The 142,833-nt window shown below is 47.6% G+C and overlaps 2 protein-coding genes and 1 long non-coding RNA gene across 6 annotated transcripts; 2 read left to right on the forward strand and 1 right to left on the reverse strand.

The window, feature by feature from the left end:
* Window positions 1-3,081: 3,081 nt before the first annotated feature.
* Window positions 3,082-19,390, forward strand: APMAP (adipocyte plasma membrane associated protein). 2 transcript variants are annotated; one of them, XM_034763938.1, is made up of 9 exons: window positions 3,082-3,229; window positions 4,189-4,305; window positions 5,872-5,987; window positions 8,131-8,223; window positions 12,376-12,492; window positions 14,179-14,353; window positions 14,873-15,007; window positions 17,226-17,418; window positions 18,415-19,390. In XM_034763938.1, the coding sequence occupies exons 2-9, from the start codon at window positions 4,223-4,225 to the stop codon at window positions 18,622-18,624; spliced, it is 1,122 nt and encodes a 373-aa protein (XP_034619829.1). In that variant the 5' UTR covers window positions 3,082-3,229; window positions 4,189-4,222; the 3' UTR covers window positions 18,625-19,390. The 2 variants fall into 2 exon arrangements, with proteins under 2 accessions (XP_034619829.1, XP_034619828.1); XM_034763937.1 differs by lacking the exon at window positions 3,082-3,229 and having other exon boundaries at window positions 3,983-4,305.
* A 9,564-nt stretch (window positions 19,391-28,954) lies between these two features.
* Window positions 28,955-46,378, reverse strand: CST7 (cystatin F). Of its 3 annotated transcripts, none has more exons than XM_034763939.1 (5): window positions 46,294-46,378; window positions 41,674-41,807; window positions 31,304-31,476; window positions 30,413-30,529; window positions 28,955-29,600 (listed from the first exon to the last, which is right to left on the reverse strand). In XM_034763939.1, the coding sequence occupies exons 2-5, from the start codon at window positions 41,747-41,749 to the stop codon at window positions 29,523-29,525; spliced, it is 444 nt and encodes a 147-aa protein (XP_034619830.1). In that variant the 5' UTR covers window positions 41,750-41,807; window positions 46,294-46,378; the 3' UTR covers window positions 28,955-29,522. The 3 variants fall into 3 exon arrangements, with proteins under 3 accessions (XP_034619830.1, XP_034619831.1, XP_034619832.1); XM_034763940.1 differs by lacking the exon at window positions 46,294-46,378 and adding an exon at window positions 44,722-44,846; XM_034763941.1 differs by lacking the exons at window positions 41,674-41,807; window positions 46,294-46,378 and adding an exon at window positions 36,681-36,801.
* LOC117874118 lies at window positions 30,424-36,335 on the forward strand. Its single transcript, XR_004644903.1, has 3 exons — window positions 30,424-30,549; window positions 32,684-32,819; window positions 33,496-36,335. It is a non-coding gene; the product is annotated as an uncharacterized LOC117874118 (long non-coding RNA).
* Window positions 46,379-142,833: the final 96,455 nt, after the last annotated feature.

Below are 142,833 nucleotides of genomic sequence, written 5' to 3' on the forward strand. Positions count from 1 at the left end.
ATCTAAGGATTCACATCTTGCTTATCAAAACTAGTAAATTTTAACTCCAGTGATTCACCTTATTGCCCACTGTTTGGAATATAGGAAGTTGTCTGTATTCTGTCTTTTTATATATATTTTTTGAAAAGGGATTTTTAGCGGCGCCCTGGCAGCTCGAGGAACCAAAAAAACCTGCACAGGGCCAGTAGCTTGCTGGCTTGGAATGTGAAGTTTCAAGTCCTTTTTGCACCCTTTCTTTGTCTTTTGTCCATTGTTTAGTTGGGGTCAGAAATGTAACCTTTACCCTGGAAAGCAAGATTTAACTGACGTTTAAGCAGGCTTCAGCAGCTGAGTTTCAGATTTCTCTCTGATGCTCACTTTTTTTTAAGTAGTTTTCAGCTGTTATAAAGAGGTTTTGGTTGAAGCTCTTGGCTCAGAGTAATTTCTGACAGTTCTGAAGATATTGAGCCTTTATCTTTTGAGACGCAGTAGATAAGAGATGTGAAACGTGGTTAACTGATGTATAGAGATGTAGAGTTAAGAGGCCAACTTCAATCAGGACCCCTGTCTCCCTCTTATTCTCTGCTCCCACCTTTCAATTCCGAGGCTGCTGGTGTTGGAGCTTCTGAGGTGCAAGTTCTAAACATGGTGATTGTTACAGGGCAAGCAGATGCTTGACTTGGAGGAGATGAAGGAATTGGTTTAAGGCAGCTCCCAGAATGGCTCAGTTTAGGTGGTGTTGTTTGGGTATGGAGCTTGCAGCTGTAGTGCAGCTGAGGAAGATGGAGGAGCTGGTATGGGGAATGCCATTGTAACTCCCTGAGTTACCCAGAAGTATGAGGGGCTTGGTGCAGGTAGGTGCACAGGAGGGGGGGAGCGGAGCAATTGTTACCAATAACACATAGCTTCAGATGAATGGTTTTAAAATGCAGAAGATAACTGGCAGGAGGAGGACACCCATAGGGTGGTCCTCTTGGAAAGCATCTGAACTGTGGAAGAGCACTAGATAGCTCAGTGGTTTGAGCATTGGCCTGCTAAACCCAGGGTTGTGAGTTCAATCATTGAGTGGGCCATTTAGGGATCTGGGGCAAAAATCTGTCTGGGGATTGGCCCTGCTTTGTCCAGGGGGTTGGACTAGATGACCTCCTGAGGTCCCTTCCAAACCTGATATTCTATGATTCTGTGATTAACAACCAAAGCAGTGATAATAGCACATTTGGCCTGATCTCTGTCTGCTGCCTTGGGGCAGCCTTGTGCCAAGTATCATGGACTCAGTCTGGCTCAGCGCTACCACAAGTAGTCTGCTGGCTACAGCTCAGTATGTGCAACACCACCTGGAAAGGCCTGCTATGTGCTGTGCCCATTCTGAATGAGCAGCTACCAGGCAGCGCCTGCCTAGAGTGGCCAGGCTCAACACAACAATAGATCCTGTCAGTTGCAGTCAGAACTGGGTTGCCAACAGTCATGCCTCTGCAAAAGGAATATGACCAGCTGCCTGCTCAAATTTGTGAATGCTTACACACAAATAGGAACAAATCCAGTTCTACTTAGATTTTTCACATAGGGAACAGCACTAATAATCCCAAAGACTACCTGGTGTCAGCACCTTGTGTACGTGCTAACTGCCTAGTGGTGACAGTGATATTTGTACACAGGGCGGCGACACACATTTCTCCCCTATTTGGATGATTGGCTGATCAAGGACAATACCTTGGAAAGGTTCCAAGGATTAATGCATGCCATCGCAAGGTACTATTGCTGTTGGTTTAATTGATACTGCAAGGAGATCGGGTATATGCCAATGGATATTTTAGAGAGCAGCTGAAAGTCTCAGTGGCCGCCTTTCCAATTCAAACCATAAATGCTCCAAAAATCCTTGCATTTCTCTTCTCTGGAAGCTCAGTCTGTGTCTTTGGGCTTGTTACAGTCAAAAACAAGGAATGCAAGAACCATTCCCGAAAGATGACCCTGTTTGCATCGAGGAAGGTTGTGCCTGGTGTGCCTCCACAGAAAAGCAGTATATATTTTCCTCCCTAGCTGGGCCATGTAAATGTGTAAAATCTAATCCATTTCAGGATTTGAGGGACCTGTCAGGGTCATTGTACTCAGTCTTGAATTTTCTCGGTTGACACTTGGGGATAATTCTTGGCTTTTACACCTTTGAACTCCAAGGAAGAGTTCTGGCCAACTTCAGAGAGCAACAGAGTGTCACGATCATGATCTTTTTCAAGAGTGAGGAACACGGTTCTCATGGTAAATATGGAGAACACAGGCTACTATCCGCAGATGGGCTGCCTTACTATATCTACCGGAAGTCTGTTGTACTCCCAGGGTGAAATTCTGCAACCAGGTTTGGGAAGGTACTATATCTGTATTGTTTTCCGAGTGGCATGATCAGCTTGCTGTTCACACATTCTCAGTTTTAGACTTGTTACTTTAGAGTTCAGTGTCTTGTTTCATGTTTTGATGGATATTGTGTCCTGCATGGGTGAATTGAAGGTAGGGTGACCAGATGTCCCGATTTTATAGGGACAGTACCGATATTTGGGGCTTTTTCCTATATAGGCTTCTATTACCCCCCACCCGCTGTCCTGATTTTTCACACTTGCTATCTGGTCACCCTAATTGAAGGGTTTATTCGTAGTCACCCTTGTGACGCTCAGTACCTTGGGGGAACACACTACACCCTCATGTTCATCTTTATAAAATGATTGTGTGGTATCCAGTGCAAAGTTTGTCATGTTGGGTGTCTTCAGAAGGCTCATGATGCACTGAGCATGGTTGTTATAGTGATGTTATAGTAATTGTTACAATAATGTTATAGGTTATAATTTCATGTATGTAGTTATGAGGCTGTAAACTTATCCTCCTGGTTTAAAATAAGCCCAGGCAAAAACTCTCCAAGAGCAAAGAGGTAGTTCACACCTCATCAGGGCAGATATGGGACAAGCCAAGCCCAGCCCAGCCTCACAGGAACAAAAGACACTGGCCTAGGCATCAACAAAAGAATCTGTTAGACTCTCAAGTGAGTCACCCACCTTCCTTTGGTCAGTTTGGAACTGCAATGAGGTAATGCTCACCTGACTCTGAAAGGGGAGGGGGGTCAAAGCCAACAGGGAAGAAAGGACATGATAAAAGCGAGAGACGTTTTCCATGCTCTCTCCCACCTACATCTACAGACACCACACCAAGCGACTGAAGTGCTGATCTAGGGGGAGAGCCTGGCTGAAGAGCAACCAGCCAGTCTGTGGTGAGAAGCATCTAAGTTTGTAAGGGCAATGAAAGTGTTAAGATCAGCTTAGAATGCGTTTTGCTTTTATTTCATATGAACAAATTTGACTCGTTATGCTTTGACTTATCACTTAAAATCGATCTTTCATAGTTAATAAATCTGTTTGTTTATTCTACCTGAAGTAGTGCGTTTGGTTTGAAGTATGTCAGAGGCTTCCCTGGGGAATAACAAGCCTGGTGCATATCAATTTCTTTGTTAAATTGACGAAATGGTATAAACTTGCAGTGTTCAGCAGGCATAACTGGCCACTGCAAGATGGAAGTTCCTAGGGTTGTGTCTGGGACTGGAGATACTGGCTAGTGTCATTCGGTTGCAAGTAGCTAGGAGCAGCTTACATGCCAGAGGCTGTGCATGAACAGCCCCGGAGTGGGGGTTCTCACAGCAGGGTAAGGCTGGGTCCCAGAGTCAAAGATTGGAGTGACCTAGCAGATCACCTGTCCAGATAACACCAGAGGGGAACACCACACCCCTATGTTATGAGTTTAAAGATAAGTCTCCTTAAATTAAGGAAGTGTTTCTTTAAAGTACTTCAATATCTCTTTTGTTCCAGTTACTTGAGGTAACTTATTCTTGGCAGCAATATTAGTTACTGGAATGGGAGTTTCCAGACTGGATTCAAAGTTAATTTAGAAGGTAGATGATAGTCTATCCATATGTATTTCTAATGCATGGATTACTCTAGTTATGATACATTGTATACATATAATACTGTAGTCAAACAGATGACAGACCTGATTTTATGCTAACTACATGATTTAGCAGGGGGTTGAGCATGAAGAGAAGTGTATGTATGTAGTGGGGGTGAAAGCAGAAAGAAGTGGACTTTTCAAAAACAAAATTTTGTAATGAGAATTCTTAAAATCTTAAAGTTGTGTTTATGCTCTAATTCTAACTTGTTTGTTTTTGTGTGGTGGCAGTACTTACAGCAGCAAGGTGTTCCGTGTGACCTTCATGATTTTGGCTGTCTCTCTAATTATTCCCTTGCTTGGAGCAATAGTTTTCCTGGAATGTCCAATAGACCCTCAACCTCTGAGGTGAGCTGTGTTTTGTTTTAACTGAATTTTATTGCAAGGTAACTTTTTTTAATGCTGATTTTATGTTGGTGGATAAAATTTAGTCAATTTCTATGAAGTTACTGAGGGCTAATTTACACTTCAAAATTAGGTAGACTAAATTTAGGTCGACCTACAGCCACCATAGTAATTCAATCAGCTCTTGGTGTCTGCACTATCCTCCTTCTGTCGGTGGTGTGTCCCCTCACCGGGAGCGCTTGCACCAACTGAAGTGGGGGTACCGACAGCCACGCGGGGCTCACAGCTGCAGCCGTTCTCCCCTCACCCCGTGCCTGAAGGTGACAGCCGGGGGTGGGACTCAATTTCATGGCGTTTTTATATATTTTGTTTAATATCAAGCAGTAGTGTGCAGAAGCAGGGTTGGGGGTCCCATTGTTGTAAGCACTATATAAATACATACAAAGGCCACAGTCTGTGTCCCAAAGTGCTACAATCCAAGGCTGTAATCCAGCAGTTGGATCTGCTGCAGGGAACCCTTATGCCTGCATGGAGTTTTACTGAAGTCAGTGGGGAACCACATTGAACACAGCAGACCCCCCTCCCCCCCCCAATGGATCAGATAGCAATATTCTTAGGCTCATATTCTGCAAACTTGTTTACTAGATTTTTAAAAAAACACCCTCAAAGCCAAACTAAGTACCACTGCTCTGCTAATGCTGTACTTACATGAATCTAGGTTATTTTAACAGAAATTGGAATTCTCTACCTTCCCAGTTGCTACTAGTCACATCAGTCAGGCTTCTAGGCTCCAATGCTTCAAAGCTTATTCATGTAAGTAAATGTAACCTACTGGTCAGTGTGTGTTACTTGGCCCCCTCTGTTCCCAATCTACAGAGGCTGAGGGTCTGTTATGGTCCCAGGCAGAAAGCATAGCTCTTTAGCTCAGAGACTTTTAGCTGTGGAGATCCTGGTTAAGACCCTGGTGTTGGCCAAGATTGCGGCCGTTACATAACTACGCATGTACGTTCAGTGGGGAGACTACTCACATGTGTAAATAAGCACAGAATCAGGGTTGAAGTGAGGTGTTTGTCACAATTATTAAGGCTCTTTCAGGCGTATAGAATATAATTCTCTAGGATGAATTCTCTCCTACTGGCATCAAACCTACTGTCAGATCTGTGTGGGCTCAAGCATCCATCTGCATGGATCCAGTTGAAGGTTTGGGGCCATAATAACTGGGACAGTAGTTTATCAACTAGCTAAGTAGCAACATTGAATTGAATTTTATTTCAGCTATTTAAGACTGCTGAACCACATCTTTGAAACTGACTTGTATTTAAATGAACATCGAGACGCTAGTGTTGTAAAACTCTTATTTCCTAAGACTTGATGCAGGCTAGAGCTGATCTATTGCATCAGAGGAGTCTGTTGATGTCCAGGAAAATGAAATATACTGTTTCAAAAACAGCTGTCATGTTTGCAGTCTAGTTGGCAACCTGGAAAAATTGCTCAACTTTTAGCTCAAGAGCATTTGACTTTGTACCTATTCTGTGATAAAATCATGAGACCTGCATTTTGATTTTACAGCTTCAAAGAACCTCCCCTCCTGACCGGTGTGTTAGAGCCAAATATTAAGTTGCGACAAGCAGAGAGGATATTTGAAAACCAACTTATTGGACCCGAATCCATTGCCAATATTGGTGGTAAGCACTGGAAAACTGTAGGGATTCAGGGTGGCTTTTTCACTATTGCTTCTTTGCTAAGAGTTTGATTTAGCCACATATCTCTTGGATACCAAATTGTGCAGGCTTCCACGTGTCTGCAATTTAACATTGTTTTGGGTCAGCAACCACCAACTCAGAGCTACATATCTCCATGTAGCCTCTTTCCCAGGAGTAAGTCATTTAGGTCTCACAAGAAATCCATACCCTTCTGGAACATGGCCTTTAATGACATCAAGGTCCTAACTGTAGAAACTATTGTTCTGATATTCACTTGTAGTAATTTTTTAACTAGGTCTCAGTGGTTATAGAGCCTTTTTAAATATCCACCCGTATGATTATGTAATTGAGTTTCTCAGAGTATTAAGCTTTATTTAAATAAGATAAAACATACTGTCAATAAATTGTATTTAATGGTAAATCAGATGCCTAAACATTGAATTTTATTATTGCTGTATACAACCGTTGGAGGTGCTTTTAAATAAATTTGTCCCATTACATAGAAAGCCCCTAATAGCTCCACAGTGTCTCCTACTGAGCAGCTTCTTATCAGAAGGGCCAGACTCAAGTGGAGTTGGAGGCACTGTGCCCATTTCTTAGGAAAGTACCTTTGTGACAGGTGGATTTTTGCAGTGTGCCCTGAAAGTGGTGAGATTCAGGCCTAGCCATAGAATCAGATCTTTGTGCGTTTCAATGCTAACGGTAAACAAAGAGCTGGAGCTGCAGTTTTCTATCCAAGACAGTCTCTCTGCAGTTTCATTTAAAGGCAGGAATTGATTAGTAACAGTATGTTTAGCTCAGTTCTTGCTGCCATGTTTCCTGGTTAACTAGAAAGATATATTAAAGCCCTAGTTATCCTTAACCTTATCAGGAAAGTGCCCAGTAAATCGTTACCAAAGTCCTAGAAATACCTATCTCATAGAACTGGAAGGGACCCTGAAAGGTCATGGAGTCCAGCCCCCTGCCTTCACTAGCAGGACCAAGTAGTGATTTTGCCCCAGATCCCTAAGTGGCCCCCTCAAGGATTGAACTCACAACCCTGGGTTTAGCAGGCCAATGCTCAAACCATTGAGCTATCCCTCCCCAGTCCTTCATTCTCTAATTTCTGCTACTACTGCCTGTCTCCACAAATGTGTGTTGAAGTGTTTAGTCAAAGTATGGATGCTGTCTGCTGCTTCTCAATTAGTTAGTCTTTCAGATTCTATTCTTTAGGTGGTGGTTGCAGGAAGATTACTGGATTTCAGATGGCTGAAACCTCTTGACCTGGCTGGAAGTTTAGAACTTTTCTAGGAAATAGAAGCTGTTCCTTCCTTGAAGATCAAAATAGTTTTTCCTCTTACAGTTTTGGAGTAAATCATTACACTTTCAAGCACCTAAACTGGAGGTTTAAAAGCCCAAACAGTTTAGCAATTCTTCTAACCCACCATCTATGTACTTCTTAAGAACGATGGCAAAGTTCAGAGAGGGGCTTGAGCTCATGGCGTATTAAGAACTAATTTGTCCCATTGCTGTCTTTTGACTTGGCATCAAAATGTTGACTTGGCAACATTTTTGGTTTTGGATGACTTAGTGCTGGATTCATCCCTTGAACTGAAGTAATCTTTTCACAGATCAGGTACAGCCTAAGCAGTATCAGTATAATAAACATCCCTGCTTGAGTGCTTCAGACCTGAAGGAACCATTTCTAGCATGAGAGGATAATTCAGTTGGTGGCTTCCCTGTTGAAACTAGTAACAAGGGTGACTTATATGGTGGTGTCTGATTCTTTTTTTGGTGATGTGGAAATCTGCTCACTGAGATGAGGCCACAGAACCATCACTAATGTCCATGGTCAGATTCAAACCAGCGAACTGGTCTGAGACTCAACTCCTCCTTGTTATCTGAATGAATCCAACTTAGCTAGTTGAATGATTGAATTGCCTGGACACTCTCTCCACTCACTTCAGTTGAAGTACAAGAATAAATAGGAAAGAATTTATCTTTAACTAAATGTGTTCGAAGTGCATTAGTTTTGTGCAGGAGGAATGTGGGCTCAATGCTGACATTTGTGCTACATCTTTATAAAAAGATTTGGTATATTATGGCAGTTTTGTAGCCAAGCTAATCATACTATTTGTTTATGCAGATGTGCTGTTTACTGGTACAGCTGATGGAAAGATTCTAAAAATTGAAGATGGGGAAATAAAAACGTTAGCCAGACTTGGCCATGGTCCATGCAGTAAGTAAATAATGATTCCTGACCATTACACACTTTTATCATTCAGTTGAAAATCCATGGGATAATTTTGTAATGATTAATAAGTTAGCATTCAATCTTACTCTCTCTTGCAGGTGCACATCTTCACATATTTCACCGCATAGTGCACGTGTGCAGTAGCTGGATTTTAGACGACAGTAACATGTCCATGCTTAGTTGACATGTATGCTCAATATTTTCTTGATTTCATAGGCTACGTTGTACCTATGCAAACCTGATGATTTCTCATTGAATGTCATGTACCCCAACATGTTAAACTAACGTTCATGAGAATATTAACAATATGTACATGACAATATGCCTCTCTCATGATCTTTCACAAAGTTAGTGGAAGCTGTATATATTTATAACCTTTGTTAGTGAGGCCTCTTCAGTTCAAAAGCCTAACTAGGTTTCTAGATCTGAAAATCTTGGTTAACATCCCTTGCACCTGTCGATACTTGTTTACAACAGTAATGCAGCTGCAGCATAGTGTAAGCATTAGTATAGTATTGCTGTAGCCCGGCATCAATAGTCTATTTCACTTCTGATTTTTGCCGTATAGACATAGCCAGAGAGAGCACAGCTGGCCTAGGCAAGCTTGGGGCTATGCTTTCCTGGTTTCACATGCATTTATGGTTTGGCTGTCAGATTTCATGTCCATGTGTAGCTGCTTGCATAGGTACAGTAAGACTTATTTAAGAGCATTCAAATGCTTCTGTAATACCTGGTGAGAGAGCTTTGACCATGATGACAAATTAGATCTGCCCTTCTTTAATACAAGACAAGATGGCATGTGGCTCTTGAGTAGGGGTGTGGGCTGGGGGAATCCCAGGAGCATGGATTATCCCTTTGTCCTGCTCATCTGCTCAACTTCATGCAGCCTGTATGTAGTGCAGGCAGTACTGCATTCTTTGTGGTTGGGGAAACTGAAGGATTGCACTGTTCCATCTCCCTGGGGTGTATGACAGCAAAAGAGGCAGCGAGGAGGTTGGACCATGCTCTGAAACCCTCTGCCCCATTTGGGAGAGTGGGTTGTGCCCCTTGAAGGTGTAGTAGTGAGCATGCTTACCTGTATACCAGTGATTTTCAGGGGGGAGATGCCTCATTGTGCTCCCTTGGGGCATTGGAGCTCCTCCCCTTACTCTGGGATATACCAAAATGGCACGAGCTAGCTCTCAATCTATAGAAACTTGAGAAGAGAGAAAATATCTTGGAACCATAGGCAAAAGGTTCAGTTCTTCTCTCATTCAAGGCAGAGAAGTGAGAGTTCCATATAGCTTAATCTGCAGCTATTTCAGAAGCTATATGAAAGATGCAGGTCTTGCTTGGCCTTTTTTACCATTAGAGATTATATGTGTTAATTCTTTTATAAAGATTGTGTAAAAACAAATAACAGTTTGCCCTGTGGCTCCCCTGGACAGAGTTTCTTCTCTACTCTGTTATGAAGGCTATGCTTTGCCAGTTATCCACCTGCTTGCTATCATCCTTCCCAAATGTATTTGCATCTCAGTAATGCTGCATGCAGTTTGTGAAGAACTTAGATAGACTTCAGGATTAAAGGAACTTTATACTGTGAATGTTAACTATTTCAGAGTTTTATAGATGTGATTTTTTTGTAATCTCTGAAGAGTTTGAGATTTGGAGACACAAATATTTAGGTGTAGCTAAGATATCTTGTCTCCATCAGTTAAACAAGCTTTCATCTTTTCCCCTTCTTTTGGGTGAATAGGACACATTGTTTGAAGGAGGAATGCGGAAAGAGTTGCATAAATTAGAATTGCTATATATTAAGCAAGATGACGGTGATCAGATTGTAATTACTGTAATTATTTTTTCCTTGTTACCTTTTCCCTGTATTTATTAAAAATCTGATACCCATCATATAAAATAGACCCAGATTAGAGGCATACAATTGCATGTTCAGTAAGGCATACAATTGCACAATTACATGTTGGGTGAGGCATGCATTTGTGAATTTAAAATCCGCCCCCCCCCCTTTTTTTTTTTTTTTTGGTAATTGGGCTAGTTGCATGTTACCTAAATGTACTGTAGTGCCTACTTTAAAGTGCTTAATTTGTAAGCAGGGCTCTGAGAGTCTGAGTTAAACCCCCAATCTTAAGGGAGTTCAGAGTTAGGTTTAAAACAAACTTTATCTCCCAATGCTGTACTTGGGGGTGGGGGCTGGGGACCAGTTTTAGGGCATGTCTACACTGCAGTAAGGAGGTGCAATTGCAGCCTACGTATGTATATTCAAACTAGCTTTGATTGAGCTAGCGTGCTAAAAAAGAGCAGTGGTACAGGCTGGAATCCCAGGGGGATTGTATTTGGGCAGTTAGCCTATTCTGCCGCGGTTAAATTGTTACTTTTAGTGAGCTAGCTCCATCAAAGATGGATTTGATTGATGTGCGCTATCCTGACTGCAGTGTAGACATACCCATACAAAAGACAAGTGGGAATTCTCTGCAATATCTGGGTGCAGTGTGGTGAAGGATGGCATTACAGCCCTTTTGCTGAATACCCTTGCTTTTGTTTGGTTTAGCCTTTCTACATCACTTTATCATGCATCAGGCCAGATCCTCCGCTGGTGTAAATGGCACAGCTCCATTGCCGTCAGTGAAGCTACACCTCTACCCCGATATAACGCTGTCCTCGGGGAGCCAAAAAATCTTACCGTGTTATAGGTGAAACCGCGTTATAGCGAACTTGCTTTGAGCCACCGGAGTGCGCAGCCCCGCCACCCCCTGGAGCACTGGTTTACTGCATTATATCCGAATTTGTGTTATATCATGTCGCGTTATATCGGGGTACAGGTGTATGTCAATATACATCAATAGAGTTGTCAGTTTATACCACATAAGGATCTGGCCCAAAATATAATTTCCTTTCATAGTAAAACTAAGGACTAAAAACACACCCCAAAGAATAATCAGGCAGCTGTTTTCCAGCCTGTGCCAGGATGTTTGGGGGATGTTTCGAAGTGCATTTAAACTCTCCCAAAGCTCAATACCCACTGTTAATCTTAATGGAATCTCTCTGCATAGATCCTTCACTATTACTGTTGTGCTACTATCTAGTTGACATTATCTATGGAGTTTTAGCAAACAAATGTTGTTACTTCTGCGGTAGATGGAGAGATGACTCAAACAGTGATTGAGATATTTCCAGGTATCATTGCTGTTAGAGTAAATAAGTAGAAGAGGTCCCAGGATAAACATTAAACAGCAGCAACCACCTTGTGGACATTTTTGAAAAACAAGTTTAATAAAATAGATAGTGTTACTTGCTTGTAATAGTTTTCCTCCATCTTTTATTAGAAGGGAAACTTGAGGCGTGTGCCAAGTATCCTCTGGCACACTCCTTTTTTGTTGTCCACAACCTTTTCAGTGTTGTTTGAAGGTGACTAAGTAAATACCAGTTATTACTAACACAATACTAGTGCCATGCTTTGTCAGCTAATATAGTAGGTGAGTTAGTAGAATTTATAATGGTAACTGTAATGATTTCAACTGTATATGCATATGAAATCACTATAGTCAATGGCTAAGCCATGTAGATACAGCAAAGGCAGTAGTGCTAAATATCTGGCTTGAAAACACAGCTCTTTACTGCCTGTTCTAAAGGAGGATTTCTGTTAGCTGTCAGAAGTATTGAGGTTAGGGCTGGTTGAGGGAGAGTCTTTTGTTTCTTATTAATTTACAGCAGAAATTTGACTTTTTATCAGAAAACCAGAGTACTTTTGGTTTGGGGTTTTCTGACTAAAAAAAGTCAAACATTTTTGAGAACAGCCACTTTCTGTGTCAATATTTGTTTAATCAAAATTCCAAACTTCTGTCAAAACAAAAAATTCGGAAAATATTCATCACCCCTAACTAGGGTAGGTATGCTTTTTGCTAGGCCAGTCAATAGAGGGCAGGGTTAACGCTAACCTTCGAGCAGCTCTGATTCATTCGTCACTAAAATTCATTTCCCGTTGGAAAAATGAGAGCATGATACATTTATAAGGGTGGGGGTGGTGGTGGGGAGCTGGCAATATAGTCTTGTTATATTTGAGCTTTCTTTTCTGGAGTGGCTTCAATACCTTTATATACAAACTGCTCTGCCTATAAAACAGCTGTAAAATTGTCTCAAAAGGAACCAGGGAAGATGAGCCCACCTGCGGGAGACCCCTTGGCATCAGAGTTGGGCCAAATAATACCCTGTTTGTGGCAGATGCATATTGCGGACTATATGAAATTGATCCTGTCACAGGTATGGTTCCCCCTGCGCCGCCGCCCTCCCCAGCCCCTTCCCCCCCTCCCCCCAGCTTTGGGCACTGAGTTGTGAGTTAGGCAGCTTGGATTCTGTACCTGGCCCTACTTGACTTTTGTGGCTTTGTCCCAGTCACTTTGCCATTGCCTGCCTCTGTGTTTCTGTCTCCATAAAGAGGGCTACCAATGCTTAACTTTTGGAAAGCACTTAACTTCTATCCAGTGCTTTTTATCCATAGAGCTAAGTGCTTTATTTATCCAAACAAAAGCATATTTAGCTGAAGTACTTCTATACCCCCCTATTACCATAGTATCTGAGCATTTCACAATCCTTAATGTATTTATCCTTGCATCCCCCTTGCCCCCAACATGAGAGAGGGAAGTGCTATTATTCACATTTTACAGATGGGGACCTGAGGCAGAGAGGCTAAGTAACTTGCCCAAGGTCACACTGGGAGTCTGGCAGAACAGGGTCTTGAACCTAGGTCTTCCAAGTTCCAGGCTAGTGCTCTAAGTATTACAGTTCTTCTCCCCTATAGAGCCAACTGCAGGATGGTGCAGTGGTCTACTTGCATGGATCCAATTGCAGGATCAGGGCCTGAGTTTATACTTTAAATGAAAATACATTTTAAAAGCTTTTACAGTGTATGGCTCTGTACAATATGAAGCTTCTTCTGTGTAAAGGTTTTGTAGTGATACTAGTTTTACCCAGTATTTCAGTCACTATCCCCCCTGCCCCTCCCCACCAAAAAACAACCCTCCTCCTACCCCTGGGGATACAAAACTGTTACTAAGTTTTTGTTCTGTGTTGACATTCTGCACAGGGTGCCTCAGCCTAAGTACAGTTATTCCACTCTGAATAAATTGTCCCGACTCTAAAAAGCACAAGTACTAAAATAAACTCCCTTATGTATCATATCCAAAACCTGAAACCTTTTTTAAAGTAAGAGCTGTGAAAGTTATACGGGAAAAGCTTCCAAAACCCAACACGTGATCTACAGTAACACATCTCTACGTTTTTAGTGGAGAGGGGGGAGGGAATTTCTGGAAAGAAACAGATTTCAATCTTCCGTCAGTTGGGACTTTTTGAAATTTGATTTACATATATGAAATATATAGCTCTCTTGCAAAATAAGAGCATATTTTAGGTATGTCAGCAGTGACTTCAAAGTTAAGGTTGTGTTTTTGGCTTTTTAGTCAAGGTAAGATTTATATTCCCTTTGTTACACTCCACCAGAAATGTTGATCACAGCCAAATTTATCCTATTCATTTTGGAAATTTACAAGTAAATATATTGAGTAGATTTGGGGTTCCGGGGATTTGAAAACCTACTCCTATGTGAAACTTGGTTAGTGGTATCTGATCCCTTTAACGTAAAAATGGCTTTGTTTTAAGTACATTTAGAGCTAAACAAAATCTCATGCATAAGCTAATTTTTAAAAAGGCAAACACAATCATTAACACTTTTCATCATTACCATTTCTATGCATGCCATGGATGTGGATTGATACCTTAAAATTTTACACATACAAAATGGTGTATAACATTGACAGCTGCTCTTCTGAGGATAGAAAAGATACTGGGCCAATTTAACACCTCCCTGACTATGTTAAGATTCAGATTATTGGAACGGCAGGATAAAAGATGAGCAGATTTATTTATTTATTTATTTATTTTTGTAATCAGGTGACGTGAAAATGCTATTATCAACCAGTGAACCAATTGAGGGTCACAAAATGTCCTTTGTGAATGACCTCACATTGACTCGGGATGGGAGGAAAATCTTCTTCACAGACTCCAGCAGTAAATGGCAAAGAAGGGATTATTCATTCTTGGTTATGGAAGGCACAGATGATGGACGGCAAGTATCTACGTACAGCAATCCATCTACCCTAAGGCAGATCAAACCAATAGGAATAGTCAGGATAACTTAGTGTTTAAAACTAAATCTTTGAGTCTTTATTGACCATGCAAATAATGCTACTCTGAAAAGGGCAAGGGGAGAATGTGTGGAAGAAGCTGGCATGTGCAGAAATGAAACAGATGTAAGAGATTTCCGTCTCTTTCAAAAAGCCTATTTGTGTAAATCTTCTCTAGTTGAATGTGCTTTTTAAAATTAAAGGAATTAACGTTTTTTACCCAAATTCTGTCATGGACAATTGTCTAGCAACCTTAAAAAGCTGGTGTCTTTCTGCCCCACTCTCCAGGTCATAAATAAATAAACTTAAATGTGCCCTGAGTGCTCCGCTTTTTCTCATATTCTTTGCGTATAAAACCTGGAGGAATAAGAGGAAGGGAAATGCCTGGCAAAGCAAAATGCAATTGAGCAAACTGTCTTATCGCACTTCACTTAAGTACACCTGTAATGTTCTGTCTTTAGCCTGCTTGAATATGACACTGTGACAAAAGAAGTGAAAGTCTTAATGGTAGGACTGAGGTTTCCCAATGGAGTCCAGCTCTCTCCTGCTGAAGATTTTGTGTTGGTAGCAGAAACAACCTTAGCTAGAATAAGGAGGTGAGTGTGACACTTGGGGATACATTACTTTATCAAATGACTTTAAATTGATTTCTCTTCTCTTCTATATAGGTTTTTATACCAGCCTCATCACTATCTGAGCCCTTTCCAGTAGAGCATTAAGCAATGTGACTACACAGCATAAAATAAAATCTTGGGCCAAATACTTCCCTGACTTACAACTCATGCAACCATATTGATTTCAAGTAGGGGTCCAGAGGGTGTAATCAAGACAGATTTTAGTCTTGTGCATGGACCTACCTAGGTATTTGATTCCCATCACTGTGGCATAGGGGTGCCTCTCAGTCATTAAGGGAATAGGCCGAATCCCTACCCTGACCACAAAGTGCACAAACACTGCATTAGTATCCAAAGTCACCCCAGTTTAGCTGTGTTGGTAACTCAAAGCATAATAACCCAACACAAACCTTAGCCGTAACCCTTCTCCCTGTGTCTGGCTGTCGTTAGGGTTTCCATCCGGAGCCCCTTCTGTTCTTGGTCCTTGCTTCTCTTTAGGCAGCCGCCCCCACTTAGCTTTTAATCCAGCTGGAGTTAACACGCTCCGTGTCGTGCAATGGCCCTGCCATTAAACCCTGGAATAAATTGCCTAGGGAGATTCCACAATCTCCATCTCTGGAAATATTTAAAAGTAGGTTAGATAATTGTCTATCAGGGATGGTCTCGATGACCTCTCGAGGTCCCTTCCAGTCCTAGAATCTATGAATCTATGCCTAAATTAGAGACATTTTTGAAAAAATTTCCTGCAGTTGTTAACCCTGGTGCAGCTTTCTCTGGTCCAGGTCCGCTGAGGTTCTGGAGGGAAGTCAGTGGAAATGGGTCAACAGCTGCTGACACTGTTCTATGCACCATATCAATTAATTTGGCCTGCTCAGATCAAAGCTAATCAATTTGGTGTTTAAAACAGTGCCTGCAGCTGGTGGTCCATCTCCATTAAGGGGATCCCGCTGTCAACACTGGTGGGATAAACAGTAAGGGTGGGGAACTTTAAAAGCTCCCTAGTGTGAACAGGGTAGGAACTGGTAGGATTTCAGTAGCTCTCTGCAGAGTCTGAATACCTGTTAACAGTGCGATTCAGCAGAACATCCCTGCAGCTCTCCAAAATGGACACACAACAATATCATTGTCTGTCTGCCCTCCTGTCAGCAGGGACTGGTCTCTGTTTTGTGTGTTGTTGTTGTTTTTTAAGCATTAAGAAGAAAAGATTAATATTCTTGCCAATAAAGTGTGAGCTAAACTCAAAACTATTGTGACACTGGTGGAAAAAGGGAATGCAGGGTTCAAAAAGTGTACTTGGTAGAGGTTTCAGAGGTTTTTCAGGCTTCAGACTATTTAACGTGACTTCCAGTTAGCCACAGAGCATCTCTGCTTTACTTACACAAGCAGCCGAAATTCAAATTTATTTCTTTTGAAATTAAAACTTAGTTAACCCCAGTTGGGAGGAAAGGCTCATACAAGTTAAGGGGGACTGTAAAACTTGAGTCAATTAATTCTTCACTCTACTTGGTGCTCTCACCACATATTTTCCTCTAGCATAGTTCATAGGGTAGATGTGACAGACTGTAGCACCATATCTTTATCTTGTTTTTTATAGGTAAACTGAGTTGAATTGCTCAATCCCACAATTTATATAAATGATGTGGGGCAAATTCTGCTGCTATACCAGAGATCAGCAATAATTCCATAGAAGGCAATCGAGTTACTCTGGTTTTATATTAGCCATCAGAATATGTCCCACTAACTCTTACAATGTCAGTGATATTGCAGCTGTGTTACACTGACAATTGAAATCTTGGTATTTCAGCCAAATCATTGCATATTTGGCTTCCCAAACCAGACTCATAATCCACTTATGGCTTTACTTTGATCTCTGTCTACACCATAAAGGTTAGCTAATATCTTTGAGAGATTAAATCTTCCTCTCTGAGGTTTTCAGCAGCAAGGCGAAAAACTCCTATTCTACCCAGTTTTTTCCTTCACTGGAGACATCTGGTTTACAGTCTCTTCCTTTCATCAGCTGGATCCTTGTACATGGTGGCACAAGCTGTAGTCATTGCTAGGCGCATATCAGACAGAAGAATGTGGTCATATTGTACTTCACTCTGCTAGCAGTAAGGAAAGCTGTTTTTAGTAGAAAATGCATTGAATTTGTTTATTGTATGAACTTTGTTTAGGTTAAGAGGATGTTGTGATTTTACAGATACTATGTCTCTGGATTAATGAAAGGTGGAGCAGATATGTTTGTAGAAAATATGCCCGGCTTTCCAGATAATATCCGGTTAAGCAGCGCTGGAGGATACTGGGTAGCCATGTCAGCTGTTCGACCCAATCCTGGATTTTCTATGGTGGATTTTATATCTGAAAAACCATGGATTAAAAGAATAATATTTAAGGTAAATGTATTTAAGATAAAGGGAAAAACAGTTTACTACTTTCTTTAAGATAAAGAAAATACTTTGTTTTCGCTCTTTTTCACTGGAAGATATCATGGTGCTCTGATTAAAGCTACAGGTAAGCCACATGATGCTAGTTGGAGGCATCATCCACATTTTTTATAGTTAGCAAAACTAAGGCTTGCTCTTACTAATAGTAAGTACACAATTTTCAAATGAAAAGTCAGTCTTTCAAATCCACTGTCTCTTTTAACTGCACATATATTTTCTTTGGTATTATCAAACTCTCAGCCTCACTGGTGCATCAGCATAAGGTGTTGGCATTTGATTGCCTTTTATTAAAATCAAATTAAGAGAAAGTACAAAATATTTTGTCAACATGACTTTAAGGATTCTTGATCCTCAGACGTTTTAACAGATTTGTTTAAAAAAAAAATTTTTTTTTTAGCTCCAAGTTTATCTCTCAGAAAAACATCAATCTTGACTAACAATAGGCATTTAAGATAGAAATGCCAGCTCAGTTAAACTCCCTGTTGCCATGATGTGTTACCTTTTTTTTTTTTTTTTTTTTTTTAATTTCTGGGTGTGGTAAAAGAATATCAACAGAGGAAGTCATGCTTGGGGACCACAAATAAGCAGTACTGTTGAGCGCTATACAAAATCTGTTTGATTTTTTGGTCACTGACAACCAGATCATGAAACTGTGTGAGAACACTAGTGCCTTGTGCATCAGTGTCATGCTGAGTAAATCCCAGAGCTCCACATTGGAGTGAATTTTCTATCAAACATGCTTTTAAAGTTGACTTTTCAGTGTTCTTAAGATGTTAAATCTATGCAGTTAACTTTCACCTGAAATCTGAAGATTTATTTTGTTCACTGATTACTGCCAAGGATTGGCGTGATCCTTGATTGCTTTGAAATATACGATCAGTTTATGTAATTCATGGTTAAATAACTGTATACGACAACTTACCCTTGCTGTTTTTCTTTCTTTAGTTGCTAAGTCAAGAAACTGTGATGAAGTTTGTACCCAAGTATAGCCTTGTTGTAGAACTTAGCGAAACTGGATCTTACAAAAGAAGCCTTCATGATCCCAATGGAATGGTGGTAACTTATGTTAGTGAGGCACATGAACACAATGGATATCTTTACCTGGGCTCCTTCCGGTCTCCGTTTATTTGCAGACTTAACCTTGAGCATGTTTAACTGTCCATACAAAATGAAATGCCATTGTTATCCTGAAAGATTCTAGAATTGTTAAAAGGACACTTGCGGCAATGTTTGACCAAGGAAGAGAGATGGAAATGCATCCATTATGTGCAGCAGGGAAATCCTATGCTACTGTGTTGCTATAGGAAAATGTGTATGGTTTGCTGTATTTGTCCTCTTTCTTGGTTTAACTACTTCATGTGTTTAAAATGGCTTGCATAAAATTAATGTCTGTAGGGAGTACAGAGACAAGTAAATACAACCAAACGCTTTTGTTAAACAAAACCTATTGCACTCATTACAATCACAGAGCTGCTTCTCTTAATTTTGAGTTGTCTTAAAGGATCTGTCAACTTTAATAGGTGTTGAGTTCAAAATATTACACTGGAAATAGGTAAATGGTTTTAGTGAAATAATAACCATATTGAAGAGAGGATGTCTTGCATGTGTTTACGTCCAATTTAGATCCTACTCTGTAGGCATGGTTTAAAAAAATTATGCACGTTCACCTGTCATACCATACTTCAGTGGTAGATGCAGTAACCACCAGAACATGCCTAGAAATCTAGTCACATCAGTTAGATTTCTTCAATTCAATCTATATAATGAGAATATGAAACTATACTTGACTGTTAAGTGACATAAAATATTTTACCTGTGATATTTTGTCCATGAATGCTCTTTCTTATAGTATTGTAGTTACTTGACAATGACTGGTAGTTACATTTTATACACTATTAAACAGAAGATTGGTTCAACTAGGTTTTAAATAGTGTATTTAAATTACTGTTCATTACTTATAGGGAGGTAGTGCCTTTTATGTGCTCTGCTGCACTTCCCAAACAAAGGATGAAATAATGTATTTACTTGATTGTTCTACTGAGAGGTACAATATCACAGGCATATACTGCAAATTATTTAATTGTGCTTGCCTTTCACTCTGGTTTGATAGGGCTGAGTTAACAAAAACTAAGTATCTTTTAGCTCACGCCAATAGTATTCACATGTGGCGGTTAGAGTGCAACATTTCAGTGTGCTTTGGAATTTACACCACGTGGTCCGCATGATGGAACAGTGTAGGCAAGCCCAGAGTTTCTGTTTAAAGTCAAATTTTCAGTCCATCCGACATATCCACATGTATGTTGTGATTGGCTTGAACACTAGTATTCCAGATCATGGCCCAGGATACAGTTTGGTGCAAATTTGTGAGGTTGTATACTCAAGGGTTTCCTGAGACGCATCTCCCCAAAGAAAGACCTTTCTTGAAACTCCAAAATTCTCAACAATTGCTTGTGCAGATGGGGGATTGGTGGTGAAAGGGAGGATCCACGTGAAACGTGGATCACGGGTATCCCTGCAGGGTGATTGTGTCCGGCACCAAGATTAAAGCCTAAAATAAAAAAAAGTTTCCTTTTGGCTTTATAGAGCAACCACTGGATTGTTGTGTGCTGAGCTCGACTCGTAGCCACTCAAGCATGCTGTGCAGACCCAAAGTACGTCTGTGTATTGAGCTGGAGGTGCGACTCCCAGCTCAAGGAGACATACCTGTGCTAGCTGTGATCAAGGTAACATGCGAACAGTAGAGAAGCAGTGGAAGAGGCTAGCCACTCCAAGGACAGACCCATTGAAAACCATGGGCATGTAGTTGGGGTGGCGAGCGGCTCACATTGCCATTATTTTTACCCATACTAGCTCTGATCAAGCTAGCATGCTGTGTATCCTTCAACTAAGAGTCACACCTCCAGCTCAAAGAGTAGGACATATCCTGATTGGCTACCAGGGGAATGGGTCTAGGAGCTGTGCTCTGTAGTTGTGAGCTCTGACTCTTTACTTTGTTCTCCCCTGGCCTCCTGGCCTGTTCAGAAGGGGCAGGGACAGGGCAGAATTGATAGCTGCACAAATCTCCCTAGAGTTCTCGGTTCCAATGGAAGTGATTTGAACTTCCTGGCAACATCTTGGTTCTCTCCGAGCTGTGTATGAAACACAGTAGTTTCAAAGTTAACACTTACCCCATCTCCTCTGCTGTTTTTTGGGCGAGGGATTAGAATATAGAGGAGTGTAGATGGGAAGGAGAGATTAAATATAGCAGGACTAGAAACAGAATTGCCATATCAGATCAGACTTGTGGAGGTGGTGTGTCTGGGCTCTGTCCCAGAGAAATGGCTATTCATGCAGTGGAGCTAATGGACTAGGGTGATCCTTCTGTATACTGAGAAACAGGGTAGGTGAAGTAATATCTTTTATTGGACCAACTTCTGTTGACGGAGGGGACAAGCTTTTGAAATATACAGAGTTCTTAAGATATAGATATTAAACCTTTATGCTTTAGCTTGGCAAGGAAACTAAAGTCATGAGCGCATAATCTTGCACAATTTACTTACATGGTGTAAAATCTGCCTGTCTAGCCTCTGAGAGCAAGTATAATACAGATTAATTTTTTAAAGACTGTTCAAATGCATCAAAATTTGATGTATAAAGTATGGATCACATTATGGTATGGTATTAATGTAATAAGCAATGCGTCAGATGACCACAGTCTATCTCACCAAGCCATCATGTATTGTTTTTTATTGAGCGGAGATCTGGGCCCCATTGGCCTAGGTGCTGTACATGCACATAGTAATGGGCAGTCCTTGCCCTGAAGATCCTACAATCCACATAGACCAGACAGACAAAGGAAGAGTTATTAGCCCCATGTGAAGATTGGCCAAGGTCACGCAGGGAGTCTGATAGCTAGGAATAGAACTCAGATCTCCTGGGTCCCCGTCCACGACCTTAACAATAAGGCCCTCTTTCCTCTCTCTATGTAATGTCACTTCTCCTGCTACAGTTGACCAATCCTGAAAGGCAGACACCTACAGCAGCACCCTGCAATCGTGTTTTTAGGAAATGAAGTAGAGAATAACTTATCTCTGTTACCAGCTTTGTAGGCCATGTCTAAAGTTCTACTAACCAAAGGAGATACTCTAATTCTCCAATGGGTATTAAGGTGTCAGTTGTTTACATCGTTTGTTACCCAGTGGAACGATGATAGTCTGTTACATGGATTTCAAACTCTTGGCCTTATGCCTTTAATAAGTACTGCTCATCTTACAGACGCTGTCCCCTTCTTTGCTTAGCAAAGCGTTAACCCCGCTGGCTCCTCTGGCAAGAGAAGTGTCTAGGTCAGAACTTCAGGAGCTTGGATATTCTTAAAAATGGGAACACAGTGCATTCTGCTTAGCAAAAACTTACCGTATATACTCATTCATAAGCTGAATATTTTTGGTAGAAAAGTGACGCATCAAAGAGCGAGGGTCGGCTTATAAACATGTCTACACCAAAATTTGATGATTTTAAACTCTATGGAATCATTGAATTGAATATCTAATACATTATCGTTTTGTTTACCTGGAGCGTCTGCAGGCACGGAGCCCCTCAGCTCCCTGTGGCCGCGGTTTGCCGTTCCCAGGCAATGGGAGCTGTGGGAAGTGGCGCACCACTTCCCGTAGCTCCCATTGGCTGGGAACGGCAAACCGCGGACACTGGAAACTGAGGGGCTCCATGCCTGTGAACGCTCCAGATCAACAAAACGTCCAGGCCTGCTAGCGTCTTACCCTGACGGGCCGGGAGCCAAAGTCTGCCAACCCCTTGGCTTATGAAAGGGTCATATAGTTTTTGCTATTTTTACCTAACCATCTTGGGGGTCGGCTTATAAACAAATGGGCTAATGAACGAGTATATACGGTATTCAAAAGTTGCCAGTGAGCACCAGGGAGCTTTGTGGGGCTGCTGTTAAGGAAGTAAGTGCTGGTACATGCCTTCACAGGCTGCAAACTGCCTGTGGCTGGTGCTCAGCAGAGTCCATCGCTTCCCCCCTGGCTGCTGCCTTGGAAGAAAGCCCTGGGACAAGCTGAGCAAGACCCCTTTGTCAGGGAAGGGCGCAGCCAGTGAGCGCAGGAATGGGTGGTGGGTGATTCTGCTGCTGGATGATTGTGTACTTCCAGTTCCAAATGAGGTGTGTGGTTGACCGGTTAGTTCATAAGGTTCTACTGTAAGAGTTTAAAATGAAAGTAGTGGAGAAGATCTCTGTAGAAGGGTTTAAAGAAAATATGAATTAGTGGTGGGATCATATTGCAAGCAAAGTATAAGAATGTGCAAAGAATGGATGCTTGGTGAAACAAAAGCAAGAGTCTATTTCCCCCATGAGATCTGGAGGTGGAATGAGAAAGTTTGAGACCATGAAGGAAAAGAAAAAGCATTTTAAAATTCTGGCAAATGACACCTAAACAGCAACATCTTCAGGAGTATAAAAAAGCCAAAAACATAGCAAAGAATGAGGTGGCAGCTGTTAAGCCTAAAGCCTTGGAAGGCTTATCTGTCCATCTTGAAACGAAGGAAGGTGAGAGAGAAAAATATAGACTGGCAAAGACCCTCGAGAAAATAACCAGAGGGGCTAGGCTGGTGGCACTAGTTCTAGAAGAAATTGAAACCGCATTGGGCAACATGGAAAAATAAGAAAGATTTTGGCTCGGATGACATACCAGCAGAAGTATGGAAATGCCTGGAGCAAGTAGGCAGGAACATACCCACAAGTTTAATTTCATCATGAGGACTGAGAAGAGGTCTGGAGAATATGTTAGTACCGATATTTAAGAGAAGAGACATCCATGGCATTAAAATCATAAGCCACATGAAGATCTGGGAGAAAGTTATTGATAAGAGACTGTGAAGAGAAGGTAAAGGTCAGGGACAGTCAGTTTGGATTTGTGCTAGGCAAGTCAAGAATGGATGCTATCTTTGCATTAAAATTGCCTGTGGAAAAATATAAAATGCAGCTGAGTCAGAAGCAGAGTCATGATTAGTGCATAGTGCTCAGCAAACGTGTGTAGAGCGGTCCAAGCCGTGGCTCTACATATTTCAATGATGGGAACATTTTTGAGGAAGGCTGTGGAGGTGGAAATAGACCTCAGAGAGTGAGTTTGTATGTCTGAAGGTGTTTGGAGATTACAGGAGTGGTAACAACAACTAATGCAGCCAGATATCTGCTTGGAAAGTCTTTGTTTAGATACTGTGGACCCTTCTGATCTATCTGCCACAGAGACAAAATAATTTGGGAGTCTTTCTGAAAGGTTTTTTCCTGTCAAGATAGAAAGCCAGGATTCTCCTGACATGGTGTGTGTAACAGTGCCTCTTCTTTGCTTAGGTGAGGTTTAGGGTGGAAAATCTGAAGGTGAATAGGTTGGTCAATATGGAACTCAGTTTTTTTTTCTTGTTCGTCATATCCCACATATGCACATATAATGTTTAGGGGGCCATTTTCAAGAGCGAGTTTAACTGAAATTATCCTGCCACACCCTATCCACAGCCACCACACATTCCTGCATCACTGTCTAAACCTATACCAACTCTGTTTCTCTTATTTGACGTGCCATAGTATAGTAGCTTGTAGCCTTCCTTAGTGTATCTGGCCTTTGCTCGTTTCCAGGTGGTCTCCTGAGTGCAGGCAGTCTGCACTTTCCTTTCATCAATGACTGAGCCAGCTCCTCACTTTTTCCAGTTAATGTCCCTATATTCTGTCACACCAATCTTATTTTCTGGACTCTCTTCTTTGACTGCATGCATCCAAAATGATGCAGTAGCCTTTGCAATATGCCCTCAGATGAGGGCACTACCCATCGCTTCCGGGGAGCACCCTAGTTCACTGAAGGACTGTGTTCTTTGGATTTCTTTGCCAAAGTTTTATGGTCGGCTGCCACCCAGATGTCAACCCTTCTCCTTTTCAATCAAAATCTGAATGAAATGTTTCATTTAGAAACATTTTGATTGTATCAATCAACTTTTTGTGGGGAGGAGGAGGAATTTTGTTTTGTAGGAAACACATTTTTTGGTTTTGTTCTGCTTTGGAACAGATTTTTTGAAATCATGGACTTTTTCCCCAACATGGCCAATCCCATTCCCAACCACCTTTACTTGTGGCTGATACCCAATCTCCCACCCCAAAAGCATCAAGTAGGAGACTTAGTGTCTCACAAACAATACTACTGCTATGTGTCCTATAGCTGATGAAGAATTTTAAACCAGGACTCAAGTGGACTGAAGATTTTTTTTATGTAGTTTTATCAACAAATGGGCATAAGGACCCATACACATGCAGTAGCTATGCCTCATTAATGAACAAAGTCATGTCTTTCATCTGGTTGCTGCCAAGGATCAAAACATGTAGCCACATGCACCATGCCCCAGACTGTTCATGCATTACCTGGCGAGACCATGGATTTAACTCGGATTGCACAAGGGCTTATAAATTACTTCCAGCCACGTTCTTCATCTTGAGGTGATTGCCATGTAGGGACATTAAACACTAGGTGGTGATGGTGTCATGAAGTAGAACGAAAGACCACAGTTGTTTTGATTGCACCTAGATTGACTCCTGTGCAAATGGGAACCACAGGGCATACACAGTCAGGAAATAGCGCTGCTCTCTGTCATAACGATGTCATTATTCATTTTGGATGGGGTTCAGCTACTACACTATGAGCTGCTTCTATTCGAGAAATTTACAGCACAACAAAAAACACCCATTACAGTGGGCAAACACACATCGTGATCTTAATGCTACAGGTGTAAGAGTTTGCAGAGCATCACGACAACCCATGAGAAAATGACTGCTGCGAAGCAGCTGTCATTGCTTGACTGGTCTGGTGCTGTGTGGGCTTGATTCTTTATTGTGCAGTCATTTACTGCCATGCAAAGTGGGTGGATGGTGTTTCTGCACCCATTTTGCACTGTGTTAAATGACTGCACAATGGAGAATCAGGACCTGTGGCCCCACCAGTCCATTTGCTCATCGTGGGTGGGATTGGGATCAAGATTGCAGGGCAGGACCTTGCACAGAAACATAACGTCTGCTAAAACAGGTGGCTTGATCTGCTGAGGGGAGGGCTCCCTTATAAATCTTTCTGAGGCCAGCACAGAGTATGCGCAGCCTTTGCTAGTTGCACTGCTGCTGTTCATGCTTTTTTCAGACCACCTAGGTCTCTTTCTCAGCTGTGACTGAGGGCTAGTTTGTATCATACAATTGCTTCATTTTCCTCATGGCTTTTCTGTGCTGAAACACACTCTCACTCCCATGGTATGCTTGAGGGCCTATAATCTGAAGCCCACTGAAATCCCATTGTCTTTGATGGCCTTTGGATCCAGGTGTGGATCCTGGGGCAGCTCTTTGCAATTGAGTCTTATCACCCTCAATTTCTCCCTGCAGAGGTGTAGCTCATTTATCCTCATGGAGCACCCCCAGCATGTCTCCCAGCGGTGGCAGGTACATTCCATCATTGGTAGAAGTGCTCAAGTACACGGGGTGCAGGTGACTCTACCACGATGTGGTCTCACCCTGTTCAGAGCTTGAGTCACTTGCACTGGGTTCTGCTGCTCTTCTCCTGCCCTGGCAGCAGCCTGGCCTACCTATTCCATACTGGCCGCTGAATGGTGCATAGCTGAGTGAGAGCATGTCTCAGAAGAAGGCTTCCTAGGAGTGGCCAGAGGCAGATGTGCTGGCACTGGCATCTGGGCTGCTGAGGAGATCCAGGCAGGTGTCTGCAGAGCATCACTTGGTCCCCTGGGAATGGTTAAAGGTCTCAAGGTGTGATGTAACAAGGCCCACGATGCTCGCAGCCAGCTCAGGAGAGGGAGGAGAACCTGTCCATTCTGTGGTGAACCAGACCCGATTCCCAGCCCTTGCACTTCAGTACAAGCCAAGACGCTGCTCCACAGAACAGAGGCGCTCAACGTCATGGCCCTGGAACATCCGGAGGGGGAAACCCGCACGCGGGCCCCAGCTGAGACAAGGGTGCCAGAGATGCCTGAGATCATAGGACAGGACCTCTTCAGAGAGTCCCAATCCCTGGAGATGACTGCAGCGGAGCTGATTCAGGGGGAGGCAGTATTGGGAGATAAGGGGCACCACGTGTGGCTTTCTAATTGCTCTTTGTACTGTGGGGGGCTGGGTTTGTAGGCACCTAGGCTGAGGGATATTTGGACACCATTATTGTTATGAAACAGGCGGAGGCTGCCTCGCCCCTCTGCCTTTGCAGATACATCCACTCCACACGCACCCCATCAGCACAAGAGGCAGTGCTCCACTACCTCCCAGCTTCAGTTCTCCCAGCCTCTGCCAGGTTCAGAAGTTCCCTCCCTGGCAGGCTACAGGGCCTGCTGCACTTGGCTGAGCCATGCCCTAGGCCAGCCAAGTGGGGAATGGGCTGTGTGCAGGGGCTGCGTAGCACCACTGATGCCCAACACATTTTCAATTGGGAAACAATGGGGATATTGAAAATGAGCATATCTCCTTGTCAATTGCCGGAAATGGGCCATTTTCATTACCACTATAAACAATTCTTTTTCTCTCCTGCTGATAATAGCTCACCTTAACTGATCACTCTCCTTATAGTGTGTATGGTAACACCCATTGTTTCATGATGTGTGTGTGTGTGTGTATATATATATATATAGTGTGTGTGTGTGTAATCTTCCTACTGTATTTTCCACTGCATGCATCCGATGAAGTGGGCTGTAGCCCACGAAAGCTTATGCTCAAATAAATTTGTTAGTTTCTAAGGTGCCACAAGTACTCCTGTTCTTTTTGCGGATACAGACTAACACGGCTGCTACTCTGAAACAGATCTTAATGTTTTTTGTAAAAGAGAGAGGATTTCCCTGCTGTCTGAGTGGGAGACTGGTCTCCATGGCGGTATACTGATACCTACACCAGACAATAGTTGCAGGCATAACCTGGCATGGGTAGAATGCTGTGGTATATAGGAATAGGGTGATATCCCTTTAAATAGCTTAGGAGCCCTCTAGTAATGGGCCCCGTCTTCTGCTGCAGAAGCCACCAGCCCCCTGCCAGAGAAGCTGTGTGTGTGTGTGTGTGTGTGTATAGTCAGTAACCCTGATTATTGGAACCTGACTGTGCCTTGTATTCCTAATGTTGTAGAGAGAGCAAAGACACACCAAATGTGTATTAGATTTGAATCAGAACTCTCTGGCAATTGCATGGGCCTTTGCATGTAACAACTATTTCTCTAACAAATGAGGTACTAACTCATACTGACAAGGCAGAGACAAAGCCTTTAAACTCTGATTACAAGCTGTGGAAAGCTGACAGCTGAGAAATCTTGTTCTACTGACATGCTTAGCTGCACACTTGAATCTGTGTCACAGCCATGACCAATTTCCATATGTTCCTTCGAGGAACAACATCACACAGTGCTGATTGGTGTTTCACTTAATTGGGTGCAATCTAGTATATCACCCAGCCAGTAAGCTGGAGGAGGAAGCTAGACATCTGGGTGAGTGCCAGACCACTCTAGCCACCCCCTCCCAAGATCACAGCCAGGCATGGAACACCATAGCCCGAGCCCTACCTCCATGCAAAGTACCCGCTAATGGGGAATAAGCATGAGGCTCCTTTCCAACTACAAGAGACAAGGGATGTAGGCAGCTGGTCACCTGCAGCACTTACTGGCTATGATCTGGGCTGCACCATGCCTCTTCTGCTACTGAGAGAAGCATGGCTGGTGGCCACTTGTGACCAGCTTAGGGTGGGCATCCTGCTACAGGGCTCACAAGGGCTTAATGGGAACAGAGGCCTTTGAACTACACTAGGGGCAGGCTGCCATGATGTGGGTTCCCTCCTGTCCCTACTCAGTCTCCACTGGCTTTGTGGGGTCTGCCAGGTCTAAGTGGTGGCTGTAGAAGTGGCTGGAGGCAGAGGCCCTTGTCAAAGTGCAGCTCTTTGCCCAGACAGGCGCTCCTGCCACGGCCTGAAAGGGGTATGAGTGCCACTGGCTGCCCTAGGGATGCAGGGAAGTGTTTGAAAGAAGGAAGAACATCACACTAGGGGAGAGTGGGTCTTTGTCCCCCACTCTTGTGCCTGGTCTAGATAAGATTGGAGGCTGCTACAGCTAGAGGATATAGGGCTGAGCTCCTCCAAAGGTGTTTAGGTACCTATCTCCTATTGAGTTCAAGGGGAGTTAGGCACCTAAATACCTTTGACCTCTGCCTTAGTCCCTTACCTCAGACATCAGAAACTCATGAGAACAGTGTATGCGGTGTGGGGTCTGACTCCAGCTGAAGGTCCAAGTGGATTTGGACATTCATAGTGAAGTGCAGGTGAGAAGAGAGTCAGTGATGAAGGGCTATTGAGTGTCATTGGGAGCTGATTCACTCTCGTAACTTGAGCTCTTGTCAACCAACATTTAAAGTGGAAAAGGTAAATAACTGGACCTTGAGCAGAGTGTAGCTTAATTCCCAGATGAATTAAAAAAAAATCAAGTAACCCAGTTCAATAAAATAAAACTCTGCATGTCTTTATACAGAATGATTGACAATTTATTCCTCTTAGAATTGCAAACAACATTTTCCCTAAGATCTCTCAGCATGTGCATGGATTGGTTATTTGTTGATAATGTATAAGTGCTGCCTAGTTTGTGTCACTTCTGCCATACAACAGCTGAAATCCTAGATAGCTGGCCACCATGGTCCATTTAGACTGTATGTGAATGTTTCAGCTAATGCAGCAAGAATCTAGTTTACTTTCCAGCTGACTGGTGGGCCAGTGTCGATTGGAGAAATAAAGCTGTCCTCTACAGGTTAGTTAATTTGTCAAAATGCCTAGGCTGGACAGCAGTAAACATTAACCTGATTCGTTAAGATCCTGTCACTTGGTGGGTTTTGTGGTGTAGACTTTTCAACTATCTTCCCAAAGAGTCATACTTGAAAAACAGCCATTCATTGGAATGATCTCTTTGCAGCAATTCTTCACTGGTCTCAGCTGCTTGCAGAAAACAGACAGTACCGAAATTCTCACTGTGAGTGCATTGAGGCCAGGTGTGGCTGTGGCCGGGGAAGTTGAATCAGTGACAGAGAGCAAGCAGCACTTGGACTCGCTGTAGCCAGGGGATAGTCCAGACCTCAAAATAGCATCTGAACATCTGCAAGCAGAAAAGAACACGTAAGGCTTCCAAATTCAACCCATGTGTCACTGACTCTCAGCCTTTTCCAGGCTGCGGCCCCATGTTACAGCAGAAAAATGTGGGGACTTTCCTCCCCTCTAGCCATAAGGAAAGGAAGGGTAGACATGACCCCTGGGCCCCATGTTGAGGATCTGTGCCCTAAGTGATGGTTAAGGCATCTGCTGAGCCAGGTTCCTGGCCTTACAAAATGGTCATTAGCCTTTCAGCAGACCATTTAACCAGTATCCTAGCAGGAGTATATGAGGGGGTACAGAATCCTTGCTTATAAGCATGTAGCAATTCTTTCCCCTGCTGCTGGTGAAGTCTGTGTACCATGAATGGCTCTCCAGGAGGGCTGGAGAAGGATGCATGCATAATAAAATTGCATCTGTCCTCCACGAATCCTCCTCCCTACATATTTTGGGTGGAACTTCCCAGAGTGCTCCACAGTGGGCCAGCTCTGCTCCCATTGAAGTCAATGAAAAATCTCTCTCATAACTGATAAAACACGGTGTCTCGAAAACTTGTCGACTTGAGTTTTGTGAAGGGTGTGAAACGGAAATGGCTATCGTGTGTATATAAATGAACGGGTGAGAGTCGTCCCACTGCAAATCAAGAGTGACGCACAGGCATGTTTGCAGGATTGGGGCCTTGTTGATTGTGATCGAATGCCTGTTGAATCCAGTCAAAAGACTCCCCTTGATTTCAGGCCCTGTACTCCCATGAACTTAAAAATTTAGCTACTAAGCAACCCCAAGGGAGAGGGAAAGAGAAAATGAAACTCATTCTACTTGTTGCAGCTTTTTCTTCTTCTGAAAGTCGCAGCTGTCCAAGTTGGAGTGTCCCCTCTTGTCACACACCGTCCGGCCAATTTCCACATTGAGCATGTATTTCAGCCCTCTGACCACCTAGAGGAAGCAGTTTCCAGGTTAGTTAATAGAGGGGAGAAGGGGCAGGGCAGGGAGAAGAGATCAGATGTATCCAAAAGGAGTCAGAGCATTGGGCTATGGAACAAGAACCGGGTACTTGATCTAAATCAACTACACGGTGTGTTCTAGGTGTGTCAAACAATGCCCCTTGGGAGAATAAGCTGTTACTCGGCGGCTTTGGGGTTGAGGGGGAACCTGGGGCCAGAGCCCATGGTGCTGTACAAACATAGGTCTGAGGCCCTGTCCCAGAGAGTTTACAGTGTCTAAATACAGCATTGAAAAGCAGGTGCTTAGGACAAACTGATCACTGCAGTGGGATTGGGGAAGTGTCCGCTGGGAGCGAGGTGGAAAACTATTTTATTTGTCAACCCTGTGGGATCTAGCCTGAGTTACAGAGCAGCGCCTGGATCCTGTGGGTTCTTTCACTGACTGCCGTGGAGGAAACTCAGTGCAGCAATCCTGGCGAATCAACTTTGCTTTGTTATCTGTCCCCGAGGGGTGGGGGGGAAATCCCCTTTTAAAGAGTCAAAATACTTCTAACTGTTGACGTGAGAATGAGCTATTTCACTGCTAGGCCTGAGGGGCCAGACCTCTGACTGAAGGCAGCAGAGCTACCCTGCACCGAGTTACAGCTGCTGAGTGAGGAAGAGGAATGCTCCCGCTTGGACTGGCAAGAGCAGAAGAAGAGCTCATTACTCTTAGCTTATTTGGGCTGAGTCAGAAACATTTTCTATATGACCAAGTTGTGCTTACCTGCACCATTGCTTTGGTTATACGAGACTCTTTGAATAGAAAAATGTCGTTTGAGCTGTTGTTATAGCGATAAACCCCAAAGCGAGCGGCTCTGCGAACGCCGGGGTCGTTGGTGTTCATGGGTCTGGGGAATCCCGGTCTGGTGGTTGAATTCGGCTTCTCCAGGTAGAGAACTAGAATGCCAGAAACATGCTCCATTACAAACACTGTGCAGGGTCAGAGAATACAGTATAGCTCCAGGTTAACACCACTCTGCCACTACTCCAGTGGGACATCTGCCCCCTTAGATTAAACTAAACCTTCTCAGAGGGGGCACTTTTCTTGTACCGGGGCTGCTAGTTTGCAGATGCCGGCTGAAAGGTGCTGTTTCATCATACCTGGTTTCTAGAAGCTTATGAAATATCCTTCTTAGCTCCATGTTCAAAACACTTATCTAAGATCCCAGGTCAGTTGTTTCACTGTGGATTTAATGGGAGGGTGTGTTTTTTTGGAAGCAATTTTAGAGGCATTTACACTTGGTAACATCCACTGTTCAAAGCAGACAGATGGATGCATGTGAGTGAGAGGTTATTGTACAAATAAACTAACAGCTCACTGCTGAAGAGTCCTTTTTGATAATGTATCTGCAAAACTAACACTTATTTCTAAAATAGGGGAAAATGCAACATTTCCAGTTGTTTGCCAGGGCTCCTGAGAGTTTTGTAGCATGAGCAAGGGTGAGAGAGAGAAATTAAGGGCCAGATCCTTAATTGGTGTAAATCACCACAATTCTAGTGATTATGCTGATTTACCCCAGCTGGGGCTCTGGCCCTGTAAGTTGCTGTCATACACAGCTTGTGCTGATTTACTGTAAAAATTAAGTCTGGGTCTCCTCCAACTTAATCTTTCACACCCAAGTCTCTCATCAGCACCAAGCCACAGAGCAAAATAAGTGTTATTAAAACAGTTTACACTGAGAACGCAATTAGATCACATTGCTGTGAAGCATAAGAGACAATGCCCGTGAAGTGAACATGCACTCGTTAGAATGCACATAAAATGCATATGAAAGAGGACATCGAATTCTCCTTTATTTGCCTACCCAGCTCTTAAGATTCTTTGCACAATTTACCTTCCCCTTCTTCCAATCAAGCATGAGTTTATGCTGCTGATGGGGACATAAAAGAATTGAGGGATGCCAAAATAAATATATATATATATATATTTTTTGCTGGGGATCAAGATGTGAAACAAGCTTGCAGCCGTCTGAGTTATGAGCAGACCAAACTTATTAAAAAGGATGAAAAACTCCAGCTTTTTGCTACACCTCATAACTTCTAGATTGTTTGTCCAATTAACTGCCACTGCCCCCTCATGAGACTATTTCTCATCTGCCACCAGCCAAATACCCGGTCTGCAGGCAGCTGTTTCAAATTTGGGAAGAACTGAAAAAGGGAAAGGTGTAGAAGGAGAAGAAATCCAGTTTCAAATGGAAACAGATTTATAATCTGGGGCCCCAGCCTTGGAAACATCTGATGTGAGTAACTTTTATGTATATGAGTAAACTTAATATTACATAAGTATTTGCAGGATTAAGCCCTTAACTGTAAAACTGCTGCAGCAGCTCTTAATCCATGTTCAAATAAGGGTAATCTCACCTCCAAGGAGTAGAAGGATCTATCCAAGGTACTTAATAGCCCCCCACTATAATGGTATCTGAACACCTCACAGTTTTTACTGTATCTCATGCCACCTCTGTGAGTTCAGGCAATGCATTATCCCCATTTTTACAGATGGGGAGCTGAAGCACAGGGAGACAACGGGATACAGGAAATCCATGGCAGAGCAGAGCCTTGAACCCAGGTCTGACAAGACTTGGCTTGTGCCCTAGCTACTAGGCCACTCTTCCTCCCCTTCACACTATTAAGGCAGCAATGCTCTTCCCTGACACAGCATTGCAGAGTTAACTAGCGCCACCAATGGGGTATGTGAATTAATGGTCCCTGGAGGCATCATTTCTAGGCCCCTGCCCAAGGCTGGAGGCAGGAGCAATGCTCTGATCTGTTTTGGCAAAACGTCACTGGCCCTGGGTGGTTGTTACAGTTATTTGGTAAGTTCTGCATGGAAAAACTGATGCTGTTCAGGGCTGGTGTCGATAATATTAGCCCTGTGTCTGTAGGAGGAACCTGATAACCTCTTCCTCTTGTTCACAGCTAGCGACCCCATTGTGGCTTAACGCTCACCAACACCTATTGAGTCACAGCCTCTTGTAAGAGTGGTGAAACAGCTCTCTGCCTGGCTAGGGAATCACACAAAAGGCATGTGAAGAGCTTTAAATGTCCTGCCTTGAAAAAAGGGGAGGCCAGTGTCAGAAGAAGTCTCTCAACTATGACTCCAGCTTCTAACTGATCATATTGGACAGATTAAGTTTCCTTTCAGATGAAAGAAGGATGCCCGGATACCCCAAGCAGTGGGCACATTAGAAACACATAAGTAACCTTGGTGCATGGTGGGATGGACGCAGAGAGATTGTATCTTCATATGATTCAAAAGTGATTTGTACTAAAAGTTTATGGTTTGCCAGTGATGGTGGGCAAACCTCAAGCAGATTGATTCTGATCAGATCTCTTGGGAGTCTCACTAGAGCAGGCTGGTGTGTGTGTCATAAATATCTCAACCCAAGGCACAGGGCAACTGCAGAGTTAATTGCACTAATAATAGTCGTCATCATCCCTAGCTCTTATATAGCACTTTTCATCCATAGATTTCAAAGCACGTCATGAAGGAGGAGGTCAGTATCATTATCCCCACCTTACAGATGGGGAAACTGAGGCAGAGGCTGGTGAAGTGACTTGCCCAAGGTCACCCAGCAGGCCAGTTATTCCATCGGAACCAGTTTGCCCAGCCCAAAGCCCATAATTCACATCAAGCGATGCAGCCATAGCTGTGAGTCCCACACCACAACCTTCCTGGCAAGGTCAGTCCCAAGCGGAGTCTCCTCTCCTTTGTGCAGAGGGGGCGTGCGGGAGCGGGGAGGTCCTCCCGATGGCCTGGATTGTTCATTGATGCACGACTGAAGCTGCGTTCCCTAAAATACCAAGTCACAGGTCAGAGGCAGGATGACTCAGTGGCTGGGGCGCTAGGGTGGGGCTGAGGAGACCCCACTTCCAGTCTCTGCTGTACCACAGACTCTCTGGGAGAGCTGGAGGTCAGCCCACATGATCAGTCTCTCGGAGCCTGTGACAGGGAAATAAGCTCCCAGGAGTATTGTGAGGTGCAGCTCAGATACGAGAGTTACAAGGGCCATGCACATAACAGGGCTGTGTACTGGAGCTGGCTGCAGCCCAGTCCGATTTTAGCCAACAGGCTAAAGACATCTTGATCGGTTCTACACACCTCGCCACATCTTTCCTGTGTAGCCCTGTGGCTGCTGGCTAGCTGTGACAGGCCCCACGGCAGTTTTAATGGAAAGGGTATCGCCTCACTGATGGCTGCAGGGGGAAAGTGTAATCCCAGTCCTGCCTGTCCTGGGCAGGGGTGTCATTTCAGAAAGATTCGGGGGGGATAAAGTGGAGTTTGCATATAGAACATGCTGTGTGATTCTGTTACATCCTGCACAGCTGGGATGGGGCGGTGGCAAGGGGAGAGTGGAAGACACACAGACCTATGAGAAATTGAGGGGAGGGGACACAATCTGGGGGAAGAGGGACAGTTGCCTGACCCCAAAGCAACTGACACTTCTGTTCCTAGGCATTAGCGAGACACATGACACTCTGGCTGGAACTAGTTGACTGTTCTAGCCCCACTTCTCGCCCTGGGGAGAGGAACAGAGAACAGATATGTGGCAGATGTTAATCACGGTGCTTAACAACCGGAAAGCACTCAGATACTGCAGTGATGAGCATGGTAGAAAAACCTATATAGGCTAGAACAGACGGGTGGTCGCCCTACCCGAGCAATCAAATGCTTGTATTTCAATCTCCATCTTCTATCCATGTCAGCTTTTACTTCCCAGATGGGAGAGCAGGAAGAGAGTGACTGTATCTTGCCTTCCTCAGTCCCTACCCCCTAAACACCTGTTGTTCAGAGACAAAAGCTAGAGGGTACGAGCAGTAAGGTCGCCACTTTTCCTTTGCCAGAGTTAAAGGCAACCACTCCGTACTAAGTCATAGATATCCGTTCTTATAGAGATGGGCTAAGTGCTCAGGGCCTGACTGGGTGCATTGAAATGGCCTGAAGTATCCTTGTGCTCTCCGTAGTCAAGGACGGTGTGGGCCTTGTCCACCATGGTAAGTTAGAGCAGCCCTGGGGCTACCCTGACTGGTGCTCTCCTCCCCACAGGCCCTGAGAAATACAGAAAAGGGGTCCAGTGCTCTGCAGCCCCACTCCTCATATCCCAAGAGCAAAGCCCTTGTGCCAGCAGGGGCCTCCCTCTGTACAGAGGTCATCCTCAGGGGCTGTTTCCACAGACTGAGAATGAGGCCATCAGATCCTTGCACCCTAAACGTCAAGCCTCATAAAATTCAGATCCAAATTCTGCAGCTGAGGCCCAGATGTGGTTTCTTATTTGGTGGAGTGAGGCTGGTAGATGAAGCTAACCTTGCTAAGCTTTGCGCACTGGTGACAAGAACAGAGGCGCAAACTCAGATAGACATTAAACGTGTTCCTTGCTGGGGAAGATCTGGGCAGAGGTAGATTTGTAAGAAGAAGCCAATTTTCAACATTCCCCTCTCACTTTGAGGAACAAGGCCACGTTTTATTCAGACGCTTAAAAAGAAGCAGACCTCTTTGCAGCCCTCTTCAACCCCAGAAGGAAACCACAGCTGAAGCAGAGAGCTATCAATTCATCTAGCAACGTGTTACCAGAAACCATAGGAGCCCCAGTCGCCTTTTCTCTGCATTAGTATCAACATAAAAATACAAGTCCTAAAAAACAAAGCGCCTTTGAAGTTACCACTCTAAAGATTTAAGGCTAGCGGTAATCAAGGGAGTTTCCTGGATCAGCAGAGTATGCAAGGAGCCAAAGGAATGCTTCATTAGAGTCTGCTAATCACTCCGCTGCCAGCCTGTAATTGTTACATGCTGTCTTTACAGTTAATAGTCAAGGTCGTGGAGAGTTTAGACTCTGATATAAATTAAAATCACAAGTTGACTTTAGAATTAGTAGACAAGTCTCCCCAGCTCACACTGTTTGATATAGGTAGGGAAAGGCTATGGAGCGGTTGAAGTTACATATGGAAACCTGCACTTAGACCATAGCTGCGACACACTGGAGTTCAGAAAGAGAAAGACTTGGCTCGCAGCTATTATTCACACACACATCACATATATGTAGATGCACACACAAGGTCAGCAAACCTTAAGCTTAAAGAAGATTGAAGTTATTTTCTGATCTTACCATTAGAGGTGCTGGCTAAGTCCCATAGACTTAAATAGCAAAACAGAGCCAACCCCCAGCCAAAACTCATTGCTCCCAGCTCAGCAGAGATGCAAGTGAAGAGTATTTCACTCAGAGAACTGGTTACTCCCCACCCAGGAGGAAGATCTGCCTGTCTGAGAGCTCTCATTGGCTGCTGGAGGAACACACACACACAAATTGACCACAGGTCTATCATTAACTTTATCTGCTGTTGATGACTTGACACTTTGAATGGCAATTGTCAAGCTGTATCCATGACTCCTGGGCAGCATGGCTGCCCCCAGGGGATGAGAGGTAGTTACTTTGAACCTTCACCTGGTACAAATGCACAGAAGGTATAAACCCTATATCCATGTGAGCATATGGAAAAAGTAAAACCGCTCTCAGTGGAAGTGAAGAGCAGGCGGGACAGGAACTGATAGGGTGTCCTGAGCCCCATCACACACAGCTGAGCCAGCAGCCACAGAGGAGACTTGCAGCTGACGGGGAGTATGGAGTTCCCCACATTCACGGGGGTGTCTGGGGAGCTGGAAGGGGTGTGAGGCACAAAGGAAGGAGGCAGCGTGCCAGCTGGGGTGGGAGGGGGGGATGGGAAATGAGTTAACTGGGCACTTCTCAGCAGAGAACCAGTAGAGTCAGGGCTGTGAGGTTCTGGGAGTTGTCTCCAAAGTCAGTGGGTAATGTAGCTCCTGTCCTGAGAGTCAGTCCATGCCAAGGCCTGCTGACGCAGGGTAAGCTGTAGGATCGGGGGGGCTATGGAGTGTTGCTAACTCTTGTGATTTTATCACAAATCTCATGATACTTGGAGTTTTCCTTAAAGCTCCAGCGGCTGGAGTCTGAGGATGACATGAGAATCCCAGTTTCCATTTAGATATATCTAAAGTTTCTAGTCCTCGTGGTTGTGGAAAAAACATGAAAAGTCCCACAAAATTATGTTTTAAAAACGAAATGATTTTTAAGCTCATCTCATGATATTTTGGGGCTGGAGGCCTTATTTCTGAGTGCTTGGAACTGACAACACTACTTCCGAGTGTACATTCATTTTAAACTGGCGGCTGGAAATCAGTTGCCAGGTGAGGGAGTGCAGCCTAGTGGCCTGTGCACAGGACTGGGACCCAGGGAGCCGGGGCCAGGCATTCTCAGCGGAGAGCCTGAGTCTGTTTCTTAGACTTCTAAGGCACTGTTTATAGCTCATCTTTTTTCTCAGGCTTTTGCCGGGGGAGAACATCCCTACAGAACAATGAAGCCAAAACAGGTCTGATTTGGGTCCAAAGGAGGAGCAGGAAGTTTGAAGCAACCAGACCTTTTTCCTTTTGATTTCTCTTTGTAATAGAGCTAGAAATAAACTGTCTCTAGTAATGACCCACTTGAGGGAGCTAGAGGGCAATTTACTACAGACAGTCGGATTTAATGATGAGGTTCGTGTTTAGAGAGGGAGGACGCCTTGTGATGCTGTAAACCTGCCATGCTCCAGGCTTTGAGTCCCTCTCTTTAGAATTTTACACTGACACCCTTCACTGTAGCCTCCATTCGCCTTCCATGTAGAATCAAGAGCAAACTTTGAGTGGAGCAGAGATTTTGAACTGTTTCACTCTACTGGCAGGTTGGGCTGGTTATCTATAGAAGACCCTGCCGTCTGTGCAGGCCATACCCAAGGGCTGGTGAAATGAACCAACTTCTTGGTCTGCGTTCTTGGTCTGGTATGGCACCGGAACCCCTCTCTACCCTTACACTGTGGAGTGAGGTCTCCATCATTCCTTATAAGGACTCTCTTTGCATAGGATATAAAGAAGCAAAGTTGGTGGGCTTACGAAGAGTTGATTTATGCCCCCGACACATGGCTTTTCTTCTCTTTACATAAAGATTACTAATTTACAGTTTATGATGGTGATAATCTCATCCAAGTGACCTGTTTAGTACTGCACTGAATAAGTCTCTCCAGTGCTTTTCCCCAGGAAGCAACAGCCAAATCAACCAGGGCTAGCATTAATTTTGCAGATAACATGTTAATCTCACCCCCAAACTCACCCACCTGTTCTTTCTCTTTTACTGGGCAGCTTTTGCTTAAGTGACACCAGAAGGATGGGTCTGTGGTTGGGACTTTGGCATTGGGCCCAGAACTCCTGGGTTCCTTCCGTTCCTGAATCTGCCATCGACTCCCTGTGTCCCTTGGACAAGTCACTTCATTTCTGGGTGTGTGAGTTCCTCACCTGTGAAACGGAGGCAATACTTTGTGTCTCCTGCTCTCTGTCTGTCTTGGCTGTTTAGATTGCGAGCTCTTCCTAGCAGGCACTGTCTTGTGTGCTATGTAGGTACAGTGCTCCAGGTGCTGCTGTCATGTAGGCCATGGGCCTGAAGCCCTGGGGAACAGGGAGCTCTGTGGACACTGCTGGTGAACTGGAAGAAGAGTGGCCCAGAGCTGCTTGAGAATTGCAGAGGGGCTGTGACTCCAAAGGGGAACTCTCTGCTTCCTTCTGCCGGAGAGCAAGGGGAGGTGACTGAGTGGGCCAGGCCTCATTTGCATTTCAGTTATGGAACAGTTTGGGGCATTTTGGTTAAAATCCAGGGAAGTTTTGAGTTTGGGGCTTATAAACTGTTACTGACCCCAGTAGGAAGTGAAGGGACAAGAGGCACACGCCACATGTGCCGGGGTCACCCTGACCGAGACTAACGTCAGGAAGAGGTGGGTAAGGGAGTCTGGCTAAGGCTAAGAGAAGAAAGAGAAAAGTGTCTTAGATGTTGCTGTGTACTCTTTGCTGAGACTGCTAGCAAACAGCAGGTCTGAGGGAGCTTCCAGGGGAGCCATGGTGTAGAGAGAGCAACAGTCTATGTGTCTGGCGATGAAAGCTGAAATCATGCCGGCTGGGTAGAGCCTCCAGAGGAGCCCTGACCTTCCAGCATCCTTGGACTCCACCAACCCAAGAGTACAAACTGTGAGCGGGGACTGGGGGGAGGGACATGGCTGTAATGCACCAGCCACTCACAAGCACCAGAAGACAACTGAGATTGGGGCTAGTGTTAAGACAGCCTGGGGCAGGGCAGAGTCTTGCCTAATAATGTTAATTTATTAATTGCCTCTGGTTTTCCCAAATTTAGTCTGTTGTCCCCCCCCCTCCTTTTCCTTTCCTCTCAATAACATTATTTGTTTTAAGCCCCTGGACTCAGTGCTTGTGCGTGGGGAAGTTTGTCTCTCAAGGGCCTGCAGGTTTCTGGATGGGGGTGTGACCTAGTGTTGTTTAAGGTTTTTGAGAAGGAGCTCCTAGAAAGCTGGACCCGGCTGTTTTTGCTGCTGACAATACCTGGTAGAAGAGTTACAGTAATCATTATAATCAGAGTGTTTAGGTCTAAGGATTAGCCATATTCAAGGCGGCGTTAGGGTTGAGGTTTTGTGTGTGTGTGTGTGTGTGTGTTAGTAGGCAAAGTTGATGAGGACTCAGGTATTTCCTTGATGCCTACTGTGTTCAGAGAAAAAGGACTTTGTACATTCTTTGTAAATGACCAGGATTATATCGAACAACAGGAGCTAGTTTTTTTGCTCACAGTTCCAAGCCTCTTCCAGCTAGCACTCTGCCCAAAACTCTATCCCTAGGCGTTTTCTCAGGGCCACGCTGCCAGTGCTTGTTCTGGCTGTCTCTTTGGCTTTCTGCAGCCCTGCTTCTCTCTCACACAGCTGCAGTCTCTATCTCCTGTCCTTGTGCTTGTTATCAGAACCCCAGAAAATCCCTTGGAGTTCATGGCCCTACCACTGTCCAGGTTTGTATATGGTCTGGTCCTTGGGCAGTGGTTTCCCATTGTATCCGCTAGTACTAACCATAGAGACATTTAATTGTTCCTTCATTTAGCCTGAATGGATGACAGCCACTATGCTCAACAGACTCAATGAGGCCGTGGGACTGGCCGACGCACAGCGTAACAAGAACAATCATAATCAATGTATTGGATCACAGCTGGACCCATGTTTTTTCTCTGAGGCATTTTGCAACTCCTACCGGGTCCCCTGGAAGTACCAGGCACGTACCCAAGGGTGGAATTTGGCCTCTAGCATTCTAAGGAAATACTCCAACTGTTTCCATGTGGCATTCTCCCTGATCTGAGCGTACGTGTCAGGTGGGGCGACCAGACAGCAAGTGTGAAAAATCGGGACGAGGATGGGGGGTAGTAGGCGCCTATATAAGAAAAAGCCCCAAATATTGGGACATCTGGTCACCCTAATGTCAGATAAGACCAATTTCAAATAGTGAGTCAGGTTCTCTTCTTATTTCAACCCCTCTGGCACCATTAACATTGATCTGGCCCACCTTATCTGGAAATATTAACTGCTGAAACCAGTGCAAAAGGTCTCCTGTAGATAAACATGAATCCCCTATCCCCATCACTGGAGGTTTTGAAGAACAGGTTGGACAAACACTTGTCAGGGGTGGCCTAGGTTCACTTGGTCTCGTCTCATCGCAGAGGAATGCGCTAGATGACCTCTCAAGGTCCCTTCCAGCCTGACATTTCTATGGTTCTATGATTTCTATGAAGCCCACAGGGTGCCCCAAGGGGTGTTTTCTGCTCCATAATATCACATTTTGTAATAGTTTCTTTAGGTGCAGGGATCCCTTGCATGGGACCTGGGCTGGGTGGGAAATTCTCTTCCTGCCCTGTGAGAATTTTCAAGAGTACAAATATTTTTCCTGTCCCAAATCAGGACAAGAAACTGAACCGCGTTGTTGTTGCTTCAGAAAAGTTTTTGGTTTGAGGGTCAATCAAAATGTTTTGTTTCAATTTTGACCTTTTTTCTTTCTTTCTTTTTTTACAACTGTTTTTTTGTGTGTGTGTCTGCCTTAGCTAAAATTTCAAAAGGAAAAGTCACTTTGACTTGAAAAACAAAGCTTTTTATTTTGAAAATGTCAAAAGAGGATGTTCTGTCAATTTCAAAACGTTTTTTCCTCCAGAAATATTTCAAGTCAGGAGATTTGTCAGAACTGACCTTTTTTTATGAGCAGTTTTGGTTTCCACAAATGGGCATTTTTCAGTGGAGTAAATAGTTTTTCAAAGATTTCCATCCATCTCTGTGAGAGACAGCTCTTCCAGGTTATTCTCCGACACAGGGCTGACTATTAACTGGAAAAAGAAAGGTGAATCTATTATCCGTAGACAGACATTGTATCTGGTATAAACAAACTGTTCTCTCTGACCTACTCTAAAACTAACTGACGAGTCTTCTGCATTGGGCTAGATTAAATAGAGGTGAATTACTAGCACTACAGAATCATCTTGTTTACTTCCCTTTGAACAACTGATATTTATCACAAGCCCTATGCGATTGTCTCTACTGATATGGATTGTTAGATGCGAGGATTCACAGTAGCATCTGATAATTAAAAAAAATAACCACTCTCCTTATTATCTATGCAAGACTGATCTAACGATGCACTTATCTTCATCTTGTTTTTCTGTTGAAGAAGCAGAGCATGCAGTGCACAAGTGTGATTTTTCATGCCGTTTTGCATGCAGGTAGAATTTGGTTTTGAAGCAGTCAGCCCAGCTCCGAGTCTCAGCTGCCAAAGTCAATCTAGAATGATGCCTGTTGACATCAGGGGAGTTACTCCACATTCACACCGGTGAAAATGAGACCAGAGTTTGGTCCCGTATAGACAATTAACTCATTTTTCATTTGTAATGTTAGATGTTCCAACGGCATTAATGGAACAATAGGGACTGCAAGAATAATACATTTCATTAATTGTTGCATGCATTTGGAGAGTGAAAGGAGCTAGTGGATGCACTTGTACTCTTAGAAAAGTTTTAAGTAAGACACGTTTGCCAGTGTCAATAGTTTTTTTTGTTTTTAATCTTTTTCACATTACCAAGCCTTCACAGGGGTTCCCAGGGTGACCACTTCAGATGGGTTTGTTTTAATGAAGGATCTGGACAGTGTAGAGGATTAGGTTACCAGCTTCAATGTAGAAGTCACTGAATTTCAGTGTTTGGCAGACTTGTTCCTTAAAAAGCATGTATTGGTTCAGCAGAGTGCAAGGAAGGGACAAGTTCTCGCCCTTTGCACCCAGGGTACGTCTGCACTGCAGTCAGAGGGGTGATGGCAGCAGGTGCAGACACGTAGCTCAAGTAACACTGGCAGTGAAGCTGCGGCAGCGCGGGTTAGACCCGCCCGCCCTGGGCTCAGGGTTCATATGTGAGCTAGATCAAAGTTAGCTGGGGTTTGTCGACACCGGCTGCAATCACACCTCTGATTGCAGTGTAGGCAGCCTTAGAACATAAGAACGGCCACACTGGGTCAGACCAAAAAGGGTCCATCTACCCCAGTATCCTGTCTTCCGACAGTGGCCAAAGCCAGGTGCCCCAGAGGGAATGAACAGAAGAGAGAATCATCAAGTGATCCATCCCCTGTCGCCCATTCCCCGCTTCTGGCAAACAGAGGCTAGGGACACCATCCCTGCCCCTCCTGGCTAATAGCCATTGATGGACCTGTCCTCCATGAACTTATCTAGTTCTTTTTTTGAACCCTGTTATAATCTTGGCCTTCACAACATCCTCTGGCACCATAGGACTGGCTAAGACTCAGCAGTTTGGTGGGGCCACCTTCGTGCTCTGTGCTGGGGAGGAAGGAAAGTCCAGGGCCACTGGGAGAAGGAACTGGGTCCGGAGATGATTGTCCCCACTTTCCTTTGCCAGGAGCCACCCCTCTCGCCTACCACTAGTCCTGTCCGCTTAGAGCTGCTTCTTCCTGCTCTCACTCCATCCCTCAGCCCCGGGAGCTGGAGCCGGAGCGACTGTGGTGGAGACGTTCCAGCCCTGAAGTAGGAGGGGGTGGCTCCACGGGAGACTTTGTTCCTTGTCTCCCACAGCAGCAGTGCCGTGCCCTGCAAGAGCAAACACTCGGGCTCTGTCTTTGCTGCCTGGCCTGGAGCTCTCTCCCTGCAGGTATCGATCTAGGGGTCTGTCTGTGTAACAGCTGGGCGGTGCGAGTCCTGGCGTGGGGACTGCTTGAGAGAGCCGGCTAGAAATAACAGGGTGGCCGTGGTGGCCCCTGCTGCAGCCTAGGGTAGCTGCCTGAGTCCCCAGGGGTCATGCGATTGGTCTCGCTTGGCTCTGCAGACATACCCGTGAATCCTCCTGGAGCCCAGGCACAGGTCACAGATGTAACTACATCCAGGCCAGCCCTGTCCCCCCACCTGCCTTGATGTAAAACCCCCACCGCTTTTCTGCAGCGAAATCACATCTGTGTGTGGGGATGGCGGGAAGCAGGGCCCTTCAACTGTTTGCTACTGTATTGCTGTTTTCCCCTCTATGGGGCTGTAGGATACACAGATTTCACTCCTGGCTTGCCCCTTTTATCTTCTTTATGTGACTGCACATCCCCTGCACTCCCTCTCCCAGGCATTTTAAATGTATACTACAGTGACAGTCAATTTGTCTCCAGCCACAGTGGTGGCATTAAAAAGGAAACATTTATTTTATTGAGGTGCGGGTTTTGGTTTTACAGTAGCACCTGGGTTCACCTATTACTCATTTCATCCCGATGTTCACTTTTAGCAGCTCGGTGAGATGAAGCATTCCACTTTTAGGAAACTTCTCAGCCCATTAATAACTCTTAGCGCCATCTGCTCCCTCCCAAAGGATATCTTAAATGTAAATTAGCAAATTGTATTGAATTCCATCCGTGGATCCCTTTTTATTGAGGAGGATTAGACTAGATCAGAGGTCACTGAACAGTGAATTGGGCACTCAGGAGACCTGGATTTTATCCCCAACTCTGCCACTGACTTGCTGGGCGGCCTTGGATAAATCACTTCCTCTCTCTCAGCCTCTGTTTCCACTCCCAGCTTTCTCTTGGCTGCTTGGATTGTAAACGCTTTGGGGGCAGAGACCGTTTTTACAATGCATCAGTGCAGTGCCCAGTACCATGGATTCCTGACCTCTCCTGGAGCTTTTGTGTGTGAAAAGCAATGAAACAATGTTGGTAAGTTTCATTATACTTCTTTTAGAGGGGGGACAGACAGGTGAAGTGACTTACCCAAGGATACAGTGCGAGTCGGGGGCAGAAACCAGAGTGCAGAACGTTTCCTGACTCCTAGTCCAGTGCTCTGTTCACTGCCACACCCAGTCTCTCTGCTCAGAATGTGAAGTTTGGGAGTTTTACTACGAATTCAGAGTAGATCTCTGAGTGAGATTCGTTAAGGCCCTGGTCCTGCAAATGCTTATGCACATAAGTAACTTTATACATGAGACCTGCCCCAAACTCATGTGGGCAAATGTCTGCAGGATCAGTGGGTTAGTGTGAAATACCAAGGAATGGTAGATACTGTGCTTGGTCTAACAATACTATCCACATTTTCTTTAATAGCTTGAATAATGGAGTGGCGAGTACGCTTATAAAATTTCCGGATGACACCCAGCTGGGAGGGGTTGCAGGCACTTTGGAGACAGGATTAGAAATCAAAACAGCCTTGACAAATTGGAGAATTGGTCTGAAATTAACAAGATGAAATTCAATAAAGATAAGTGCAAAGTACTCCACTTAGGAAGAAAAAATCAAATGCCCAGCTATGAAATGGGGGCTAACTGGCTAGGCAGTCATACTGCTGAACAGGATCTGAGGGGTCTAGTGGATGAATGAGTCAACAATGTGATTCAGCTGCAAAAAAGGCTAATAATTTGGGATGCATTAACAGGGGTGTGGTAACTGTTCTGCTCTACTCAGCACTGGTGAGGTCCCAGCTAGAGCACTGTGTGCAGTTCTGGGCACCGCACTCCGGGAAAGGTCAAACTGGAGAGAGTCCAGAGGAGAGCAAATGATCAAAGGTTTAGGAAACCTGAGCTGTGAGGAAAGGTAAACAAGTCCAGTTTTTTTAGTTTTGAGAAAAGAAGAGCGAGGGGGGATCTGATTCCAGTCTTCAGATATGTGAAGGGCTGTTCTAAAGAAAACAGGGATCAGTTGTTCTCCATGGCCACCGAAGGAAGGACAAGAGGAAATGGGTTTGATCTGCAGCAAGGCAGATTTAGATGAGCTATTAGGAAAAGCTTTCTAACCCTCGGGGCAGTTACGCTCTAGAACAGGCTTCCAAGGGAGGTTGTGGAATCCCCGTCACTGGAGGGTTTTAAGAACCAGTTGGACAAACCCCTGTCAGGGATGGTTTAGGGTTATTGGTCCTGCCTCAGGGCTGGGGGCTGGACTTGGTGACCTCTCAAGGTCTCTTCCAGCCCCACATTGCTACGAATCTGGCTACATTTCCAAACTAGCAAGACTCATTACAGTAAGTTATTAATGCTGTAGCATATGGGCACCCTGCGTGCTCAACCAGTCCAGTCAAACTCCCATTGCAATCTGCAGGAGTCTTTCCATTGACTTCAACTGCAGCTGAATTGTGTGATGTAGCTTTTAGTTTTAACTAATTCAAGTTTTGGAATTAGCACTATTTGTGTACTGCCCTGACACTAATTTAACCATGAATTCCTTTATTCATTCCAAAGGCCCAATGATATTTATACAGTTGCTATAAACAAGCTGAAAAGGCCTAAATAAGAAGGAATTTACTACATCCAAATATTGACAAAGCATTTATAAGCATTTGATCAAGATACTTACAAACAGGCTAACCCCAGGAGTGCTTAGAGCCAACTGCTCAGTTCCAGCATGGCCAGGCAATGAACCTTTTCAGAGTTTATTTTTTATACCCTTTAACAAACAAGTGATGTCATTGCCAATTATCGAACCTTAGCTAAGTCTGGATGAAGCAACTTTTTATAATACATGAAACCAACTTACAGAGCCAGTTATTGACCCAGCCTGGCGCCCAGTTAACTATGTTTTGTTTCCACTACTTTAGCCCACACTGTAAATAAAAAAGCACCAGTATTTTGAAGGACACTACAAGTTTAACACAACAGCTCCTCTTTCCTATGAACTCATTCTTTTTGGACATGTGCTTTGGGCCTATTGCTCATGCTAATAGACCAATGCAATTTAAAACCATAGTTCACCCAGGTCTAATGAGGGATTGTGTTCCTACATCAGGTATATTCTTATCTGATCAGTTCTCGTGTACGTGTATTCTAGCGTACTGGGTTTAGTTACTTTTACCAGGCTTCCATCAGTTAAGGGGTTTCTCTGAATCAGCAAAGAGATTTCCATTAAGAGCCATATCTCAAGTTCCCGTTCATTTGAATAAACACCCCACACTTCAGTAACTTCACACTCTAGCCAATTAGCCAATCCAGTACATGTCCAACATGGGCATTGCAATTGAAGGACTCCGTGCTGGATTTAATTAGGCAAAATGTAAATCTGAGCAAATCAATGCAAATCCTTTATCATGAATGCAAATTAATAGAGTGCAAGTAGTTAATAGCAGTACATTTTAATGGCATGGGACACATACAACAGCCCTGGGTTTCCATCCACTGAGCACTCCCCCCCCCCCCCCCACCACCACCACACACAAATGTAGGAGACAGTACCTGCCCCAGAGGTTACAATCTGCATAGAAATGATAGCAGCACAGAGGGGTTAAATTACTTGGCCAAGGTGATGCAGGGACTCTGAGGAAGAACTGCAATAGAAGCCAGACCTCCCAAGTCTGCGCCTAGTGCCTTAGTTACAATCTCAGAAGTGACAGTGTAAAAATAAGCGTCTAACCAATAACAGTACATCAATGCCACACGTCTGTGGCCATGCAGTGCTCTGGAGGTTCCAGTTCCAGATGAGTACAGGCGAAAGCAGAGAACAGAGACGGCTTCAGAACCAAAGATTTGCCCCATTCTGTTTTCACCTCCTTTCAGCCGTTCCCCCAGACGGTCCTGCACGCTCACCAGCGATTGACCTCTGACGGGAAGACTGAAAGGTGCTGCTGTCTTTAGAGCCTGGGGGACATCCAGCAGGGGGTCACTTTTGAGCAGCACCGGGCTTGTGAGCTACTCCCACACCCAGGGTCACCGCTCGTCCTGAGGAACGAGGGATTCAGTCGGGAGGTGAGCCCAGGTCTGATGCAGACGGGTGGATTGTTACAGCTATGGGGAGATTTTTCAAAGGCACCCGCTGACTCCCATTTGTGTCTCTGAAATCTCCTCCTAGGCCCCCAGTTCAGCCTCTGGACAAGACACAAGAGCAGAGGGTTTGCCAGGCTAGATCAGACCTGATGTCCACCGCGCCTGGCATCCCATCTCTGACAGAGACCAGTCGTGCATCCTTCAGAGGACTGTCCCCACAAGGCAGCAGATGTACATAAAGGGTGTGAAAAGTGAAAGCTAAATAGCATCTAATTCCCATGGACCCAGGGCTTGTGATGTGCTTGCTCAGTTATAAAGGGGCGTTGTCAGCATGCTGTGCCTTGGGCCTGCTGGCTTGGACCAGCACCTGCTCCTTGGGGAGGGGGTGTGGAGTGATTTAGGAAGCATCGCCTTAGGTGAACAAAGTCCCAGTCCCCACAGACAGTTCTCTGGGCATCCCAGTCCCCTGGCATCTCTGGATGGCGCTAACCCCATGGCAGCTGCTTAGTGCTCTCTTCTCAGTGCCTACGGCCACCTCCATGGGAACAGCTTGTCCTGAGAGCCTCATCCCTCAGCCTTTAGCTAGACCAGCAGCCCCATTGTTACATGCTCCTCAGCAGGGTGGTCACCACATGGGCTGGCCTAGCTGTCAGCTGGCATCGCTGACCCCGAGACATTGCTGTGTTTGTCCCACCCACCTTCCTTCCACGCCACACGTTCACTGAGCGTACCTCCCTCGGCGCTTGAGAGGCGAGGCCAAGATAATGCCACGCGAGCGGGAAGGGCAGGGCTGTGCTCTGATGGGCACATTGCTTGAAACGACCAGCTGTCGAGCCCAGCTGACAGTTGGGATTATTTGGTGGTGTTGTTGACAGGGTGGAGATGGAGGGATCTTCTGGCTGGGATATAGAAATAGATACAGCAGAGAGCATGAGTCTGGAGAGATGTGAGGTCAGTTCACTGGTACATTCAGTACGTGACTGGGAAACACCAACTCCTTTAAAGAAGATCTACACAACCGAACGCATCAGAGGGTGTGTAGAGAAGCAGGTGGCTCGGAGAGGAAGGGATCAGATGTCAGAGAGCTGTTCTAGTTCCAGAGACAGTCCCTTCATCTCTCTGGAAATGAAGGTCGTCTGCAGGTGGGATTTTCAGAAACAGTCTGTTGGTGTGACTGGGATGCCATCTCCAGACGTGGCCGTCCCACCCTCGGTCCCCTGGCTCTCCCTGTCACTTTCCACAGTGCAAAGCCTTGAAAATAAGATTCCCCTTCTGGGTCTAACGTACTGAGTCTTTACGCACCAATTCCAGTGGCTCTTCCCTCTTGGATCTGGGATCCCACAGCCCTCCAAGTGGCTCTGTTGCTGTGCTACTCTCTGGTCCCTCCCGTTTCCCTCCAGCAGTTCCACTCAGGCTGGCAACCAGAACAAAACCTTCCTCGCCATCGCCCTTGCTCCCAGGTCTCTGCTGTGGCACAGTCTCCCAGCCTCCCTCCCCAGGACACCGCTTCCGTCCTTTCTCCTGGGCTGTCTCCTCGAGTCTCTCAGCAGTTTCTGCAGGAGTTTCCACCTCTGGCACCTCCAGTATCTACCCAGAGGCCTGGCCGGGGCACGTGGTGACATGGCCAACTCTCCACAAGCTGGGCCGAGACCTGTCATGTTAATTTAGATGGAATACATGGGCCAAAGGTGTTAACAGAACCCAGTCACTGTCCAGCGTTAAACCGTGTAAAGCCAAGCCCGGCTTGTTGGTATCCAGAGACCTCCACCTGCTCAGTGCTGGGCGCAAACGCCACTCAGCAGCCTTTGAACTTTTCCTTCTTTCCTGTATCTTCAACAAAAACAGTTCAAGCCTTTGAAACGTGAGGTGTGTAGTCAGGCTTTCATTTGAACAGTGTCCCTGACTCTCCAGCTAAAGGGAAAGGGAGTGTTTTGAGGAGGAAACCCCCCCTTGTCTGACCGTCTCTTAGCTGGTATCAAAGACGGTCATAACTGTCCTCTGGGGAAAAGAGCAGAAGTGAATTGAGTTGGGCTGGATCTGTTGCTGCTGTTAAAGTCTGATCCTGTTTTATTTCAGGTGGTGGCTGGGATTTAGAAGGAGCTGGGCCAGGCAGCAATGTCATCTGGGTCCCCTCGTTGGCCCGTTCTGGTCAGGCCATCCCTCAGGGTTAGGATGGAGAAGGTCTGGGGACCCAGGAGATGGGGAGGATGACAGCCATGGTGGTGAAACTCACCCCAGTAGCCTCCATCTGCTCTTCCGTTTAGGGCTCGGGGAAGATGAACGAAGCTGGGTTGTGACGAGTTGAGCTGGGATGAGAAGCTGACGGGTCAGGAGCCAGGGTTTTTCAAAGTTTCCTTTCTAAGAACCCCCAAAGGTGTGGGGTGGGAGAGTCCATCCCCGCATCATTCTGCTCACCAATTAAATCCAGTTCTGGAAGGCCAAATTTGGCAGAGGTGACTTAGTTCCCACATTTTCTTATTTACCGAGTATGAGCTCATCTGGTCCTTGAATGATGTCAGTAACCCTCTGTTTGGACTAGTGCAGTTTCTCTGTCTGGTTTCCTTGCACCTGTGATAACATTGATCCTTGTCAAAAACTTGACCTATTTTTCAGGCTGGTTTCAACGTCTTATGAACTTTCACATACCCCAAGCTCAATTATGAAAAGTAACTTTTTAGGCTGAGACGAGTAAGTGGGATGGGATGGGAGAAACAGGATCATGGGATGAGCACCATTCTTAGCCTGTCAGGAGCAGCAGGGACATCTCACCACCTGCCTAGCTGGGGGAGATAGACCAACACTAACTGACTTTGAGAATCCCACCCTGACACGCTCTGCTGTTGAGGACAGCTCCTCAGTTACAGCTGAACTGTAGATGGGGGGGGGAATAGGGGGGCCGCACAAAGGAAACTTAGCACAGCAGCTTTGCACTCCCCTTTCATCCTGTCGGGGGGGCGGAGGGGTGGGGCCAGTCCCCCTGTGCTATGTTAGAGTAGCCCAAGGGCTGCTCTAGTTTCAGTTGAGCTTCAACAGTCACAGGGAGCCGAAAGTGCAAGTGGAGATCAGCATCCTGTCATGTCTCCTTTCCCCCAGCCACTGCCTCGTCCCCCTGCTAGGCCAGCGGCAGAGTGCTCTACGTCAGCTCTATGCCCCTGTAGGACCAGCCTCACGCTGTCCTCTCCAGGCTGGCTTAGAACTAGGTTACACTGGCGGGGTACCCCGGCCACCCCATCAGGAGCTCTGGAGACTGCATAGCTAGGATGCTGGGCCAGCTGGAGTCAGTCAGCCCAGTCTACACAGGCTGAGGGTCTGTATCTAGGAGACATTTGGGGGAGGAACTATTCCCTCTCACCGAACAGATGCTGTAGAGGGACATTCCCCTAAGCTCGTATTCATAGCACACTAATAACCAGGATGATGAAGCAAAGAGCTAAGATAACTGACCTAGCCAGCGAGTTGTCTGGCTATGCACAAGCTCTCCACCCTGCAATTGAACAAGGGACAATGGCCAGCTAAGACGATACAAAAGGCAGCTTTCTTGCTGTCCTCTCTCTCTTGAACAAGCTGGAGTCTCACCAGAAGGTTGTAGGGAATTCTTCATGCCGCATGCATGCGTTCCAGAAGCCAGCCTGCCACGCCTCCCCCAGGATTTATTAGTGTTGTGGGCATCATGTGCAACATGTTTCTGATGGCCTGGGCTTGGAGCAGTGACTCACACGTCTCGCTACTCTGCCACGTCAGGATCATGTTTGGGTTTTATATTCAGATTAGAGAGAGGCAGAAGGGTCCCGTGGTTAGGGTGCTACCATGGCATTAGAGAGTGGGGTTCAACTCCCTGCTCTGCCACAGATTTCCTGTGTGACCGTTGACAAGTCACTTATCCGCTCTGTGCCTCAGTTTCCCCATCTGTACAAGGGGATCATAGCCCTGTCCCACCTCCCAGGGTGTTGTGAGGGGATATACATTAGCGATGGTGAGGTGTTCGGATAGCAATAGAGGCTGTATAAAACAGATGGTCACCTCCCGGGTTCCCTTTCCCTATGCCTTCTTTGGACTTCACGCAGCAGCAGCAGCAGCGTGTCAGTAAACAACTGAGCTGGGCCTGGGGGTGTGTTCTGCTGGAGGAGGGTAACTGGGATCTAACTAGCGGAGAGGGTCTGGAAATTAGGGCTCCAGACACCCCAAACGTGGCAGCTTTGGATCCAGTGCACATGCCCTCCAGGTGCATTCAGTCAGGAAGCGGGTGTCATTTAGAATGATGTACTGCAGCCTCCCACAGAGACACCTCGTGGCTGCATGACGTACTGCCAGTAGCATCCGCACAGCTGGGGCCGTGGGTGTCAGAATGGCCGGTGGCTCTTCTTTAAAGGGCATTGCTGGACCCACGCCAGTATATGCACCCCAAATCCAGGGCACCAGCTGCTACATAGTCCCGCGGCACTGCCAACACTTCAGGCTGTGACTTAGAAGCCACAGCACAGCCCCAAGTTCATAAAGCAAAACGCTAGCGGCTGAAATACATCATCAAAGAAATTTCATTAAATGCATTCTATAGAGAAGGGTTTAAAGAATTAAGTACAGATTGATTATCTTCCATGTGATTGTCAATACTAGTTTCTCTTTGGAGGGAGTGGATGAATCTTCTAACTGCATTTGGTCTTTTTCCTTCAGCAACAGTTGATCGGCATAACAAGGAATAAATATATTGCCTCAAAACTTTACACAGCCATAATAGGGGCAATTCTGCATGGAGATTAAATAATAAAAAAAATCAGGTGTGTAGCAAAGCTGCCAGTTCTGTGCTTGTGGCTGTTCTGTTCTGCAGCTAGCAGGGGGATTAACAGCTTTTCATTGGAAAAAACAAACAAACAAAAAACATCCCTCTCGTGGCATTGCTGAAACCAGCCTTTAAGATCCAGGGTCTACCCAAGGAAGAGACAAGGATGACTAGGGGGGTTCCTGTCATGAAGAGCTTTTAGAGACAAGAGACACCATCCCCCAAAACATGTAGCTCCTCACATCATGTCAGTTGTAGGAGGAACCTGCTTTTTAAAATGTCTGTCTGGTAAATAAAACGTTTTAGCAAGAGAAGGAAAATCCTCCAGAATGGACTGGGTATTTATATCGATAAGAGGATCTTCAAGAGTTATAATAATAAACATTCAAAAATAATTCAGAAGTTCTAGAAGGCTGGTCCAGTAGCTAGGGAACTTGGAAGACTTGAATTCAATTTCCAGCTGAACCACAGACTTCTTGAGTGACCTTGGGCATGTCACTTAGTCTCTCTGTGCCTCTACTTCCTATTAGTAAAAGGGGAATAATGCCCTGCCTCCGAAGAGTGTTGTGAGGATAAATACATTATTGATTGGGAAGTACTTTGAGATCTACTGATACCAAACACTTTATAAGAGCTAGGTAGTATTATATAAACTCACATGCTTCAGGGCCTAAACTAACCTCTAGCTAATGGAGGTCAGGAAGGAATTTTCTCTCGGGGCAGCTTACTCCATCATGGCTTCTTGCAGGATTTCTACACCTTCCTCTGAAGCTGCCGGTGATGGCCGCTGCCGGAGACAGAATCCTGGACTAGCTGGATCAGGAGTCCGAGCCAGTCTGACTGGTCCTGTGTTCCAGAGTTAGTTGGAAATTTACTGTTGGATTTATTTTTTTTGATGGAAAATGTGGTTTATGCAAGATCAGAATCCTCAGATTTTGCCAAAAAATTACAGTTTTCCTTTGGGAAAATAAACAAAACATTTTTGTTCTCAGATACTTGGTGATGAGTGTGGTATAAAAACTTCTATAGACTAGAATAGATTCAACCCTAATCTCTGCATCCCTGAGCTGCCGTGGTGCCTAATGGGAACTGTAGTTTTGGTACCTTATGCAGACATTCTCCACTATGGGCTGGACCCCATTTCCCATGATGCATTGCAGTCACAGACTCCCCTGATGCACTGTGGGAGCTCACGAGGAAGTGAAATAATGTTGCATAATCCAAAAATTTCCTCTCCAAGCCAGATGGAAAGTGCCAGGCTGTGGGAAGCCATATGGGCCGCCCTTAATCCTTTTGAGCTAATGAAGAAACTGCTGCAGATTAAAAAGCTTTCCCTGTGCTGGGTTTGCTTCCTCCACCAATTGATTCTCAGTAGAGCTGGTTGAAAAGTTTTCAGTGTAACAGCTTTCCCTCACAAACTGCGGTGCCGTTGAAAACGAATGTTTCACAGGAACATGCCGGTTTTGACTAATTTTTCAATGAAAAGTTTAAAAACTATTCAAAATGGAACATTTAATTTCAACTTCACTTCTCAATTCCTTTTCCCATTTACCTGGGGTTGGAGGTGCCCACGTTTCTTCCCCACTCCTTCCAGCCCACAGCACAGGCTCATAGGTCTTGGCGTTCCCGTTCTTTTCCCTTCAAACTTCTCTTGATGGTCTTTCCATTATGTCCTTGGTCTTCACCTCCTTTCTTGCTGTCCTTTTCCTCCCATGCTTTCTTTGCTGGTCACCTTCTCCCATTCTTGCCACATGTCCACAAGTGCGCTCCAGCTGATCTATGACTGAGAGTCCCAAATTCATCTCCTCACTAACTTTTTCCACGTGCACTCTGTCTACTCTCCCTTTGCTTGCCATTCTCCTCAGTATATTTCCTTCTCCCTGTATCATCTTCGTCTCTGTAAGACCCACCTTCCCCCACGTTGTGCCCCTTCTGAATTCAGGTTCTCAAAAAGGGGGTCTGGCCCCCATGTTTAAAAATGGGGGGGGTGGCTGTTTGGCCCCTCCATCTCCAGTGCCTATGGTTGAAATTGTAGCTTGGATGGACCCACAAGCGGGGGTCTCTCTGCAGAAGTGGAAGATGGTAAATATTTGTCAAACACTAGATCCCACTACATGGTGCTGAGGGAGGTCTGGTGATAGAAGCGTGCTGCTATCTGTCACTAATTGACCTGAAGGCCCCCGGCCCCTTTTCCTTGGGATGGCAGTTTGCTTTGGAATCCCAGCAGTGAAGGAGAACTGCTGGGATTCTGAGCAAATTGTGACTCTCCTGCTAACATAACTGCAGGTTTTACTGCAAAGCTGCCGTGATAGCAAATTAACGCCAGACCGTAAATCACCATCAGTAGTGCCATGTGTCTGAGTGGCGAGGATGCCTTGGGCTGCAACACCGGAGCCCCACAGGGAAGCCGACGTCAGTAACCCAGAAGATTTTCTCTGGCACATGTAAGCCAACGTAATGTTCTATCATCTTCTGGTGAATTTAAATGGAAGACGCAGTGTGAGTGCGGGAGGGCTGGTTTGTGAAGGGTTCTTTGAATGGCGAAGGCTCGGACAATGCTGATGGGATCTAGTGAATGAAAGGCAGAGTTTCCCGCTCAGAAATCCCAGGCAGCCCTGTCTTGAGGGATTTACTCAGTTTCACCAGTTCCGGGCAGCATAAACATTTTGACCAGTATCCGGTTACATCTGGGGAGAGATGATGCCCTTAGCCCCAGCCCTCCGCAATGGGAGGCATATAAGTTACACTGTCCCAGGAGCCATTGTGCTCCAGAGACACCCCTCTGAGTCGCCCTGTCTCCCTTGCTTGCTCCCCTCCCGGTGGAGGGGTAGGAATTTGCTGCAGGCCTGCACCAGCTGGAAATTACCACAGCTGTGCCGGGGAGTGAGTGGGGGGTGAGCCATTCCCCACCCTCATGGACTGAGGAAGTCATGAGTGAGTGGGCAGCCCTTTGCTTACTGCCCCGCGCTACGCTCACGGCCCAAACAAACTGTGTAGGGATGAAGAGGGGAGGGGGTCTTCATACTCCGACTGACTTCCCTGTGCAGGTGCTGGCGGAAAGGGCAGATTAAGCTGCCCACATGAGCTGTCCTGAGGCGTCAATGTTAAACTTGGCTGTGGTGCATTTGCTACTGGGTGAAGCGGGGGAGGCTGGGTCCCCCCCGTCCGACAGCCACATGGTGAGTGAATGAGCCAGGCAAGAATCCAATCGCGTCCTTTGCAACTAGGACCAGGCAAGCAATGACTTTGTGCTGCATATGACAGAGAAAATTAAATGTGAACTCTGTGCCAGCCAATAAATCTCCCAGGAGCCCCGTGAGTCTGGGCACAGCGCCTTGGCCAGGGGCAGACAAGGATGAAAATGTCTCTGATCTTCCTTATTTGTTCCCTCTCCCTCCCTCTGAGAGATTCAAAGCCCCATTGGCTTCCGGTAGCCCTGCCCTCCCTGGTTATAAGTGCTGTGCTCACCCAGGCAGGGGTTTCTCAGAAAGGAAAGCGGGTGGTGAACACTAAATACCTCTGAACTGCTCACAATCAAACCACACAGTGGGGGGTGGAAATAAGAGCCTTGCAGAACCAGATAGAGTAAATGATAATAATGACTGAGCGTTCGGAGTGATGATTTATAGCAGCCAACAGATGTGAGATCTCTAGAGCAGAGAAGATGGAACAGCGGGAAGAATAAGTGTAGAGTAGCTTGTGCTTTCTGCACTTAATGTTCCAGGGAGGGCTACAGCTCTTGTAAAATACCCTGCGGGTTAGTTTGAGAGCGGGGGTGGGGTACTGAACTTTCTAGCCCTGCACAGGGGCTGTGTGATGGGTATCGTAGAGGACGGTGCATAGCTGGGTGATGGCACTAGCAGGGTTTTCCAAGGAGCACATCCCCGGAGGCGGGGCCAGCTTTGATCTCATTGGCATTCAGCCCCACTGGTGCAGCATGATCGGGATGCAGAGCGCACAGAACACACGGTGTGGGGATACAGGGAGAGCCGGGAGCGGAAAACTGCTTCATCAGAATGACGTGGGCTTCTGCTGACCGAGCCCCTCACCCAGCGGCCTCTGTCAGGCTCAGGGGTCAGTAATTCCGCTGACCCCCCAGCTGGGGAGCAGCTCCTCGGCTTGTCATTAAAGCACTAGACAGGGATTCAGGGTAAGCTGGGTTCGACTCCCAGGTCTACCACAGTCTTGCTGTGTGACCTTGGGCCAGGTGCATATCGGCCTCCCCCTCTGGAAAACGGGGATGAAATACTCGGCTACCTCCCAGGTAGAGCTGCGTGGAAACAAACGAATATGTTTCCAGTTTGTAGGGTTTGAAGAAGAACAATTTTTAATTTAAAAAAAAAATCATATTTTTGAATTTTTGAGATTTTGAAATTTCATTTCCCCCCTTTCCTGGCCACTGAGTGCAGTAAAATGATTAGCATCCAGAGGTGTTGGGGTCTTTCTCCCCTTTTCCTGTTTCTTTTTTTCACTCTCTGACTTTTCAAACCTTCCCTTCAGAAAAACGCCAGAACGGCGGCTGTGTTACAGAACTTCATGGAGCCTTTCGCCAACCCGTCACTCTTCCAAAGTTGGGGAAGTTTGGATAAGTTACATGGGGGGGGGGGAATAGAAAAATTGCACCCTCAAACATCACTCATTTGATTGCAGTCAATGGCAAAAAAAAGAGGGAGAAATAGGAAACAAAACAAAGAAAAATAATCCCCAAATCTGAAACTTTTGAACTGTTGTCAAAACCAAAATGAAATAAAAAGTTCAGTTCAAAAAGGACTTTCCTGTTTGATTTGAAATCTCCCATTAAACAATGTGAACAGAAGCAGCATTGTCCCACCAAAAAACGTCACTTTTGATCCAGCCCAATTTGTCGGCGGGAGACTTATTTTGGTCAAAAATGTTGGCTCTGTGCTGCTCGCAGAAGGGCTGTGAGGACATACGTGCTGTGGTGTGCGGAGCGTGGTCAGGGGCTGCAGGAGTAAAGACAGACCCATGGGCCGGGGTGCTGGGGTCAGTGCTGGATCCCTGTTCAGAACTGGGACACTAGTGACGCATGACTGGTCTGACAAGGTGTACAGCCACATAAAGCTAGTGGGGCCCAGGTGGGATGCTGGCATTAAGGGAGACGACAATGCAAAGCGACTGGCGGGGGAAATGGGCTAGGAGCTGGCAGGACAAAAGTCCCCCGGGATTTTAACCACCAGGGCCAGGGTCTCCGTCAGCACAGCACTCCCTTAGCACTGCGTCACGAGTGGGACTTGAAGGATGATCCAAATATAGCTAGCTGGAGAGGCCAAAGTTGGGCGCTGCAGAAGAGCAAGTGATGATTATTAGCGGCTGAGACGCTGCTGTGTGTCGGGCCCCCGCACGGCACAGGAAGTGAGCCCCGGAGCTGGGCCAAGCTAGAAGTGACGGTGTTGGGGAGTATACCCCCCACAGGTAATGTGTCTGTAAGTGATTTCCCCCCCCCCCCCCCCCAAGGTCGGGGATGTGAATTTCTCCGAGTCTTCATGTGCAGGAGGCTAGAGCGCTTGTGGCAGAAATCAGAGCGCGGCACTGCTGTGCGGGGCTGGGGGCAGAAGGTACAAGATGTGCAATTACTTTAGGTGTCAAAGCTGCGCTCGGGCATGGCCGCACCGCCGGGCTAACGTGAGGCTGGGTCGGCTCGTCTGGAAAGTGTCAAACTGGCAACGATAAATGCATAAGCCACCCTTGGAAAACGATCTTGAACGGTTTAGGCAGCTCAGGAACCCAAGAATGATATTTTTGCATGTGGAAATACCTCTCTTTGAACGCATTGAATTGCCTGTTCCCTTTGATCCCGAGGGTTTGGTTGCTGTGGTCTCTGTCAGAAGCACCATGTTTCTCTGAGGGGAAGTATGGCAATTGCTTATGTTAATATAGTTCCTGGTTGGTGAATAAATAACCCTTGACTCTGTCCTGTGAGCAAATAGAGAGCTCCCGGCCAGGAGATCCAGCAATAACTTTGCAGGAATCATCAGGAACCTAATGGAGAAAGAAACGAGAAGAGTATGTCACTATTCCCCCTTCAGCCCCAGAGAGAATCTGGCTCCAGCTCTGTGTCAATAATTCTTGGTTATTTGCAGTGTGGTTATTCTGCCTGCAGAATAGACAAGAAACTTGTCAATATCTTGCTCTCGCTTTCTTTGTTTAGCTGAACAGGGAGGAGATGAAAAATGTCCTGAAATGCTGCAGGCACTTCCATCGGCCAGGTGTCAGACCAGACCTGTGTCAGTGGTATCCCCAGGTGTACCCAGGCAGGCATCTTACCCCTGTGTCAGACCATCGTCTTCTCGATATTTCACTGGAGGGGGCGGTGCGTGGGTTCTGCCAAAAGCAACACAGGAGCTGATTACCCTGGCTATTGCAAGATGTTTGTACGGGAAATAATCTCAGTTCTGGAACATGTAGCATATTGGGTTTCAAAACTTTTGAATTAACCTAGTCACCTGAGGCAAGGCAGGCCTCTAAACTGTCTCCGTTCCCAGGGAGAACAATGGACATCCATGGAGACAGCCCATGTTTACTGTCTGGATTAGATGCAGGCTGGAGATTTACAAAGGTAAATGGACCCCAGGAGAATTCTCGGAAGTGGGGATCTCTGGACTAAGAGACAATAGTCTGTGACTCGTTTCGGAGCACAAAAAATGACCCAGGAGGGGACTCTCTGTCCTGGGGGAGGGGAAAAGCTCTTTGGATTGGTCAAGCCCTGCAAGAACTGGCTTTGGGGGAGACGTACTTTATTAGACAGGAAAGTAACTTGGTAATGAGTCTAGGCTATAGCTTGTTCTTATGTTTTTCTTTTACTTATAACTTCGTTTCCAGATCCTTGTACTTGTCTTTATTTGTGTGTTTATCTCCGGCTCTGTTAAATAAACACCCTGGGCAGTTTATTTACCGTTGCATCCCACCACCTTACAGCATCCCTAAGACCTTTCCCACACAGGGGAGAGTGAGCAAGCAATCAATCAATCAATCTCGCTCTCTCCCTCGCACTGCCTGCTTCCTTCCTGTGCCTATTTGTGGGCTCTTGGCTAATGGCTTAATTGACCTTTCTGCCCTGCCCACATATCAGGCACAGACTTGCATAGTCCGCTCCAATCTGCTTTGCCTGACTGGGGCTGCTGTGCAGAGCGCTGACTCCGGCCTTTGTCCTTCGCACTCTGCCACCGGCTCGTCCCATGGCCTCGGCTGCACGGTGCTCGAGATGTGCACCTTGGCGGGATGAATCTGTCCCGCGGGGATTTGAACCTATTGCACTAAGACCGTGGTTCTCTAGCTGTTTCGTAGCGGGACCCCTTTTCCATACCGGCAGCCCCCAACACCTCCCCCATGGAGCCCCTTTCCCATTGAACGGTACGGGACGAGCAGGGGGGTCACAATTCCCTGGAACCTGCCCATGACCCCTGTGCAGTGGAGAACCCATGTTCTGGAGAACCAAGGCCTTTTTAACAGATTGCCAGCCTGCTAACCCAACTCAATCCACCAGTGGCTTTCCTGCTTTCTCCTGCCCCCAGACCTGTGTACTTAGTGAATGGATACAGGAGATTTTTGCAAGGCCTGAGGTGGCCTTCCAGGCGTGAGAGATGCCATGTTTCCAATGAGGCCTCATTTTCCGCTCTCAATCTGGAAGCCCGGTGTGATGGGTTGGACCCCTTGGGAAGTCACCTGGTGTGTTGGGACGCCCCTGAGTCTACCTGTTCTGCCAGCGTGGGTCTCCGTTAACCTGTCTTGCTGAGCCAGGCTCTTAAAACCTCCTCTCACACACACACAGGCAGGGCCACGCCCAGCCGCAGATCAGCTCTGGGCAGACGCCGCTTCAGGGACTTGCTCCAGCAGTCAGCTGTCCCCCTCCCTTGGCGTGCAGACCCAAAGATCTACTATATTTGCCTCTTCCCTCAGTGTAGAAGAAGGTATGCACAATTTCTTGCCCCCCCCAGTTAGAAATCACATATACTGGGTTTTATTATAAACCAGAAACAAATGAATGAATTAGAACAGGTGTGTTTTAGATAGCTAAGGAGGTAGCAGACAGGACAAGGCAGATTACTAAGAAAATAAAACCGAGCCCGCAAACTAAGCAGTAAATAGTGCTGCTGTTATTTGCAGTGTCACGGCCTTACTGCTGCTTTTGTGTCTGATTTGCTCACTGGAGTTGGTCGTCGCACTTCGTTAATGGCAACTGCTCCTGCCAGGGGGAAATAAGAAAGCAGCAGGAACTTGAGTTGCCAGTCGCAGCCCTCCGTGCATTAGCTTGAGTATGGACCAACCCCTTTAGAAATGTCAGAAGAAAAGAACCATTAGCGGGGTTGCTATGGCAATGGTGGGGATTGTACATTAGATTGGACTGAACGTCGTTCACACCAAGCAATCCCCCCCCCCCCCCATGATTGGTTGTTGTGTTGACATATTTGCTTTGGAATCCATACGAAGCATATGCGTGGAGAATTCAGATTTCACACAGCCCCCTCCCACAACGAGAGTGACAAGCCCGATACAGCCGGCACAGGGCCCTTGATCTCTCTGGTGAGTGAAAGAGATGGTGAAGAGGGGATTGATTGAAGACCTGCCCGGGCAAAGAGACACTCTTTATCAAGCTGGCGAAGATGTAACGAGCCATTAGCTGGCAGGTGAAGTAAAAAAAAAAAAAAAAAAAAAATTCAAACTGGAAATTGGATGCAGATTGTTAATGATCAGGATGGCCTGGGTTATGCAGAAGGTCAGACGGGATGCTCCTAATGGTCCTTTCTGGCCTCAAAACCTATAACCCGTCTCACTCCCTGTGCAGGATGGACGGCAGGTGGTGAATGAGGCAGGGTGCACAGTGAGCGAAGCTGGAGTTCTGTGGATCTCTACTTCCGTTTTGGGACAAATTCTTGCTGTTACCACCGTGTTAGTCCACTGAAGCCAGTGGCAGTCCTTAGAAGTTGCACCTGTTTATCTGGGGGTGGCTTTGGGCCCTCAGAGAACAGTCTGGATGGACTGTTTAACTCATTGAACAAGGACAAAAATACAGACAGCTCCCCTGTCTCATTCCCGGGCCTGACCCCATAGTGCAATAGAATCAATGGGCAGAGTGTTTAGCCTCTCAGAAAGAAGACTGAGATGACTTGATTACAGTGAGTCAGTGCCTTAATGGGAGAAAATACCAGTCACTGAAGAGCTCTTTAGCCTAGTAGAACGAGGCATGACAAGACCCACTGCCTGGAAGCTGACACCAGGCAGACTCAAAGGGGAAATAATTCACAAACATTAGATGGTGAGGGTGGAGTGGAACACCCTAGTGTAGGAAAGGGTGGATCGTCCGTCTCCTCATATCTTCAAATTGAGACTGCCTGCTGGAAGATCCGCTTTAGCCAGACACACGTTATTAGGCTCAGTGCAGGGGTAACTGGGTAAAATGTAATGGCCTGTGCTCTACAGAAGGTCAGATGAGATGATCCAATAGTCCCATCTGGCCTTAAGCTCTATGAATTGATGAAAGACGTCCACGGGCTTCAGTGGTCTTTGGACCAGGCCCTCAGCGTTTAACCTGGGCACTGAATGGGGCAGGTGTGCCCTGGAAATCACAGCATGCGATTAGAGATCAGGGCATATGCACAAGGGGTTCTCCAGGTGACTTCACTTTAGCATTTCTTGACTTTTGGGGCGTCAGTTTCCAACCTTTGTTCTTTTAATGTATATTTATATGGAATTGCATTTCCATTTCTGGTCAGCAATGGAGCCAGTGATTTGAAAAAGTTCTGATTTTACTGCAGTACTTAACCAAATGCTTGTAAAATACTAGGCTCCCTGTTAGTTAGATGGGGGTTAGGGACGGGGATACAGGTTCACAGTTATAATAGCTTGTGGAGCCTTAACTCCAAATCTCATGGCATGTCTTTTTTTTTCATCACTACAATATTTTAGTAATGTTGTTTTAAAGTGATCAATCTGAATTTACCAGCAAATGGTATAATGTGGGAATGCTAATGTGGGGACAGGTGAATATGAGCCTGGGCTGGTCTAGACTTGAAAGTTTTAGCTTACAGGTGTGACTTTTTGCCAACATAGTTATATTAGGTTTTTTCCCCAGTCTAGATGCAGTTATATTAGTATAAAAGTGTCTTATTCCACTGTAGCTTATTTCAGTTCCAGAACTGGAATAAGATATAATGGTATAAGACAACTTTATACAGGTACAACTGTGTCCACCCCCTGGAGGTTGTACCACTCTAAATACACTAATGTAATTAAAGCAGCAAAACTGACTAATGTAGACAAGGCTTGTTAACCAAAGTTCATGGAAAAACTCCCATTGACTTCAATGGGATTTGGATAAAGCCCTAGCACAGTTTGTAAGAGATTGTGCTTAACGAAGTGAGCCCTTCCCCAAGGAGCTTGCCTGGTGCACAGTAAAGAGATGGTACACTTGTATTGTATTGTATTGTTTGGTATGTAATACAGCATTGTACTGTTGGCTATATTTGTATGCTGTACTGTATTTCAGTGTTTGGTATACAGCAGAACCTTAGAGGCACCTCGGGAACGGACGTTGTTGGAACTCTGAAATGTTCGTAGCTCTGAACAAAAGGTTAGGGTCGGTCTTTCAAAAGTTTACAACTGAACATTGACTTAATACAGCTTTGAAACTTTACTACGCAGAAGAAAAATGCTGCTTTTCACCATCATAATTTAAATGAAACAAGCCCAGAAACAGTTTCCTTACCTTGTCAAATCTTTTTTTTTTTTTTCAACTTTCCCTTTATTTGTTTAGTTGTCTACATTTAACATAGTGCGGTGCTGAATTTCCCTTTTTTCTTTTGTCTCTGCTGCTGCCTGATTGCATAGCCTGGTTCCAAAGGAAGTGTGTGGGTGACTGGTTGGTTCATAACTCGGGTGTTTGTAACTCTGAGGTTCTACTCTACTTGTATGCGGTACAATACTGTATTGACTGGGAGACATGCATTGTATTTCGGAGCTCTAGTCACAGTAACTCTCAGACCTCATTTATTTTTTGATCTTGGTTTGTTCCTGGGTCCATCACTTTAAAAAGTTTCTCTCTCTACCTCAGCCCTCTTGACCAGTATATTACATGGTTTTATGCCACGCACATTTTAAAAGAAAATTCAGTCGTTTTCTTACAGAACGTAATTCCCTAGTAATTGCGGTCTCTCTTTTTTTTTTTTTTTTTATTGGCTTGATGTATTAACTTTACAAATGCAAGAACCAAATTGTATCTGCAATACTCTTGGGAATGTCTGTTTAATAAAAGATGCATCATGGAAATCTGACAAGCCTGCTACAGATGACTTCTCTTCACTGCTCCTGTCTCCGTGCAAACATGAATGAATTCACTTTCCAGAAAGGCCGTGATAGGGCTCAAAGGTAGAGCAGGCTGGGATATCTGCTGACGAGGAATGAGGTGGCAACACCCAGCAGACACATTTATGAATTCCCTTTGTGAGAACATAATATACCAGGGTGGTAGTTAACTGAAAATCACCCACATATCTGGACAGGATCGCTTAGGTCATAACAGGTCAAACATAATTATTTCAACCTAGTCAGTAAAGAGGGGCTCTCACAAATCGTGAGTTCTGAAGGTCCAATCCAACGCCAATTGAAGCAATAGGAATCTTTCCCACTGAGTTTTGGATCAGACCTTTAATGAATTGCACCAAGACTGCAGCTACCTGCCTTCAGTATACAAGGACATCGGTGGTATTTTTTTTTTTTCATTCCTCTTGAAATCTTAGTCGTCTTATCTACTCTGGTTGGGGGGAGGGGAAACAACCAAACCATTCAAAACAAAACATCCTTTGATAGTCACACAGAGCAAACTTCCTGAGAGATTCAGGGTAATTTTTCATCTCACAGTTGGATCATTAGATGAGACAAGTAAACAGTGCAGAATAAAAACAGACAAAACCAGACCTTTAAATACTGGCATCTTTAAAATTGATGTTTGATAAGATGCCATGTTGACTTTTGATTGTTGGTATCTTTATACAGCTCACATGTAAGATCCGAATCTTTTATTGTACATTCCCAGGGAGATAAAACATATTGATTGCTAATGCAGTCTGGAACCTGTACCTTTAACAAAATGGCTTTACCTCAGTTGCCATATGCTACAAAAAGGGATGAGATTTTAATTACCAGTCAATAAAATACCTTCACATTTTTCATGATAATAGCCTTGAAAGAAGTAATTTTTACTCACTAGTTATATAGGGCTGCTTAAAATGTCAGTTGTTAGCTACAGGTTTGGGACTGTGAGAAGGCAGAAGTTTATTTGCTGCTAACATTTTTCTCAGTCTTTGTTCTCTGGTAGTGCACAATCTAAATGGAAATATTGGCCCTGAGTCACAGCTGTGCTTGTCCAGTTTTGTGCTGGTCTGACTCCATGGAGTTACACCGGTGTAGAACTGCAGGAGTGCCATGGAGAGAAGTCTACCGTTTTTATTTACTAAACTTTCATTCTAGGCTCACTAGACTTTCTGGGCGAAAGGAATCCATGGATCATAGCTAGCTCCTTGTGCGGGGCAGGGGAGCAGAAGCAGGCAGCCCCTGTGTTTTGCAGAGTGCAGGGATTGCATGTGAAAGAGGCTGAGTGAAACAGACCCCAAGGTGCACGGCCCGGCTAGGACCCTTCCTCTCTCTCTGCCTCAGTTACCCCATCTGTGCCATGTGGAGGCAATCCCCATCTCATAGGGGAGCTGGGCTCAGGCTGGTCAGTGGAAGAGATGAGGTTGAAAAGTGAGATGTCCTGCCCCTCTCAGCCTTCCAGGCCCAGATCCTCCCACGGGAGTTAGGTACCTAAATACCTTTGAGGGTCTGGGCCCTGGTCAGTGGGAATTTGCCTGGGTCAGGATCTGAAGGGTGGGTTCTTGAACAGGGCTGCCCACCCCTGGCTCCACTAACACATGTAATCCTGTAGCCAGCAGCTTGCTACCCCTACGGATAATATGAATTGTGTTTGCTCTCTGAAGTGGCAAATGACTCCAGCCCCAGGCTGTTAGACTCGTGTAATAGCCTGGCTAATAGCCAGTGAGACTGTTCCATTTTCCTCAGCCCGTTTTACAAACCATCTGCCGAGCACGGCTGTAATTTCTCCAGCAATTCTGAGGACAAATGGCTGGCTCTAAAAACCAAAGCTTCAAGGTGACCTGCAAAGCTTTAAAACAAAATGAGCCAAAGGGATCTTGATGCGCTGAATGCCTGGTGCAGCAAGGCCACGGGCGGGGGCATTCAGAACAGAACTCCGCGTGCCTTTCCTCCCCTCTGCCGTTCCACAGGCTGGCTGCCACTCCAGGGGGATGCCCCATCATGCAACAGGCCGTGACAGCACCGCTGCTCTGAAACCCCTCTGGGCCACGGAACTGGTCTGTAGTGGGGGACAGGCTATTGGGGTGGAGGCAGTTATACGGCACGGAATTGCAAAGCAAGAAATGTAGCGAGAGATCTGATCCAGCCCCTTTGCGCCGCGCTGGCGGCCTGAGCCCCAGGGAACACCACTGGCTGGAGTAACACTTTGCCTTGCAGCCTGTTACGCGGGAGGCACAACTGCTCTGGCTACTCTCAGCTGCTGCCACAGCTCCTGGGATGGAAGAGCAGCTCCCGAGTCCAGGGATCACACGCATGGCTTGACGGCTCTGTCCTTCCTGTGCTGCGCCACGGCCCAGACGTTCGTCTGCTCCCCTGGCAGCCGGCCCAGGCGGGGAGTGGGAGGAAGCCACTTCTCACACGGCTGAAGCTGGCCGCTCCAGGTCGCTGCTCTGTGCAGCGCAGCAGCTACCTGAGACAGAGCTCAGCTGGGGTGGCAGTGGTGGTGGGCCGTCCCGCCCCATGCAGGCCCTGCTGCTAAGGACAGGGGCTGAGCAAGCCGGAACCGCACCAGGGGGAAAGGGGACTCCAGCTCTCTTGGCCCGTTCCCAAGTCCACCGCTGCTCCCTCCCCAGCCGGTCTCTCTCTCTCAGGCAGCTGCTGCGTTGCACAGAGCAGTGACCCAGAGCGGCTGATGAGAGAAGTGGGGCTGGTCCCACCCCCTCTGCTCCCTGCCCGGGCCCGGCTGCCAGAGACAGGGGCTGAGCATGCGGGGGACGGATGCAGCGGGAGAAGGACAGAGCTCCTCTCCCTTCCCCACGCAGCAGGCCAAGTAGAAATCTGGGGGGGACACTTGACGCCCCATGCACCCCCTACGCATCGCCTACAGTAGTCTCTACCAAGGTCTCTCTGGTAGAGCTGTTTGTGTACTGTCTGGTTCAGCATTGTCTCTTGATTTCTACTGGATCTCCTTTCAAAAGTCCAATATCCTCAAATCCTCCATTGAGTTCTTCCACCTTTCTCACTAGGCCCATCCTTTGGTCACATACACTCTGAATGCAAAGCCTTTGTCTTTGCCAGTTGTTTCTGTGGTGAACTGGCCCATGCATATTAGAATCCCGCCCGGGCTAGTCAGAGCTGTGTTAGGTGATTTCAGCTCTGAGAGGGGATGAAGGTGATTGTAAGTCCCTTCTGAGATGACTGACATTAGCCTCTGAGTCAATTTTAAAATCAACTGTCTTGCCAGGAATATTCAGTTTTGCTCTCCAGGCAGGATCTATGTCATCACGGGTGATAGATCCCAGAAACAACAGCTCTTAATTGTCTGTGATATGAGTCAACTCCCTGGCCTCTTTGGTGCGGCCAGCTGCTGCAAAATGTCCATAGTTCATGCATTTATTACACCATGTGCCTCTGGCTGGACATGTATCATTTCTTGGGATATGACTTTTTCCACAGCTTGTGCACATAGGCTGAATTTGTCCCGCTTAGTCTGAGAGTTCTCTCTCCTTGCCTCCGGGTTTTATGGTCATGATTTTTAATACTCAAGTGTCTGTTTACAGTTTCTAAGCTAGTTTAAGGTTTTTCTAGGTTTTGCTGTCTTACAAGCTCAGACTGCTTTGCTCTCTGTATAGCTGTGGCTAGGGTTAAAATTCTCATTTGTAGCTGCTGGGAAAGGTTTTATTCTGTTAACCCAATAATCAACCTGTCTCTGGTATTTTCATGTTTTGAATTCCCAAAACCACAGTTTTCAGCCAGTGCGTGCAGAGCTCTTATAAAACATTCACCATCTTCCTTGGCTCTTGAATTCCCTGGTGAAAACATGCTCCTTCATAAACCACATTTCTCTGAGATATCTTTATATATGTATATAAAGTATGCGTCAAACATAGCCAGAATCCTTTCATAGTCATCTTTGTGACTGTCTTAATTTAAGTCAAAGGATTTAAAGATATGGTCTGCCTGCTTCCCCATAGCATAAATTAAAGATAGCTGCATATCTCCAATTTCTTTGTGGAGTGAGTTTGCAATTTGAAATCTTGCAAAATACTGTTTCCAGTCTGTCCATTCTGAAGATTTGTCTCAGCTGATATTCTCTGGGGCATTGAGGAATGGCATGTTGATGAGATCCTGCAGCGTTTGATACTGTTTTCCTTCTGTTGCTGTTCTTAGTTTACTCCTGACACCATGTCATATGTTTCTGTACCAGATCTGGCCTGGCTACAGAGCTTGCTTTTGGGCACCAGGTGTGTTCGTCCTAAGATCCTTTAATGCTCTGCCAGGTATGGCTGAGGTTCATTTAAATCCGGTATTTTACACACCGTGCCACTTAACCTGGATTATACTGTTCAGACACGATCATTCCATTCTGCCTTTTGCATTACAGACTCTGAAAGGGCTGGCCCAGCTATGCCACCGTGGCCGGCTAATATAATTGTAAGTGGATTTTGCTTTTAAAGAACCGTGACATTGATTTCCCACCAAGTGACAGACCTGTCTCGTTACCTAGATTCATTTGGTATCTGATGGATTTTCATAGCCAGGATCTGGCATCTGAGGATTAAAAAGCATTTGAGGAGGTGCCACATCGTTAGCAGTGTGTGAATGTTAGCGTTGGAAAGGAAGATGAGGTGTTCACTGGGAATAAGATCACGGAGTCAGGGACTAGTTGGCAGGAGGTCTAGGAACAAAAAAGGGGGTGAAGAGGAGGGGGAGGAAAGAGCTTGTGGGAAAATAGGGGAGTACTCACAGAGCAAAGAGAGGGAAATGCTTTTTGGAGGAAGAGACACTTGGAAGAGAGGAAGAGTATGCTGAAAGCAGAAGGGGAGAGATGGGGTGCGAAGGCTTGTCTCGGTTAGGGTCATTTGCACTGATGTAGCTACTGGTTTCCACTCCTAATACAGACACACTGCAAGGGGTAAATGGGAGCTTGCATTGATAGGACTTATCCTGGTAACATACTGGGCTAAGTCTCACCAGCGAAGGTCCATCTCACACTGGAGCAGCCTGGGTACATGCAGGTTTGCATTGGCGTAACTACCTCAGGGCACAAATTCCCAGTCTGGCCAGGGAGAGGGGATTAACACTCCACAAGCAAACACCGAGGACGAGACAGAACGAGAGGAAGGATGGTAGAGGAGAAAAGGGCACAGACCGAGAATTCCTACATCCGACAGGAGCAGAGCTATCTGAGAACAGCACAACAGGACTAATGAGCATTCAGGATCTTTGGAGCAGGGACTTGTTTTTGTTATATGTACGTACAGCGCCTAGCACAATAGGGTCCTGCAGCATGACTGGGGCCTTGAGGTGTTGCCACAATAATAGTAATTAATGCATCCAGATTCTGAATCATTGTTCAGTTCAGTCATGTCCACAGTGCCTTATTTGCTATTCGCAAACATTTGTGTGAATATGGCAATTCCTATGTTCCTGTAGGAATTCACATGCGAACGGGAATATTCCTGTTTGTGGCATTCATTGTGCTCCTGGGTACGTGGTTTCAGGTTTCCAATCAGGGAGCCAGAACAATACTAAGTCACTTGGGACCCCACCACGAGCAGCACATTGTAGGTGGAAAATGGCTTGCCCAAATTATGCAAAGAAAAGATGCAAGTTGTAGGCGCACTTGCAGAAATGAGGATAGAGAGACAGACTGAAAAAAGGGACTAAATTCACAGGGAATATTATTGTCAGTGGCTAACTCTATACCGACTCTAGAAAAGAGCTTGGGAGCTGGAGGAAGAGACAGAAGGGACTAGTAGGGTTGCAGAAAGAGAGTCTCTGCTCTCCCCCCCTGGAGCGGCGATGCTGGTAGATGTACAGGTGGGCTAATGCCTCTTCTCTTGCAAAATGCGCGATGGGATCTTTAATAACCACAAATGGTCCGGGCCTGTTTTATGCTTGATCTGAAAGAGATGATTAAGATATAATATGTTCACTTGTAAACCTTTGAACATGTGGGCTGAGCTGCGCTGTCGGTGTGATTTTCATGGCTAAAGAAGACGTTAGTCAAACATTAATATACCCATTAGAAGATCTGAAATATTATCCCGTATTAGCCAGGAGGGGCAGGGATGGTGTCCCTAGCCTCTGTTTGCCAGAAGCTGGGAATGGGTGATGGGATGGATCACTTGGTGATTCCCTGTTCTGTTCATTCCCTCTGGGGCACCTGGCATTGGGCACTGTCAGAAGACAGACAGGATACTGGGCTAGATGGACCTTTGCTCTGACCCACTATGGCCATTCTTATGTTCAGTTGATATGCCTTTTATCCCCGGACTGTGGAAAAGCAGGACGTAGTTTAGATGAATAGTGAGAGGGAAATGGAAATGTGCCGGAGTGTTTGGTTACCTGCAGGAAAGTCCAAAGTGCATCAACGTGCTCCATCCTAATGCAGAGAACTGTATAAGGCTTACGGGCCCAGTCCAAAGCCTATTCGAGTCTTCCCACGGATTTCAATGGGCTTTGGGTCAGGTCCCGGGAGAGGAAAGGACAGAGCGGGGAATGGAACTGAACAGGAGATCTGGGAATCAGCTGGAAATACAGGGGGGCTCTGATGCAGAGCTGTGATTAATCAGTCTAAAGGCCCAGGCAGCCAGTTGCACTGTCCTTGGATTCCAGCTGTTTTCGTCCCCGGTGAGTGGGGAAGAAGGAAAGGTGGGGCGACAGCAAATGAAAAGCCAGAGGCCAGAAGGAATGCCCTGGTAGTAAACTAGCTGTATGGGCTGAAATTAGGGAGAAGGCCCATACTCAGCTCTCGGGCTACTGCAAGGGGTGGTGGAGATGGCCCTGCCCTTTGCGTGCTGGGAATGGCTTTTGGAGCACAGAATTTTCCTTTTCCCTCTGGCCAGTCGCTTTGCCAGGCGACCGGCTCCCCCAGTGCCGAGCTCAGAGTGGACAATTGGGCCGTGACTCGTTGAGCTCTGCCCTGTTTGTAATAACTTGCGATGAAACCAAACCAAACCCTCGGCCTACCGTAAGTCCTAGACAAATTGTGCAAGTTCTCGCAGAGCTTTGCTAAAGAGAAGGAACTGTCTTTCCAGGTACCTAATCCCAAGAGCAGTTGTGTACCTCAGCCTTTGGTCCCTGAAGGTTGGGGTGTTCCCCATGCCCATTCCACACCCTGCATGGAACGAGGAGGGAGATACTCCAAGCAGAGATCCTTGTAGAGTTTTCCTCCGCATTAGTCTCCTGCCATGGGTTTTACCAGCTGAGACTACATCTGGGCTCAGGAGATTTATTTGTGTTGCAATGTCAGGTTTTGACTGATCTTCCTCTTTTACAAACAGTTTTTGATGTTCTTTCGCCTGTGAATCCCCTGAGTCCCGGAGTCTGGTTTCTTTGAAGCTCCCCGCATCTGTCTGCTACCTTTAAAATTTTTTTTTGAATTTATAAAGAACGAACAAAGTCATCTGCTCTGCTCCGAATTCATCTCTCCGGCTCCTGCAGGGTGGGGGAGACTCTCCAAGTGAGCTGAAGGCTTCTGTTGGGGACAGAACAGTCCCTTGGACTTTCAAGGAGCTATGAATAGCATCTGTCCATGTGCTGTATGGAGCACAGCTGAGTGAAAGGAAGGATGGAGTTGATGCTTAAATCACTGGACTGGGCCTCAGGAGAGCTGGAGTCAAGTCTAGGTTTATCCTGAGCTCACTATGGGCCCCTAGGGAAACTCCTCTGTTCCCATCTGTACCATGGATTGTGTAACACTTCCATTCCCTGGTGTGTCTGGTTAGACTGAGCTCACTAGATGCAGGTTCACCCCAGCACAATAGGCCCCCAGCTTCCTTTGAGGCTCACAGGCACTGCTGATGCACAAATCACAAGGAGAGTAACAGCAAGGGGTTCCACCAAACCCAAACCCAAACCCCATTGATCAGAGGAGCAACCAGAATGTGAGCCAATGAGAAGGTGGGTCAAGGTAAATCCTGAAATGTACCAGGGTCTGTGCAAAAGGGTCAGAAAATGGAGCAAAATTAGAAGATTCTTTTCTTTTTTTTCTTGTGTGCCTGTGCATGTCTGTATATGTGCCTGTGTGTGCGGGTGCATCTGTGCGTGTGTGTGTGCATCTGCGTGTACATGTCTGTATGTGTATGCATGCCTGTCTCTGCGTGTCTGCATGGCTGTGTGTGTGCATATGTTTGTGCATCTGTATGTGCATGTGCGTCTGTGTGTGCGTCTGAGTGCGCATCTGCATGTGCGTGCGTGTCTGCATCTGTGCATGTCTGTGTGTGCAACTGTGTGTGTGCATGCGTGTCTCTGTGCGTGCGTGTCTGCGTGACTGTGTGTGTCTGTGCGTGTGCGTGCGTGTCTGTATGTGTATCTCACGTTCGTGAGCCCTTGTGCCTGGCAGCAGGATCAAGGTGGGAAAAGTGTGTTTTTCGAAGCCCAGGGGAAACGTTCCGCTGGCTCCCTCCACCCGGTGCTGTCTGTCAGCCGGACCCTCGGAGTGAGTAATTTTCACTTTGTCGCCACTTGTCCCTAATGTGCTATTTTGAAGCAGGCTTGAGAAGAGCTTTATTGAGCCATTTCCCACTTAACCTCCAGTCCCGCTTTGCTCCATAAACGCCTGCATCCTGTGGAGGAACCGTAAGAGTCAATTAAGGGGAAATTCACTGATTCCCCTTCTCAGGAGAGAGCCTTGCAGTGCTGACACTGCTTGGCGGGCGGCACGAATCCTTTAGATCCTCCCCCTCGCTCAGGGGTGTCCACGAGGAGCAGTTCATACAGCTCAAACCCTCTTCTGTGAGCTGAGACGCGGGAAGCCTGGGGCAGAGCCGACCTGTGCGACAGTCACCTAGGTCAGTAGGAGCCCGGCTTGGTTCTATTACGGTAGCAGCTAGAGACCCCGTTGGACTAGGCCCTGTGCAGACACATGGGAAGTGGCCAGTCCCGGCCCTGAGAGCAAGACGAACACAAGAATGATCCTCAACCCCATTTCACAGCTGGGGGGCTGAGGCACAGAGACGGAGGGCGAGATGTTTAAAGGTATGTAGGTACCTATAGTTGCTGATGGGGCAGCTCGTGAGATTTTCAGAAGCACCTGACCCCCTTTATTTCATCAATAGCTGCCCAAACACCTTTAAAACCCAGGCCTAAGTGACGAGGACAAGGTCTCTCAGGGAGTCTGGGGGAGATCAGGGAATTGAATCCTGCTGTCCTGACCCCCAGCTCTGTGCCTCTCTGAGCCAGTGTGTTTGGGGTTCCCCTCAGACCGCTATGGGTCACATCGCCACCTGGCTGTGATGCTGACAGACCAGGTGCCAGCTCATGCCAAGGCTCAATAGAGCAGTGACAAGTACCTGGCTGGACCCAGTCTGGCTCACCTGTCTTGGTAAAACAGGTATCAGAATGATAAGAATGTGTTTAGTGTTCAGACTTTATTGAAAGCTTGTGAGATGCTGCTGGAATTAGTCTCACTTGTAACATCTGTACCCCCTATTGTAAGGCAATATTTGAGCGGTTGTCCTGTGAGCCTCTGTGACTGTGTAAATCATCAGACAGGAGAGAGACGTTAATTAGTACGAAGTGCTGATCATTAACCGCAGGTGTTACGTCCTTCCCAACAGGAAAGCTCCTGACACCAGACAGATTATTGTGGGACATTAAAGAGGACAAAAGATTGTTGTTCTGTTCTCTCCACCATGAAGGTGAGTCATGCAAGTGGACTTCTCCCATCTGCTGCATTTGCAGCTCAGAGCACATGGCAGGAGGGGGATTAAAAAACCCTTAACAAGAAGGAATCGATTAGCTCTATGCTGCCTGGACTCTGGGGGCCAAGGGTTTGCTAGGCGTGAGAAACAGACTCACCCCTCCTCCAGCTGCTTAGCTGCTGGTCTGGTCCTAAAGGACGTACAAAGCTTGCCGATTATAGCAGCCCGCTGTTACCTTTTGAAATTTAAGATTGTAACTCATTTGTGTGTCTTTTTACCTGCATTAACCTTGTAAATAACTCTTCCTTTTTATGTTTAATAATTCTTAATACGGTTTATTATAGGACTGGCTACAAGTGTCTTTGGTGTGAGAGCTAATTGCAGTTCAACTGGGGAACGTGACTGGTTCTTTGGTTCTGGAAGTAACCTGAATATCGCTGTGATCCTTGAGGTAAGGGACCATCCATCACAAAGGAAAGCTCACCTGGATGGCAGGATAGATCGGACTGCCCAAGGTCACTGTCTCGGACGCCATGTTACGGCTGTTCTAGTGCCTGAGAAGTTTACACTTGATTGGTGAAATCTAAGTAGAGAACTCACAGCCAAAAGCATCACATCAGAGATTGTCCATAATCCCTCACATAGGGTTAATACAGACATTGCACAATGATGTGAATCACCAGTGTGCCCTTGGCTTTCATAAAAGCCCTTACTCCATGCACTCTTAGAGTGCAATCTTTCATACAATCTGTTGATTCGAGTTGTATATTTTTGGGAGTTCAACGTGCCTGTTCTCTCTCCCCAGAGTATCTGGACCCTGACTGTACAGTGTTGCTTATGGATTTTTGTCAGCATAGCTAATTTAATTTGTCTCTAATGTACTGTACTAAACCCCCTTCTCTAAGAAGGCCTGTGGTGCCCCAGTTCTGCATACAGCACCAGTCCAAATGAAACAGATTGTGTAGCCATTTTACCGTGTTCTGGGGGAACTCACTGCTCACAGCTTTAACTGTGTGTCTCGTAATGAAATTAGCCGGTGGCTACGCTAACACTTCGGGGCTCGGCTCAGCCAATGAGCCCATTCCCCCAGTGTGGGGTGGTGGCTTGGTACCATATTGCTGCTGTAATCTGGCCCAGAGAACAGAGCCAACGTAGGGGCTCCTAAGTCTTGTGCCCTCCCTGCTGCCAGTGTTGCAGGAGAGGTGGCTAATGGAAAGGGGGTGGTGCAGGGGAACTGGGTCCCTCCTCGGCTGCGTTTTTAGCCCATCAAAGCTGCTGCCTCCCTGAGCAAGCGAGAGCTGGGAAGCAGTATTGCCAAGCGCAGCAGCGGAATTGGCATGAGCTTGTGTTCCATGGAGTGTGGCCGTGAGGGAGGGAGGATGCAGCCCCCTTCTCTACATCGAGCTGAACCAAAACCCTAGGTTCAAGCCCTGTGGAAATGTGCAAATCTTTGAATCTGGATTCAGAGGAGAACTTCACAGCTCCGGCCCTTCTCTGCTTTGACTGCTGGTGGTATCACAAAGCTTGGCAGAAGATTGACAGCGTTGTCTTTCTCCCGTGATGTTGTGTGTCTGCTCAATCTGGGGAAAATCATTTTGAGTTTTTTGTCAGTGGCTGCCTGACCTCAATACGGCCGCATCTCCCATCTGAGTGCGGTACAGCAATCTGAGAGCTCATTTCAGGTACGAAATACTGACTTCGCTGAATGAGGAGTTCTGTTTACTTGGGACAGAAGGCGGCTGTCTACAAGGGTGGGTTGAATGCTGATTGTTCCGTATGTAATGACAGAGCCTTAAAACTGCATATTTAGAAAAGGAAGCCCTGGAGGTTAAAGCGCTGCTGTGGGACACACACAACCTGGGTTCGCTTTCTGGATCTGCCAAGAACTCCCCATGTGACTTTTGACCGAGTCCCCTTATTGCAGCATTGCCTATCACGAGCTCAAAAATCACGAGTGAGGCCCTCCCAAAAATCACAAGATTGGCTTAAAAATCATGAGATCTCAAGAATAGTACTTTCTGTTTGCTGAGCCTTTCAGGATCATGTTTTCAAGCTTTTTTCTGCAAACACGAAGGCTAGAAACTTACTTAAAAAGAAGGCTGAGATTTTCATCTAATCCCCTGACTCCAGGACCTGGGGCTTTCAGAAAAACCCCAGATACCGTGTGACTGTCAATAAAATCTTGGCAATTCTGCATTCATGCTGTTTCTCAGTTCCCAGTCTATGTAGTGGGGCTGAGGATGCTAATCCTTCCTTTGTCCATCTTGTCTGTTTCTCCTGTAAGCTGTTGGGGCAGGGACTGTCTCTGCCTCTGTGTATGTATGATGCCTACATTGGCAGGGCCCTTATCTCAGTCAAGGCTGTTCAGTTTCTATTACTAATGATTCTTCCCGCAATAGTTAAATTTACTGTGGTGTTGGCTGCATTTCCCATTGGAAAGGTATGGAATACCATACATATCGTGGACAAGGTAAAGCTATGGTAAAGGTAAATATTATGGGATGGGAAAGACCCATGTTTAAATGGAGAGCAGAATTCTTCTCCTAAGCTAACAATTTTTGTGTGTAAAGGAGGCTGAGAGCGGAATTTCAGGGTATCAGCCGGCACAAAACTCACTTTGAAAAGTGTACATTGAAGCGTAGCTACATAATTTGTCTAACTAATAGGCAGCATTGTTTGTGCATGTCAGGGTCATTCAGAGTTAAGAGTCTCGTCTCCATATCGAGTAAGAACATTTCTCAGGACCGGGACTCTGATCAAATTAATTGAACATGTCCTGTATTTCGCTGCTCGAGTGCTACGCACGTCACGCATAGCCTCACACAGATAATGAGTCCTCTGGAGCCCTCACTTTTGCTAGGTACAAGATGTCCTACTTTAATTCATTTTCTCTGTTTCCAAGCAGAGATGGGCCAAAGAGAAACAAAATATATGTGACCAGGTGAAGAAAAGGAGAATAGAGGCCACATGCTAAGGTTTATTTTCAGTATGTGGACCCTTCTCTGAAACAAATGCTCAAGAAATGGCTCTGATGAATCAAACAAAAATGAGGTTTACTGCACAACCGTCTCCTGGTTCCACTGCCGATGTGCAAGTGATACATACAAGGGTTGCTAAGAAGCAGGGCTTTCTGACCCCCAGCGTCATGCTGCAGCAGAGTGAAGAGCTGTAGTATAAGGAAAGAACTTGCCTTCAAAGCACAGGTGAGCTGTACTTCAGTGTCCCACAGATCTAATGGCTGCTGTCATGTTTCGGCCATCAGTGTGTCTTCCCTACTTCCATTTCAGAGGGACGTTTTCAGTCTTTACAGGCCTGCAGCTGGACCTTGGGACCAGACCCTTAGCTGGTACAAATCAGCAGAGTGCTTCTGACTTCAGTGGAGTCACGTTGGCTACTTTACACCAGCGGTGGTTCTGGTGTTAGATTTTTAAATCAAAATCTGCTTGTATGTCATTGAATTTCTGTTTTTCCCTATCTACCTTTTGTCTTTACTGATGTCCTGGATAAGAAGACAGGATGTTTGTGCTTGAGGAGTTTGATTTTTCAGCACATGAAAATCCCAGAGTTGTGCAGAACAATGCATGTGCAAATGCACCACCAGTTGTGATGCAAAATCACCACAACAGCACATGTAAATGCAGGTGCAAATAGCTTCACCTGTGCACGCAAATATCCAATTTATATCTGCCACTAAGGGAAATGCAACACAATTTTTGTGCATGGTTCTGACCATTTGCTGCTCTGAAGAGCATGCCCTAGGAGTGAGTGTGATCCTCTGATCGGTGCGACACTCAAAGCCACCTTCCTTTGTGCACATCACAATGGGGCATTACGGATACTGTGATGGCGCCTGATTTCCCCCACTGCCTGGTGCCCTGTGTTGTCACTGAAACCTGTGCAAACTCACGGACGATGTGTGTGAGATGGTACTCTTCTGACTGCCAGCCTTTCACGTATACGACTACTAACCATGTGCAAAGCAGTGGGAAATCAGGCCCACGTCCGAGATCAAACTGTTTTATTGCCCTGTGTAACTTACGTATTGTTACGCCGGCAGGTGGGTGGTTCTCGGCGGGTGGCTTTCCTCTCTAGGCAGTCAGGCCGCACCGACGCTGAGGGGTGTGCGAGCCATTCGGGCTCAGTGAGGGAACATGTCCTTTGTTTAGTGATAGCTGAAACTGTGGAAGCCACCGGCCTCAAACTAGTCTAAATGCCAAGTGTGTCGTGTAGACCAAGACTGAGGGACAGCAGCCGGAAAGCAGGAGAAGAACTAGTAGTAGCATGGATTTAAGAGAGAGCTTTTTGGCAGCTGGCTGGCCAGGCAGGCTTCGAATGGTGAGGCAGGAAACTGTGTCCTGTTGTGTGATTCCCGCTGTGTGCGGGAGGCAGGACTTGGTACGTTCTTTGTGACCAGGATTCCATCCGAGAAATCTCTGATTTCCCTCCTCATGGAAACAGCCCAGCAAGGCTCTGAATGTTGGCTAACTGCCTGGGCTAAGAGGGGCAACAGTACCCTACAGGGAATAGCTTTCAGTCAGCAAGGGTTTGATGTAACATGGCAGGTGTAAGATTATAAGACACGATGCCATCTGCTTGCATCTAAGAACATCAAATCACTGGAAATATTTGGCAGACAAATGAGCTTGAAAAGCCGGTGAAACGTTCTAGGTAAATGTCAGACTCGGGCAGCAGAAAACAGGCTCTGGTTGTGACATTCTGTAATTGCTGTGTCCCTAAGATTGGCCAGGCTTTCCTTCCTGCGGTAGAGAAATGCCTGCAAGAGGAGAGAAGTGTTGGTCCTCCAGCAAATTGTAAAGTAATATAGTAATAAGACTACAAGATGAATCTGATAAAACATTACATATGAAGTTTATTTCAGAACCGTCACATCAGAGACCTTGGAGAGTATGGTTTGACGGATTAGAGTGGACAAAGAAAAGCAGCAGGTGGGATAAGGTCATTACAATATCTCTTTAATTCAGCTTTCAATTTGATCTGCGATGTTCCCCAGATAAAACTTGTGAGACTTAAACCCCAGACTGTAAACCTAATAGGAATTTTTTTCGCTCCAAGAGTCAAGATAATTGTACTTTGAAAAGTGTTTTTGCTGTAACATTAATTTTGACCTTTCTGTGAAGTGTGACATAAGCACATTTCAAATGGATATTGAGGCCCAACACCGTTTCCATTATCATCTAATCAGATGTTCTGAGTGTTCTGTTACAGTTGATAGTTAAGGTATTTAAAAACACTCTCCCCCATGGACTGGTTTTATGCTCTCACGGAGATGCTTAATGCCGATTGAACAGGTTTATCTGTTTTTCTGCAAAGAAAATATAAAGTTCACGTACAATTTCCAACAACTTGTGCTTGAAGACTCACGATGTCAGGAATTAGGGCCTGCAGCAAAGCCAGTCTCCGGGCCATCTAGCGAATGCAGCTGGCTTGGGGTAGCCTCATGGATTGGCAACACCACCTGATGGGCTGGAAGAATCAGCAGACCAGCTATTAAGCCCAGCAGCAGCAATTTGGTGGTAGCTCAAAGCGTTTGCCTGCAGTTGGGTTAGCTCCTGCCTTCCCTTACTCTGTGTAACCTGGCTCTGACCCTCAGTTGGTTCTGCGTCCTGACTGCTGACTTCAGCTCTGCCCCTTGTATGTGCCACAGGATCACACAAGCTTGTCTAGTTTAGGTAGAACAACGCTGGCAGAAGTAGCATAGACCATTTCAACTGCTGGGTATTGAGGACGGTCGTCATAACAGCAGAAAGTATTTTCCATTAGGGAGATCACAAAAATCCACATTGACTTCCCTCCATGGGGACGTGGGCAGAGGCGATACATGTAGTGGAGGAGTGTGATTTTTCCAGAACTGCTGCCTGGCACAGTCTGCAGGACTGAATGCAACTTTCAGTAAGGCCAATAATCCCAGGGAATCAGACTCTTTCTCTGAGCAGGGATTTTGTTTTCTGGTGACCTGCATGAGTCAAATCAATGGTGTGATCCCACAATGAACGTGGAATAACAAGTCTTGTATCTCGGAGTAGGAGGTCATTGTCCGTCACGGTAAGTTCACCTTGTGTTTCAGAAGTCAAGTGCAGTAGGCTATGCAGAAGTTCCTTCCATTGACCACTTTCAATGGTTTTGGTGACGATTTGGAGACAGGTCAGACTGTGTGGCTGTTTTTATTTGTTGTAACGAGAGCTTTAGGAATGGGGTGTGAGTGGAAGAGGTTTACATGAGCTTCTGCTTTCTCCACAGTGTTGTGGTTGTGAACTGTTTCAGGAATAGGGCACCGGGAGAAGTAGCCGGCAGGGTTATGCTTTTCTAGGCCAATAGATAATTTTGCAATCATAACCTTGTAGTCTGAGCATCCACTGCTCGATGCGAGCTGGTGGGCGCAGGGAGGGATTGTTCAAGAGGTTTGTGATCAGTCAGAATTGTGAAAAGACATCTGTAAACGCGTCCGTGAAAATGGGAACATCCCCAGGCTACAGCAAGAGCTTTTCTTTCTGTCTGTGGGTATTGTTATTCAGTGGGGGAAAGAGCCTTGCTGGCTCGAGCCAATGGTGTAACTTTGACCGCTTTGGTCAACCTACCTGAGGCCTGCTCCTAATCCATCAGGGCTGGGGGCGTCTAAGAAAAGCTTGTTCTCTTACTGGAATCAAAATATGGCATGACTACAGCACTGGTAAGGGATTTCTTTAGGTCCTTAAATGCATTTTGATGGTCATCTGACCAAACCCATATTTGATCCTTCTTGGTTAGGTCTCTCAGAGGCTTTGGGACAGTGGCTAACCTTGGAATGAATTTTCCACAGTGATTTGCAAGCCCTAGCAGGCTACAAACTTCAGTGGGGTTTGTGGACCCAGGGCCATCAAGTATGTCCTTCACTTTCTTCAGATCCGCTCCGGCGCCGTCTTTGGAGAACGTGTATCCAAAACATTCTAATGTGGGCTTATTGCATTCATATTTGTCTGGGTTTGACGTGAGAGTCCGCTCCTGTAGTCGTTCAACAACAGTTGCTAGCTGAGTGTCGTACTTTGCAGATGTGGTGCCACATACTAATATGTCAGTGCTCACATTAAGAACTCCAGGGATTTCAGCTAGAACCTCACGTAGGGTGTTTTGAAATATTTCTGCGGCTGAAGAAATGCCAAAACGAAGTAGTTGACGTTGGCGTAGAGCCACATGTGTTGTGAAGGTTGTTAGGTACCTTGATTCAGGATGGAGTACAAATTGATGGTATCCTGCTGTGAAGTCAGGCTTGGAGAAGAACTTTGCTCTGTTCAGATCTGCATTAATGTCATCTGCAGCGGGGTGATGAATTGCTAACGCTTGATAGCCTGGTTGGGTAAACGCATATCCACGCAGATCCGGATTATGTCTGGTTGATTTGGTTTCTGGGCCACTGCTATAGGGGAGACCCCTGATGTGGTGATGCCAAGCTCTTCCAGGTGCGCTAATCCTTCTTCCGCCGGCTTTCTGACACGGGAAGGAATACGTCTGTATGGTAGAGCTCTGGGCTGAACCATGTTGTCAATGTGCAGTTTTCTTTGCTGTCCTCGTGAGGCTGGAGGAGTTGAATGAGCCTGTTAGGCGGTACCGTTTGGATCACCTGAATCAGTCCTCGTGCAGTTGCTGTAGCATAACTAATGGGTGTGTCTGTGCCACTAGTCACCATGTCCATTGGACTGGTAACAGATCTGTCCTTAAATAGAAACTGAGCTGAGAACACCCCACTCCTCATCAGTGGCTCTGGGTTTCCAAAGGCATGGACTGCTACTGCTGTTGGTTGTAAAAGCAGTCTCTGTGGCATGGCATCATACACAGGCTGATCCCGCCCATTCACTAGTGTACTGGTGTGTATGAAAACTTCAGTCTCAGGTCCAACTTCAGTGATGATGTGGCGTCATGGTTGAACAGTGTGCTCGGAAGACTTTGGTCTTTGGGGGAGCACTGTCTTCAATACATCCCATGATGCCAACTTCGCAAAGACTGGATCTGGGACACACATTAAGTGTCTCTTTAGTCGATTGTGAGCATTCTGGGTCTGGTCCAAAACCCCACTGAAAGACTTCCATTAACCTCAGGCCCCTGAAAAACCTTATTGAAGCATCTGCTCGTGTATGTCTGTATTTCTTCAATTACCAATTATGCAGGAACCTTTGATGTACAGCGGTTCTGGGACATCCGTGACCGAGCAAAGTGAGCCTTGTAAATAAGGTTACAATGAAGCAGTTGTTGTCTTCTGGATGCTACCATTCTCTATATCCATTTTATGGCCATGGGGGAATTTGCAGTTTACTTAAGACCATTTTTGACTAGTTTTATTTTGTCCCTCTGGTCCACCGCAGCGTCTGTCTGAGCTCATGCATGACAACTTCTAAGAGGATTCCATAAGGTTTCACTAGAATCCAACTGTTCCCACATCTTCAGCCCCGAAAGTGCAGAAACCTTGATTTATCATCTCTCTGCCTCCGGCTAGTCTGAGAAGATTTAACAACTTTAATAAAAACTTGTATCTGAAATCAACAGTATGTTTTTTGTAAGGGGAAGACATTTATAGTTTTTACATTGCAGTAACTTTTGTTTAATTTATTTTTATGATGTGCCCTCATTCTATCCACGGGTCGCTGAGCGACTGAAATGTACCTGAGGTTCCTCATTCTGGGAATGAGAGAGAGCTTTACGAGAGTATTGAACAGAGTGCATTATCAAAGCTCTAGTTCTCCAGAAAGCCAATGATTCTGCCTTCTTCTGTATTCACTAAACGCCTGCTGAGGAGAACGCTCACACAGTGAGCACCACAATTAGGAGCAGGTCTGAAATGTGAGATGACGGAAAGGAAAACAACGACCATTTTCAAACTGTGTGAATTTGAATGCAAACTGTTGTCTTAGAAGCGTGTAACTGTTTGCTGCCGTAGCTAGGACAATGGCGGTAATAGAAAGGAGAAATGTTTCTCGGTCGCTTTTCTCACCCCTTATTTATGTTTTCATAGCAGCTCTGTGTTCATACATTCAGGGGCTTGCTTCTCATCTACACCGAACCGGATCTACACTTCAAACGTGAGCTGGCAGGGCAGCGTTAGCCAGTGGTGTGGGTCTTTACTGACATAGCTGTGATGGCAAAAGCCCTAGTGTAGATAGAACTATATTGATGTTCACTGAGCTGGTACAAACGATGCTGACAAAAGCACTCTTTGCAATATAATCTGCATCTACACTACGAGGGGTTGCCAGCGTAGCTGTTCCTCGTCTAGTGTGTAATTAGACTCGGCAGAATTTGAGTTTCATTTTTTATAATTTTGATGGAAAATATTAATGTGTTTTAAGCATTTTTTTTTAGTTTTGTATCCATTTAATTTTTCACAGATGCTGGAGATTATGGGAGGAGGTCAGATAATTATTTAATCACAGATGTTGAGATTCAAAAAGCGAAAGCTTTATAAGCCATTAAAACACACACTATCAACATTGCATGTCAAAATATACAAAGTAAATACAGTAGAACCTCAGAGTTACGAACCTCTGGGGAATGGAGGTTGTTTGTAACTCTGAACAAAACGTTCTGGTCGTTCAGTTGTAAACGTTTGAAAGAACATTGACTTAATACAGCTTTGAAATTTTACTATGCAGAAGAAAAATGCTGCTTTTCTTGTATTTGTTTAGTAGTTTACATTTAACACAGCACTGGGCTGGATTTGCCTTTTTTTGGTCTCTGCTGCTGCCTGTTGTGTACTTCTGCTTCCAAATGAGGTGTGCGGTTGGCTGGGTGCCGTCCCTGTCACTTGTAAGCGGTAGGGTGAAGATCAGCAAGTTGCTTACTGTAGATATAGCAGGGGTCTGGAAATATTTTTCAATGTATGTAGGAGTTTTCAACCAATCCTCTCCTTAAGTTCCAGCAATATTTTTTGTTCTGCATCCGCACTAAGATCATATCCCTTTGTGTTTGTAGGTGGCTCAGTCACATACACACAAGGGATCTATTTATTCAAAATCACACACACAAACCCCTACTTTAAAATAACATTATTCAGGCAGCAAAGTCAAGCTCGCAAAAGTTAGGAAATGCCAGAATTAAGGCTGCCTCTGCAACCTTAATTTGCCTCTCTTGTGCATATGCATTGTGATAGCATGTAATCAGGGAATTAAAAACTATTTTTTCCAACAGGACCCTTCCTCATTCAGTGCACAGGATGGACCTGCTCTGGGGGGAATCAGGGTTTATATAGGGGAGGAGGTTGTTGTCTGTAGGACCCTACCTCATTCGATACAAAGTTGGAAGGCATGCAGTGAATGAGGCAGGGGTTGTAGGAAGAGACAGGACGGTCTAATGGTGAAGGCTGCCATGGAGAACTGGATTCTATCCCTACCTCTGCCACGTGGTGCTGGGCAAGTCACGTGTACCAGACTTTTCACAGAGGGTCACTAATTGGGTGTTCCTCATTTTCTGGGTTCGGGATTTGAGACCCTGCAGACTGATTTGCAGACATACTGAACAGGCACAGCTGCAGCAAACATCTGTGGGAGCTGGGCTTAAATATCTAAAGTTCTGTATAATGCTACATCCTCTGGACAGGCAGGTCCTAGGTCTCAGAATGGGCACCTAAAATTAGTGGAAAGTTTTGCCCTTAATCTCTCTTTCCTCAGCTCCCCATCTGTACAATTAGGGTTGTACCCACTCATCTCACAAGAGTGTTGAGAAAATAAATGATGTTTGTAAAGTGCTCTCAAACTCTAACCATGAGTGCCGTAGAAAAGCCCAGGAGGAAATACAAGGCTGTCTAGGGTTCGGATAGCAGGTAGTAAATAAGGTCTTTGGCCGCACATCAAACAATGAGGAGAAAGCTGCTCATTTAGTGAACACTGTCCAGTCAGTGAACTAAATTTGGCAGAGGTCCTGTCTTCCAAGCCTCCAGTTCACCCTGGTCTCCATTCACCACCTCCCCCATGTACCCAATTCTCACTGGCTCCCAGTCTCCCTCCCTGGGCTCGTTGTCCAATCTCAGCGTTCCTCCACTCCCCCAATTCCTTGTCCCAGTCTTTGCCCAGCTAGTCTCAGTTCTGCCCTGCACCCCAGATCCTGGGCAGGTCTGTATCCCCTCCCTTTCCTCCTCCTTCCCCTGCCCCACTGATTCTCAGCCCCAGTCTCCTTGCACATGTGTTTTCCCCTAAACTTGTTATTAGAAATGGCTGAAACATTTTGGCGGACATTTCCCAAAATAATTCAGGCTGAAGCAGACACACGGCCTGGGAAATTTCAGCCGAAATGGGTAAAGTCTCTGGTAAAGGTATGAGGAACTGAAAACAGGGTCTGATAATGAGAACTATCACACAACCTTAATAACAGGCACTGCTACCAGTCCTGCCTATCATATTCTCTGTTTCCAAGGCACATTACAAGTTGCTTCCCTCTGGAACTGCAGTTCAATTTTACTCCCAGCTTTTGTTATTTTTATTTGATGCCACGGAAACCCACTATACAATACTTCGGCTGGAGCGCATTTTAATGAAAGTGGCAATTTTTGAGATGGAATGTGTGGTCTGCTTGATATAAAACAATGTCTGATACACCCTGGCTGGAGAGTCATAACCAGGGGCCAGGGCTCCAGGATACCTGGTCGTACATTGCTGGTGGAAGCCACCTGAGGAAGGCGCTGGATCAGCAAGTATACCGGCTGGCCTGTTGTTGTTTGTATTTGGACCAGTACTGTGCTGGGCACTGCACAAACACAGAACAAAAAGACAGTCCTTGCCCCAAAGAACTTACCATCTCTGTACCACACAGACTTTCATAGAGGAAGCCAGGGCCCCAAACGCCCCTATGTTCAAGCAAAGAAGTGGGATTATGGAAAGAAAAATTCTCAGGGGAAGCATAAAGCCATCAGGAAAATGTTCAGGGGAAGCTAACGACCTGTATAAAGTCTCATGTTCATGTGTAAAACTCTCTTCCAAGACCTATGCTTGGGGGCCCCGCGGGGCACTGTGGAGGTAACCAAAGAGCCACCCCTAAACCTCACTGCAAACTCCAAGGGAGCCTGGAATGAAGCTGTCCTGGGTTTGAAAATGAGCCATTGGTATTTGGGGTTTTCTTTTTGTGTGGGCCTGGCATGCGCCTGCTTTTAGCTGCCGCTGTCAACAGAAGACCCCAGATAGTTGATCTCTCCATGTGTCTGCTGTTGTTACACCAGAGTGCGCAGGCGCCAATCCAGGCTCGGGGCCCCACTGTGCTGGGCACTGCATGTACACGTGGCGAGAGACAGTCCCTTCCCCACATAGCTTGCAGTCCAGGTAGACAAAAGGCAGGGGACAGGAAATATTAGTGTCTCCAACGTGCAGATGAGGAGCTGAGGTGCAGATCTCCTGAGTGCCAGGATACAGCTGTGACCACCCTTCCTCCAAGCCGGGACGGCCGGCGGCCCCAGGACTCTCTCAAGGCGGCTTGTTCTCATGACATTCCCAGCTCTCGGGAACTTGGCTCTGGATTAAACCAAGCTGCTGGGACTCCAGAGGTTCGTCCCACAGCCGTGGTGGGTGGGCCTGGCCCTGGGCACCCCATGGCGGTGGGGGCAGGCTGAGGACATACCAGTGACGTGGCCTATGGGGCTGTGAGCGTGCACCATTGATGCACATGGCCACAGAGGGCAAGGCAGGCCGCTCCCACGGCTGCTCCCCAGGTACTGGCTGTGTGGGTGCCTGAGACCCTAATTCCAGTTCCAGGCAGGGTGAAAAGCTGGTTAGTCACATCCCCCGTGCCAGGGGTCAGCCGTGGCCTCTCAGCTGCAGGGGGCTGGACTCAGAGGAGTCGGTGCTTACATACAGCAATGAGCACCTGAGCGCTCAGTGTGACGGGGAATTGCAGGGGCCGCCTGGGAGGGGGCCTGAGCCAGGAGGTGGCAGGAGAGCCGACACCCCGGGAAGACTGAGTGTGAAGGGCAGTGCCCAGTGCCGGAGCAGAGGAGAAGACGGCGGAGTAGCCTCCAGAACGGGGAATGAAGGCAGAGCCCAGAGGAAAGGCTGATTTGGGGATGTTCATTTGAACTTTCCTGTGACTCCCCCTCCCCACCTCCCACCCCCCAAAGGGAGCCAAACGAGAGCTTGTCAGTGGGGTGAATCGTGTGCAAAGGCAGATGGCCTGCAGGGGGTGCTGGAGTGGAAGAACGCCTGCAGCGCCGTGTCCCGGCAGGAGGGGGCGCCCTGGAGGCCAGTGCGCTCAATAACACCCCCCCAGCTCCCCCACACCTCGGGTGGGCGAATCTCGTTAACGCCGGATTTGTGTATGCACTCCGCACTTGGCCCTGCATCTGAAAGGGGCCCAGGTGTCATTTTTTTATTTTCCAGGAGCTCATGGCTTCATGAAGGAGATCGATATTAAGATGGAGGAGCGGAGGGAAATCCATGCTCAAAGCAGCTGGACAGGAGAGACATTGCTGGGTAGGGCTTTTTGCTTCAGTGCAAGATTGCCTGGAGATAGAGAACCGAGCTGAGAGGGGGAGACGCTTACGTGGCCATGTTGTAACTGAGGAGTATTTTCAGCGTCCGAAGACAGATGTTTATCAATGTGAGCATACAGCGGGCTCGCGTTGGTCAGCTCCAGGAGCTTACGGTGTGATTTTCAAATGCCCCATTCCCCTCCTGCCTTGCTCCATTAGATCAATTGGATGTAGCAGAAGTTAAAACAAGTGGAAGGTCTCTGTGCCTGGGATGGTTAAAACCGTCCCCCCTGTAATATACGACTCCGCGAGCTAGATTTTCAGCAGCCTTCACGTTTTCCAAAGAGCTCAGCACATCGGGCGCTGCGCTTTTCTGAAGACCCAGCCTGAGGGTCACGATGAGAGTTGAATTCCTTTGAAAATCTGGCCCCGGTTTGTGGAGGCTGAGCCCTGGGAAGCCTGGCGCTGTGCTCTTTGGAGATCCTGAAGCTTACGGGCAGCCAGAGGCCTCTTCTTAGTCGTCTGTTTCCTGCCAGCACCGTCTTTGGAAGTTGCTCTCTAGCAGTGGTATGTACATCAGAGCCGTCTAGCAGATCTGTAAGCAGCTCCTCTGATATCCCTGCAAGGGTTAAACGTGATCACTCCCTGCATCCAGGCCAGGGGAGTAACCTTCTGCATTGGCACCTCCTGGAACGTCCGTGCTGAAGTGGGAGTCAGAACGGCTGACAGTGAACGTCACCCAAAACTCAGCTTGAGACTTAATTCACCAAGGTGACCTTCGCATGAATTTACAGCAAGTCCCATTGGCCTCTTTGGACTTCCAGGTGAGGCACTGGGGAATGTTGGTTTCAGAGAGATGGACACTCAGCTCTGCTCTAGGGGTCTGATTCTGTGGGGCTGGCTTCACCGTTCTGCCTTTGTTAATGTCTCCAACCCCCATTAATATAGACTTTGGCCCCGATCCTCCAGGGTGTCCAGATTTCACGGGTATTGATTTCAGCAGCAGGTGCGTTCCCAGGGACCCCTCGGACTGAAGCACAATTCCCTCCCCGCTTCCCCCTGGATCCCAAGGATTAGTAAATTCCTGGTGCCTGCACCAGCCGCAAGTCACAACACTCTGCTCCCGCCTGCCCTATGTAGTTGTGCTGGCTGTATGTACGCTGAGGGGAGTTCCGTGCATTTCCTGCTGCCCCCTGCCCCTCGCCTGCAGAGGGTGTTCGGAGCCTGTTTACTCCGGGGCCCCAAGAGTTAAAGCCTGGGTAGCTGGCACAGGGGTTTTACTCCCTTCCAAGTCACAATCGAGCCCATTGAAATCCCTGGGGATACTCATGGGGGGAATCGCAGCAGCATTGGTCCCTGTTGTGTTACTGGGGACTGTGCCTGTGACGACTGAGCTCCCCAGACAGACAGTCGGTGTGGTGCAGACCCTCATGCTGCTGTTCTGTACAGTCCGTTGGAACCATACACAGAAAGAAGCAGAGCTCTTGTGAGCACCTTAAGCAGTGAGTGATTCCTGACATCCCAGTTACAGGCTGCATTTGAATCCACAGGCCTTTCCACGTGCATATCTCCTGAAGCCGGTAGAGTGTCTGTGTGCGTCAGCAAAGCACCATCAAGCTTCTGCATCAGTGCTAGCCACAGCAGCTCCCTGAGAGCTCCTCAGAGACTCACTCCGTCCCAGCTCCAGGGACTAGCGATTCCGTAGCCAAGGCAGGAATCAATTCCATTTCTGCCACAAGGGAGAATGCCCGCAAGACAGATTTGCCCAGACAATTAGCCGCCCTAGTGGGATCCTCAGTAGTGACACTCTTACCTCCATCTCTAATTGCAGTTCTGCGTTGCCGATGGGTACAAACCAGTTTAGTGAGCTAAGGGGAACCAGAAAAAGATCAGGCCTGTGAAGATCAACCTTTGTGAGGAAACGTGGATAGAGCTGATGGGGTAGAAAACCTCTGAGGAAAGGTTAAAAAAAACTGCATGGGGGGAACATGAGAACAGTCTTCCACTATGTGAACGGCTGTAGTAAAGAGGACGGTGATCAATTGTTCTCGGTAACCACTGGAAGTAGGACAAGAAGTAAGAGACTTAATCTGCAGCAAGGGAGGTTTAGCTATTAGCAAACACTTTGTAACTCGCAGGGCAGTTACGCTCTGGAACAGGCTGCCAGGGGAGGTTGTAGAATCACTGGAGGTGTTTAAGAACCAGTTGGACTCACCCCTGTCAGGCAGGGTCTAGGTTTACTTGGCCCTGCGTCAATGCAGGGGGCTGGACTTGACTTCTCGAGGTTCCCTCCACCCTGCATTTCCCTGATCCTGTGATTAATGCTGGGAACCCTGCAATCACTTCTTTCCCTGCCGATTCTAGTCGCACTGGGGACAGGGCCTTCAAAAAGGTTTAAGGAGGGTGAAAGGGGCTGGTCCCAGGAAGCAACTACGTAGTTGTAACTAGGGTGAGGTTAGAAGCACTTGGTAAATTCTGAAGTGTTATTGCAAATAAAGCTCTGACGAACAGCAAGCCGACAAGCAAAAGCACTCAAAGCAGGTGCAATGGGGCAGGAGCCGGCCCTAAATATTGCAGGACAAGGGTGTGTGTGTGTGTGTGTGTGTGTGTGTGTACTTGTGTACATAGATATATGTAGATAATATGTGTGTACATATATAGTGTGTGTACTTGTGTACATAGATCTATGTATATACCATAGACAGTGGCTTGTTGGCCCTATCAGCGGTAGATAGTGGAGGGGAATTTTAGCAAGACATTCACTGTGCTGAGTTCCATTTTGCCTTGTAGACCCAGGGTACGTCTGCACTGCAGTCAGAGGGGTGATGGCAGCAGGTAGCTCAAGTAACACTGGCAGTGAAGCTGCGGCAGCACGGGTTAGACCCGCCCGCCCTGGGCTCAGGGTACATAAGCGAGCTAGATCAAAATTAGCTGGGGTGTGTCGACACCTGCTGCAATCACACCTCCTACTGCTCAGGAAACACACCCTTAAAGGCAGAGGGTGCCCAAGGCTCTGTTCTTCAGAGGGACACAACTACAGCGCGAGTCCGTGGGAGCTGAAGGCTCGCTGCACAGCCCCCTGAGTACCAGAAGGTGGGGATCTGGTTGGGCCAGATGGGGCAGGGGCCCTGTCCTGCTGGAGGTGCGACCTGGCCGCATGACCAGAAGAGTGCAACCGAAAATACGTCTAAGCGTCTAGATTGGAGTTACGGGCCCCTGGCCTTCCACAAATAGATTAAAGAGTTCTTTGCTTGGGCCTGAAAACCTACCGAGACACTCAGGGACTTTGCCAACCGCCTTCAAGTGATCCTCAACTCCACAGACGATTTAGAGAAACCTGCCCCTAATCCAACATCGCTCTGTGTGCTAAGTGATTTAATTACCGTATCTAGCTCTTCTGCATCTAACAGCTCTGTAAGGGCTCCTGCCTGGTGTTCTCTGAGCCTGTTAACCTTCACTGTAATTGTCTAATTGCATGCAATCCATTTGTACCACTTAATAGTGCACAGTATCTGTGATTGAAATTGGTTTCCTTCCAAAAATATTTCATGATTTCCCCCCCCCCCATTTGCATAAATGGAATGATTATTTTAGCTGCATGCTGTTCACAATTTTTTTTAAAGGGGCGCTGTCAACTTTTCAAAAACCCACAGAGCCTGATTTACCGCTGCAGTCTAACCCCACTGACTTTAATGGTCTGACACTGGAGTATCATGGAGTGAAGTGTCCGGACCCGTATTGTAAAACTCCTTCTTTCCCTAGAAGTGGGCAGGAAATGGTTTGTAAATTTCGAAAATGTTCCCATTCTGCACTGGGAGGAAACTGACCTCTGTTGAAGTTTTTCATCCAAACAACCAGAGCCAGCGGTGGCTGGAACTAGCCCACAGCTGGGGGGTTAGCGCCCGCACTTCAGATGTGGCAGATACAGGGTCAAGACCCTGCATGACTTGACCTGAACCTGGGTCTGCCACTTCCCTGTGAGTGAATGTGCATTGCAGAAGACTCTAAACAGCCGAGAGTCGCAGACAGCCCGTGGGTGCTGACAGGACTGATTTACTTTCCAGTATTGAGAAGAAAGGTGCTGCCTAAAGAAAACTTCACTGCATATGAACAAATAGAACGAGGCTGGACATAGTGCGGAGGACATGGGCCTGCCCTGTTATCATTTGTGAATACGGCATGTTCTACGTGTGTGATGGTTGGCCGTGGGTTTACTGTATGGAAAGATGGTGGTAATTCAAGAAGAGGATGCATGCACGAAGGTAGGAAAGAGGCCAGTGACTTCAGATAGGCACCTATCGGCTGACACTTGAGACAGTGCAGGAGCCATTTGCTTTGCTGTCAAACCACTCGCTGAGCTCACTGGACTAGCTGGTCAAGGGGGATGTCCCGGGATGTAAACACAGGAGAACCAAAGCGCCCGGGATTCTGTGATGACTGTGTGTGTGTGTGTGTGTGTGTGTGTGTGTGTGATAAATGGGACCCACTCAAGTGAGGCGTAGTGGTTGGGAGAGACAGTAAAGAGAGATCTGCCAAGGGATGGCAAAACTGTCGGTGAGATAGACGTGCACTGTGTTTAAACTGCTTGTGCTCTTATGCCACACTTTGTTCCCACTGTTAAGATCAAACAATACTTTGTTTGAAGAAGGCCAGCCGGTTGCTATTGGTCACACTCATGTGGAAGATGGGCATGTACCAAATGCAGCCAAGCCTGCTGGCTAGGCATGGTCAATACACAGGGTCCTGTAGCCCAGGCCCCAGTCTAGATGTTAACACCCTCCGTGAGGTGAAGGCCTGACACCTGACGGGGTGCACTCCAATGAGCCAGAGAGAGGCCAGAGATGCAGCGCACTCCTGCACCCTGATGCATTGCCTGAAATTCTATCCCAGGTGCAATCTTGCAAAAATTCCCCTACAGTCAGAACATACCTTTTTATACAGGTTTCAGAGTAGCAGCCGTGTTAGTCTGTATCCGCAAAAAGAACAGGAGTACTTGGGGCACCTTAGAGACTAACAAATTTATTTGAGCATAAGCTTTCGTGGGATATAACCCACTTCATCGGATGCATAGCCTGGAACATATAGCCAGAAGATATTTATACATACAGAGAACAGGAAAAGGTGGGAGTAGCCAGACCAACTGTAAGAGGCCAATCAATTGAGATGAGCTATCATCAGCAGGAGAAAAAAAAATGTGAAGTGGTAATCGAGGTGACCCATAGAAGGTGTGAGGATATTTTAACATGGGGAAATAGATTCAATTAGTGTAATGACCCAACCATTCCCAATCTCTGTTCAAACTTAAGTTAATTGTATCTAATTTGCATATTAATTCAAGTTCAGCAGTCTCTCTTTGGAGCCTGTTTTTGAAGTTTTTTTGTTGCAAAATTGCCACCTTCAAGTCTGTCACTGAGTGGTTAGAGAGGTTGAAGTGTTCTCCCACTGGTTTTTGAATGTTATGATTCCTGATGTCAGATTTGTGTCCATTTATTTTTTTGCGTAGAGACTGTCCGGTTTGGTCAATGTACATGGCAGAGGGGCATTGCTGGCACATGATGGCATATATCCCGTTGGTAGATGTGCAGGTGAACAAGCCCCTTTTATACAGGCCCTCCACGCTGATTAGTGCACACACTACAGTCAAATGCTCTCAGCAGGTTGTCATGGCAACACTTGAGGCAAGCGTTCTAAACTACACCAGGTAAAATAATAATCATATGCTTTTGGGTCAAATAAACTATTAACTGTGACTAATGGTTTTATAAATAAAAAACTACAGAGCCCACATTTCTCAGCCATAAATTAGTAATGGCTCTCGACATGCCGTTCATTGTGGGGCGGGAGGTGGTCCGCGGGGAATCGGTCTTAATAAATACATACCGCATGGATTAGGCCCCCGCGCAGCGGGAGGAGAGCGCACCGCTTCACAGGCTGCAACCACACAAAATAGAATTGGGGAGGAAGGAGCAGGAAGGACAAAATGGATGGGCAGAGGGAGAGCAAAGCCCCCCTGCACCCCCCGAAGAAATGTTTTGAAGTGCAGTCGCTTTAAGGATCGGACATTCAAAGAGAACGGTCTTTATCCATTCTGCAGCGATATGATGATGTATTTGCGTTAGCAGAACTCTGAGCCCTATTGTGCTGGGGCCACACACACGCTCACAGGGTACGCCCACCCCGCAATCCAAGGGGAGACGGCACTCCTACCTGGGCCAGCTTGACTAACAAGAGCTGAGAAGTTGCTGCAGGCTGGAGCCAGGGGGGTTTGTACGGCCTTCGCTGCTATTGTTATTCAAAGCTAGCTCGCATTTTTCTGTACTGCGGCAGAGACGCCTCCAACTGCAGGGGAGCTGCACCCAGAGCCCGGCAGGCATTGCCCTGAAGAGCGTACGATTGAAATAGACAAGAGAGACGCGGGGTGTCAGGGATTAGGGCTTGCGGCTGAGCCTGGGACCAGCTAGCGGTGCCGCCCGAGTGAGCAACAGAGGACGTGCAGCTGAACTCCAGCGGGCTTGCAACACAATCACTCAGTTGGCCAGACGCCTGGCTTGGCTGCTGGAACCAACAGACGTGTTCGTACGCCCAGCAGCCGCATGAGGCCGATGGATGCGTCTGCCACAGCTGTGATGACGCCTGTTTCTGCCCTGCTCCAGCCTTGGCTCTGACTCCTGAGTCCTGACTCCCGCTCCAACCACTAGGCCTGATTGCCCGCACCCCAGCCAGTGAGCTCTGCGGGGAAATGGAGACAATGAGAGAGACTGGGCCAAGCTCACCCACCCTGCTGGTCAGTGACATGGCAGGGAATAGAACCAAGGTGTCCTGAGTCCCAGTGGAATGACTTACCTACGGGGCAATGCAAAACCACCCAAAAGACCATGAGCAGGCCATTGAAATGGTGGCACCATCAGTATTACTGACCCCAGGATGAAGGAATGCAAACGTACACATCCGCTGCTGCTTTTCCTTTTCAGATTGTGATACAGGAGAGGGCCAGGGCGTGACTCTAATACCAGTGTATATGTGTTAAAGGGCTGATGTGTTGGTACAGCACAATGGCCACCGCCCTCACTGAGGCGACCAATGTTAAATGATGATGTAAAGCATGAGGTTTTAATAACGGTAACGTGTCTGAGTCATGTTATGTCACAGCTGCATTGACACAGCCATGTGACACCAACTGTTTCTCTCCATTTTTTTGACACTAGACAGCTATTTTCTCCATCAAAGCTGGGTTTGACAACTTTTCCAACTATCTTGAATAAACTGGAGGTGTGTTACATTTCCATTACGTGCTTGGTTAGTAACAGACACTCAGTTTGTAATGTTCACTGGAGTATTTCACTCATCTGCTAGTACTCTACCAGACTTTTGGAGAAAGTTGTATCTTTGTGTGCAGTCCCCTTTGCATGTATATTTCTGTAACAGAAATTGTAGCAAGAAAAAAAAATGACCCGGGACATCTCAGCTGGCGGTTGGAATTTCTGAAAGGTATTTCAAAACAGATATTTTATGCCTTAAAAGGGCAGCCTCTTCTTGCACAGAATTCGCTAGCACAGTCACTTGCTGATGGGAAGGGAAGTTCTGTTAAGCAACCAGGGCTTACATTTTCAAAAGTGACTCATGCTATTCAGGTTCCATTCTATATGCATCCGAAGAAGTGGGCTGTAGCCCACGAAAGCTTATGCTCTAATAAATTTGTTAGTCTCTAAGGTGCCACAAGTACTCCTGTTCTTCTTCATGCTATTCGGTGTCTCAGTTTGTGGGTGAACTGTAAAGGGGCTTGATTATCAGAAAGTGCTAAGCCCCAAACTACCTTCGCTCCCAACCCCTAAATCTGTACCTTCTTTACACAAACTGCGCTCGTCCCTCACCCTCTCTTGGAGACCCTTGCCTCCCTTTGCCTCACTTGTATGGCCTTTCATTTCCCTTCCCGCTACGGACTGCAACGGCGCGATTAGGCAGAGCAGTTCTAAGAGCAGATCATGTGCCGAAGGCGGCACACGAGCTGATTTTCAGTGGCACTCACACTGCCCGGGTCCTGGCTGCCGGTCTGGGGGGCTCCGCATTTTAATTTAATTTTAAATGAAGCTTCTTAAACATTTTAAAAACCTTATTTACTTTACATACAACAATAGTTTAGTTATATATTATAGACTTATACAAAGAGACCTTTTAAAAACGTTAAAATGTCTGACTGGCACAAGAAACCTTAAATTAGAATGAATAAATGAAGACTCGGAACACCACTTCTGAAAGGTTGCCGACCCCTGCCTTATACTATACCGCTTGTGCTACGTAAGGGAATCTTACGCAGCTAGCAACATGAGATCCAGTGCTGGGCTTTCAATGGGCTGTTAATGTTGCAGCCTGTTTGCATCTTCACAGTTTCTTTGGTATGTCTGCCCTAAGGCATTCTAATACACAGAAGGTCATTATTCAATTAGTTTTCTAAGGTATCAGCAAGATTAAACTGGCATAATAGACACAACCGTCTATGCCATTGCCCCTCACATTTCTTGGGCGGGCACCCAAAGACTCAAAATCATAAGCAAAGGGGATTTGTTGTTTGGCTGGTTAGCAGCCGCAAAAAACCAAATGATTTGAGTGTGTTTTAGGCCTGCAGCCAGGGTCATGGGAGGGAAAGTGCTGCTCTCCATGGTTCTGTCTTCAAAATTGACTTTTAAATTGATTTTTCTCTTTCTAGAGGCTCTTCTTGGCCAATTGAAATTCCTTCCGCAGGACTCCTAAGCTGCTTTTTGTATTTGCGGCTGTCGAATAGCGCGTCTGAGCAGGGCGGGGGATGTAACGCAGTAACAGTGTCATAAATAGTGCGGCAGAATATGGCTATCAGCGACATCTTAGCACAAGCAATAGACTTAATGTCCAGGCTGATGGGAAGAAAAGACCACCAGACTATGAACCCAGGAATTTAATCACTAGTTGTGCTAATAAGCCCTCGCTCTTGTCTAGCGCTTTTCAGCAGTAGATCTCCAAACATTTCACAAGCGTTCATGTATTTAGCAGCGATGTGAATTGAGGTTATGAACAGAAGCGCTGTAATGGGGCAGGGTTAGCCGTAGCACTCGCTTTTCACCAGCTAGAATCACCTGAATTGTATCAGAGTTCCAAAAAATGGGGGCTAATTACCGAGGGAGGAAGAACCTCAGGCAAGGTGAAGCCTGTAAATCCCCAAAAGGCCAGAGTGGATTAGCTCCCCCCCTCTAAGCCCACATGTATCTCCGCTCGGTTTACACGCTGTCCTGATGGGTCACGAGATCCGAAGCAAAGCAAGGCCCTTAGGCCCCAAACTGGCCTAGTCCTGCTGAAGTCCACTGTGCTAGATGGATCCTGTGACATCTATGGAGAGACTCAGGCAAGCTTCAGTGGGCTTTGGATTGGGCCTGTACTGGTGCTCCCTCAATGCCAGCTCTGTCTGGACGCTCACTAGCTGTGAGCCAAGCCAAGCACTTTCCCGTGGCCGGGGCTGGCCGGAGCAGCAGCGAACTGGTGCTGAAAGGAGCACCCTCCCAACAAAGGGCCAAGTTTCCTTCCTGGTGCTTGTCTGGAAGGCGGGCGGGGGGACACGCATGTGCGAGGAGGGCAGCTGAAGCCACTGTCAGAACGGCTTTTGAGTAGTTATTCCCGACTAGTAGAAAACCTGTTCAGTGCAAAGTGCTTGTGGGCCCCCTGCGTTGCCTGTCCCCCTTGTGCCCGAGTCACAGAGCATACGAACCTACGGATAGTGCAAGCCACCCGCTCAGTGCACTGTGCTGTCCCCCTGGTGATGGCTGGGCCAGAGACCACGGGCGATGGGCCTGGTACAGCCTGGGCTAACAGAGGCAGGACTTTTCCTTTGGGCAGTAGAAGCTTATGCTTCTAGACCCAGAAATTCCACGTTCTGAGGTGCGGTGTTACATTAGCTGACAAAGAACTTCCTCCTGGAGCTCTGCAGGCAGAGAGTTGTGTCCTTAATTCCGGGGGCTTCGGTTCCAGAAGGCAGTTGCTTCACGCACTCACTTAGCTGCTACACAGTTGTCCTCCTTTTGGTCTACAAGAAGCCGCGAACTGCCCCAGATCCTAAAGAAGGAACCTCAAATGTTGACTGTCAGCAGTGCAAGCTTCAGTGACTTGGTTTCTGACTTGACTCAGACCTTTATCTGTGGTTTGCAAAGAAGATCGTGGTACCGGCCACTGTAGTTTTAGGGGACATCAAGACATCACCAATAATTAACTTCAAATTAACGCACTTCAGAACCAACACTGCACTTCTGAATTCCTCAGGAAGCCAATGGCTCCATACGCTCACCCTGGGAAGTGACTCCACCCCAGGCCAATGGAGCTGCCAGGGAATACAGCCTGTGAAAGAGCATTAGTGACGTGAGTGATTCTTTTCCAGCTCTGCACATGCTTGTCAGGATGTTTTTCAATCTGTGCTTGACTGAGCAGTGTGCAAACCACAGCTGTGGAAACAAACAACCGAAATGAAGGAAGAAAGAAAGAAAGAGAAAAAGAAAGAAACCCCTGGAATTGAGTCCAACAGGAAAAAACTCTCCGACAGCTGGTACAGGCTAAAAGGTATCATTGAAAACTGAATTCAGAAGCTGCGTGGGCCTGTATATGAAGGGGACTTTGACAGAGAAGCTGCCACTCAAGGCATACACCACCAGACACTGCAACGTTTTCCAGGGCCAATGGAAGCCGAGTGGCTGAGTAGAGTCTCTTTTGAACACAGGCAACGTAAAGTCACAGAGAAACGACATGCTTTTGATTTATTAACGCACCACTGACAACTACTGCACTGGGCCAGGCCCGGGGATGTCTGGTTCAGTTACCGGCACAGGCCTGGACCCCCCAGGTGACCTGTTAGCCAAGTCACTTTGGCTCAGATTCCTTTGAAATCAGTGGAAGTGAGGACTCTAAATACCTCTGAGGATCTGGTTCTTGGTGCCTCTGTTCCCCATCTGTGCGATAGGTACAGTAGCACTTCCCTGCCTCCCTGGGGTGTGTGAGGAAGAATACATTACAGACTGGGAGGTGCTCAGACGCCACAGTGATGGCAGTCATTTACATATCGAATTGGCGACATTTACAGATGTTCCAGACGCTTCCCCACACTGGTATGCACGCCTACGCCAATACGGGAGGTGCATATTTTTGTACAGCAGGAAACATACAAATAGTCTCAGGAAGATAAAAGAAAATATATGCAGCATGTTTGGGGATGCCTATTACATCCTAGGACAGTCATGTTTTGTCACAATTTGTATTACAAAACCGTTCTTGTCCAAAATTGACAGTAGGGTTGTGTAAGTCCTAGGGCCAGAGCCCAGAGAGGAAATAACTCTCTACTCCCTTTGTTGGTGAAAAGGGGAAAGTGCTGCCATAGAGAACTTCATTTGCATAGGCTACTTACCCACAATTCCTCTAGTGACACTGTGGGAGTCACCATAGCTGTACAGTGGATACTGTGGGCAGAGCATTCACAGAGAGCGTGTAGAAGGGGAAAGTATTTTCACTCCATGGCAAAGAGCTCTGTTCCCAGCTGCAGAGACTATGCTGGAGAGTTCGAAGAACTGAAGTCTCTGTGATACGAGACAATGTAGAGGGAAGACTTGCTTGTGAGTGGGATGTGGTGGGTGGGTGAAGTGGTGCAGTCAAGAGGCTGTACTCTGTGGGGCATCCTCACCAGTGCTTGGGAGGAGACAAGTTACTGTCAAAGTCATGGGAAGGGGTAGTTTATTCTTTGTTTGCAAATGTATTCTGGTGCTCTGGTTTCCCAAGTTTATGACTGTGTTCTCTTTCCCCTCATAAGGGTTTCCTTGTCTGAGCAGGGTCTCCGAGTGCTTGTGCGTGGGGAGGTGCTGCCTGAAAAGGGCACCAAGGGAGGTGCAGTTAGATTTTCTGGGTGGGGTCTCAAGCCGGTTTAGTTATTTGTCAAGCGGGATCCTAGGTTTACTGAACCGGGCCCTTACTGTCGCCGTTAACCAGGGTTACAGTTACAGCGCTACCCCTTTGTCCCTATGTCAGATCTTGTCTCCAAGGATCTCAGGCGACTGTGTGATCAGTAATCCCAACCCTAGCAGGTGAAGTTATTCTACGGTCTCACCGATGGGTGTACTGTGGCAGAGAAAGATCAGGCGACCAGTTTAAAAGTCAGGTGTGTAAAGTTACTCATCTAAATCCAAACTTAGGCACCTAATAAGTGGCTTGCGTTTTCAGGGGAGCTAAGTAGAGCTGGCTGAAAACTTCTATAATAAATAAACTCTAGACATGAAGGACATCCCTGCTGCTCTTGTCCTTTGAAGTTTTCAACATCCACAGCGTTTCCATTCCCGTTTAAAATGCAGGCATTTCCCGGAGTGTATTTCCAGCGTCATCACTTGACAAAGATTTTTAGCCAGCGGTCTCCATGGCACAAGCTGAACCTGTTGTAAAGAAAAGTGCAACTAAAATCAAATGTTTCCAGCTTAGATTTATGTAAAACCTCCCAGGGAGACAATTTCCAGCTCTCAAAATGCAGCCATTCCTTAGCTAGTGGAAGCTGAAAAAACGTTAGATTCAAGCTGGAAAGATCAAAGAGGGGCCACGGCTCCATTTTTCACCCATGTGAGTTGGAATATTCATTCTGTGCTCAGTGGGTCAGAGCTGCACCCTTGGGAGGGAGCCACTGTAGCTTTCATTGTGCACGTGAGAGAGTGAGTCCCTGCTTTCCGTGCAAAAATCAGTGCAAATGGCTTAGCCGTGGTGCTGTTCTCAGCACCTCTATCCTGCTGCAAGGCATGTGCCCACGGTCCACCAATACATGCCTCGGGGGCTGGGGGGAACAATCTCCGCACTGGTGTTTCACAATGCACCAGGTGGGTATAATAATGGGCCACTCAAATCTGTCCTGTTGGGAGACAGAATCCTTCGTGCTCCTGACATAACTCAACCCTGGGGAACTGAAAGAACCTTCCCCTCTGGACGTGCTACTTCACACCGGCCTGATCCAGTCCCCGTTTAAGTCAGCGGGGGAGTGTGTCTTTCAGTGGGCTGTGGATTGGTCCCTAATTGTCCCCAGAATGTCCCTGGCACCTTTGATATGAAGCATGTGGGATTCGCTAGTGGTCCAGGATACTGGACTAACCTGAGCCCTGCTCTGCCAGTTCCCTGGCTGAGGGGACTTGGGGCAGGGTGACACCTGTCCCTTCGCAGGCTGGGCCGGGTGGAAATGGCTAGCCAAGGACCCAGGTAATACAGCTTGGTAGGGCGCTGTGCTGAACGAGCGCTGCTCTCCGGCCCCAGGCGTCAGGACAAAGCCCTGTCGGCAGGCTGGGCACGCAGCTCAGAGCCCACCAAATGGGAACAGCGGTGACACCGTGGCTCCCCTGGTGTAGCGCCTCGCTGTGCAGGCAGCACCGTTGATTGCAAAGCACTCCACAGCCTGTACAGCAGGCTCCGAGTCTGGCCTGGAAAAGGCCATTTAATTCAGGCGACCCTGGGGAGGGGCGCTGTGCTAGCCGCCCCATTCCAAGAGCAGCCCTGGGAGGAGCCGTGATGCAGAGAAACCCTCTGAGATGCAATTCTCTCCCTGCGAGGTGTGACTTACTGCTGGCCTGGAGCAGCCGCTGCAAATCATAGATCAGCCGCGCTGGCCAGCGGGAAGGGGGCAAGCCACAGCTCTGCCTGTCCTGCACCCTCTCTCTGGCTATCGGCTACAGAGTGCACATCAACCAGTCACTCCTGCTGGCCCCACCCCAAGGCCAGTGTAGCCAGGCTGTGGGTGCGAGGGTGCGTTCTTACTCCTCTGCAGTGTAGACTAGCCCAGTGAGCGCTGGCTTGCAAGTCAGGCGACCTACGCTCTCAGGCCAGCTCTGCTACTTGTCTGCTGGGGGAGTCACTTCTCCTCGCTGGCTTGTCTAGTTACATTGTGAGCTCCTTGGGTCTGTACAGCACCTAGCGCCATAGGAGATGATCTTAGTTCGGGCCTCTAGGTGCCACCATTATCCATATAAATGAGAATAGTCGTTTGAGTCAAACTCTAACTTACAAAGGGAACACTTTGATTTTTATATTATGCAGCAAATGGGTGAAATGATTGATACTAATATGAAAAATATCACGGATGGGGTATAAACACGTAGGGCTTGTCTACACAAGCAGTTAGTTCATGGCAAGGCGGGATGTGCATTTACCCTGCACTAGCCTGCCATGCGGTAACCGTCGGTACGGACCCTGCTGACGCACGTTTATAATTTGATAATGTGCTTTGATCCAGTCCCATTTCAAAGAGAACTAATGCTCTAATGGAGTTAACGCTCATCAGCAGGGTCCGTATGGACAGTGAGGGACAGTGGGTGGGACAGAGTCACAGCCCGGCTTGCCATGAAAGGATCGTCTGTGTAGGCAAGCCCTTCAGCTGAGCTATCGTTCGTGAACAGTTTGGCGTCTGTTTTCAAAGCCAGAGGAGAAGCGGAGATGAGGCGCTCTCCCCTGTTGGAGGCGGAATGAAGACCCATTTCCTGGGGTGTACGGAAGAGGAGTCGATGAAGCATACCCTGAGCTTCCCAAGGGCACTCCATTCCTCGGCAGCGGTCGGAGATGGAGAACGTTGCAGGCTCTCTCTCTGGATAGCCGCTAGGCCGGCTTGTGAGAGGGAACCAGCACTTCGCTGCCTTTCCTGGCCGTGCTTGACCGCCGCAGGAGGGGACTCACGCTGCTCCTGCTTTTTCAGTGCACTTGGAAATCTGTTGTTATGGCTCAAGTCAAGGACGTTATTTCTAAAAAAGGGTTTCTAAAGCTCCCAACCATTCTGTCCCCAGAGCCACTAGCCAGCCCCGCTGCATGGGGCAGTGCCTGCTTCAGGAAGCGAGAGGAAGTGCAGACTGTACGGGAGGTGTCAGGCAGGCCTGGGAGGGTAGGGAAAGTCTTTTGGCAAAGGAGACGATGACAGTAGCAGTGAGGCGTGAGGGCGAGTGTCAGACAGACACAAAGAGCAGAGCACCTCTCCCCCCATGGGCAGGACGACTGCGCTTGGGGGAAGCTGAATGCACACTAGGTAACGATGGGTTTAGGCAGCTGATGTGGCCATCACCCACTGGTCTCCATCCCCATCATTCTCCTCAGCAGGGCTGCGTGGCCAGTGGCAAAATCCCTATTGACTTCAATGGACTGAGCCCCCGTTGACGTCAGTGGGAGAAGCTGGGAGCTCCGCACCTTTGAATGCCAGGGCCGAGGAGCCTGATTTTAGGCACCTGCTCTTTTAAAATCTTGGCCAGAGGAGGCACTGCAGTCAAAAGCCATTTCCAAGGGCAGACGTTAGAGGCTGTAAAACCAGTTTGTCTGTTACCAGGTTGTTTGTCGTATGTTACACTGTTTCTTTTACTCGTACACTATTAATGTGAGTAAATCTGGCTTGCATAAAAGGGACCCAGTGATATTACCGTTGGCACGTTGCAAAGAATAATGGTAGAAGGGTGCAGTTAAGACCTGGAGAGAGAAAGAGCCCAAACTAAACCGGGGTTGGTCTCTTTAAACCATAAAAATAAATGAAAACATAAATTTGAGCCTATTATGGAGCTAGAGTAAATGCTGCGGTAAATCAAAGGAAGCCAATAATGCAGTGATCACACAAGCTAATCATACAATCCCCAGGAACTAGCAGCTCGGAAGTGGCCATATATAAACCAGTGAAAGAGCTAATTTGGCTGCCTTGGAAGTCACTCCCTACAACGGCCAGGGGGAAGGACAAATCCGTCCAGTACGGCCCCACGAGGAGTGTCCTCGTGAGTTCCTGAAGTTCAAGGAGAAGTGAAAGGAGGAGAAAATGTCTCTGCTGGCATGTGAGAAACAGAAATTGCAGTTGGTCTCTCCTAATCTGGGTTCAAAACTTGGCCACTGAAGTGACAGGTCTAGCTGATGGGTTGTTGAAGGGGAGTACAGTAGGGTCTTTATATTCCTACCCTGTGCAAAATAACCCACAGCCTCTCATAAAGCAGACAGTCCATACAAACATCAGCTGTAATTGCAATAAGGTGAAAGCAGTAAGTAGCCGTTTAGATTAATCACCTAAAATACTGTGGTGCTGTGTAAATCTCAGGGTAGGCAACAGAACTACACACAGTGCCGCATAATTACAGCCATAAAGGGCGAGTGCTCTTGGCGCTCCTAGGGAAGAAGAGCCAAATTAATTTTGCTGAGCTTGGGAAGCCGTTCATTTGCTTGATCTCTGTAGATTTCCACTTGGTCAGCAGGCCCCTCGGCTGATGTAAATTAGTGTCGCTCCAGCGAGCTCGATGCAGCTCTGGTGATTCCCACCAGCTGAGGATCTGGGGCGACGAGTCCTGTCGGAAACTGCAGTGAAATGAGCTGCGTTATTCAGAGAGGCGTCGATTTAAAGGCCAGAAGGGACCATTACGTTGTCTAGTCGGACCTCCTCCATCACAGACACCGGAGAATCTCCCCCGGTGATGCATGCATCAAGCCCATGATTTCTGTTTGCACTGGATCATATTTTATAGCAAGATATCCAGCCCGCCTTTAAGCCATCAAATGATGGTGACTGTACCACGTCCCGAGGTGAATTGTTCTAATGGCTAATTACCCTCACCCTGAACAAACTGTGCCTTATTTCTAGTCTGAATTTATCTAGCTTCAGCTACTCACCATTGGATCGTGTTCTGCCCTTTTCTGCTAAATTAAAGAGCCAGCAACTCTCAGACATCTCTTCCCATGTAGGTATTTGTAGACCATAATCAAATAAGCTCTTAACCTTCTCTTGGATAAACTAAATAAATTGAGCTTCTTGAGTCTTTAATTATAAGGCGGTTTTCCAGACCTCAAACCATTCTTTTAGCTCTATTCTGAAGCCTTTCCAGTTTTTCAGCATCCTTTTGAAAGTGTGGAAACAAACAGGTCTTCCTTTGCATGGGCCCACCAGCACTGGTCCTCTGGTCTCGAGATAAATGGCTCACTAGCCAGTGTTGTCTGGCTGGCTAATGATGCTGGGTCTGCCACAGTTTAATTGTTACATGTGATCATAGCACTGGTTGGTGGCACCTCCCTGGTGGTCTGGGTCCTAGAGGGCTGTTCTCCATAGAGAAGCTCTGATCCAGTGTAAAAAGGACGATTTCTGGATCCTTCCCTTCCTCGTGTCTCCTGTGATCACTGTGAGTCACAATGAATTTGGGCTCCCAAACCTGAGAGGCTATTGTGGCATGGCTTGTCTGGGACTTAGGAGACTGGCATTCTGCTCCCAACTCTGCTACTGCTCTGCTAGGTGACACTGGAGGCGTTGCTTCAGCTCCTTGCGCTTTGGTTTCCTCGCGTATGCTAAAGGGCGAGTACGGCTCCCCTGCTTGGAGATCTATGGAAAACCAGAGGCGCTATCACTGAGCAGCATCCGGTGAAGGTAGCTATGCCGCCAGGGCCGGCTCCAGCTTTTTTGCTGCCCCAAGCGGCGAAGGAAAAAAAAAAAAGATAAAGTCGTGATTGGTGGCACTTCGGCGGCAGCTCTACCGCGCTGCTTCATTCTTCAGCGGCAATTTAGCAGCCGGTCCTTCCCTCCGAGAGGGACTGAGGGACCTGCCGCCGAAGACCCGGACATGCCGCCCCTTCCCCTTGGCCGCCCCAAGCACCTGCTTCCTGTGCTGGTGCCTGGAGCCGTCCCTGTACGCCGCGAGATGCAATGCCGGAGGGTTCCTGCCAGGATGTCAGCATGTTTACATAGCTTTGTTCTGGTGCTGCTAATGACGCTCATTGTCTTAACGCAAAGCTCCTGCATTTTTGCACGTTTTATATTTTTCTCGAAAAAAATCAATGAAGAAACATTAAGACAAAACCCCAAATTAGATAATTTTGCAATGGGAATAGTGACAAAGGCCCAGGAATGGTTTCTTATAACGTATTAGATGGTGAGTCAGTGTGAGGGGATCCTGACATCCCAGCTTCACAACAGGGTTAGGACGGAATCAGCTGATATGTGCAAAATTAGAATTGTCCCAAATATTTGTCTCCCCCCCACACACACACGAAGAGAGCTGGAAACATTTTTCAAGTTTTGCATCAGCTTCTGCAGGCCCCGATCCAGCCAACCACGGGCATAATTTTAATCGTGTGAGTAGCCTTCAGTGAGACCACACCGGTGTTTAAAGTTACGCCCGTGCTTTGGTGGATCGGGGCCTGTCGGTCCCTCCTCTAACGCAGGCCTGTGGCTGGCTGGCTTCCACTCCACCAGAGCCGGATTCTGATCCCAGGGACCAATGTAAATCTGGAGTCACACTGGCTTGACACTGGTGTAGGAGATGAGAAGCTGGCTCTGCTCAGTATATACCAGTCGGCTGGGTCCCACTGCTTTGCTCTTGAAAGGAGACCTGCAAGGGATACGTTCTGCAATTAAGTCTGTGCCTTTTTAATTTTATTTATTTGTTTACTTCTCTCTAACAAAGCCGTGAGCGGAACGCGCCTTGTTTCCGATTTTATTGTAGACCAGGTGCCTCAGGGTTCTTTAAAGCTGGGAAATCAGTCAAGTGGCTCTGGGTTCACGTTGGGGGTGAATTTGGTCTTGATTGTTGAGTGAATCCTCGGCCTTCTGGCTTTATAGTTGAAACTGTGAGCGTCTGACTTTCAGAATTACTGGCCTCGGGTGGTTCAGGTCTATTAATACAGCGTCAGCCTGCGGCCACAGCACAGTGCAACAAATATAAGACAAAAACAAGTTTCAGAATCAACATAGCTCGGCCCAGTGAATGCAAATGTTACAAACACAAACATTAAATCATCAGATCAGCCCCGCCGCTGTGCCTTGAAAGTCACACTCACCGAACCAGTGTACGCATGGCTTAGAAATACATTATTTCAAACAGGCCATAGGGAGCCTTTCACACACTTTCTGCAGCCGAGTAGGTAAATAGGGCAGTGGCCCGTAGACTCGAACATAATATTGCGGCTATCACAGTTTCACCAGGGTCTGCTCAAGAGATGCTCTCTTAGCTCTCGGGCTCTAACCATCACCTGTCTATGGGCAGAGACCAGTCGCAGAATCAGGTTTTGCAACCAGGGCAGATGGGTCGTTGGAGAGGGAGCCTGCCCTGTGCTCAGGCCTTTAGGATGGGACCAGCCCTGTTCCCTCTGAGATCAAAGGGAGTTTTACCACCAACCTCGATGGGAGTGGAGTCAATGGGGAGAGCTTTGGAAAATCCCGCCCTTGCTGCCTCATGCTACGAGCTGGATGTCACCTCGCTACATCAGCACACAGCCTCCGTGATGCAAAATGCAGACCCACGTGGACTCTGGGAGCAGCACCGCCAGTAGCAGATGCTGAGAAACCAGCCTGACCATGGTAATGTCGACAGTCTGTAGCAGAGGAGGCAATGTGAGCTAGTGGACAGCACATTGGATGAGGTCTCCTCTTTGTGCCTCGGTTTCCCATCTTTAAAATGGGGCTAATGATACCGCCCTCCTTGGTAAAAGCATTTGGAGACCTACTGATGAAAAGCACTGTACAGGAGCTAAGTAGCATTATTATTATTATTAGACCCTCACGGCTCATTTAACATTTAGGCTTGGGGGTTTTTTCCTTCCCCAAAACTTATGCGAAAGAAACCAATTCCTGGTTGCTAAATTACTGATACAATCTCCTTCTGACTTGTCTGATCTCTGCTAATTGGTTTGACATTCAAGATTTGCTATGAGTCAGCTCCTCCAAGAAACGCTTGCCCTGGCCTTACTCAGAAAACGTACTCATCGTCAAAAGCCTGGCTTCCTTGTTGAGTGCTTTCGATCAGCTGGCTCCCGGATTTCTTTTTCTTCTGCTAGGTCTGCGCACACACGCTCCCTCTCCAGTGATTTAAAGAGCAATAATTCAGCCTGACTACTCTGGGCTCCTTTTCATCACCATCTTTGTCATTCTCAAACAAACTGCGACTGTGTCTGGTAGGCTCCCCGGCCTTAGGAAAGGCAATTCAGATTTATAGAGATCCTGTCTGCTTCTGGCAGGGGGAATTGATCCAAGATGGCTGAAGAACAAAGGCAGCTATTCATTGATATTGACTGTCCTCAGTCAGCTAGACACACTCCCTGTCACTGATAGCCTTAACTGGACAAGAAAAGCACCGAAGAGTCAAATGGATGTGTCTTCATCACAGCTGAGACCATTAGTGGGACATTGCTGAAAAAGTCTGCACTGCAGTTGCTTTGCGTTGTATCTGGTGTGTTGATAATTAAAGGCTCTTAATTAGTGCTCTGCACCTGCATCTTCTATGAGCATGCAATAAATCACTTCCAGAATGGGAATTCATTCTGGCTCCCAGGCAAAATTGATTGGGTTAGGGTACAAACCTACAAATCTTACAAACATCTGAAGCTGATTTGCAGGGTATTTTTTCAAACATGTAATCACATACCGTTATAGTTCCTTAATTATGCAGGGTATTTCATATGGGCATTTGTCCTGATCTGATTGGCTGTCAGATTTTCAAGAGAAATGTTCATTAAAGAGCTGTTATACAGAGCAAATTTATGATGACTTCAGGTTTTTTTTTCTAGATGTTCAAAGAAGTTCCTCTATGTTTATTTTTCCCTCTAGCCCCATATTTTAGCTTGTTCTCCAGTTGGTACAACTTGACTATACTCAGGCATATCCCTGTTTAAAAATATTCTAGTTGCATACATGATGTACTTTGGTTGACAAACGGTAAATCAAATCATGGAAAGTTTTTTTTTTCAAGGAAAATTTCCTGTTTGTTTATCAAAATTAAAGATTTTATTTTTTACAATTCTTTTGTAATTGTGAGTTTGAAACAACTGGTGCTAGAGTTGGCTAAAAAAGGGGGATGTGATGGGGAATAGTGACATGTTAATCCAAAAATTTTCACCTGCCAATTTCAATGAAAGTTTTCATCACATTTTTAAAATCTGAAAAGTTTTTCAGCTGTAATAACAGGGTTATGTTTTGTGTTCTCTTGTAGGAGGCCTGACTTATGTTTTAGCAACTGTAAAGATTTATAGGTGGTCAACTTTATTTTGACAAAAAATATTCTCCTTGAAAAATGGGGTTTTATCAACAATGAATTTTTGGTGGAAAAATGTAGTTTTCAGTGAACATACTCAGTTTCTCATTGGGGAACAAAAAATAAATCCTGCAAACCAAAAAATGTTCGGCAGCTGCAAACTTTGATTTTAAACCCCAAAATGTTCAGTTTTTGGGCTTGTTGCCAAAAACTGGAAAATTTTCATGGAACATTTTTGATGAAACTATGTTTTCTTTTATTGAAAAATCCTTTTCAACCCATTCTAGTATGTCTGTGTATGTATTCTATACTACTAACAGTAATAATATCCAGCCTTTAGGGAGAGCCTTTCAGCGGTAGATCTCAAAGCGCTTTACCAAGAAGGTCAGCAGCATTATCTCCATTTTACACAAAGAGAAACTGAGGCACTGGGATGCAGTGATTTGCACAGTCTGTAAAATGGAGATAATGATAGTGGTGTCCTGTGTGAAGTGCTTTGAGATCGCCTGCTGACAAGCGCTAGATAAGAGCTAGGGATTGTTATTATATAGCACAGGGTTTTCAGTCCATTCTGCGCTATCCCATATCAGTGCAGGCCTGATCTCACGGCAAGGGCCACTTATACTGGACTTTGGTGAGAGCACAATTACTCATGTGAGTAAGCACTTCACAGTGGGCCTAGTGGCTTGTCTCCATGAAGGAGTAATGTGCTCCAATGGGGGGGAGGGTTTTCTAAAGTGCACTCACATGTTGCATGTTAGCTGGTCCGTGTAGACCCTGCTGGTGTGCACTAAAACCTCCCTACTGTGCTCTCATGTAGCTGCAGAATTAGGCCCTGATACATTGAGACACCATTAACAGAGCACCAATCACAAGACAAGAGCACCCCTGGTTCTCGCTGATATATGTCTGTGGATCTGCTAGAGTGGGGAGGCCGACTCTGCTCACCAGGCGTTCTCGTCTGGAGATGGATATCTTCTCCCCCCTTGGGGGCTCACAGCTAAAAAGCACTTCTGAGCAGAGTGCCGGTGAACAGCTCTCTGTCCTACCTCAGCCACAGGGCCCTCCGTCTGGCCATATGCAATTCCACCAGGAACAGCCTTCTGGGCACACGGCTAAGGAACTTGCTCAAGGCAAGGAGCTAAAATAAAAGGCTGCTGCTGCCAGAAATGTAAACCTGGACTAGAGTCACAAAGGGACACATTGAAAGAGTCTGGGTGCTAAGCAGGCCTTTCAAATAGCTGTTGGAACAGCAAGCTCTCATCCGCCTCGTCTCCTTTGCAGTTTAGCTGCAGCGGAGAGCTGCAGTGTGTCTCAAGCCTCGGCCAAGCGCTGTGCAGTGTGTTCTTTTTTTAAACTAACCATTCGTATATTGCTTTGGAAAAATCCAGTCCTGCAAATGCTGCAAAACTCACCTGGACAAGCCGCACTGGCGCTGGGCTAACGGGAGGTGTCTGACGGCTCCTCCTTGCTGCTTCTCTTAAGGAAAGGATGTTCTTCCTGGTTTCCTAAGCACCTAAAATGGCAGGACGAAGCGACAATGGTTTCTTTAATGATCTCAGGAGAGGATTGTGCTGGTTTCCCAGGGCGTGTTCTGCTAGTGGTGTAACTGATCAATAGCCAATCCACCACTTCCCTTGGTACCTCGTCCATTTAAGAAAACTTGCATCCTTTCCAGGTCCTGCTAATCAACCTACCTACCACCCCTCTGGGTGCCATCAGCTGGGTAAACGGAGTTCTCATGCTCCCGTTAGCCCTCGCAGTACCAATGTGGGGTTCATGGCCCAGCACAATACCACACCCATGCTCACAAGTACACGCCATGCAGTTTTAATGGATTTTCATCCTGACACCCCAACCCGCACTCCCTCCGACGCTGGCCTGCGTTCGTATCACAGCATGTGGCTGGCTGTACTAGGCAATCTTTGGCAGAATCTGAGAACTCCCGCTAGGCAGCATGACAGCCACTGGTTCTGGGGTTTATTTAAATACAAACAGGAGAATAATCAAAAGAGTAAAGGGCAAGACATTGCTGAGAAAACCGATGTGAATAAAAGAGGTTAACAAGAGATTCGCAGTGAGTTACACCCTGGAGAAGGATAAAGTTCAACTATTATAAACCATTCGTAGCTACAGTTGGACTCTGAGGAGTCCAGGCGATAAGACCATTTGTTCTTACTCTCGCCACTGCATCCTTTGCTGCCTGGCAAAGCCATTTTGCACCTGAGCGCTGGGCAAACAGGGTTGATCTACGTCTGACAGTGTAACGCTCTGAGGCCTTTCCGAGGCTGTGATGCGCTTTGGAGGCAACTGGGGATAAGATTATCTACCAAGCATGCCAAAGGATTCCCTTGAGTGACAGCTCTTGTAAAAGCGCTGGCTCGGTAAAGTTGGCTTCTTACGTTTACTTTGTAAAGTTCGGGTTTGACTGGGAGGAGACTAAAAGTGGCCCCATTTTCAGATCTAAACGTGCCCTGAGTTTGAGGATGGTCCAGTCTGGGCTTTCGGTTCAGTCCATTATAGGGGGCCAGGGAGCTGAGCATCATTCATATTTATGATGTGTGTTGTGGAGCCCCAGCCATGGAGCAGGACCCTGTTCTGGATCTGAACCTCCTCAAAGTCTGGGGTGTTCAGACCTGGGCTTTCAGTTCAGCCCATTCTATGGCGTGAGGCGGCACCAGGAACTTCGCTTCTGGGTCTCAACTTCCCCAACGTAAGGGGCAGTTGAGATCTGGGGTTTCAGTTGGGTCCATCCAATTCCAAGCAGCAATGAAAATCGTTACATACCCTGCTCTGCAAGACGGACCGCTCGAGCCAGGGGAGCAGAGGGCGGCTCTAAGCAGCCAAGGTGAGAAGGAGCTCAGTCAGTGCTGGAACTGAGCTACAAGGTCCAGGGGAAATTCATTTTTGTCTCACCTTGATTCATGTGCACTACCTGGGCTCTTCTTTGAACCAAGGGGGTCCAGTCCTGGCACATTTCTAACATGGCTCAATTCCAGCAGCCTATAGTTTTTAAACCAATATTTTCAAACTTAGATGCCTAAAGTTAGACACGTAACCTAACTCCCTGGTTACCTAAATATAAGGTTAGACACGTAACCTAAATATAAATGGTTTGTTTTTCAGAGGCGCTGAGCGCCCAAAGTAGAATGGACTAGAAAAAACTAGTGGCCTGATTTTCAGAGGCGCTGTGTATAAATACAGATTCTTGGAAAGCCACTTGATTTTATTTTCTGGCTCCAGCCCCATGCTAAGGGGTCAAACTAACAAAGGTCACATGATGGGACGGTATCCACTGATTCAGGTAATGACCGCAACACGGCACCTTTGAAAATCAGACCAATAATTCTGTTCTACTCAAGTTTTTATACCACTCCCATCATTGTCGTATGTGAGCATCTGCCGAAACTTCAGATGTCAGGAGTCCGTAATAACTAGCCCATCTGAAAATTGCATCTTAACTATCAGGTAAGCCAGGCAGTCCCTAAGAAATGAATTTGGCTTGATTAAATTTTAATTGGCTCTGCAGTAGCATTGGCTGCAACTTTTATTTTAATCCTTGCTTTCTAAAGAATTAAAAACAGTTTCTCTCCGTCATTAAGATCTGCAGACAGAACAATAGGGCATTGTATGATTTGTGGCTTTTGGGGGCAGTCTTTTGCTTTTGCGAATACATTAGAGCATCGTCATCCTGTTCTATTCTTCATGATTACTGTGGATGTCAGCAATTGTAAGCACGACCTTCTGATCTGGTTCTGCATTTACTGTGTCAATTTCAAAGGACTCACAGGCTGGGTATTACTGCGTCTTTTTTCCATCATTTTGTTTTGATTCGATTTTAAAATCCAACTGTTATCAGTTAGACTCGGCCAAGTTCTCGTGATGTGCTTTTGCTTCTGTGCTGCAGTTAGTTACTCTCCAACCCGGGGCGAGAGCCGCAGCGAGAGTAAATTGGCATAGCTGCACTGAAGTCAATCTGGCTACACGGATTTACACCAGCTGAGGATCTGGCCCCATTAGGTTATGTCCAAAATTTGACCTTGCTATAAAGTGCTAGGCTGCGAAGGATTCTGTCCTGAAGAATAGAGTCTGTTTAGGGGAAGGTGCGTTTATCTCTGCAAAAGGAAGGTTTAGACTATGTGCCCCGAGCTTGTGCCCAACAGCACATGCCCAGCGGGCGGAAAGGATGGTGCCACCGCAGGACCAGGTCCATAGGCCACCCCAGGGTGGAGGGGGATAGGACAGAGCAGCTGTCACAGAAATGTTGTGTGGCAGGGCCTAAAATCGATGGCTATGTGCTCAGCCCGGCTCAGCCTGCCTCTGCTGATACCACCTGAGCTCCCGTGGCGATGCTGCTGGCTGGATGAGGGCTAGCGCCGGTGTAAGTACACGAGCAGGGGACTCCTGCGTCGGGGCGTCATGTAGATGTAGCCACAGACAGGACTGAGGATGCCTGAGCCACCCTTGAGAGGTGTTCTGAGCTCCTCTTCAGAGCTGCCACTGACGGGGGTTTGTTTCACAGCTCGCCTGTCCCAGTGCTTCGCTGTCCCGGGAGCTCGACCGCGTTCCCACCGGCCAGCCCAACTCTCCCTGCACAGCGGAGCCCGCCTGGCCATGGAGAGCGTGCCCGCCCTGCTCCGGGGGTGTGCCAGCGGGAGCAGGCTGTGGTCTGGGCTCCATCTGGCTAGCCTGGTAGCCATCATGTGTGCTGTGTGGGTCAGTCCCTGTCTCCCAACCTCCGCCATGCAGCTGCAGGAATGCTGGGCAATGGGCCGGCTGGCCCGGGGCTTGTGCCTGTCCTCTGCCACTCCCTGCTGGCCACCAGGGCAGGGCTGGACTGGGGCATAAGCTCCCTAGACACATGCATAGGGCCAGATTCGTGGGCGGGCCCAACCTGAGTGATGCTGCAACCCTGTGCTCCAGGTCACGCCACTCGCTCAGATTTGGCCCTGTTGCCCCCCCCCCCCATCAGAACAGAGGGACAGCGGGGCCAAACCTGACTGGGTGGTGGGGCAGCCAGCGCAGCTCCTCCTCTCCGCGGCCAGGGGACTGGCTCTTGGACCAGCTGACACAAGCCACCAGCCAGGGTTTCACCGCGCTCCTCTACACGCTGCACTGAACAGACATTGCCCTATCAACTCCCTCGGGGGAGCCGGCCAGGAGCCCGGGCAGTATGGACATGAGGGAGTTGATAGGGCAATGTCTGTGCAGCGGCAGACAGCCACGGACTGACCCAGGACAGGAGCGGTTTGTTAAGCAGCATTGCTAATGAAGCAGCATCGGGGTATGTTTGCCGAGGGCCTGGGGATGGGTTTCTCTGGCCCTGACCGCAGGCCAGGCTGAAGTTGACAGAGTTTGGGTCCATGAGTCGCTTTCTCCTTTACGCATCCCCTTTTGCTTGCCCATGTTGGCACCGGGGCATTTGCCCTCTATCAGCTCTCACAGTGACCCCCTCTGCCGTGGGGCTTTCACCACGTACTGTTCATGCCCCTGCTTCTCCAACCTGTCCGCTGCCTGCTACTGGCCAACCCCGGCTGCTGTGCGGTCCCCAGAGCCCTCCCCTGGCCGGCTGCCCCGAGTGCATTTCAGGGGACTAGTCCCAAGTAGTTTGGTTGTGGGCTGCCTGCCCACTCAGGGCACCTACCGGGAATGCTGCCTCCGTTCCTGTCATGACGCGCTGCTGATGCTGGGCTCCTTTCAATGAAGAAGAGCTCCGTGTAGCTAGAAAGCTTTTCTCTCTATTCCCTCCCCCACCTTGCCTCTCTTAATAACCATAGCAGACAGCAGCTGCAAACATCCGAGAGACGGTTTAATTAAAGACAGGCCAAAGAACGGGAAGAGGAACGCCAGCTGGTAAGGAATAGCTGCGGTGCACAAGCTGGTGTAAGTTGGAAAGCTGTGGGGAAGAGAGCTCAGGATCTGGCCCATTCAGGTCGCCACATTCATCCCATTTGAAGGCCAATCTGAGGTCAGGGAGAGCTAGCCGGGAATTTTCCAACACAACATTTTTTCCCCCTAAACGAAACGTTGGTTTTTCTGTTTCTAACGCCTTTTCGATGGGAAAGTTTCCTTAATTTTTACTAAAAACAAGGTAACGAAAAATGTGAAAGGCTGAAAGCGAAAGGAAACATTTGGAAATGAATCACCGTTCCATGTTTTGATTGACCCAATGCTGTTACCCCCAGAATTATTGGTACATGAAAATTTTTGCAATTTTGACTTTTTATCCTGATTTGGGGTGGGAGAATAGTTCAAAATCTTTTAATTCTCATGGGACAGGCAAACGCTTCCCCATCCTCCTCTAACCTCTGGACATTTTATGGAGACAGCAGTCCCAGTCTGACCTCCCTCACTGGGGCTGGATGGGACTGGAGGATGGGCTCACTCCAACTAGACTGTCGATTCAAAGCTGGGGAAAATGTGGCCAGTTCTATGCATGTGGTTGTGAGGGAGACAATTGACATGAAGGGAGGGGATCCTATAGAGCACAATTTCTGTCATCAACTCACCTGAAACAACCTGCTTTTTCGTGGCTGGAAATGCACTAGAAAGCCACTGGATTAACCTTTCCGGCACTCGGGCAGACAAGCTGGGTGAGGGAATATCTTTGACTAGACCAGCTTCTTTTATTGGTGCAATGAAAGTTATCCCCTCACCCACCTTGTCTCTCTACTATCCTGGGACCGACATGGCTACAACAACACTGCATTAGCCACGCTGGTCAAGACTAAATTAGAAACCAGGGCCTGAAAAATCCACCTGCCTCCCATTTCAACTCCCCCAAAGTTGCCAATATTTTTTTCTGATGGCTGCTCTGCAGCGCTCTCCAGCCTGTCCTCCTTGAACCTGTGTGTGCATGTGCACTGCTTCAGGGCTGCACGCGGCTGCAGAAGCCAGCTGTCATTGTCGTTCGCATTAGGCTATGTTAATATCGCTCAGGGCCATGGAAAGATTGCGGAGGTGCTGGGTGTCACAGAGGAGAAAGCTTATGTTTCCCTTAACATTTGGTGTCGTTGGGGATGGGGGGAGAGGGAAGGAGAGGCTCGTCTCTAGGGGAGAAAGGAAAAATAAAATAAAAAAGTAAATGATACAATATTTAGAAGGTGAACAGTGCAGGGCGTGGGGTACAGGGCTGGGGACGGACGGCAGGCAGAAATGCAGAGCTATAGGTTGTACCCTTTGCATTATGGGATCACTGGGGCGGACGTGTGTTACAGGCCGCGTTTGGTGCTGACCCAAAATGCGCCTGAGGTCTTGTAGGCCCCAAATGCAGCGCTTTTAGCTCAAGCTGCAGGGCTTATGCTTCGACCACTGGAGCCCCCGGTTCAATCCCTGGTGAGTTGGCCAATAGGGTGGCCATCACGCCTGCACCTCTGGGTGTATGCATGGGAGTGGGAGACTCCTGCACTGCAGATCGAGCGGGGGGCAAAGCATGCTGTTTCAGGGGGGCAGGATGATCTTGTGGTTAAGGCACTGGACTGGGACTTGGGAGATTTGGCTTCCTTGGGCAAGCCAGCTAATTACTCTCTCTGCCTTGTTCCCCCAGCTGCGGCATGGGATTCATCTTCCTTTTCTCCCTCCCCGCTGTGCCTGCCTTGCCTCGGTAGGTTGTGATTTCTCTGGGGCAGGGGCTGCCTCTTGCTACAGAATCCAAGACAGGCTCTCGAGAGGCGATCTAGTCCAGTTCTCTGCACTCACGGCAGGAGTCCGTAATAACTAGCCCATCCCTGACAGTTGTTTGTCTAACCTGCTCTTCACAACCTCCAGTGACGGAGAGTCCACAGCCTCCCTAGGCAATTTGTTCCAGTGTTCAACCACCCTGACAGCTCCTGTGTGTATGGACAGCACCTAGCACAAGGCGGTTCCAATCCTGGTCGTAGCCTCTTGTTGCTACCATAATAAGAGTCGGGCTCACTTCAGCTATAGAGGGAGCTCCAGTGATGGCTGATCCTGCAGTCAGTGCACAGGCAACCCCCCGAGTTCCCCTGGTGTCTCCAGCCAAACAGCTTGTGCCTTGGAATTACTCACATGGGGCTCGCTGTAGCAAGAGCGTTGATTTAAAATGACCTTAGAATGAGGTTTAACTACTGTGTAATGTCTTTGGGTACCACTAAGCACCTATCTGAGCAAAACAACAGCCGTTCTTATCCCCAGGCAGGGAATCCCTTATGGAATTCCCATCAAAATAATCAAAATGTCCCCGAACCGCGCCGTGCCCCAGTTCCCCTCTGTAGGGGGGAGTTTAACCCTGCCCTTTGTCCATCTTGCCTGTTTCGCTGTCTGGAGGCAGGGGGACTGTCTCCTACTTTATGGCTGTAAAGTAAAGCTGATTGGCAGTTTGCTGAACCCAAAAAGTTTTGTCAAACCCGCTACCTTTCCATGAACTTCTGACGAGCCGCAGGCAGGTTCTGACCTGCTTTCCAGCTGGTTCATCTGGCAGCTGTTGGGAGCCTGGGCTTCCAGGGTCCGTAGCTCCAGGACATGCCTGCCATGTGGACTGCCCCAGAATTGGACTCTCGCTGACTCCTGGGGACTTCCTGGGCTGCCCTCGACTCCCTGAGAGCAGGAGTCATGCCTAGTGGTTGGAGCAGGAGTAGGGTGTCAGGAACCAGGGGCCAAGCCCAGGGTGAGAGCTGGAGTCAGGAGACTGTAGGGAAGAAAGGCTGGAGCAAGGCAAGGAACAAGCCAGGCTCAAGGCTGGAGCAAAGCTGGGAACAAGGCAGGCCCAGGAGTGGTCGCAGCTGCAGGTGTAAGCGTTGAGCAGCCCCTGGGCTAGTGCTGCTGCTCGCGCTTAAGAGAAGGTCTGGTGAACCTCTCAGGCAATCCGGGAGTCTGATCCGGGTGCTCGCTGCAGGCCCCGATTCCAGACAGGAGCGCCCGGAAGCCGGGGCAGACGGCTGCTACGTTGCCTTTTGAGAATACAGAACTGAAACGGTGATGTTTTTCCGAAATGGAGAATTTCTTTTCCATGGAAAATTTCCAACTAGAAAGTGTTTGTTCTGAATCTGCACAACTTTTCTGATTTCTCACAATTTCCCACGGGACGAAAACTCTGAGTTTTGACCAGCTGTAACGTACAGCGCCTAGCACCATGGAACTCTGGTCTTGGCCAGGGCCTCAGCCCGCGACCGTGGTACAAATGATAAATAACAATAGCAAAACCCATGCGTTCTGCTGCTTTGTGCCCAGCTGGAGACTTCACCCCAGCAGTCTGAGAAGCTGTAATGTTGGAAGTGTCTTGCCTTTGAACCGATGCTGAAATGCTGGCAGTAGCCTTCCTTGGGCATGACAAGAATGGGAGCTGTGTGTTTTGGCACTTGTTGGAGAAATACAATGTTCAGGCAAGAGGGAACCCTGCAAACCTGTAAGTGAGGCCGTAGATAAGGACACAAACCATCTCTTTCCCCCCCAAGGGAACTGCAGAACGGAGCTTTGACAGTCTCTTTGCCAGGCTAAGCTGGTTTTGTTTGGTCCCTCGTCTTCCCTTCTAACGTTGTCCTGAATGTTCTTCCCTCTCTGGGTCTGAAGCTATTTCCCAGTCAATGCTTTCTTTTTTTCTTCTTAAAGAAACAGAACAGGAAGGAGTCTAAATACAGGACAAATGGCCTCATTTCCGAGGGTCAGGGTTTGTTTGTCCGCGTGCAAATTGACTGCAGTAAAGGATGTGGTTCTCTCATGTTCCTTGTGGCAGGCACTTGGCAGCAGACGTGTGGGGTGAAGAGGGGGTTAAAAGGAGAAGGCCTAGTTCAGTCTGGGGCTGACCAGAGCTCTGCCCCTCCCTGGGGGAGGAAGCCTGCTTGCAGTGAAGAGCTGGCAGCCTGCTGGTGGATGGAACCAGCTCTAGGTCCCAGGTGTGTCAGCGTCAGTGCCTGCTCTACCGCCGATGTGACTCACACAACAAAGAGAAACAAGAATGAAAAAAACAGGGGAGAGGCATGAACAGTGAAGACAAAATGAAGTACTGAAGCAGACAGCGGGGCCTAAAAATTAAGGTCCTGCCTGTAGTTGTATGTTTCAGATGTACAAGGACTCAAGTTGACGGTGTCACTTTAAACGGCATGAACAAAAGACGCAGCTCCCTTCTTAATCCAATCCCTACATTTTCCAGGGGTTGCAAACAGGCAGCTCGTCAGTATTCGCTCCATTGTACATTGTGAATGCACACGCTACTCCTACACGCGGGCAAAAGAAATGGAACAGTAAAAGCAGGATCTAGTTATATACTCCAGATAGATCTGCTGCTCAGTTCAATCTACTCATCATTTCAGTATTGTTCAATGGCCATTGTCATCAATATAAAAGAATAGCATAATATACAATAATGAAGAGCAATGTGCCCATTGTTATGCAGATTTAATAACTCTGAACAAAATAAACTTCCCTGTGACTAAGGGCCTGATTTGCCAGTTGCGCAGCAGACTGGGTGTACGTGCGGTGCAGAGCACTTTTGAACATGTAGCCCTGACTTCAGTGCCTAGATGGGAACTGAACTCTCTTGAAACTCCAGCCCTGAGCACGTGACAATCTAGCCTGCAAGGTCTAATCCTGCCCCGTGCTGAGTATTGAATGCTCTCAACTTCCACTGACTCAGGTTCAAATCCAAATACTGGAGCCAAAAATGTAGCCCGTTGAACACCAAACTTTTGACCCATGCACAGTTGTATGTGAAAAGGCCAGGCGGCTGCTATGAATGCAATGGCCTCATTAACCAAGCGCCCGAGTGGGGGAATTGACTGTTGACTGTGCAATACAACAATGACAAAGCCAAGTTACGCTCCTAAAATGCGGCACGTCCTGAGCTCCCGCTGAAGCCAACAGCTGCTTGAAGGCACTGGGCACGTTTGAAAAATCAGGGCAAACTTGGAAGCCATCATGGGAATTTTGGAGTCTCTCGTTAGACATCCAAGTTGGAAGGAAAGACTTTAATCCTGTGGGTGACTCAAACCAGATCAATCCAGAGGCCTTCCCTGAGGCTCAAGAACAAGCACCAGCATTTGAAGCCATTTATGGCTCCTAGATAACTGCGCATGTCTGGCGTGTGACCATCAACTCCTTCTTCAGAGGGGCATGCCAATAGCTGGCTAGTGATGGGTGAAACACTGTCTGCGCCAGATGCCTTCAGAAGACAGCGCTTTCGGCTTTGCTCTGTTTTGAAGACCTGCATTGGCATTTCAAGGGCTATCCCCACTCGTCTTTTGGAATCCCGTTAGCACTATAAATCTCTCTTACTAGATGTGGTGAGATATACTCAGAGGCACGGCCACACTCACCTTTTCTGTTAGCTCTGCCTGCGGGATGAGGGGTCATTCCTAAATCGAACAGAGGACACGGGGCAGCCCATCCCACTTACACACACACTTTCCGATAAAGAGCAGAGCCTCCGCTTGGCTCTGCCCCCTTTGTGCCCGGAAGAGCCTACACCCTGCTCTGCTAACCCTTTGAGATGCCGTCTCTCAAGACTTGTGGATGCTGGCGAATACGGGGCTGTTGTTCTCACTTTCCGCTTCCTGCCTGGCCGGGGCTGCAGCTGACCTCTGGGAACTTTGAACTGCCACGCATGTCTTGTCGGACACTGTCCATCTTGGTGGGTGGAGATTAAGGTGCCTGTAGAAGAGCGGACTCACCCCTGCGGCACCTCCTGCTGGTCTCTTCTGGGAATTAGCTCTTCCGGCGTCCTGGAGCGCCTCCTACAGGCCGGTGATCCGCCTGTCCTCTGGCCCCGTGTCCCTCCCAGACCCCGGTGCCCTTTTGTCTGGGGTGCTGCCCCCTGGCAGTACACCCCGCAGTACTAGGGTCTCCCCTCCCCGGGGAACCCCCACCCACTATCCCTACCTTACCTCAGAGTAAGGCCACTGCCAGTCACCAACTAGCGCCCGCTCCCTGGGGCAGACTGCAGTATAGACCACTCATCACAGGCAAGGTTGGGTTTGGACCTGCTACCTGGGCCTACCCCTGGGCTGCCCTCTGCAACCCCCAGTACCCCTTGGCCTTCTCCTAGGCCGCAGCCTGGGGCTATCCAGGCTGGAGCTCCCCAGCCCTGCTCCACTCAGGTACTCGGTCTCTAGCTCCCTGCAGCCAGGCCCTGCTCCCTCTGAAGGCAGAGAGACTCTGAGCTCCTGGCTCCCAGCCTCTTTATACAGGCCCACTGTGGCCTGATTGAGACGTGGCCCAGCTGCAGCCACTTCCCCCAATCAGCCAGGGTTTTACCTTGCCCAGCCCCAGCCCTCTGCAGGGCTTTTCCGACCCCGTCAGGGCCGGAGCGGGTGTTCACCCCGCTACAGTGCCCTTGACATGGGTCATGCCATGGGATTATAAAGTGGGAAATTGAGGTGCAAATCCGCCAAATTAAGCATAGTCAATTTTTCACCTTTATTTATACATTTTCAGACAGAATCATTGTTCCTTATAGGGTCTGATTGTGTTCATAGACCAGACAATGAGCGAGACGATGGAACCAGTAGGGACCCAAGTAATCAAGCTCTCTGGGGAATCTCCACTTCACGACAGTTGTTTCAGCCTCTGGACTGGTGTCCTCCAACTTGGACCCTTGTTGGCTTGGTTTTTAATGCATTAATTTGTCCTTCTACATGATCATCTCACATAACCAGCTATACGTTTCCCCACATTTTCGTGAACATTATATCAACTCAACTCAATTTTACCATTCAACATGCACGGTCATAAACGATTAACATTAAACAGATCAACCATGGCCTCTCTTTTACCAGTCAGCGATTTCCCCTCCTTAGGATCATAGCCCAGTACATGTGCAGCATCCCAAATTGCTCCGTACCATCAGCTTTAGTTTTCTTATCTGAATAAAAACATTGGGAAGACAACGTGCCCCGATGTCAGCAGGTTCGGATCTTTTCCAGACATGGGTTTGCAGGGCCCGTTGGCTCCCAGCTGAGCATGTCAATGCTCGTAAATCAGTCGAAGTCTTGGCAGCAGTTTCCCCTGTTGCACTGGGAGGTGCTCATTCAGTGTGGGGCTCGGGGTTGATTGCTTCCCCAGCGGGCGAGGGGTGCGTGGTGGGCTAGCACGGGATTGCCAATGTCCGTATCAAGCCGCGCTGCTCATCATTTGCGATTGGGGCTGTCAGGGACCCAGGGCTGAACAGACCCTGCTCATTGCCCTCAGCTGAGTCAGCTAATGAAATCCCTGCAGCAGCCCTGGGTGCCTGGCTGCTCAGTAGCGTTTCCTGTCTGCGGCTGTGGTTCTGGTCCCGCTTTCCTGCTCTGACTTCCCCCGAATGCCTGCTCCTGCCTCCGCCCTGGCTGATTCATGGGTTCTGACCCTTGGCTCCTAGTTTCTGACCCCCAACTCCAGCTCACAACGTGGACTTGGCAACTCGGCTCCTGCTTTGGGCTGTGGTCGCTAGGCCTGTTCACCCGTTTCAACCATTAGGCCAACTTCCCATCCTACCCATTCGGCAAGGGCCCCACAGCCTGGTCCTTAACAGGCATACTGCGCTGTAGCCTCTAGCTGGTGGGAAGAATGGCTTTCTGGAGCTCCCAACACACACTCCACTATTCGAGACACAAACTCCTCTCAAGATGCTGCAAGATCCCTTCTGTCACTCCTGGAGTACAACATTTATTAATATTCGTGCTAATCCCATTGCCCCATTAGCCTGTTCTGTTGCTGGGTCCAAGATTAACGGGGCCGTTCCTGAGCCGCATTCCACATAAAAGCAGGAAAGTAAAAAGTGACGTCCAGCTCCGAGCTACTGGCGCCTGATCTCGTGACCAAGCACAACGTGAAGTTGGACGGGCGGATGCTTCAGACAAAGAGACTAATCCTCAGCCCGTTAGAGTGAACAGACACTTGGGGTCCAGCCCGCAACGTCCCTATGATCAGAGAGCCACCTGCCAGCCCATAACAAAACATGGCCGAGTCCAGCTGAAAGCAAGACGCCTTAGGGAGTATCGGCTGTGTCCCTTTAACTGCGAGATGTTGTTAGTGAAGTGACTTGGCCAATACCAGACAGCCGGTCGGAGCTGGGAACACAGCCCACATCTCTGCCCAGGGCCCTAGCCAGCAGACAGCACTGCCCATCTCAGCTGAAGTCTGGCCATGAAACCCATGAGCCTGCCCCAGCGATCCCGCTCCTCACACCCCAACTGCTTCTGAGGCAGGTCCGCTCCTGGTGTCACTCAGTGTGGCTCTGCAGACTGACAGCAATGGCGGATCTGGTCTTGGTAACTCATCCTCCAGCACAGATATTGGCTCCCCCACCTCCTGAGAAATGAGCACCGGGCCCTCAGCTGCAATACAGACCGTGAACATTTTCCTGCTGTCAGCTCGCGCTCTAATTTGCAAGACCTGTTGAAATATACCCCTAGCTTGGAACAGCCACTATGTTCAGACTTGCCGTGGCTTGAGATGCTTTCAAATACACCTGGACACAGCAACCGCTCAGCTCCTGAAAACCAGCAGTCCTGAGTAGTGGGCCATCCAGTCAGCATTCCTATGCGTTCCCATGCAGCAGACCTTGCAACTGTTATAATGCTGAGGTGCTTTGCCAGAGGGAGTGAGGGAAGAAAGGGACTTTGGGCCTCTTCCCGATGATCTTTTATTCTTCGATTTCTAATTCACATCTCAGCTTAGTATGTCCCACCTTTATTTTCTTCTTTAGCTCATCTGCCCACTGTACCGTGCGGTGTAATTGCTGGGCTCAGCCCTGCGTCTGTGGGAGCAGAAGTGGTACAGTTCTTTCAGCATCAAATTAAGTCTGTGACACTTAGAGAAAATTACAAGGAGGCTGAACAATAGCAGCTGGAAATGGAAAAAAAAAAAAAAAAAGACAAGTTGGCCAGTCCTTTATCGGGGGTTTATCTACTTGATTTGTAATGAACCAATGTAATGTGGTGTTTTGAAGGGCATGGAAGAACAGGAAGATGCATGCAGCATTGTAGAAGATACTGCATGTGCTGAGGGCAATGACAGGTTATCTCGTGAAAAGTGTTGATGACAACACAGCGCAATGGAAAGGTGTCTCAATACCACTCCAACCTGCGTTTCTGTATGCAGAATACCCTCTGCTGGGACCTGATGTTTGCTTTCTCTTTGGTCTACCTGTATGTCAACGGATTCCAGCTGTTCTGAACACAGCTGCATGGGAAATAGAGCTATTTACATTCCCTTCACTGCAGCGCATGCTAGGGCATTTGTCTTGCGAGGAAGACGTTGCGACGATTGTATTTTTTCTGACAGGCGTGAGCAAGACCGATGTGCAGCATTTGTGCAGCAACAGTGACGGTCCATGTCATTGTCATTCTGAGCCTTGTCAGGAGCAGGGATTCACGCGATGCCAGTTTCTGCTCCGGTTATCATCTTTGTCACAAGAATAAGGATTTAATCCATCAAGTGTCTGGTGAAAAGACAGTCAGGAGGTTTAGCACTTTGGTCTTTGCAGCAGTCTGTAATTTGACTGGCTACTAGCCATATCCGCTCTCCCCTCAGATTGTACCTGTAATGGGGGAGAGAGAAAGGGTGAGCCAAGCCAAACAGTGCGTGAATAGGGCCAGACCCTTAGCACAAAGATGCAGCAGGTCCCTGGAAGCAAAACAGCCAAAGTCATGTCTTTGTAGCCAAAGAGAGGCTACAAAACCAGAAGACCCAATAATAATGGGGGATTTCAACGATCCCCATATTGACTGGGAACATATCACCTCAGGATGGGATGCAGAGATACAATTTCTAGACAACGTCAATGACGGCTTCTTGGAGCAGCTAGTCCTGGAACCCACAAGGGGAGAGGCAATTCTTGATTTAGTCCTAAGTGGAGCACAGGATCTGGCCCAAGAGGTGAATAGAGCTGAGCTACTCAGTAATAACAACTATAATGTAATTAAATGTAACATCCTTTTAGGAGGGGAAATACCAAAGAAACCCACCGCAGCAGCATTTAACTTCAAAAAGGGAACTACACAAAAACGAGGAGGTGAGTAAAATGGAAAGCAAAAGGAACAGTCACAAAAGTGAAATGCCTACAAACTGCATGGAACCTATTTAAAAACAGCAGAAATAGAAGCTCACATTAAATGTCTGCCCCAAATAATAATAAAAAACACAGTAAGAGAACCAAAAAATGCCACCGGGGCTAAACAGCAGAGTAAAAGAAGCGGTGAGAGACAAAAAGGCATCCTTTAAAAACTGGAAGTCAAATCCTAGTGTGGAAAATAGACAGAAACAGAAACTCTGGCAAATTAAATGTAACAGTATAAATAGGCATGCCAAGAAAGAATTTGAAGAGCAACTAGTAAAAGACAAAAACTAACTGCATTGTTTTATAAGCACACCAGAAGCAGGAAGCCTGCCAAACAATCACTGGCGCCACTGGATGATCTAGGTACTAAAGGAGCACTCAAGCAAGACAAGGCCATTGTGAAGAAGCTACATGAATTATTTGCATTGGTCTTCACGGCTGAGGATGTGAGGGAGATTTCCACACCTGGGCCATTCTTTTTAGGTGACAAATCTGAGGAACTGTCCCAGATAGAGGTGTCATCAGAGGAGGTTTTGGAACAAACTGATAAAATGAACAGTAATAAGTCACCAGGACCAGCTGGTATTCACCCAAGAGTTCTGAAGGAACTCAAATGTGAAATTGCAGAACTACTCACTGTGACATGTATCGCTTAAATCAGCCTCTATACCAGACACCTGGAGAATAGTGAATGTAACACTGATTTTTAAAAAAGGCTCCAGAGACGAGCCTAGCAATTACAAGCTAGTAAATCTAACTTTAGTACCAGGCAAATTGGTTGAAACTGTAGTAAAGAACGGAATTATCAGACACATAGATGAACATGATCTGTTGGGGAAGAGTCAACAGTGCTTTTATAAAGGGAAATCATGCCTCACTAATCTATTACAATTCTTTGAGGGTGTCAACAAGCACATGGAGAAGTTGATCCAGTTGCTATAGTGTACTTGGACTTTCAGAAAGCCTTTGATGAGGTTCCCCACCAAAGGTTTTAAGCAAAATAAGCAGTCATGGGATAAGAGGGAAGGTCTTCTCCTGGATTACTAACTGGTTAAAAGATACAAAGAGTAGGAATGAATGGGCACTTTTTTACAACTGAAAGAGAGAAATAGCAGGGTCCCTCAAGGATCTGTAGTAAGACCAGTGCTGTCCAACATATTCATAAATGATCTGGAAAAAGGGGTAAACAATGAGGTGCTTGTTCTCAGACATAACTCAGGGGATGAGCCACACAAAGAAACTCCAAAGCAACTTAACATGGAGAAAAACGTGTGTGTTATTTAAAAGTGCCTGAGGATGTTTCACTAACCTTCAGCCTCCGTCAGCTGGGAAAGACTGCGGCTCACAAGCGTTCCAATTCTCCCCACTCTGAGCATCAAACGTTATATAATGGTAACGGTGCCGACTGCAAGTGAGAACTGTGATCTCCCATCATAGTCATGGCAGAGAAATATTAGCTGTGAAGCCTTCGCAAGTTTGAACCTCACAGGGTGTATGATACCCACAATGGGAAGAAGGAACATGAATATTAGTATAAATAGGAGAAGCGAGTGAAATGACTATGCCTAATAACGCTGCAATATTAAGACAAAAATGAAGGAATCAAGGCTATTAGACCAAAGTATAGTTTTCGTCTTGTTGGATGGGTATTTCAATACAGAGATGTACAAAATCACCATACTGGGTTAGTATCCCAGCTTAGCGAATCAATAGATTCTCGTTCAGCAGGAATCGTATGGCATTGGGTGCAATTTTTTCAAGGAAATCCCTTCGGGCTGGGCTGCTATGGAAATGACTTCTGGCGAGCTATTTGAGCTCACCTGCATGTTCCACTAGAACCTGATTGTTCTCATTGCTTTTATAAGCCAGGCCAGGCCTTTCAGCAGTAATGTTCAAAACAGACCAATACTTAGTCACCACTTTATTAATCCACAAATCAATAGATGTGAAAGTGAGTCAACTCGGTGGGTGATTTCTTCAAACAGATTCTCCGTAGTTGGGAAGTTCTAGTCCTTTAAGGCCTTCCTGTAATTGAATGAATTAAGTCCCCTTTGTAGCCTGTTGCTAAATTGCTGTCACCAAAATCTTTTATTTTTGAGTCTAGGTTCCTCTTGAGTCTTCAGTTCCCGCGGAGCGCTCTGCCGGAGGCCTGGTCAGGATGGAGCCTCGTGGGTGTCATTCACAAGGGCTGTTGGATGAGCCAGCAGAGCGTGTCAGGAGCGAGTTGCATCTGCCCACGTAGGCTGTTCTGTATGCAAAGCACCAATCCCATGGTGAGCTCCGTGGGAGCTGCCCTCTAGGACCGAGTGGTAGCCCATTGAAGCCAATGGTTAGGTGACTGATGTGCTGTGCCTTAGGTTTATTATGCTAATCATAATTGTCTTGCTGTAATGTCCCAGTTCCTCTGCCCCCCTGCCCTGCCCTGCCCCACCCGGTCTGACGTATCCACTTCTTGTCTTATACAAAGACGGCAGAGTCTTTGGGGCAGGAACTGTCTTTTTGTTTCACTTGTGTATGGCGCTCAAGACAAGGGGGTCCTGATCTCGCTTGGGACTTTAGTTAGGGCCTGTGTTGCTACTGTAATCCACGTAATAGCATAATCATTCGTGCTGTCTGGCTGCAGACTCAGGAAAGCAGCACCGCATTGATTGACGTGCCATAGCGCGTCTTTGTGCCTCAAACTGCTGGAAACACGTTTGTTTGTGTTGAAGTGAAAACCTAAATTCGGCACAAACTGAAGGTCTAGGCCACCACGTAGGGAAACGTTCCTCGCCCTAGTGAACAGGTTTTTCCAGCCTCAATCGCTGAGCTGGAATGGAAGTCACGCAGATGAGGGTGGGAGACGGGGGAGCCAGAAGACGGCACTGGAGGGAGGAAGGAAGGAAGGAGGAGGAGCTGGGATTCCGATGGACAAAAGTGACCCAGCTGGAGAAAGCAGAGAGGAGCCAGGCAGCATGTTCTTTAAAGGAGGAGAATGGGCGTGTGCGGGCTCGAGCAGGAGGCCAGTTGCACCAGGAGCGTGCCAGATGGGAACGAGAGCAGCCCGGGGAACGTAACTCGCCTGTTGTGCCAGCGCGGGGAGGCCAGGAGCTGGGGGGAATGGGGGACAGAGATTGAGGCTGGAGGGTGAAATCAGCAGGCAGGAGGCTGTACCTTGACGTCAGCGCTCTGGGCAGCAGCGATAAACACCCCAATGCTGCGTGCTGACGGCACCACGCGCCTCCTGTTTATTCTGCCCTTTACGCCTTGTGCCAAGGGCTTCCTGGGCTCCCAGCGGTCAGTGGCCCAGTTTTCATTTCGGTGCTACAGGGGATACGTGATGGCAGGAGGGTGGTGGCTGAGAGTTTGGTTGGGGCCATGGAGGAGGGCTGAGAGTTCAACCCTGGCTGGGGTCAGACTCTCAGCCCCGGCCAGGACAGTGGCGCCACCCCATGGGGACCACCCTGCTCATGGCCCTGCCCCTGTTCCTCCACTCCCCCTATGGTCCTACCCCTGTTCCTCTGCCCCACTCCGCCTCTTCCCTCTGCGCCCCCTCCCCCCAGTCCCAAGACCGGAAAAGCTCTGTGGCCCCGCTGTGGCCCCTCCCTGGCGGTGTGACATTTGGGGAGGCTGATCCTCCTGCAGCCTCCGTTACACGCCGCCCATGTCTGGGCCTTTCTGTGCATTCTGAATTTGTCTAGCTTCAGCTTCCAGCCATGAGCTTTCATTCTGCCTTTGTCTGCTTGATTAAAGAGCCGTCTGCTGTTAGCACCCTTCTCCCCATGGTGATAGTTCTACACTGTGGTCAAGTCACCTGGACCGGCCTGCTCTGTCCCCTTTAAGGGGAACAGGGTTCAGGTCCCGCCAGCCCTGTTCCAAGGCCAGCCCCTCTCGGACCAGGCATGCTGGGACACGTCGTTCCCTCAGGAGTGTGGGGAGTTGTAGTCCTGAGGTGGGGAGGGGCTAGCAGGTGGCAATCACATGCCCAGCCACCATATATAAAGCCAGCCTGTAGCTTCGTTAGTCAGAGCAGGGCAGGGCAGGTTCTGTAGAGCGCCCAGGCAGGGGACATCTCTGGGGCGCAGGAGTCTGCTGAAGGAGAAATCCCTGCTAACAGCCCCCGGGAGGAGGCTGGCAGGTTTTGACTGTACTCCTGGTGGCAATGAGCCAGACCCAGAGGGGAGCGGTGCAGTGTAAAGACCAGCTGTGAGGGTTTGCCTGAGGTGAGATGGAAGATAAGCCGAGGCAGCGGGAGGGCCCCGGTGCCAGATCAGCAGAGCACTCGCTGCCATCACTTGGACAACCGAAATGCCCCGAGCGCCTGACCCCTCCCTGTGGGGCAGCATTGCTGTCCTTGGCTCCTTCTCGTAGCTCTTCTCTGCTCCGCGTGAAGGCTGGGTCCTTCCCTTGCTGTACTGCTGCTCGTGGGATCTAGACTGTGCTGTGCTGTTGGGAGACCCCACAGGCCGTTGGGTACGATGGTCGATCCCCCACCTCTGCAGGTAAAAGCCCTGTTGGGGCACTCGGGGTGGGGCAGTCTGGGGGGTGTCTCTCTCCCCACAGCCCTGGCACCATGGCTCCAATGGAGCGGCACTGCCTGGGAGACCCCAGGCTCTAGCTGCCCCAGGACCCCTGGGAGGGGGCTCTGGGAACAGGAGACTATCTCAGACCCTCTCCACCAGGCCTGACCAGGTGAGGCCTCTAAGGTGCACGTCTACACTGCAATAAGACTCCCGGCATCACCATGGCTAGCCCAGGTCAGTGACGCTGGCTCGGAGGGCTAAAAATTGCAGTGCAGACGTTTGGGCTCAGGGTGGAGCCTGGGGGTGGATCTCAGAGCCCTGGCTCCAGCCCCAGCCTGAACTCTAACTGTGATTGCTTAGCCCCATGGCCTGAGCGCCACAAACCCGAGTCCGTTCCCTGGGCTCTGAGACTCGGCGTCTCGGCTGTGTTAGTGCAGTGCAGACGGAGCCGAGGTGTTCCCAGTAAAGCTGGAGGGGGGAAACGGGTGTTTTGTTTCACTGGGAATCTTGAAAAGTTAAACTGAAAACAAACAATTTGGGGTTAAACAAAACATTTTGTTTTGACCGAATACAAACACTTCATTTCAGTTTTGAGCCTTTGAAAATATTTTTGAATTTTTTAAAAATACAATTAAAGGAAACTTTGAAATGAAAAGTTGTTTCGAACCAAAAATTGAAACCGTTTTGTTTAGAAAATGCTGAAACTGGAGGTTTTGATATTTTTTTTTCCAGAATTTTTTTGAACATTTTTTTAAACAAAAAAATATCAGCGAAATCAACACGTATTGAAGAAATGTGGAATCTGCTTTTTTCACCCAGAAAAGGGTTTGTGTGTGGGAGAAACGTCGGTCCATTTGAGTTCTCAGGTATGTAAAACAAAAGCAGCCAGACAGACTCGTGTTTGCTGAGGCTGCCATGAGGCAATAGACCTACAAGAGACGGAGTTACCGTCACACACAGCGACGCGACCCGTGTTTGCTTCGGACTGTGGCAGCAATTTCCGTAATCGCTGTGCCTCTCGCTCCGTGGAGCCGCGACTCAGTGGGCTGGAATCCACGTCGCTATGGTAGCTGGTGCTAGTCCGGCTGTGAGGGTGTCTTGCTGCCCCCAGCAGAATCTCTTACAGGCTTGATTGTGCAGCTCACGCTGGCGAGCATTTGCTAGCACAGCGAGTTCATGGCAGAGAGAAGGGTTGAGCATTCTAGCCCTACCCAGCCCGCTTTGCTGCTCCTCAGGGATGATACCGCTCAGCAGGTTGAGTGACGTGAATTAGGCAGAATGATCTTCTCTTCAGTCGAAGGATTAGCAAGTTCGTTCGTTGTAAGTCTGGCTCGGCATGAGCGCAGCGTGCAGTTGTGGATCTCGAGGGAGCAACGCCGGGTGTGTTTGTACAAGATACCGGTGGCAGCTGGTGCCCGAAGAGTGTGGCAGGGCTGCAGGTAGCATTATGCATGTGCTTCTGCAAGGCTGCTCGTATTCATGCAGGGACACTAGGACAGTGTCAGTGATCATAAGAGCGGCCAGACTGGGTCAGACCAAAGGTCCATCTAGCCCAGTATCCTGTCTTCCGAGAGTGGCCAATGCCAGGTGCCCCAGAGGGAGTGAACAGAACAGGTGATCATCAAGTGATCCATCCCCTGTCGCCCATTCCCAGCTTCTGGCAAACAGAGGCTAGGGACACCATCCCTGCCCCTCCTGGCTAACAGCCATTGATGGACCTATTCTCCATGAATTTATCTAGTTCTTTTTTGAGCCCTGTTATATTTTTGGGCTTCACAACATCCCCTGGCAAAGAGTTCTACTGTGCGTTGTGTGAAGAAATACTTCCTTTTGTTTGTTTCAAACCTGCTGCCTATTAATTTCATTTGGTGACCCCTAGTTCTTGTGTTATGAGAAGGCGTAAAGAACACTTCCTTATTTACTTTCTCCACCCCAGGCATGATTTATAGACCTCTATCATATCCCCCCATCAGTCATCTCTTTTCCAAGGTGAGAAGTCCCAGTCTTATTAAGCTCTCCTCATATGGCAGTCGTTCCGTATCCCTAATGATTTTTGTTGCCCTTTTCTGAACCTTCCCCCCTGCGCTGAGAAGCCTCTTGCTGCGGGAACAGAGAATTTGGTAGATAAGAGCCCACGCCCCCAAAGGTCCCATATAGCTGTTAGGTGCCCTTTACAACCATATCTGAGCACATCACCTTCGCTGTGGTTATCCTTACAACACCCTTGTGCGCTATTGTCCCCATTGTACAGGTGGGGAACCGAGGCACAGAGACTAAGGCCAACATTTTCTAAAGTGACGAGTGACTTCGGGTGCCTCCATGTTTACATTCCCAGGCTGCCTCACCTGAAGGAGGTCTGAGTTCTCCGAATGCACTGAGCCCCAGCCCCTGAAATCAGGCGCTTCCACAACCTCTCACATTGGATGCTGAAAAACTGAGGCACCCAAAATCCAGAGTCACTCTTGAAAAGCTTGGCCTAAATGACTTGCCAAAGGTCCCCCGGAAAGTCTGGTGGCGCTGGTATTTGCACCCAGGTCTCCTGAGTCCTAGCCTAACTCTAGTTAGACATTGTCTTAATCTCAGAATGTTTTATTATATACCTCCCAAGAGCTCTTTTGTTAGCATTAACTGTTGTAATTGTTATCCGCAGCAGAACTGTCCAGTCCCTGTGGGCTTCCCGTGTGCTCTTGCTCTTTCAGAATCAATTGCAGTACATGGTTATTGTCGGTGCTATTGAGATGTGAGTTTCCAGCAACTATTTAACTTGATCCATTTTACAACCCGCTCACTAGCGCAAGTGACACACCGTTGGGGATTTGTGGGTGTACCGTGCGGGCATTCTCTGGGCTGGCTTTCTACTCCCAGGGAGCGTCCTCAGGGCGAGAGGACTCAAACCTGGGCTAGGCTGTGCCAGATCCCGCATGGGTGTAGAGGAGCTTCCCTCCCTGTGGCCCTCTATAGGACCTGACGCTGCTCACACTCGCAGGCCTGCCCCACATTGCGATCAGCGAGTCGCGCCAGGGTAGATGCAGGAGCACTGAGGAGCAGAACTTGCCCCGCGGCCCCAGCCAGAGCACTGCTGCAGGGTGAGGGCAGGATGTCCCAGGCAGAGCTGACACTGGGGTCACGTGTCCCCCCACCCCGATAGGCTGCGTGGCCTGCGGAGGTGAGTCGGGGTGGCCCAAGCCCTGCTGCCACTGCCTGCCCCCCCAAATGTTTCTCCGCCCATGCTCCACACTTTGACAATCTCTGTGGGGCAGTCATGTGCCCCCTGGAACCTTTAAATTGTGCTCTGGGGCCCCCACTATCAGCTGTTCTGGGTCACCTCTGCCCCCTACCGTCTTTTTTCTGTCATTTGTCCACCCCATTTTTCTGCCCCTGCGGCTTTGTGCCCTGGGTTGCTGCCCCACTCGCCCTGCCCTGGTTACAGCCCTCACGTGCACGGTACATAATTCACACACAAGAGGCTTCTGTGCACGGCTCGTTTTCCAAAAATACCACTTAGGTAAATGAATATGGAAATCAGGCTTGTGATAAAATTTGAATATTTTAATTTATGCAGCTGATTGATATTATGCAGTAATTAAACTCTATTCCCATGACATGTGTAACGTGAGGATGGCAGTAATATCAAAAATTAGTAATGAAATCTAATTAGTTCAATTAGCAGATGGCAGATTCCAGGTGAGGAAAGGCTTTGCAAGTTGCTCAAGGAAAACGCAAAGGCGCGAGTGAGTTTGGAAGAGCTCCTGTCTGGCTGTATAAACGCTGGGAAACTAATTTGGGAGGCTCCAAGGGCGGGGGGCATGGAGTGTAATTTTATTGCAATAGCCTTCACAAAACAACCAGCCCGGATGATTCTCTCCATCCCCCGTCTCAATTACTGTAGAGAACACCCTGTTCTCTGGCGCTGCTGATTGCATCTTGCGCTGGTTAGATCCGCTCAGAATGCTGCTGCAAAGGTTCTTTTCCTAGCCTGTCGCCTTGACCCTGTAACCCCGCTCTTTGCATCCCTCCACTGGCTCCCCCTGCTCTGGTGCATCAAACAGAATCTGCTTGTCTTTGCCTTCAGGGCCCTTTTCAGCCCATTCCCAGCGTATGGCTCTTTCCTTCACTGGAGAGATGTCAGTCCGGCCTTCATCTCCCACTTGCTCCATTTTCAAACAAGCCCCTGCGTGTTTCCTCCCATGCTGCAGTCCCTGGTGCTTTGGAGGCGCTCCCCAGACACCCACAGAGCTACCTGGTTATTCTTCAAATCCTTCCTTCAAACTTTCCTTTGCTGTGGCACCTACAACCCACTTGGCGTTAGTTAAGCTCTTTATGTAAAGCAGTGGTTCTCACTCTCCCCCCCCCCCCGCAGACCATTTGAAAATTGCTGAGGGTCTCGGCGGACCACTTAATGATCTTTCCAAATGTCGTTTGTCCTGTTAGCTAATTATTGTAAAGCGCTTTGGATAAAAGTGCTATATAAAAAAAACCTTAATAGTGATAATTGTTTGTTCTACAAATAAAAGCACACAACTCAGATTTTAATATCGGTAGTCTTACCTTTCTAATGCGATGGATGTGCCCTCTCTCCCCCGCCGTGGCAGCGCCCAAGCCGGGGAAAGTCGCCTCTTTCTCTGGTCGCTGCGGCCCTGAACGTCCCAAATTCCCCCCACCCCCTCTTCTCACCCCACTGCCCCCTCCCACCTCCCCCATCCCCACCCACCCACCAAGGCCACCACCTCACCTTACATGTGCGTCTTCTCCAGGATCCAGGCACTTAACTAGTGGAGCCAGTGGTGGCCCTTCATTCTCTTGTGTGCGGCCGCCCAGGTGCACACCTTAGAGGGAACTATCCGCAGACCACCTGAATGGAGCTCGCGGACCACTGGTGGTCCATGGACGACAGTTTGAGAACCTCTGGTGTAAAGACCGCAGCTTATTCAGACGGTAACATTGTCTCACTGTTTCCTTGTATTCCCCACCTGTATCCATCTGTTGTCTCATTTTATACTTCGATTATAGGCCCCTTGGTGGCAGGGACCATCTTTTTGCTCGGTCCGTACAGCACCTGGCGCAGTGGGCTCCTGGTCTGTGACTGGGGCTTCTAGGTATGTAACTTTGGATTTAAAATGTTTTCAATTCATGTAATTGAATTTGGGTATTGGTGTTCTAATTTCTCTAGGTTTCAGCCTCCAGGGCGGTTACAGATCAACTGAATTGAGTGGAGAAGGCTGAATGGCACGGTGGTGAGTGATAGAATGAAGAACAGTTAAAACAAACGGGCATCACAATGTAACCGTGCGCTGGGTTTTATCCTCCCATTCTGAGATGAAATGGTGCATCCGGGGTGATCAGTACCTGGATGAGACGAATGGGTCACAATCCGCCCTCTAATGGTATCTGGATGGTAGCTGAGTGCACTGAGCTGAACTGAGCACGCCACCCTTTTTATAATCCTTTACAATAACCCTCTGTAATTAATTAGTGTTAAGCCTGCCTTTTACCATCTCTGTATTTCGGCTACTGTCATTAAAATGCCTTCTACTCCCTCACTGGCTAGTTAATATTTATCATCACCTTTAATTAACATCTGCGTAAATGCCATGCCAATAACGATCACTATAGATAGCGTCCTTCCAAACCCCTCCACATTGCACCTGAAACTCTTATTAAGCCAGGTCCTGTTGTTAGCATGCTTGGGTCGATCCCCTCACTTTTCTCACGTGCCCCCGAGCTGGCTCACTTCACTTCACCCAGAATTTCTCCTGCCTCATTATCAAGCTTAAACTTAGGCCCGAAAACCTTTACTCTACTTACATTTTAGCACTTGAAACATAAACAAACATCACTTGCTTAGCTGCTACTGTACAATACTAATTACGATTGAAAACCCTAAAAAGCAACCAAACATTACCACAGTTTGGTGGTTTGTATCCCTCTAGTGGTTGGACCAGGAAAGACATTTGAGTCTACTGATTGAAAGCTACTAGGCTTAGGGCTTGTCTTGACGTACAGCGCTGTAGCGCTTTAAGGACGATACTCTAAGCAAACGGGAAAGCTTCTCCCATCAGCATGGCTAATCCACGTCCCCGGAAGGAGGAAGCTATATCGACGGTAGAAGGTCTTCTGTCGGCACAGCGCTGTCGGTTGGTATAACTACATCGCTCGGGGGGGTGGATTTTTCACACCCTCGAGCAATGTAGTTATACCAATATGTCTATAGTGCAAACCTGGCCTTAGTCCCCTACCTCAAGAGATGCTCTTAGCCTGAAGGACCCCAGGTTCATTTCCCTTTGGCAGGGCCGGCTCTGTCTTTTTTGCCACCCCAGGGAGGGCGGCGAGCCCCGCCGGGGAGAGCGGAGCCCCGGCGGCCAGAGCGCCGGGGGGAGGGCGGCGAGCCCGGTCGCAGCCCCGCTCTCGGGCTGGAGCGCCGCACCGCCCCCCTCCAGGTGCCGCCCCAAGCACCAGCTTGGTGGGCTGGTGCCTGGAGCCGGCCCTGCCCTTTGGACAACCCAGCTGGGTTTGTTACGCATGAGCTAGGCAAAGTAATTTGGAAATCGCAGACCTCCTATGCTGCACCAAAGTCACTTGGGAACGGCACATTTTCCTCTACAACAAAGTAGCTGCCTTGTGAGGCAATTGAACTGTCTCAGAAGTAGGCACTGAAGCCGGGTCCTGTGAATGAGAACAGGTAGGAGTTGGGCCAGCTAGAGACTGATGTTCAGGTCAGAGCAAGGTTACCTCAAAAAGCAAACTTTCCATTAGAATGGACACTGGCTATTTGCAGGGCTAGTGAAAATTGTGCTTCCCCAATGAAGAGGTTAGCAAAGGGCAGAGGAAACGAAGTGCATTTAATTGGAAATGCCCACCGAGGTATGAAGATGGACTATGAAGAGACACAATCAGCAGGGACCCAATTTGTGCGCGGTAACTGTGGAGGCAGATACAACACAATTCAAAGGGGTGAGGTGGCATGCTTGAAATAATTTTGCAAGTGGATTTTTCTCTTGAATAAATTGCAGAAGCAAGATATGCGCACGAGCACACCACTGGAGTACAAAGCTCTGAGGATGATATGGAAACAGAATTCTTTGTTGGATCCGTTAACACGTCTCCAACAGCTCGGCTAGGGACTTTGGGGATAAACAAAGATAAAGGATCAGAACTGATACTCCAGCGCTCTTAAAATTCCATGGCATGTTAACATTGATAATGAAGCTTGCTTGATGTAGCAGACACACAATGAATCCAGTTGCAAAGCAGCTATGTCTGTATTATTATTATTTACATTCCCATAGCACTTAGCACCTGAGCCGTCTATCTGCCCTATGGTGCTAGGCACTGTACAAACACAGAATGAAGAGATGGGAGGAGCTTAAGGACATACCACTAGTAAAGTTGAAACAAACCCGAGCTGTGTGCGTGCTTGGGTTGAAGAGCAAGCTGAAACTGCAGATGATCAAGCGAGTGAATAACCTGCCCGTGCAGCACAATGCAGAAGAAATTCTTACAGAACTTCCTGAGGCTGTGACCCCAGTGACCTATTAAGAATGGAACACACAACACTGACACAGATGCCAGGGCACCATCAACAATCCACGCACCACATTGTGTTGTGTGGTTAACACAGAGAAAGCACAAACTGAACTTGACATAGGAAAATTAGAGCTTATTCAGTGACTTCAGACACCAGCTGTGTGGTCACTGCCCGGTTTTATTGCAGGCTAAGGAGTTGTAGACATTGGAAGGAGGCCATCAGCTGGGAGCTCTGCTCCGTCAGATCAGCTGAGGAGCTCATGTCTAGACTTCGACATGCAGGCATGACTTCAGATCTGGATGCAAGCCAAGGGTTTTGTTGGGCTGACTTGCTAGAGAAAGAGAAAAGCTCTGCACCTTCAGCTCTCCTGTGCGGAAATAAGCTCTCAGCTGCTGCCCTTTGGATCGGGGTCTGGGCCTTGGAAAAATGCTTCCCCTTTCTGGGCCTCCAGTTCCCTTTCCAGACATTGAGTTTTGGGGCAGGGACTGTCTCTTGCTGCGTGTCTGTACAGTGCCTAGCACATTGGGGCCTGTGGGCCCTACAGTAATACTAATAAATTGCCTGTGCTGTGCTAAAGCATCATGACCCATCTCTGGAAGGATCAGGCTGAGGTGGAAGTAGTTGTTACCTGTGTGCTGCTTTGTGGCATTAGCGATGATCCGCACAGGGAGAGCAGGTGTAATGTGCCATGGAAAAGAGCCTGACGTTGGCCAGGAATGACCGATCCGTTGGGCTGAACGCGATCAGTCTCTGGCATGTGGGAGATCTACGTGGTGACAGGCAAGTCTGGCTAGATTGTACCCATGGAAATACCCCCAGAACCAGGCACTTGGCTGAGACGCAGGGACAGGTTAGCATAGCCAAGCAATTCAAATCTAATCGCCAGGCGTTGGCTTAGTGTGGGACTCGATTTGGGATTGGCCTTCGGGTCTGTCTACGCTGCAGCTGGCAGTGAGCCTCCCAGCCTGATTAGAGAGACAGGTGCCAGCTCCGCTTGAGCTAGTGTGCTAAAAATAGCAGTGTGCCCACTGAGCGGGGCTTGGCTGCCTGAGTACACGTGCCCCTGACCCCCTGGGTACAGCCCACGTTGCTGCCCACATGACTACCGGGTCCACGCTACTGTCTGTAGTGCCCCAGCTCACGCCAAGCTAGAGCGTCTCTGCCCGCCTGAGCGGCGAGGCTTGGCCCAGCTGCGGTGTAGACAGAGCCGCCGAGTCGGGGATCTGAAGCGGAGCCTGGTAAGCCCATCTCTCCATTGGCATCCCTGCTGCTACTAGGGAAAGCTGTGGGATGACTGTGAAATTAAAGCATTAGCATTGGCTTTAGTTTGGTTAATGAAATATATGTGTGTGCTGTAAAGGGAGGCCCACATGGGTCCGTGCCGTGGGTCCGTGCCGGGGGTCTCTTATCACAGTGTAGATGTGCCCTCAGACTTCTGACGGCGGGTCTGTGATTTCTTCTGTAAAAGCTGGGTGAGGCCATTTCTATTGGACCAGCTTCTGTGACCTACGTTTCTTCTCCACAGCGTTCCCATGGGAGATACCGGTCGGCCCACCTGTAGGTCTCCTGGCTCACTGGCTCGCTAGGGCGCCGCGGCAGGTTTTGACGTGTGCTCTATTTATAGCACCCAAAATGACCCTTCCGCATCGGGTTCCAAAAGCTGGCTTGACTGTTGGATCCAAATGTCACGGGCCTCGAGGGCTTTAGCCGTTGCTCCAGCAAAGGCGGATGAATGGGGATCTGCAGAGATGCAGCATGTCTGGCTCTCACGCAAGGATCTTTGGCTGTTCAGCTTTCCGGCTGGTCTATTAGAATTCAGTCATTACAGGATTACTGGATTTTTCTTTGCTCTTGTGTCAGGAGGAGAAGAAAGGACGTTGGCTCTAGGGTAGAAAGGCTGGACTAGCAGGTAAAGCACTGGGCTCGACGGCTGGGTTCAATTCCCAGCTCTGCCACAGACACGGTGACCTGGGGCAAGTCACAGCATTGCTCTGTGCCTCAGTTTCCCCGTATGTAAAAGGAAGATCATCGTTCTTCCTTTCTCCTGTGTTTAGACTGTGAGCTCCATGGTGCAGCCGCTGTCTCTTCCTAGGGGTGTGTACAGTGCCTTGCACGTGGGCTGATGTGAGATGGATCTTCCAGGGGCACCTGCAATATAAATAATGGTGGCAAGAGAAGACATTTGAAAGAGGGAGTGAGAGGCTGGGAGTAGCTCTGACCCGGCGGCTGGCACTAGCTCCTGGGCACTTTGCCTGGCTGGGGCTGGCTGCTGTGACCAGCGCAGGGTGGGGGAAAAGAGCTAGGTCTGACTTTTTTTTGTTTTTTAAAGCTGCTCCGTCACACTGCCTTTCCCTGCACCGTCTGCCTGGCTCGTTCAGCAGCCGCTGGGCTCCAGAGGACACAGCCAGACACAGCGATGTAGCTGTTCCAGATCAGCACTCTGTCCCACTCTCCCGCAGCCTTTGCTTCAGGCTTTTTCTGTCTCGCTCCCGGAGGGTGCTCAGATACCACTGGGTTGGTCATGGTCTGAGAATCAAGCAAAATCCTGCCCTGTATTACAAGGATGCACTAATGCGTAAAGGGACCCAGGGACCATATGGCTGTGATGAGTTTAGCAGAAGAACCTGTGGCGACTCGAATACAATTTGTCCACCCCGGACAGACCCACGGAGCAGCCGGGCAGAATTCCAGCTCAGCCTTCCTTCCCTGAGGCTGGCTGAACACGCCCACGAGGCTACGGCGTGGCAGAAAAGCAGGGCCCTGCCTCCAGCCTCCCTTTTCTGGACACTTGAGGTTGGTGGGAACATGCACTGCCCCTTCCTTTCTGCAGCCATCCTTGCAAGCCTCTTTGCCATTCTTACCCACTGTTACAGAGCTCCCCTCGCCGTCAGAGCCACAGGGGAGACAACTGCCTCTGCCTGCCCTTTAGCGCCAGCTATAGAGACCCCGACTCTTAGTTCTGGAAGAAGAGTGTGGTCACTGCTGGAGACAGGAAACTAGACAAGATGGCTCCACTGTGGCTATTCCTGAAAGCATCAGTTAAAATCTGTCTCCCAGTCTATTACCAGTAGAGCTGTGTGCGAACTGGAATATCCTGTGTGTGTGTGGGAAATTCTGTGATTTTTGTTCTGTTTGTACAGCGCCTAGCACCTCTGGGCTTTGGGAATACAACTAATAATAACTTCAGAATGTGGTTTGGTTCCAAATTCGAACAAAATATCAAATTTTGAAATTTCCCACAAAACAAAATTAAAAAAAAAATGTTCCTTTCGGTTTACTCAAAATCTTTTGTCTCAATAAAACTGAAATGTTTTGTTTCAGTTTGGCTATTTATTTTGGGGATTTTTATAATCAAATACGTTTCTAAATGAAAAGTTGTAATGTTCTGTTTCAATGTTCTCAAAATGGACCCTTTTTTGACTTTTTTAAAATGAAATTGAATCGAAATTGACATGACCCCGCAGAAAGTTTTGATTTAAATGGAAACACCGTTTTCCAAGGGGAAAACGTTCTGTCTGCATTTTTTCAACCAGCTCTAATTACCGCTATGTGCCAGGAGCAAGATGGCAGATAATTTCTGTTGATTTTGCCCATTTTCTGTTAATCAGACTGTGCTGGTGAGCAAACTCAATAACTGCTAAGGAGCTATTGACTGTGAACTCAAAGGGAAGCTGCAGGAACAATTTGATCAAGCAAGAAGATAAAGATAACCTTTGTGACACGCATTGTCTCTGCCTGTCACTCCAAATCCTCTTCCGACACTCTTGTCATTCAGATCCTGACTGAGAGGAGCAATGTGTACAAGAATGGCAAAGCCTGGTGTCGGGCTATAATAATTAAAACCAATTCGGGTGTTTGTGGCATGAGCCGTGCATGCAGCACCATGTAATGTAATGAACATGAATTTATCAGGATGTCAGCAGGTGGCCTGGAATGTCAATGAGGATTGCGACTGTAAATCGTTCTCCCCAAGGGCATGTGGAGAACATGTGTATTTCTCTGTCCTTAAATAGTCACGAAGGACATTTACATTTCACGGGCCAAATGCTGTGCACCCATTGGTTGGAAATCAGTGCATCAAGGTCACGGAGGAGCATTGGGGTGCATGGAGTTGCAGGAGCTCAGAGGAATGTCTTGTTAAAATTCTGCCACCGCATCTAAGAGACAGCTGATGCTTAACCTTACCTGATGGCTGCCAAAGATAACGTATTCCTGAGACTCCTCGTTATGACTGTTATGACAGGAGTCATCAGGCGCCACTGTTATACAAAGTCTTACAAACGCTTTTTCTTAGCGGCCGAGCTGATGTTCAGCCTTGGGAAGACAGCTTGTGGTGGTAGTTTTCTGATGCAGGTTTTTGAAGGTGCTGTAGCTTTGCGCTCTGTGTTACGTGAGGCAAAGGTGCTCTCTGGGAATGGGTATGGTGCTGGGCTGAGAGCCCTGACAGAAGGGTTTGCCCAGCATGCGGCTTGGCCCCCAGGACTGTGGTATCTGTGTAAACTAAACAAGTTTTACCAAGCCCAGACCCAGACTCCACGTCACTGATTTCTCCTCCGGTGGGAAAGCCGACCTACGGGCCTGAGATCTGTACAGCTAAGCAGAGGATCAACATTATTATTATTATTGATTTCTATTTTAGAAGGACCTAATGGCTCCACCTGAGACAGTGCTAGGCCCTGTGACACACACAGCCCCTGAGGAGCTTATACCCGCAGCCTTTTTGTGTATAACCCAAGGTCTGAATTTAAATGGCTGTGGTTACGCCGGTATAACCCTGTGGGTGGACACGGATTCTGGTGTCAGAGTGGCCTTTCTTTGCTCTTTGGGAGCGGGGGCTAAGCCATTCTCAGACACAGTAAGAGCGGGCTGGGTTGCAGCTATATAACTACATCGGCATTTCCCATTCACACGGCCTTCATGGAGATGACAAAGACGTGAGAAAGGAAGTGTTATCCCTGTTCCGCAGGTGGGGAGTGAGGCACAGAGGTATTAAGTGACTGGCCCAAGGTCACACACACAGTCTGTGGCAAAGCCAAGAATTGAATCCAGATCCCTAGTCCAGGGCCTTGGCCACGACACCACCCTCCTTGTAAAAATCTCCCTTTGCAGGGCTATGGAATGCCCCCGTTTGCCACGGGGGAGGTGCCCAGGGGAAAGCCAGTGCCCTGGGAAGGATGTTCTCAGAATCCCGTACAAGGTCTTTGATCTCCAACCCCCACCAGGAGCCAACTGACTCTGCGTTCTACTGTCGAAAAGGGCAGAGACACTTGTAACGGGCCAATTGTCAGACTAACCCAACTAATTTCAATGTCCCCACACGGCGAGGCCCTTGCCATTGGGTGACCTCAATCATTATGGGGCTCTGAGTGTTATAAAATGTTGTTGGGGTTTTTTTGTAAATCCCACTGCTGACCTGAGACCTTTTCAGTCAGCGTCTCGCTCAGTGCGCTTCAATTTTCCACATGCCCCTCGGGCTTCACTGTTAATGTCTCCTTCGCTGTGGGTGCAGGAAACGTGGCATGTTTGAACTCTTTGCTAGAGGACACCAATCAGTAATTGGCCAGAGATACAAAGGTTCTATTCACGTCTTCAGCGAGGGAGCCGTGTTAGTTATGCAGCCCCCAGTCGGGGCTAATCAATGCCATCCGAGGGCAGGAGCCTACACTGCAGATTATTAGCTAAGGACATTTTTGAAGTGATGGGCGGGCATGAGAGACGCGCTGCTTTAATAATCAAATCTGCCCATAGAGCGGAGTACTTTTGTAATGCCCTGTTCCCATGTGGTGTTGGGAGCAGGGCTTGAACCTGGGACCTCTGATTCCAAAAAGACCCAGCTTTTTTAGCCAACACTATAGCGGGCTAATCAGCCTTTATATGTATCCCAGTCACCAGGAACGGGGGAGAGAGTGCCACCCGGAGCCAGTTATACTTTCACCTAGTGTGCGTGTAATAATCTTCAGGAGCAAAACACCTGCATTCTGGCCCTGGTTCACAGCCCCTGGAAGCCTGTCTGAGTAATGGTGCCTCCCTGTTTCACTGCTGTAATTGTGCACAAATGTTTTCATCTTTATGGGAAGAGAAATGAACAGAGCAGTTGAGTGCAGGGAAGGTTCCTGCCGCAGCAAATTTCTCTGCTGTGAGGGATTGAGCATCACATTTCAGGGATGTTTGGGGGTTAGAATCCCATGTCAAAATATTGGCGTTGGGTCCCTGATTCAAGTAGGGCCCCACATACGCGCTGGGGGGTGCATTATGCATAATGAACAGAGCCGGTTGGGAACCTTTTGGCAAAATGTTTTTTCGTTGGGAGGAGGGTGGGGGGGGGAGAAGATTCATTGAGACTGAAACTCTGGGTGAGGCCATGCCAGATTTGAAGAAAGTTTTGTCAGGAGATGCTTCTCTGGCCCAGCCGTGTCTCCTGCTCGAGTTGTTCTCCTCAGTGGAGCAGGACTTACCGGGATCTCCCAGCAGTGCCCAAGGCACCGGGCCCTTGCGAGGTCTTGTGCTGTTTTTCTCTGAAAAACTTCAAGCGGTTTCTGCTTCATCCTGATTGGGGAGATTTCCACCATCTCGAAAATATTTGTGGGACGGGAAAAGAGTTTCCTGCCCAGCTCTAATCATTAATAGCTGTTTGCATTTTCTGCCTGCTCTCCATAGTCTCATGTCCCTCACTGCCTCAAATCACCTATAACACTGTCTCTGCTGTACAACGTTATTCATAACCGAAGCACTTTAGTTATAACACAAGTTGATGCCTCGTGCATTCACATTTGAAAGAAAATCTATATTACTTAGCCCATAGATTGGTTCATCTGACCAATTATGTCAGTGCTTTAGATCAGCCCGGCATCTTGCGAATGTCTTGAAGGGTTAGAAAATAACAAAGAACAGTTCGTCTCTAGGATGGTGGCTCCAGGAAATATACTGGGCAATCCAATTCCGTGCTCT

The sequence above is a fragment of the Trachemys scripta genome, chromosome 3, assembly GCF_013100865.1.
Source record: "Trachemys scripta elegans isolate TJP31775 chromosome 3, CAS_Tse_1.0, whole genome shotgun sequence".
In the NCBI taxonomy this organism is placed as follows: domain Eukaryota; kingdom Metazoa; phylum Chordata; order Testudines; family Emydidae; genus Trachemys; species Trachemys scripta.

What these genes read in the sequence shown, in the direction of transcription:
- APMAP (XM_034763938.1), top strand. Translation starts at nt 4,223, where the DNA reads ATGATTTTGGCTGTCTCTCTAATTATTCCCTTGCTTGGAGCAATAGTT. An exon ending in ACTTGGCCATGGTCCATGCA is followed by an intron (nt 8,224 to 12,375) that starts GTAAGTAAATAA and finishes TTGTCTCAAAAG; the next exon opens with GAACCAGGGAAGATGAGCCC. An exon ending in ACCTTAGCTAGAATAAGGAG is followed by an intron (nt 15,008 to 17,225) that starts GTGAGTGTGACA and finishes GTGATTTTACAG; the next exon opens with ATACTATGTCTCTGGATTAA.
- CST7 (XM_034763939.1), bottom strand. Translation starts at nt 41,749, where the DNA reads ATGGAAATCTTTGAAAAACTATTTACTCCACTGAAAAATGCCCATTTG. An exon ending in AAAACTGCTCATAAAAAAAG is followed by an intron (nt 31,477 to 41,673) that starts GTCAGTTCTGAC and finishes CTGGCATTCTAG; the next exon opens with TTCTCTACCTGGAGAAGCCG. An exon ending in TAACCAAAGCAATGGTGCAG is followed by an intron (nt 30,530 to 31,303) that starts GTAAGCACAACT and finishes TGCTTCCTCTAG; the next exon opens with GTGGTCAGAGGGCTGAAATA.